The 143,895-nt window shown below is 44.7% G+C and overlaps 1 protein-coding gene across 1 annotated transcript; it reads right to left on the bottom strand.

The window, feature by feature from the left end:
* Nucleotides 1–23,177: 23,177 nt before the first annotated feature.
* Nucleotides 23,178–111,027, bottom strand: SCN10A (sodium voltage-gated channel alpha subunit 10). Its single transcript, XM_043442367.1, has 27 exons — nucleotides 110,758–111,027; nucleotides 108,964–109,082; nucleotides 104,661–104,741; nucleotides 87,735–87,863; nucleotides 85,537–85,628; nucleotides 82,837–83,058; nucleotides 82,370–82,433; nucleotides 78,183–78,324; nucleotides 77,838–78,035; nucleotides 76,945–77,115; nucleotides 72,822–73,115; nucleotides 70,086–70,194; nucleotides 63,532–63,770; nucleotides 60,181–60,354; nucleotides 51,964–52,323; nucleotides 49,469–49,915; nucleotides 48,021–48,158; nucleotides 46,295–46,418; nucleotides 45,163–45,317; nucleotides 41,005–41,178; nucleotides 36,768–36,890; nucleotides 35,278–35,562; nucleotides 34,501–34,554; nucleotides 33,510–33,647; nucleotides 33,152–33,256; nucleotides 27,754–28,024; nucleotides 23,178–24,868 (listed from the first exon to the last, which is right to left on the bottom strand). The coding sequence occupies exons 1-27, from the start codon at nucleotides 111,025–111,027 to the stop codon at nucleotides 23,607–23,609; spliced, it is 5,940 nt and encodes a 1,979-aa protein (XP_043298302.1). The 3' UTR covers nucleotides 23,178–23,606.
* Between the last annotated feature and the right edge of the window lie 32,868 nt (nucleotides 111,028–143,895).

The raw sequence follows: 143,895 nt of genomic DNA, 5'->3' as shown, positions 1-143,895 counted from the left end.
ATCTACCAGAGGTGGGCTTCTCACACTCCTCCTTATGGTGGGCACCTGGATTTTGCTGGCCAGAGAGGTATGCACCCCAGATTTAAACAAGGGCAGAGAAGCTCATTAGAAGGATGGAGGAAAGCTCTGATTTGGTTCAGATTCAGAGATTCAGCTAACACATCTGGTGGTCGGAGAGTGGAGGCAGAGGCCAGGAAAGGTTAATGGATCAGAGACGGGGCACCTCCCTCAAGGAGCCCTTGTCAAGATCTGGGAGACTCCCTTCTCTTTGCCAGACCCCATTTAATGAAAGCAGGAACATGCAGTCGGCAGAGAACAATCCCAGGTTCTAAAAACTGTTGCCTTTATTCTGCTCTTCCCCCTAACTGAGGTTCCCAGTTGGGTTAAGTGCTTTGTCGTTGTGCATCCACAGAGGATTCCTTCCCCTCTTGTATTACCTCCTTTTATTTCTCCCTGCTACCACCATGTTGCTGTCAGCTCCCTCCCCACACAGGAGCCCTTCCTTATAGGTAGGTCTTTAAATATGTACACATCTTTGTAAAATATGCAATATTGTTGCTTGTGCCTATGGATTTTCATATGTGTTTTTACTGCCCCAGCATTTTTTGGTTTTGTTTTACTTCTATTGAAACTACATACGGAAAAGTGCACAAACCCGAAGTGTTCAGTGCAAGAGTTGTTTAACCCTGTTAGCTGAACCCATCCCTATAGCCAGCACACAGGTCAAGAAACGAAACGGCAACCGCACCCCAGACATCCCCTTCCTGCCCTCTTCCTGTCACCAGCACTTCTCCCCTGGGCTTAACTACTATACTCACAGCCAATTCCCTAGGATAGTTTTACCCAGTTCTGATATTTATTTAACTAGCCTCAGATAGTACAAATGCTTGTGTCTGGTTCTTCTGATTAGGTTTGTGAGCTTCATCCCTGTGGCTGCTTGTAGTCATGTATATAGTTCGTTTGTTCTCATTGCATAGAATTCCACTGTGTGAATACCCCACACTTTATTTATCTGCTCTTTGGCTGACAGGCATTTGGTGGTTCTATCTGGGGGTTACTACGACTAGCACTGCTATGAGCGTTCCAGGGTGTGAATTTCAGTGGCCATCTCTGTGCATTTCTGCCAGGGGCATACCTGGGAGTGGCGTTGCTGGGCCATGGGAGGGAGTGTGCTCACTTTTAGGAGACACGGCCAAATAGTTTTCCAAAGTGGTTCTACCAACATACTCCACCAGTGGTGAATGTATAGAGAATTCTGGTTCATCTGCATCCTCTCGCACTTGGTATTTTTGTCATTTTCATTTTAGCCACTTGAGTGGGTGGGAAGAGGTTTCACATTGTGGTTTTAATTGGCATTCCCCTGATGACTAATGAAATGGAGCATTTTTCATGGTTTATTGGCCATTTGTGTGTATGTGCTTTCCATTTATATAAAATGGGCATTGTTCTAACTTTCATTCTTTTTCTAATGTTTCTCCCTTAATGCTGTGCTTTTGAGCTCTATCCATGTTTTGGTGTGGGCAGCTAGTTCTTGGCTTCTGATAGCTGCAGAGTGTTCTGTGTTATGCACCCACCGAGTTTTATTTATCCAGTCCCCTCTAGAGGGATGCTAGGTAGGGTTGAAGATGGAAGAGTAGTAACTGGCTTGTGTTTCTGTTGGCTTCACTCTGCTGATGCCTGAGGCGGGGTGGGGGGAGGTGAAGAAGCAAGCTGATTCAGGGTTCAGAATCCACTGGCACTTAGCACTAGGCATCTTAGAAGGTGGAGGTGCAGGTTGGGGCTAAAACCAGGAGGTGTGGGGGGAAACTGCACACAAAAACCCATAGCCCAGGTAGATGCCTCCTCCATACCTCCCTAAGCTAAAGGCTGGTCCTTCCCCATCCACTCGACTACCTCTGGCTCTGGGAGAGGGCATCTGGCAGGAGTCGGAAGCCTTCCTGTGAGTAAAGGATCTACTGAGATCTCTGGATCCCTCTGCTAGCTGCCGTAAGTCTGACAAAAGACTGAGGAATTCCGCACTGAGAAAATGACCAGCCCAAGAGAAAAGACCTCTGATCCTGGGCACCCACCCAGTCTCGTCCACTGGAAGCCCTGCCGTCTGGGAGCTGTGCTCCCTCCACATTCATTGCCATCTTCCTTCTCCTTTGCCTGTCTCCCCTATGGAGGCTGGACAAGCTGAGTATTTGCCTGTCCGATTTTCCCTATAGCTGGGGCTGGCCACGTGATTCTATAACGGCCTGGAGTCATAAGCAAAGTTTTGTTGGGGAAGGGCGGATCCTGGGAAAGCATTTCCTCTCCTGATAAAAGAGGACAGGAGCAGTGGGGGTGAGCTGTCTTCCTTCTCCCCCTTCCTCCTGCCTTGAATGAGGGCACGATGCTTGGAGCTGATGAAGCCATCATGTGTCCATGCAGGGAAGGCCAGGAGATTTGGAGTGGTTGGCCCCAGTGATCATGATCCCCAGAGCCCACACCTCCATACTTTCTTTCACCCCTTGTGTAGACAGACGAAACCAGATTCTCTCTTATTTGCAACCAGGTTGTGTTGAATGGGGAGGGATCTGGAAACCCAGGTGCTCTTAATACAAACCGTACACCAGCTCTCTTGTTTTTGGCCTCACCTCTCCTCCCTACTTCCAGAGGTACCTAGTGTCTGAGTTCTAGAAATATTCCAGGGTTTTGAGGTGGAGGAGTTCTTTGCACTCCTTGGCACACCTCCTTTGGCAGGCTCTTTGAATTCAACCTTCCCTGCTCTGAAGTCAGTTACCATTCACCCCATTCACGACTTCCAAAAAGTTGTTATCATAGCTGCTGTTGCTTCCTCTTCCAGACATTTTGTCCTTGTAGGGAGGGTTTATGTCTTTTAAAATTGTTTCGGTATAATTTTAGTGAAATTTTAAGAGGTGTCTTCAGTCCACTATATTTTGAAGGAAGTCCTCCATATCAGTTTCTCCTCCAGATAAGTTTAAGTAGCAATCACACGGTACCCTTGTGGGTTGTCAGCATTCTCTTTGGAAGGGGCTTTGCTCATGGTCAAGGGCAAGGACCCGTGTGCTAAGTCGCTCAGCCATGTCTGACACTTTGCAACTCCATGGACTGCAGCCCACCAGGCTCCTCTGTCCATGGGGATTCTCCAGGCAAGAATACTGGAATGGCTTGCTGTTCCCTTCTCCAGAGGGTCTTCCTGACCTAGGGATCGAACCCAGGTCTACTACATTGCAGGCAGATTCTTTACAGTCTTAGCCACTAGGGAAGCCTAAGAATACTGGAGTGGGTAGCCTATCCCTTCTCCAGGAGATCTTCCTGATCCAGAAATTGAACTGGGGTCTCCTGCATTGCAGGCAGATTCTTTACCAGCTGAGCTACCAGGGGATGGTGACCTGAGTCCCCCTTTATACCTAGGTGAAGGACAGGCTAACACTTATTGGGGGACCATTGCCAGCTGGGGACCTGCTGGGTCATACATCTACCTTCAGCCCTAGTCATACCCAACCCCTTACCTCTGCCAGCTCCCAGCCCAAATGATGCCAGTCTTCAAATGAAGAGCTGCCCCTTCCTCCAGACACTCGACTGCCATCTGCTGGAGAATTGAGAGAAAATAGACGTAAATCTCTGATGGCTAAGAATGTTCATTTTGCCCCCAAATTGTGTGAAGCACAACTGTGTGTCCGACTGCTCCTGCCTCCACCTAGACCATCTCTTCCTCATAAACTCTTGTCCCTCACACATCAGCTCTGACCAGTGTAGTGAACTAGAGATCCAGGCTTGGAGGGTGGGAAGCTCAGCTCAGATCAATTACTATTGTCCACCCAAACTCGGATGACACATACCCTTTCCAGACTTTACTCATATACAGAGTGGAATAACTATATACCCACCCGACTGAGTCGTTGAGAGGATCAAATGAAATAACACGTGAGAACTACAATAAATATTTTACAGGCTGAACTTGGCATTCGTACTGACTAAAGCCTGTTCACCCTTTGCCTTCGGTTGGGTTCCCTGGAAACACTCTGAGATGGAGGTTTTCATGTATGAGGTTTCTAGGGAGTGGACTGGGGATCAACATCTGTAAGGATGTGAGGGAGCAGGGTTGGGCAGAGGAGACGTTGATCTCCAATGCAGCTGCAACAGAGGTTTCAACCAAAGGCCACAGGAGACTCTGGAGCTGGGTGATCCCGTGGAGTTGTCCCCAGTTGATACTGAGGAGAGTGAGCAACTTTTTCTACCTGAACTTCAGTCATTGGTGGTACAATGGTGAGGCAGCTCCTGCAAGCCAGGGGCAGTGCTCAGAGTGGGTGCAGCTTTGAGCTGTCAGCAACCATACTCCTGGCAGCTGGAGGGACAACAGCACCTCGATCCTAAGAGGGGCGGGGGGCAGTTTGCCACAGCATCCTCCTACCCTGGGTCGTATATGTGGGGTCGTATATGTGTTGGTCTCAGCAGATGTGATATGGCAGGTGTTGGAAAAGAGCCAAAGATGGATTCTGTGCACAGAAGAACCGTCCTGGGTCTGGGTTTTGTAGAATAAGAAGCACTAGCCTGCTATGGCCAGGGTCAGATCTCCTGGACTTCATTTCTTCCACTCAGCTGCCCTCTCCACCAGCTTCATCTATTTGAATCATATTCCATAGATGCATCCCAGGTCCACATAGGGCGACCTGCTTCCTGTTCTGTCCCAGCCCACAAAGGCCATGTGGTCCCCCTGAGTCCTGCCACCTTCGTAACTGTGACGTGGTTGCCCTGTGTCATAGCTTGTATCGGCACAGTTGTGGATTCGAGGAAGAGGTTCAGTATAAGAGACTCGGAGGCTGTGAACCAGAGTCTGGGCCCCTGAGTGCAGCCCACAGCTGTGTTTGTGGGCGGGGATGTTGAGGGGCAGCTCCAGTGTGTCTGACAGTTGATAGTGCTACAAATGTCTTTAGGGAGGACACACACTGTCCTGTCCTCTTTGGTTCCCACCATTTCTTTCTCTACCATGTTTTACATTGTATTATGTATTATGTGAGTGTTTGGGTTCTCCTCTTCTGGATGAGGGCCCAGCACCACACGAGGACTCTGGACCACCCCGTGTGGTCACATGAACGAGGATCAGAAGTAGGTGGGTGCTGATGGGAGGGATGGAAATTCTGGGCTCTGGGTAGGGAAGCAGTTCGGGGCAGGAATGGAATTGAGGCTGATGGAGGGTGAGGCTGGTTACAGGGGGCTGGGGAGCTATGCTCAGAGCTAGAGACCCCCGCCAGATGGGCACTGTGCTTAGTCACAGAGTTCCTATCACAGTTTGATTTTTCTGCCTTCGTGAAGCATTTTTATTGATACACATAACTTGAGTGACTCTCAAATGTGTCATGCTGGGTGAAGGGAGTCAGCCTCAAGAGGTTACATATACTGGAAGATTCCATCTATAAGGCATTCTGGAGAAGGCAAAACTAAAGGAACAGGAAACAGATCGGCGGTTGCCAGGGGCTGGTGTGGAGGGAGGCGTGGGGTTGGAGGGGGCAGCATGAGGGAGGGAATGTTTTAAGATCTGGGTCGTGACCGTGGTGGTGGTTACACGACTCTGTGCTTGACAAAAACTCACACAACTGTACACGAAAAAGGATGAATTTGCCTGAATGTAAATTAAAATATAAATACACAATTTAAAAAGAAAAAAGAAGGCATCTTTACCTTTTTGAACAGAAGTGGTATTTCCTTCAGGCATGTGTGAGCGTGTGGGTGTGGGTGTGTGTGGAAGACAAAGGAGAGGTGTGTGTGGTTCTTGAAGAGACAATGGTCAAAGCCGCTGTTCCGAGCCCCAGAGAGCTGGAACAGGGTCTGTGGACTGCAGGCATTCAATCTCCACTGCTCTGTACATGAGCTTGAACTGAAGGCTCTGGTTGCCCAGAAACAGGGGTTGTGGACTTTAAAATGAAAGCCTGGATTTTTTTTTTTTTTTGGTTTGTTTGTTAGTTCTGTTCTTTTTTTCTTTTTTCCCCCAGACACGTGCTCCCTAGTGCTGCCCTGGTAGAAAGCAAGGGAGGGAGCCAGTGAGTGGGTCCTGGTTCCACACCTAGAGACCCTCTTAGCCTCTGCCCCTCTCCAGCATCCACAGCGTCCTAAGAGTAAAAGCTTCACAGATACAGAAAGAGGATATGGGGTCAGCAGCCCCAACGACTCAAGCCCTGGTGCGGGGCAGCCCAACTCCCAGGATCCTCCAGGCCTCAGTTTCCCCATCTCTAAGACAAAAGCCTGCGGGGATTATGAAATTCTCTGACATTTCGCGAGTGCTGTAGCAACAAAGGAAGGAAGCCCACAAGCCCACAGGCACCCAAGGAAGGACTCTGTCCACACGCTGACGTGTGTCCTCGGGCGCCATGGCTGGCAGATCACCCAACCCCCTCTCCCCCACCTCCACACTCCTGAGAGAAGAGGGTGAGCCAGGGTGCCCAGGCCTGACAAGAGACTTCAGAAGACTTTGTAGGGAAATTGGTTTTTTCACTGCAAGTCAATGCTTTGGGCCAGGAAATGCTCAGAACTGGCAGCAGCTGACAAAAGCCGCCTCTTGTCTGCGAGTGTATCAGCTTTTGAAGAGATAAGAGGCAGGGGCTGGAGTGCAGGCTTCTCAAGAGAAGGCTGACAGGAGAACAGAGGAGCTGCCTCCCACTCTCACCCGCTCATAGCATCGGGGCTGCCGGGGCGGGGACATCAACCGTGCCAGCTCCTTCACTGCTCTCAGGGGAGGGGATGGTCCCGGGACGAGGAGTGGCCTGCCTCAGGCCTGGAAGTGGCAGTGGCTGTTGTTGCTGGGGCCCCCAGGGGTGAATGTGGGGCCCTGGCATCTTCAGTGTGCACCGTGGGAGTACAGAGCTGCTCTGGACTCCTAATTTGAGAGGTGCAGAGAACAGGATCCCTGAGGCCCCCATACTGGAAAGGAGTGTCGGGCACCAGGTCAGCCTTGCTTCCCATGGAGCCTGGCTTCAGCTTTTAGCTATCTGCATCTCCAAGCTGAAGCTAGAAGTCCTTATCACTTATTTAGATAGAGAGTAATTTAATGTAAAGACTGCTAATGAGGTAGTAAGTTGTCAGTTAGGTAACTGAAAAGGTAGAAAGACAACCCTTTCCAAGGTGGATGGTGTGCCATTCCCTGAGGGTGCAGGCAAGGCTGGTCTCCTGTGCTGAATAGTTCTATAATGGAGGACCAGAACCTGGAAGGGACTGTGTTCTTGTTGGAACTTAGTCATGTGGGGGGGCTGTGAGAAAAGCAATGTGGGCAACTTCCACTCATGCCTTCAGAAGGAAAGAATGTGCCCTCCCTTTCCCACCTCCTACTGGCTGGAATGTGCGGACAGCAGTGCGAGTGAGGGGCGCCCTCTTGAACCATGAGATAGAAGCTTCAAGGTGAAGATGTCGGAGTAGCTCAATGGAAGGATGGTTCTGGAGCTGCTTTTCAGTCCTAGACTTCTCATCTGGACTTCTATGTGGCAGAGTGATGAACCTCTGACTGTCTAAGCCTCTGCTATAGGAGCCAACGCTACATTCAGCCCATATTAATGGATACAGAACAAAGCATTTGGCAAAACCCAACACCTATTCATGATATAACCTCTCACTCAGTTAGGAATAGAGGGGAACTTCCTTAACTTGAGAAAGAGCATCTATAAAAAACCTACAACTGACATCATATTTAATGGTGAAAAACAGGATGCTTTCCCTCTAAGACTGGGAAGCAAGGCAAGGATGACTATTCTCATCAGTCTTATTCACCATAGTACTGGAAGTTCTAGCCAGGCAAGAAAAAAAAGAAGTAAAAGCGTACATATTAAAAAGAAAGAAAGAAAAAAAAAAAAAGAAAGAAAGTTCCCTGTTTGCAGATAACATTATCTATTAGAAAATCCCAAGGAATCTACAAAAGCAAACTCCTATAACTAACCAATGAGTTGAGCAAGATCCCAGGATACAAGATCAACACACAAAATGCAATCATACTTCTGTATACTAATAGTGAGCTGAAATTAAAACACAACTATCATTCTAATTACTCCAAGGAAACTGAAATGCTTTACATGTAAAGCTAGTAAAACATGTATAGGATCTAAATGCTAAAAATTATAAGATGTGGATTTTAAAAATTCAAAAATATCTAAATAAATAGAGATACATACCATGTTAATGAATTTTAAGACTCATTATAGTGACTATGTCAATTCTTCCTAAATTAACCTACAGAGTTATTGCAATTCTTGTCAAAAATCTCAGCAATAGATTTTGTAGACATTGATAAGTTTATTCTAAATTCTATATGGAAAGGCCCAGGATTTGAAATAGCTAAAATAATTTTGAAAATAAAAAGTGGGAGAAATCACTCTCCTCAATGTTCAGGCTTACTACATATCCACAGCAATCAAGACAGTGTAGCACCGGTGAGGGGCTAATCACAAAAATCCTTGGAATGGAAGACAGAACTCAGAAAAAACCCACACAAAATGTCCAACTGATTTTTGACAGAGGTGCAAAAGCAATTCAATGGAGTAAGGATAAAAGTGAAGTGAAAGTTGCTCAGTCGTGTCTGACTCTTTGCGACCCCATGGACTATACAGTCCATGGAATTCTCCAGGCCAGAATACTGGAGTGGGTAGTCTTTCCCTTCTCCAGGGGATCTTCCCAACCCAGGGATCGAACCCAGGTCTCCTGCATTGCAGGCGGATTCTTTACCAGCTGAGCCACCAGGGAAGCCCAAGACTTTTGAATAAATGGTGTAGGAGCAATTGGATATCTCTAGGCAAAAATATGAACTGAAACCCAAACCTCAAAGTTAACTCAAAATAGATCACACACTTAAATGTAAATGTAAAACTAAAAAACTTTTAGAAAAATATGTAGGTGAAAGATTTCAGGACTTAAACTTGACATTAAAAACATGATCCATAAAAGGAAAATTTGGCAAATTGCATCTCGCCAAAATTAAAAAACTTTTGCTCTGCGAAAGATCCTGTTAAGAGGATGAAAAGACAAGATACTTACAGCTCACATACCTGACAGAGGACTCCTATCTAGAATATATACAAAAGTCTCTAATCTCAACAGTAACACTAACCCAGACAATAAAATTGAAAAATGGACCAAAGACATGAACAGATGCTTCACTGAAGAGGATTTACAGATGGCAAATAAGGACATGAAAAGATGTTCAATACCCTTAACCATTAGGTCAATGAGGGTTTGCTTGTGGGATTGTCCTTTTCTACTTTTCTCTTTATTTTAAAGATAGGATAAAAATTAGCAAGAAAAAAATTCTATCCAAACCAAATAAGTCAACAAACAAGAGTTAAGTGAGTGGAGAGAGTCTAGATCACCGTTCAGTCAAGTTTTGCTGTGAAGGAGATCAGGGAGATGGACAGGAGGAAGACATTAGGAGAAGGGGGAAGGAAGTGTGTGTGTTTTAAGGTGGGGGATAAAGAACATATTTGAAGGCTGATGGGAATGAAGATATTGATGATGAAGGAGGGTGGATGAAGATGTATGTGGTCCAGAGCACAGACTGACTTTTGATTTCAGCAGAAACTTTTTTCCATTTTAGGAGGAGGGAATACAGAGAATATGCTCATTGAGGCAGGTGAATTGGTCTATTTGCTGGTGGGAAGTTGTCTGATAACTTTATTCTTTCAATGAAGTGTAAAAGGATGTTAAATTGTTAAGTGTTGATTGAGACACCAAAATATAATACATCTGACATGTTAAAGTAAGGTGCTAGACCAAGATGCAAATTTTTGAAGAAATACTTACATGACTCTTAAAACTCCACCTATACTGAGGGATGAAGGAGTAAGGCTGTCAGGATGATTATGGAAGAATTTTTCGAGGGCCAGGTGAGAAAAGGCCACCTGAGTCCTGGGTGAGAATCTTCCAGGATTCCTTGGGGCTAGAGGAATCCTGAAATCATGGATCACCTATATATACTATGAGACATGCTTTTTTTTTTTTTTCTGGAAGCCCTACAACTACCTTAAAAATTGAATGTGTTGTTGAACAGAGCTATGCCAACACTTCAGAGACAGAGGAGGCAAGATAGCAGAGTAGAAGGATTTGAGCTTACCGTCTCTCTTAAAAATACCAAGATCACAACTAACTGCTGAACAACTATTGACAAAAAAGACTTGAAGATATTATACATCCAAAGACCAAGAAGAAAGCACAACAAGACGGTAGGATGGGAGCTTTGGGTATATAATCAAATTCCATATCCACTGTCTCCCACAAGCTGGTAAATAATTCTGTCACAGAGTTTCTCCCACAGGAGTGAGAGTTCTGAACCCCACGTCAGGCTCCCCAGCCTGGGGGTCTGGCATAGGGAGGAGGAGGCCCCAGAGCGTCTGGCTTTGAAGGCCAGCGGGGCTTGAATGCAGGAGCTGGGGGAAACAGTGACTCCACTGCGGGGGTGGGGGGGCACACATGAGATGTCACAGGTGCTGGGACTCAGGGCAGGGCAGTGACTCTGTAGGAGCCTGGACCAGACCTACCTGCGTGTCTTGGTGGGTCTCCTGGGAAGGTGGGGGGCGGCTATAGCTCTCACTGGGGGCGAGGACACTGATGGTGGAAGCCTCAGTGAATAGTCCACTTCGCAAGCTCTGCCGAAGGCTGCCATTTTGGTGCCAAGACTTGATCCCACCCAATAGCCTGCAGGATCCAGTATTGGGACCTCTCTGGCCAAACAGCCAACAGGGTGGAATGCAGGCCCACCCACCAGCAGACAGTCTGCCCACAGCCACCTCTAAACACATACACCCCTTGAAGGGGCCTTGCCCACCAGAAAGACAAACCCAGCCCTACCCTCCAGTGGACAGGCAACCGGCCCTCCCACCAAGAAGTCTGCACAAGGCCCTGGACCAACCCCACCCACCTGAGGGCTGACACCAGAAGTGAGAGGAGCTATAGTCCTGCAGCCTGCAGAATGGAGACCACAAACACAGAAAGTTAGATACCATAAGATATATTTCAGAGGAAGGAACAACGCAAAACTCCAGAAGAAAACTAAGTGACATAGAGATAGGCAATCTGCCTGAAGGTGGAAGGATTTTTAAGGATGATTCTTTGATGGGAGGGGCAAGAGTGGGCTGAGACAGTGTACAGAGACCCATCCCCATATTCACTGGCGAGGTACTGTGGGTGGGGTGCCTCCCTTTATATCTGAACCCTGTGAGGAGAATTTTAAGAGGCCAACTTTGGGATCCTTGCAAATGGGAGATGCAGTGGTTGGTGTTTGCTCCTACCTGGGACATTAATCAGCTAAAAGTGGGCTGTCCTAGCTGTTGGCAGAGAAGCTGAAGGAGAGGTGGCTTTGTTGTGATGGAGATGCCCTCCCAGAATTTGGCAGAGTATTTGTCAGACCTGTGACTGTCCCCAGGCATCAGATGTGGGGTATGAGAGAGAGAAAAAAAGAGAGTGAGTCTATGAATCTATCAGGGCCCCTCAGCAGACAGCACCCGGAGGTGGACCGCCTCAGGGCTTCTCAGGGCTACAGAAGGAAGTGAGTAGGAGGATGAGGGTATTACTCCAAACAAAGGACCTGCAGGTGAGAGATCTCCAGGAATCAGAGCTTTTAGATGAAGTCACAGAAACTCCCAGAGGGTCATCTTTAAATGTTGGCCTGGCTCAGGAGGCTGGAGAATTTTCCAGTGCCCTTCTCTCTCCAACCCCCAAACCCTGTTGGAATCAGAAACAGCACCTAGGAGAGCAGGAGCAGACAAGTGAGAGAGAAAGCAATCAACACAACCAACACCCCTTCCCAGGAAGCCAGCAGCCTGCTGCAGCCCGCCTTAGCTAAGGAGGAGGAAGAGCCAGAACCTTGAATGAAGTTGGAAACTTTGGCTATTACACAGGACTGACATGCTAAATATCACATCAACTGTGTTTGGGGCTTAAAGTGACCAACAGACTTCTTATTACATAAGAGTAGTTAGAAAAGTTCTGGGATAATCCAAGATTTCATTCAGAAGTGTTACAACTTGTATCCCCAAGAGGAAACGCAGATAGCCAATAGGTGCTTGGAAAGATATTCAACATCGCTAACAGCAAGGAACTGCAAATCAAAACCACAATGAGATACCGTCACACTCCTGTCAGAACGGCTGTCATCAAAAAACACAAATAAAAAATGTTGGTTAGGATGTCAAGAAAACGGGACTCTTGTACACTGTTGCTGGGATTGTAAATTGATGCAGCCACTGTGGAAAACAGTATGGAGGTTTCTCAAAAAACTAAAAGTAGAACTACTGTATGACCCAGCAATGCCACTTCTGGGTATGTATGTGAAAAAGAAAACACACATATTCAAAACCATACATGTACTCAATGTTCATAGCAACATTATTTACAAATGCCAAGATATGGGAACAACCCAAGTCTCTATCAATAGGTGAATAGATAAAGAAGATGTGTGTGTGCACATGTGCATGCACACACACACACACATTGGACTACTACTCAGCCATAAGAAAAGGAATGTAATTTTCTCACTTGGAGCAACATGGAAGGTTATTATGCTATGTGAAAGATGTCAGACAAAGACAAATACTGTGTAATATTACTTATCTATGGAGTCTAAAAATTAAAACAAATTAGTGACTCTAACAAAAAAGAAGCAGACGCACCAGATATAGAGAACAAACTAGTGGTTACCAGTGGAGAGAGGGAAGGAGAGAAGGGAAATATTAGGGAGGGGGATTAAGAGGTACAAACTATATTATGTATAAAATAATGTATAAGGATATATTGCACAACACAGGGGATACAGCCAATATCTTATAGTAAATATAAATGAAGTATAAACCCTTACAATTTTTGAATCACTATATTTTATATCTGTAACATATAATATTAATATTGTGCATCAACGACACTTCAATAAAAAATAAAAATTTAAGAAATGGTGAATGGCAAAAATGAAACTGCGTCACTGAATAGAGAAGTAAGAGTTGGGAGCATAGACTGAGAATGAATGATGGGGAGAAGTCAGGGGTTAGAAGGTTTGGAGGTTTGAGAAGAGACACAAAAGTGTCATTTTGGTGGGTAGGAAAATGAACTTTCTAGGGAAATGCAGGACAGGATCATTGGACAATATTTAGAGTCCATCTAAGGTTTGTGATTATGAAACTGAAATAAGACCAGCAACTGTCTGGAGTAGGAGCAAAGAGGGTAGAGATTTGGGTTTAATTGGAGTAGTTTAAGGTTTTACTGGACATGTAGGATTCAGGTGGAAGGTGGCAAAAGATTTGAAAGTGTTTTGAAGCATGTGATTATCAAGCTAGACCATGACATCAGAGTGGGCAAGAGGAGAATGGGAGTGATGAAAAGGCAAAGGATGGAAGACCTACAGCCTTTGGAGAATTATATTTCAGTGAAGGTAATAAGGTAAGTGTACTGGTGAGGGGATAGTTGGCCAAAGTATAAGATTGGTGTTGTTGATAGTGATGACAAGGTTTAGGACAGACCACTGTCTCAGTAGCGAATGCAGGGTGAGGGATATGATCACTGGATCTGAGAAACCCGTATACTGGACCAATCACTCTGGAACTGAGGACAGGAATAGAGTTGTGGACAGTGAGCCAGAGGCTGTGGCATGGCTGAGTGGCGGAGAATAACCTCCGGCTGATGATATTGCTGATGATACTCCAGAGTTCAGTGGATGAATTAGAAGCAGTAGTCATGGGACAGACCCAGATGAGGCCAAAAAGGTGTCAGGTGCAAAATTTAACTCTTGGCTTTATGCAAGTGCAAGATCAGCACTTGAAAAGGAGTGACTTCCTGAAATTTTCTGCCCAGGACACCTTGCTTTCCTCACTCTAGCCCCTGCCCTGGTAGATGACACTAGAAAAGAAGGGACCATCCCTGCAGGAGGGGAGGAGGTAAGCTTCCTCCTCTGTACTGATCTGGAAAATACAAAAATTATTGTGTGGAGTCTTCTTGAATGGGGCCTCTGCTTCAGAGCAATCCATGATGACCGTGGGGACTCAGGGAGGAGGTGTTGCTAGATCTAACCAGAAAACATCACTTACGGTCCAAGATCGCTCAGGATTCTTAGACAATATATTCGGAACGTGTGCTCTAGTGACCTCCAACTGTAGCACCTTCATGATCTATGGCAATGTTCATGCAGAAGCTATGTTCTTCCTATGCTGCTCCCATCCACGACTAGAGATAGGGAGGTGGTAACAAGAGCTGGGTCATTCTTGCCCAACAGAGTCCTCCACTGGGCAGTCTTTTTCCTGGGAGTCTCCACCCACTTGGCTGTGACTTTCTCAGAGCTGCAGTATGGTCTGAGATTCTTCCTGTCTTATTTTCCTTCCTTCCCTCTCTCCTTTCACAGTAGGAGACCTGCATCACAGCCTAAGGCTCTCTCTGCTGACTCCTGCTCCTTCCCTTTTATTCATCATAATGATTCTCCTGATAAATCCCTTGCACATCTAGTTCTGACTGGACATCAGCTCTTGGGGGACCAGGGTGGGCACAAGAGTCCTCTCCCCACCGTGGCAGGGTGTTGTGGGTAAAGTCTGTCTTAGTCTGTAGGTTCTCTTTGGGAGAGATCCTGGGAGGGATTTTGAGAACTGGTGGCTGCAGGAAGTGTTGTAACTGGCAGGATAACCATATCTAGAAGTGCTCACTATTATCTTTGATGAGATCTCTATCCAGAGAGATTTAGACCAATGTAAAACACAGTGCGGGCTCAGTCCAAAGAAGTCACCCAGTCCACGGGGCACCATGGGTGACTTAGGTGAGCACAGTCCACATACATGATGCCCCTGGGATGGAGCCACCAGTTTGACCCTTTGTTTGCCAGTGTTCTGGAGACAGCTTTGGCTGCTCATTGATTTCTTTCTGGGGCAGACAACAAGGGGGAAGCCAGGAAGTTTCTCCCACAGTCCTCTGCTGCTCTGAGTGGCACCAGCCAAGTTCCTTGTTAACTGACGTCACTTAGTATAATGCTGTGTGTCAGAAAAAGGCACCCCACAGCTTCTGGGTAAAGCCCCAGTTTGGAGAGTCTTACTGCAAATAGTGGAGTGCCAAAGTAGTCCAATACAATAAACTGATGGAAAAGGGGGCCATAAGAGGTTGTGGACTTGTCAAGAATCTTTGTCCGTTTTATAAGATGTGGTGCGAAACTGAAACTCAAGCTTGTAATTAAGCTTTTATTTATCATAGAACAATTTTGAAGCAGAGGCAAGGATCTACTTGGTCTTAGGGCAGTTATCACCAAAATCAAATCTTCAATAGTGCTTGAGAGCACTATTCAGTAGGGGATGGGAGCTTTAACTGTCTCATCAGTCAGAAGCAGCTGGGTGATGGGTAGAGAGCTACGAGAGGAGATGACAATCTCACTTCTGGGTGGGACCCTTTGCACACCTCATATAACCTTGGGGAAGTGATTCCTTTCCTGCAGACCTTATATATTCCAGCAGCAATATATAAAAAGCCTGCAGATGGGATGATGGACATGTGGACAGCATGAGAAAACAGCTTCCTAACTCTGAGCAGGGGGCTATCTGGGAGTTTGTCTTAATTTGTATTCCCCCAAATCAGGAACTGAGACAAGGATTTGGGTGTGTGTGTTAGTCACTCAGTCGTGTCCGACTCTTTGCGACTCTGTGGATTGTAGCCCGCCATGCTCCTCCTTCCATGGGATTCTCTAGGCAAGAATACTGGAGTGCATTGCTTAGGAGGAAGGTTTATTTCCGAGGTAATTCCAGGAGCCAAAAGTAAAGAAGCAGAGAGAGAATTAGCTAAGGAAGGGAGAAACTCCCCTCAAAGCTGGTTAGTGCTGTGGGCAACTGGGCAGGGCAGGGTCAGGGTGAGACCAGAGAGTCACCTAAGTAGAAAGGTGAGGAGGCCCTTACTTTCAGGATTGTGAAAGACTGGCCCTATATGAGGACTCAGACTTTCTATCAATTCTCTGAGAAACCTGATTCAGAATTGTTCCTCCACAGCTTGGGAGGCTAGGATATTAATTTATCGTCCAAATCCTGCATTCCTGCATTGATTGAGGATTGTCCTCGAGGTTGTCAACATCTCCCCTTCCCTCTGCACTTCTGGGCTGCCATGTCTGTGTGGGGAAAAGTGGCTTTGGAGAAGGCCCTGAAGACAAAAAGCCGCACAGTTCTATTCAAAGTCAGATGAGGCAAGGGATGTGGTGTGGGGCACAGATAGGACCTGCTACAGAGGCAACAGTTAGAACCAGACATGGAACAGTGAACTAGGTCCAAATTGGGAAAGGAGTACATCAAGGCTACATATTGTCACCTTGCTTGTTTAACTTATATGCAGAGTACATCATGAGAAATGCTGGACTGGATGAAGCACACGCTGGAATCAAGATTGCTGGGAGAAATATCAATAACCTTAGATATACAGATGACACCACCCTTATGGCAGAAAGCAAAGAAGAACTAAATAGCCTCTTGATGAAGGTGAAAGAGGAGAGTGAAAAAGCTGGCTTAAAACTCAACATTCAAAAAACGAAGACCGGCATCCAGTCCTATCGCTTCCTGGCAAATAGATGGGGACACAATGGAAACAGTGACAGACTTTAATTTCCTGAGCTCCAAAATCATTGCAGATGGTGACTGCTACCACGAAATAAAAGATGCTTGCTCCTTGGAAGAAAAGCTATGACAAACCTAGACAGCGTATTAAAAAGCAGAGATGTTACTTTGCCAACAAAGGTCCATCTAGTCAAAGTTATGGTTTTTCCAGTAGTCATGTATGGATGTGAGAGCTGGACCATAAAGAAGGCTGAGTGACAGAGAATTGATGCTTTTGAACTGTGGTGTTGGAGAAGACTCTTGAGAGTCCCTTGGACTGCAGAGAGATCAAATCAGTCAATCTTAAAGGAAATCAATCCTGAATATTCACTGGAAGGACTGATGTTGAAGCTGAAGCTCCAATACTTTGGCCACCTAATGTGAAGAACTGACCCACTGGAAAAGACCCTGATACTGGGAAAGATCGAGGGCAGGAGGAGAAAAGGATGACAGAGGATGAGATGGTTGGATGGCATCACTGACTCAATGGATATGAGTCTGAGCAAGCTCCAGGAGTTGGTGATGGACAGGGAAGCCTGGCATGCTGCAGTCCATGGAGTTGCAGAATCAGATGCGACTGAGCAACTGAACAACAATCACAGTGGAGTCAAAACAGTAGGATCCAAGTGTGGCCTCCCAGAGTGGACTTTGGAGGAGCTACCTTCTATTCTGACCCTCAAAGTGCTGGTCATGTCCAGAGAGGACCCCACATGTGGTGAGACGTTCCTTTGCACATGAAGCACAGTGTTTCCGACCCAACACATGCTCAATGGGGGTGGGGTACGGCCCTGCACTATGTGAGGAGACCCTGGGATATAGTGTGGCAGAATGCGTTCTCTCATTTTCTCCCCCTTTCTCTTTCTGCTTCTTTCAGTGGGCAGAGAGGGCATTTTTATCTCTGTTAAACTTCCTTGGTGAGGAATCTTTATTCCCGCTGTAGAGACAAAGAAGGTTGTTCAGAGAAGTTATGATATGTGAGCAAGAGAAGGTCTGGAATCAAAGTGGGACCTTCTGGCCTCATCCAGAACTTGGTCTGGAGCACCAAATTACTTAGCTGATGAGTTGAGTATTTCTGTGTGGATCATTTGCAGACATCTTCAGCTTCCAAGTGGTTCTGGGGCTCCCTGTTCTAACTACAAGAAGCATCATTATTCAACAGGCACACACACACATGCCTTTAGGTTACTTTGTAATATGATTAAGTCTGTAAGCAAGAGCAGCTGCATTTCTAATAATCAATTAACTCAGTTCTGCTCAGGGAAAAATAAAGTAATGAGTCCTCTTCATGCATACCCCTTTAGAATTTGTTCTATGCACAATGAATCATATTGGCCAAGCTTTGCTGTGGTTGTTGGTTTTACTGTCAGAACTGCTGTTTTAAAGGGCCAAGAGTAGCCATGAACTTTCCTTGGTATAGATTCAATGCCCACAGGTAAATCCAGCTTTTCTCTGCCTGAACTCACTTGGATGATAAGTCATCTGGGGCTTCTCAGGGGAAGACACTTGAAACATATTTCCACTTCAGGCAATATATGAGTGATCTTCCAGAGACAGAGTAACATTGCTGATATCTGGGTCCTAGGGAGCATTTATCTGGAGGAAAAGGACTGGGAACTGTCACCAGAGATGCAGATAGAAGCTGGCACCCTTGTCTATGGTGTGGAGGGGCACAGGGTGGGGTGGAGGGGGACATTCTTTTTGAGTAGATTTGGTGACCAGTGGTCAATGTACATGAGACACTCAAAAATCCATACTTCAGGTCCCCATTTGACACAACCCCCTCCTTAATCTCTGCCTCCAAATTCAAAATCTCTGTAACCTGTCACTGTTGCCAGAGAGATCTTTAGGAAACATTAATTTAACTCATGGGTTGAATACTCCTCAGGCATTTTTGTCTGCCTAGCCTTCTTCTTCTATGCTGGAGCTATCAATCAAAATGCCCCTCCCTTTTCTTGCTGGAGGTGGGCCAATCAGATGCTCTCTCCTTGAAATCTGAATCCTAACTGGACACTAACCAAAAAAAAGAAAAGGAGATACTGATTGGTCCTGACCCCATGAAGAGATTGTCTATTGGTGCCTAATACCCAGAAACCTGCCCAGCCTTGGCGGCTGTCCTTGCTGTGTTCAGCTTTTTGGTTCCATTCTGAGCTTCCCTGCAGTCATCCAGTACATTTTATGCTGGAATGGGTTTCTGTTGCTTGTAACCAAATAACTCCTACCGACATAGAAATTGATAGATGGAGATGGGTGTTATTATTAATAGACCTTAAAGTGTGGCATTGGCTAAGATGAGCTAGGCTAGCACCGAGAATCTCCCACCCCCCTGGTCTGAATCTAGAAATTTCTGTTATGCTGTAACCTGTTATAACTGGAGACTCAGACCACCTACCTCATGCAGCAGGAGTTGAAGGACTTTGACAGAAACATCTGTAAAATTTGGAAAGGTGTGGGCTACTTCTTGCAGTTTAGTAAAGGTACACACACAAAAAACAAACTGCCTCAACTGGCCAATATGAAAACAGAAAGGGAGGCCTTTTCTAACTATGGCCAGCAGCCCAAGATCTTATAATCAGGCCTTGGAGAGTGAAAAAAATCCAGCTTTCTGTCCCAAGCTAATATTGGTGGAGAAAAGGCAGGGAGAACTGGAAACAGTGGTGTGCTGGAGCCAGCTCATACTGACTCAGGTCGACATCGTTTCCCAATTCTGCCTTCAGGGATGTCACATCGGTAGCTTGACATGGGTCATGGTGGGAGTATTTACATCACATAAAACAGAAAATGCTACAAATAAGGGATTTTTTTTTACTTCTGAAGATCTAACTGTTTAATATTTACCAGCATACTGATGATTGGAAAATTAGAGACAGAGGTAAGAATGGAGCTGGGAGAAGCCTAATACTCTCCCCTCCTCCCACCTCCTTCAAAGGATCCCGTCCCTGTACTCTTACCAGGCGAAGGAGATTATTACTCCAATCTAAAGAGCTGCCCATGGAATACAGACTGGGATAGGGGAAGGTAAGCTTCCTCTGTACCTCTCCACCCAAGCCAATTTTTTTGTTAACAATATCTCTGTATGGTGGCTGCCTGCAGTCAGGATGCATGCAATTCAGCTGAGGAGTGAAGAAGGGCAAATCATCTATTGCTAAAAGGCAGTAATGTCCAGTCCCAATTTTAGATTGAAAGACCATAACCCGACAAGATCTAATGAGTTGGCAAAATGCAAGAGATAGAAATCATACTAGTGCTTTGAGGGAGTTGTATTGCCGCAGAAACTTCAGTCCAGGGAAATAAATAATGGCCCGTGATTGCGCAAACCTTAAGACAGCATGCAGGGCTCACTGATAACCAAGAGAAAGTACAATAAGCTGTCCATTCCTTAGAAGAAATTGCTTCCCAGTGCTCCTGTCTCAAGGGAGTAGGAGAGAGGATGAGGAAGGCTCCCAGAAGCAGGACGAAGAAATCACTCCCTTGTCAAGGCCAGCAGTACCTGCCCCCGGGTATACTGTGGGCTGGCACTTCTGGATCTGGTTTCTCTTTTCTTAATAGAGATTGTTATTGAAGTTAACACATTTATGCTATACTACTGTCTATGTGACAGCTTCCCAAGTGGTGCCAGGTGTAAAGAAGCTGCCCGCCAATGCAGGAGACATAAGAGACACAGGTTTGATCCCTGGGTGGGGAAAATTCCCTGAAGGAGGGCATGGCAACCCACTCCAGTATTCTTGCCTGGAGAATCCATTGGACAGAGGAGCCCGGTGGGCTATGGTCAGTGCTGCTGCTGCTAAGTCACTTCAGTTGTGTCTGACTCTGTGCGACCCCATAGATGGCAGCCACCAGGCTGAGTGCTGGAGTGGGCTGCCAGTGCCTTCTCCGCTATGGTCCATAGGGTGGCAAAAAGTTGGACACGAATGAAACAACTTAGCAAGCACGCCTGGTCTGTGTGATGGCTAGCCTTTGGGGACTGGGCCAAGAGGAGCTAACTTTGGACTGTTTAAGAAGGACAAAGACTAATAGTGTTAATTTACTTTGACATTGTTCTTGGTGCTGGGGATACATCCATGAGCAAGTAGAGTCCATGCCCCCACAGGGCTTACATTCTAGTGGGAAAGACAGGCAATGAGCAAGTACATATATAACATCTCAGAGGGTGGTAAATGCTGGATGGGGCTGATAATTAGATGGGTTGGTAAGGGAAGAACTGAAGAAAGTGTGGGAGTGCGCAATGTGGATATAATGGCTGAAGGAAAAGCAAGTTCCAAGGGTCTTTGTCCTGAGGCAAGACTATGCCCAGTGTATTTAAGGAAAAGTAAAGAAGACAGTGTGGCAGAAGCATAGAGAGTTGGGGTGAAGATGAGGTCAGAGAGGAATAAGGGTCAGATTATGTAAAACATGGTAATAATGTTTACTTGGAGAACATAGAAGCCACAGGTGGATTTTGAGCTCCGGTGGCTGTTTGAGACTAGACTTCTGGGGACAAGAGTAGAAATGGGGGACCAGTTGGAAGGCTATTGAAATAATACTTGTGAGAGATGATGGTTCCTTGAATAAGTTGGTAATTGAAAGTTTCCTTTCTCTAGAATTTCCTTTTCTGTTACCTTAGAACTCCTAATCCTTTAAAAAATCAGCTCAAATAATCCACGTCCAAGATAGAAATGCCACAATTCAAAGCAGCAGATAGTAAATACTTCTGTGAAAAGGGAAGAGAATCCAACCCAAGATATTAAAAAAATTTAACTTGTGAGCTGTATACACACAGAAAAGTGCATTAGATATATATGTTTAACTTGACACATGGTTATAGAAACAATACTTGCAAAGAGACCCAGCTAGGTGGGAAATCAGAACATTGCCAAAGACCTAGTCACAAATGCCTCCTTCCCCCCATCAGTAACCTCTACCCCTACTTTCATGGACTAATTCCTGCTTTTCTTTATGCATCCCCAAACAGTATATTTAATTTTGCCTGATTTGAACCTCATAAAATCATATAGTATACATAGTCTGGTGTCTGTCTGGCTTCTTTCACTAAGTATTATGTCTTTAAGATTCATCTATAGACTTGTACAGGGCTATATCTCATTCATTCTCATTACTGCATAAAATTACATTTAAAGAATACACCAAAATTTATTAATTTATTCTACTGCTGCTGGACATTAGGCTGTGTCTAATTTGGGTCTATTATGAACAATGATAACAAGGAATCTTGTTCATATCTCCTAGAACTTGTGTGCATGGATTTTTCGAGGTTTCATACCTACCTGTGGAAAACCCAAGTGATGAGTATATGTACTTTAGTAAAGTACATAGTAAACTCTCAGTAAAGTTAAACTGTTTTCCAAAATGCTTATGCCAATTCGCATACTCTAGCAGTGCATTAAGCTTCCTGTTGCTCTGTGTCTTTGCTGACACTTGATATTTGTTACAGATTCTAAAAGTTTTACAGATTTGATAGATGCATAGTGATATAGCACTATGGTTTTAATTTGCACTTCTCTGATTACTAATTTGGTTGTGTGCTCTTTTATTAATAAATAATCATCTTACTAATCTGCTTCTGTGGGTGCTTGCAAACCCCAAAAAGCATTTGGAAAGCCTCTTTGGTCTTTGATGGGTCAACTGTGATAGGGAAAGGAGAGTGAGGCCCCAGGAAATCTGTGTCTGTGAAGCACATAAGCTGGACCAGTCTTTAGGTTTTGTAACTGAATACATGGGAAATTTTATGAAATGATCAAGCATATATCAATGAATTGACCTGATCCTTGTCTCATCATGGCAGAGAATGTCCTAAGAGTTAATAGAAGATCACAGCTGTCATTAAGAGCCTTTATGTCCTATGCCGTCACACAAACTTCTTACTCTCTTTCATCTCAAGACCTGCCATGTGCTCTTGACCTGAATATCATCCTCTGACAACCCTTACCCCATCCACTGCATAAGTCCAATGAATCGCTGGGGGATTAATTCCCATTATGCCTTGTGCTTAGAGCAGGGCCTGTCAAATAATAGGTACTTAATGTCATTTGTAGGATGAATTAAACAAAGCATTGGCCTTACCTTTTATCTCCCAGATCATCTTTCTCAAAATGTCTCTTTTCTTTCACTTATACTAATTATGGAGTCCTGGCTGGAGGGGAATGTGAAAACCTTCCTCCTTAAAGTCTATGAGATGTCAAATAGGCTCTGGAATATATTCAAAAACTGCCTTTTGGCTAGACAGTAGAAAGGTCTGGCCATTGTTGCCTCAGAAGAGAGTGTTTTCTTCATCTCAATTGGGACAGGGCATCATTGAGTTCTACAACTTGAAATGCAAGGACTACAGAGACTATCCATTTTGACTCCTGCCACCATGGGGAATGAGGTTCAGAAGTGAAAGAGTTTGGCCCAGGTCAGCCAGGCGAGCAGTGGAAGAATTGGCTAGGATGAGAACAAGCTCCCAGGACAGTGCTCCTTCCTGTCTGCCCAGCTTTAGCTGCAAATTGCAAGATATCGGGAAACTTGAAAGTGAATGAGACATGATTTACGACACATCAGTGTCACATAATTTTTTTAAAATGATGTTTTAAGTTATAACATTGGTTTTGACATATCTTTAAAAATATTAATTTTAATGGATAGCTCAGAGGCCTTTCATGACATAGACCACAGGTATTATCTTAGGCCAGAGTAGTTGTCTGGCAGCTCTCAACATGCAGTCATGCAAAATCCTAAATAACCCTGCCAATCTCTATGTGCTGTTTCACAGAAGACAACCTTGGCCCTTTAGCAACATCCTTGCCATATATCTTTGAAAGTTCTGGTCCTGAGATGTTTGTCTTGGTAAAGATAAGCTCTAGTCACCATCAAAATAAAAGGACCAGGGACATTTTCTGGAAAGTAAGGGAACCCATCATCTGATACTGAAATTGAAAAAGGAAGTCACTGTGGAGAGGCCCTTGGCTTCTGACTCCCGTTGCTGTGTGAGGGTTTCTCCAAAGGTGGGTACCAACTGCATCCCTGCCCAGCTGTGACACTGTGACTAGCGGCATGCTTTAGTGAGTCGGTGTTGGTAAGTTATCACGGAGCAGCGGACACATCCGAACTGGACATGCCCATGCTGGAGGGTCCACATGAGGGCCCAGTGGCTTCTTTACTGACAGCCTCCCCTTCATTTTGCATGGAGCTAGATGTGCTCAAGTTGACTTGATCACTAAGGCCTCTAGTGACACTGTCGTAGGATGGTGGGAAAGATGTGGTGGAAGCAGTTTCAGATTTGTCTGGGAGCACACAGTTTTCATTTGCTATGAGCGCAGCAAAGCGTTCATTGGAGAGTGATGCTGCCTCCTCCTCAGCCCTGGGCACCCCTGCAGGGCTGGCGATCGTCCTGGAGCGGTGCCGCATGTAGCTCCGATAGGCCTTTTGGATGACAGTGGCTGAAATGTCTTCTTGCTTCCATCGGAGGGTGGTTGCTATTGGTTCATAGGATGCTTTTGAAAGATTAGTTGCCATAAATTTCTCCTCCATATTTGCCTTCAGCGAATCCAACTCCCCGGATTCTCCCAGGACATTCTTGGTGAAAGCAAACAGGATGTCCAAACAGTGGATCTTATCTCCAGGGACCAAGGGCAGGTCCATCTGGATTAATACATTCCGATTGGGTTTTGGGATTCTCAGGGGGCCAGACAGGGCATCTGCGAAGTCTGAGAGGGCAGAGAAGGTAATGAACTGAGTGGCCTCTGGGTCAAACTTCTCCCACGTCTCGTAGAACATGTCAAAGTCGTCCTCACTCAGGGGCTCTGTGCTCTCCTCTGTGGCCACATTGAAGTTCTCCAGAATCACTGCAATGTACATGTTGACCACGATAAGGAAGGAGATGATGATATAGGTGGTGAAGAAGATGATGCCCACGATGGGATTCCCACAGTCCCCTCTGGTGCTGTTGTTGATGATCAAGTTGGGGTCGCAGTAGGGGGGTCCCGTGTTGAGGATGGGGCTGAGGAGCCCGTCCCAGCCCGCCGATGTGGTGATCTGGAAGAGGCACAGCATGCTGTTGGCAAAGGTCTGGAAGTTGAACATGTCATCGATGCCGGCCTCCCACTTGACACTAGCAAAGCTGGCCATGCCGAAGATGGAGTAGATGAACATGACGAGGAAGAGCAGCAGCCCGATGTTGAAGAGGGCGGGCAGAGACATCATGAGGGCAAAGAGCAGTGTGCGGATGCCCTTGGCCCCGCGGATCAGCCTGAGGATGCGGCCGATGCGGGCCAGGCGGATGACGCGGAAGAGTGTCGGGGAGAATAAACTTCCAAGTGAGGTAACAATCGCAGAGAACACCAGGCCTTTAAAAGTGAGAGAAGATGGTCTGATTAGTACTTCCAACCATGAGCCCTGACAAAGTTGGCTGTGATCACACCCCCTCATCTCTGCCCTGTGTGGACTTTCATGTGAGCATCTACATTCAAGCACTCTGGGCCCTCTGAGCCTGGCACAGTGGTTGGCCTAAAGTAGGGGTACAGTAAGTGTCCATTGCATAAATCTGTCTCCTTCGAGTCAGCCTCACCCTTCCTACCATGTTCTTATCTTTCCCTACATCCAGATACCTTGCTAGTCAACCTCCATGGTTCTGCTGTCTGTTCAGCTGGAGGTGACTGCATCTGTTCCACACGCTGACAGTCCTTTGTCTGTGACACAGACCTGGCTCTCCCGTGAACATTCAGCCTTCAGGTCATGCCTGTTCTTCCACCCTGGTCCTATGCTCTGTGAGAGCCGGGACCCTCTATGATTCATATCCTTATCTCCTACTGCGAAGATTGACTCAGTTCCTGGCACATGGTCCTATGGATAATTGTACAGAGCCTGGCATAAATTATAAGGGGCCTGAGGAGTTGGGCAACTTGCTGACAGCTAAAGCAGAATGGCTTTGAATGGCCAGCTGTCTGCATAATGGCTTTTATTTGTTTCTTTCATTTCCAGCTGTGTTTGAACTCTGTGTTAGGGCCCAGTGATGAGTTTCTTTAGGGTCAGTTACAGCACCTCAATCCAAATTATGAACTAGAGTTTGCATGTCTCCTTATGTGATATCTAACTCAAAGATTTGTCTTGGGGACCTGAAGAGGCCGGTTAAGACCACCAAAGTTTAGGCAAGGCCTGTAGGTCATACAGGATTCTAAACCTCTCAGGAGAAATGGTGAGGGGGTATGGTAGAAGCTCGCTCTCCTTGCCAGGGTGCCCTTGATCCAATTCTCCTACTTGCCTTTTTGTCATATGAATATGGATAGTCATGTTAGTATGTTGGAAGGAAGAAGGAAATGGGAGGAGAACTGGGAAATAATTATAATTTTGTACTATGACATCTTTATGAAAGCCCCTCTCTCAAAGTCCAGTTTAACTGGGGCATTTTCCCATAGTGTGAGATACATTATGTGCTTTTATAATCTACTAAGATTCTGCCATCCACCTAGTCTACCTCTACAAGGGAGAATGAGTCTTCATACTTGTAACAATTAGATACTCCAAACATGTCTTATCGGTGGGAAGGAAGAAAGGCAGAGAGGACAGAAGCATGGCTGATGGGTTCTTGCACTTGTTTTCGAGCTGTCTTTTCTGCCAGTGATGGGTGTTGCTGTGTAGGTCAAAGGAACTAGTAGTTAAGGTGGCCCCAGGATAGAATGTTGCACTTTGTGTATCTTTTATTGCTATAGAACTGATATGGGAAGTCACATAAGCAAGCTCCCTTCTCTAATATAAAATAAAAAATGGCTTTCACAGTCTCTCACTTTGGAAGGAAAACAAACAAAGCAACCCTCCCAACCCCAGAAAACCCAGCAGTAATAGGAAAAGAAAACAAAACAAAAAATAAAAATAAATTTCAACTCCCCAAACAAACACAACCCAAGGATGTGGTTCAGCACCAGGATAGAGAGACTGATTAAGTGCTGCCAGGTTGTATTTAGAGGCTATTAGCTCTTGATGGTAAATCAATGGAAAATTAAATCTATAGCTATGCTCTGACATGAAAAGTAAGCAGGTCATGATATAACAGGTCAGGATATATTTATAATGCAAAGTAAACCGAAGAGTTGATTCATTGGAAAAGACCCTGATGCTGGGAGGGATTGGGGGCAGGAGGAGAAGGGGACGACAGAGAATGAGATGGCTGGATGGCATCACCAACTCAATGGACATGAGTTTGGGTAAACTCCGGGAGTTGGTGATGGACAGGGAGGACTGGCGTGCTGCGATTCATGGGGTCGCAAAGAGTCGGACACGACTGAGCGACTGAACTGAACTGAACTGAACTGAAAGCTGCTGTGCTGGGGGCCTTTATAGGGCTGAACTTTGGCAAATCACATGAAGGCCAGGGACAGTCTCTTGGTTGTTGGTAGGAGGCTGTTAGTTTGTTAAAAAGAACATTAGCCTAGTCTAAATTCAGCTCCACCTTTCACAAACTATATGACCTTGTATAACTTCCTTAATTCTGAAGCTCCATATTAAATGTATAAAATGACTATAGTAAACTCCTTCCCAGGGCTGCTGTGGAGATCCATGGATCCCAGCCCAGTTCTCAGAACTCAGCAAGCACTCAATTATATGGTGGCTCCATTACCCACTTGAGCCTCTGACTCCATTCATTTTCTCTGAATGCCATTGACCCCCAAATACTGGGCCTGTCATTTAACAACACCCAGACTAGGTCATAACAGCGTTGATCTCTTGGCATTGGTCCCTTGACTTTTCTGTCACTCATATTCCCTAAGTGGACAGTTATACAGAGAGTTAATTCCAGACCCTTGACTTAAGAATCTCCTTTGAACAATCTCCTTTTAGTCTTTCTGCACTCTTCTGGCAACCACCTCCTTTTCCAGAAAGTATTTTATGACTCACCTCACACCACACCACCCACTCTCTGCCTTGAAGGCCATAAAGATAAGACCCACTGGAAACTCCATCATCTTAGATTCCCTACTGCCCCCCGCCCGCCACGTTCTGACAATGGCGGCTGGAATACCCTTCAGGCATCATGGAGAAAGCCAGTGGAACCTCTCACTGGGAGGCCCAGGGGCATTTTAAATCTGCTGCTCTTGCAAAGCAGCAAATACTGGACTCCTCTAACATACAATATAGGTTTTTAGAAGTTTGTTAGTTGTCCCTTTGGTTTTGAAAGACCAGTCAAAATGACCCCAAGCAGAGGCTGGTGACCCAACCACATGCAATGTTCACTTACTCCCAATGGAGAGGACCACGACGACGAAGTCAAACACATTCCAGCCGTTGGTGAAGTAGTAATGCCTCAAGGCAAACATCTTCATGACACACTCTCCCGTGAAGACGGCCACAAAGAACTGGTTGATTTTGTTCAGGACTTTTGTCTTTTCTTCACTCTGCTCATCAGTCTCCACCATCATGGTGATCATGTTGAGGCAGATGAGGACCATGATAACAATGTCAAAAGTCTGCCTGGTCACGATGTCAAAGACAAAACCCTGGTACTTGTTCTGAGAAAACAAGAGATGGGACATCAGGCCTTTGGGCAACATAAACCAGGGATCTGGAGAGGCCATGTTCTTTACAGAAGGGTTTTTTAAAGTCTGTCTCTTTTGTCTCCCTCACACTCCACATCCTGACAGAAGCCAAGTCCTGATCTTCTAAAATCTCACTCGTGGTTGGTTCTAACTCAGTGCCTCAATTCAAGTCCTGGTTGCCACTCCTGGCACCATAAAATCACCAGACACTTTGTCCTTGTCTGTGCTCTTTCCTCCACTTACAGTGCCCTTTCAGTCCCTTCTCTTGGCCATCTAAATCCCCTTGAGTGATCTATCTCCCTTAATCCCCACTTCCCTCAGGGAATCTTCTTGAATCACACCATACTACATCATTTCATCCCTTCTTTGGCCCCCCTACCCCACCCCCAGCCTTTACAAGGAGATCAAACCAGTCAATCCTAAAGGAAATCAGTCCTGAATATTCACTGGAAGGACGGATGCTGAAGCGGAAACTCCAATACTTTGGCCACCTGATCTGAAGAGCTGACTCATTAGAAAAGACCCTGATGTTGGGCAAGATTGAAGGCAGGAGGTGAAGGGGATGACAGAGGATGAGATGTTTGGATGGCATCACCGATTAAATGGACATGAGTTTGAGCAAGCTCCTGGAGTTGGTGATGGACAGTCCATGGGGTCGCAAAGAGTCAGACACAACTGAGCAACTGAACTGAACTGAACTGAACAGCGTTTACAGTCAGTCTAGAGTTCTAGTGTTTCATGTATACTTCAGTTTTCTACTAGAAAATAAGCTCTTTGAGGATGGGGTCATGTCTTATTTAATTTTGTGTTCCTGCAGTGCCCTGCATAGAGCAAGAGTTCAAGAACTTCTTGAAAAATTATTGAGAGTCAAGTCAAGTAGTGCACATGCATACAAAGTCAAGTGCAGTGGTACAACTGATTATTATAAATGCTCTTTTTATTCCTGGGTAGATGTCTAAGCAGGGCACGGAGTCAGGTCTTGGTTATTTGCTTTCTTAGAGGGAGGCAGAGTGGCCTGGATGACCAAGAGATCATTTTGGGTAGAGGCTGTTTTTATGGCATTAAAAAAAAAAATTTCCTGGTGTGGCCCTCTAGTCTTTCCTGCACTGTTAATATCTTACTGCTCTGTGAGTTCTTGATTCCAACTTTACTCTCCTCCCTCACCTTGTCTTGGACACTTCTGAGCTCTCTGGAACTCACCTGCCTTGATCTGCAAACTTCTCCTCTTACTCACTGACTGCTTATTCTCCCCACTCCACAGACCCCAGGGCTGGGGACAGAGCTGAAGTCCCTCTAATTCCTCACTGTCACTCCCAGACCTTTGCTCCTTCTGTGTCTCATAAAACCTCTCCTCCTCTGACACCTGCATCATTAAGTTAGCCCACCTTTGCCCCCTCTTCTTTGCTACCACTTACCTACATCCTGATCCCTCTGCTTCATTACTGATGAGTGAGACTCGGCCACACTTGAGCACTCTTGGCCATTTGCTCTCAGTTCCTTAGCTAAATCTCTAATGATCTAGCTTTTCCTTAGAGAGAAATCTTGAACCTCACGTCTCTCTCCAGCTACCAGACTACTTCTCTCCCCACTTTCACAATTAAATTTCTTGAAAGAGTTATGTGTAGTCACCATTTCTCATGCACTCCTCAGCCTCCTCCAATATAGCTTTTGTCCCCATCCTGTCGCTAAAATGTCTCTTGTTAAGATCTCATAACCTCCATGATGCATAATCCCAAAACACTTGTTTGACATCATTTAGCACATCCTCCACCTTGAAACGCTCCTTACTTGGTTCCTAGCAGGCCTTACTTCCCCAATTTTTTTCTTGCCTCTCTGGCTGCTCTTTTTTTGAGTCTTCTTTACTCAGCCTTGAGATGTTAGAGTTCCTCCAGGCTCAGTCTTAGGTACCCTTTGCTCTTCACCCCATTCTTTCTTCCCTAGCAATTTCTCCAGCCTGTGAATTAACGTGTGTGTGATTTTTGCTAATTGTTTTCCTGCGTCACTGGACTTCCATCTCTGTGAGGGCAGGAACATCTCACTGCTCTATCCCCAGTGTCTGCATAGTACCTAGCATGCAATAATAGATGATTACTAGATAGATAAATGAATGGATAACAGAATGGACAACTGAATTACACTTCAAATAGAATTATAAAGTCACTCCACTAGGTTGATTACACTTAATTCTGTACAAGAAGGACTCCTGACTTCCTGAACACATAGTATGTGCAGGGCTCTGCATGAGTGGCTGTGAAGGAGAAAGAAACCTGTAGTGAGTCTCACAAGGGAGCTCCCAGGAGCTGCGAAGCAGGCAGAGGGGAGAAGGGCTGTGATAGAGGCTGGTTCCTGCTTTCTGCTTCACAGTGGGGATGGAATGCTACCCTGCAGAGTTTGAGCAAAGAATCAGACCCAAGTGGGCCTGGCTCCAGGCATAGCTGCTGGCTCATCTTTTCTGGGATGCTGAGCCACTAGTAGTTTTTATTTCATCACTGAAAATGGTGAAAAAAAAATACAGGCCCATTCATGACTTCTAATGAAACAGAGCAGGCAACATGACTAAGTTCTGGACATCATGTTTGTCTTAGATACTCAGCTGCTGGGGAATGGTGAAGCTTTCTAGCTGCTCTTGGCTTAGCTTGTGGGCAGGGATCACTTCTTTGCAACCCTCGGTGCTCTCAGAGATGATGAAGTGGGTGACTGATGATGTGATATTCTGGAGCCTATTATTTTCTTATAAAGTGGAGTATATGAAACCTACTTTTAGTGATTTCTGTAGTAGGGAATGTTGTAGAATAAAATTCACCAGTCTTGTGGAAGGTTTTGTCTTTGCTATGATGAAGCATAAGATTTAGAACTTGGGCTTCACCTGAGGCAAGGAGTACTATGTACATGCATGTGTTGGAGGTCTGTTTGTCATCCGAGGTTGGCCCTGCTATGAACTGGCACACATGCACCTGTGGAGCAGAGTCCTACACCAATGCGCACCTTACCTGACCAGCTCCACTTGTTGGGACCCCTTAGGGAAGAAGGTGGCCAGTCCCGTGCCAGTAATCTGGGGAGGATGAGGCAGGACCTGGGAAGGTGAGTCTTAGATGGGAGCAGGCATTTCTCTTTGGGCTTGGACTTCTTTCTTGGCTCCAGACATTGTGGAGGGCAGATGATCAGCTTTGTCCCAGTGGGGGGTGGGTGCCAACGTGTCACCTGCCATATGGGTGCCAGCCAGGAGATAGGATGGGCCAAGGCCTGTGGGTCCTGGAGGCCAGCCAGATGCAACTGCTGCTCGGGTCCTGCTCTGCCGGCTTCCCTTTTGGCATCCCTAAGCCTCAAAGTCTTGCTCAAATGTTCCAACCCTGCCTCAGCTATGCTGAACGGAACAAAGGAAAGAATGTTGGCCATGCCTGGACCAGAATATTAAGGAGAGAGTCACGTTCCTCCACTAGAGTTATTAGTGTTGATGGTTAATGATACACCCCTCTCCCATCTAAAGGGATGAGTAATGTCAGGAACTCAGCTGGGCTATGAGGTCTTACTTTTCTCACCCACGTGGAAGGCTTCCTCCAGTGCCCCCCTTGGAGGACCTTGGGGTTGGTGCACACAATTAGGAAACATGATGATTTTGTTGTAGGTCTTCCTGCTCAACCACTAACTTCCACCCCTATTGCACTGTCTGGAATTTCAACACTAGATTACTACCTTTGTATTGAGACCGCACCCTCTCCATGGTCCCTTTTGGAAATGAAACACACTCTGTCCCAAGGAAATTGTCCTCCTTGAGAGGAGGAAGCTGTGATGGCATGTGGGATTGGTTGATGAGAGGGGAGAAGCTGAGATGTTATAGAGAGATGGAGCAAGTGTGTAGGGAGAGGTACCCCAAGCTGTCATGATTTTACCAAGGGTTGCCTCTAGCAGAGAACACCTTGCTGTCTGTTCAAATGTGGATTCAAAACCAGTCTAGCCATCAGTATAGACTAGCAGGGACTCAGCTGCTTGCTTCTCAGTAGGTCTTAGGAGCCTTCTCCTGTAACCCCTACTTGAGTATGATTGCCTGGGCTCAGCCTTTCATCTACATCTTCTAAGTTTGAACTTGTTCATTGGACATTGGAGGGATATTCGCTGAACCTTAGGGACTCACTTCAGGCTAATTCAACCCCAGTTATCTTGATCTTACACTGGATTTGGAAGGAAACCCCTGCCCCTACAGAGATCTGAATGTCCTCTCACTCCCCACTGTAACACATCTTATCAGAATTGAGAGTAGTAATACATTTGTGATCACTGTTTCCAAGCAAAGTGTATGAAAGATCACAGCATTTTTCCCCTCCTGTAAATGTTTTTAAGACTTTGTGCTCATTAAGTTTTTAGTAACTTATGCAAACCCCTGCCTTGATTTAAAAATCCTAATGCCTTGACCAACAGAATGTATATTTCCCTGATTCATTTAGGAAAAGACCTGTACCTTTGCTGAAGTCCTTAGGCTTTGCCCTTGTGTGGGGAAGGGTTAATGGGCTTGAACCATGGATCTTAGTGAACAAAGGAATCAAAGGGGAGTATGGTGCTAAGCTTTGGTCAGTCTTTAAACGCTAAAGTGGGATAATTTTTGGTTCCTATTGTGTCACCTGACCATGACCGTGACTAGGCCCAGGATCCCAGGAGGGCTGGGTTTGGCCATTTCCTCTCTGTCTGCCTGTAAGCATAGGGTGGAATATGATGGTGAGCCTGGAGATACATTGCAACCTACATCATGACTCATAATCACAAACGTTTCATCTCAGGTCTTGAACCATCCTTAATATCATTTAGCCTAATCTGTTTCTGATCTGGTGCTGGAAAACTAAGCCTGTTGGACAAGTCACTGCTTTCATTCACAGGTCTATTTGGAACATCTACAGGAGTATGTTCACTCCAGAAGACCAGAGTTGCTTCTTGCAGACTTTTTTTTTTCTGGGGCCTGGAAACTCTCATTAGCTCATCCCCAAACTCAACTAGATGTCCTCCTCCACAGAGAATTCTGGTCAGACCCCTACCAGCACAGGCATGGGCTGTCCCGTTGCAGTTTTAGACATGCTCTGCTAAAGGAGGGCGGGGGGATTTGGGGCTCACCAGGGGCCGTGGGATGGGCTTCTGGGGCTTCTTGGAGCCCAGCTTCTTCATGGCATTGTAGTACTTCTTCTGCTCCTCTGTCATGAAGATGTCCTGGCCTCCTAAGTGCAAAGAGACAGGGTAATACACACCACTGTTATTGCCCCCAGTGGCAGTCTTCAGCCCTTTCTGGGCTCAGACTCCAGACACGGATGAAGGCTGACATCAGGGGGCCAAGGTCAGTGTTGGTGCTAAAGGCCAAGACTGGGCTCCTGGTCAGGCATGGGGGCTGACTAGTGGTGCCTCAGTCATGAGGCCAGGGGACAGATGGGAAGTCCAAGATTTGCCACTACTACAGAAACACTTGAGCCCCACTTATCTTTTTTTTCTGTTGGTTGAAGTTGTCAATGATGACGCCAACAAATAGATTGAGTGTGAAGAAGCCGCCAAAAATGATGAAGATGACAAAGTAAAAGTACATGTACACGTTGTCCTCCCACTTGGGCTGAAAGTTCACCTGTGAGCAGACAAGGGGTGGCATGGGAACAAGGGGGCATCTTAGTCTGTGGTAACCCCAAAGAACCCTGAGCCCCAAGACAAGGACCTGGGTGCAGGGGGCTTATATAGGAGGTGATCCCAGGAAGCAGAAGTGAGGGAGGGGGAAGGGAAGCAGCAACAGGATGAAGGCAGCACCATCATCAGAGGCAAGTGGCGCTCCATCCTCTAAGGACTGCAGAACACACCTCAAAATTGTACTTCAAAGGGACGAGGAAGCAAGGACATTTGTCCACAGACTCCCACGGCTTACGTGTGAGGGTCACCCCTGTGGACCTGCAGTCCTCTGCCCTTGCAAGAGGAGCTGCCGAGCAAACTCTGGGGCACTGAAGAAAATCAAATCTCAGATAAAATCAGAAACAGGGCCTGAGAGTGAACTCAGAGGTGGGCCGAGGGGGATATGGGACAGGCTGTCCGTAGTGTCTTCTGCCCCAGCAGGAAAGGGTCTTTCCCCAACAGCACCCATCTCCACCCATCGGCTGCCATGATGGTGTCTGAAATTCCATAGTTCTAGCTACACTGCTCTTGGCCCCACCTCTGCCCAGGGAGTACCCTCACACACAGTCTTTTTAGAGGTTCTCTGATAATTTCCTCAGTGGTGAACAGAGGAAGAACTTGAGAAGCCTAGAAGACTAGGTCAGTTTAAATATCCAACAGAGGGCCCGCTGGCCACTGTTCCAGGTTGGGGGATAGTGCCAGACTGCTAGGTGATCGCCTCTTTCAGCACCAAGGCCGATTTCACTCCATTTCAAATAGACTAGTGTGGGTGGGATGCACAGAGGGAGAGGCAGTAGGCACTGCAGGCTGAGACTCACATCCCGGGAATCGACAGCTGCATACATGATGTCCATCCAGCCTTTAAAGGTTGCCTGGAAACAAGAAGCAGAGGCCACTCAGTGTCCGCCCATTCATCTACATTGGCCTCTATTTTGATTCACTTATTTGTCTGTTTTTCTCATAGAGCATTCCTCCCCACTCCCTGGAGCCAGTTCTGACATGTCTCTGATTTCAGAACCTGTCATGCCATAGCTACTTAGGGACTCGTTGTGGAACAAATCTGTGAACAAATGGTTGCGTGCAGGAAGTTTTGGGTAACTGCGTGACAAACATATAAGTAACTGCAGCAACACTGAATGACAAATGGATGAAGGCAAGGGATTAATGAATGGAAGTGTGAATGTCACTGACATTCACAAGCCAGCGTTACTTGTCATTACAACAGACTTGGAACATAGTTTATTACCCTATAGGAGATGATTTGCAGTAGAAGACTGTTTAGTCTATGTGACTATATCAGGTCTATTTTGTAAAAGTAGTGAATTCTAAATTATCACCTGATACAATCCCATGGCAGGCTCATCCCTTTATTCTATTCTGTTAGCCCACATTGGTCTAATTGTACCACTGTGAGGTCACACTCACTGATCAGCTCCTCTAGCCTCACAGTGTCCTCTGTAGGAATAGGGAATAATCTCAGTTCACACTGAGTGCTATCCCTTGCAGAGTCTCCACATAGCATCTTCTGGGAGATCCTAGACTGTCCACTTTATTGAGCAGCCAAAGGAAGGGACAAGGTTGATCTCAGGACTCACCACCTGCAGAAGTGCGAGGTAGCCCATTGCAACGTTATCAAAGTTGACCTTTACATTGACCCAAAATAAGCTTCCAGTGTGGTTTTGACGTTCACAGTCAGACATGTTATTCACAGTAGACCAAGGCACAAGAAGAAAGCCTTCATTGGTCTTGTTGATGCATTTCTGAAACTTCCCCGCGAAGAGGTTCACACCCATGATGCTGAAGATGAGCCAGAAAATAAGGCAGACGAGCAGGACATTCATAATGGATGGGATGGCGCCCACCAGGGCATCTACCACCACCTGGGGAGAAAGGCAAAAAGACCTGGAACCCCACCAATGCTTCACTCTTCTTGCTAAATTGCAATTCTTTCTACATTTATTCAGGTTGTGTCACAAGCCAGTGACCTTTGGAAGGAAGAGAAGTGGGTTAATCACAGCCAAAATTCAGAGTCAGAAGACAGAGGCACTGGGCAGCTGAAGATGGGTTTATACCTTCTCTCTCAAGGTCATTCCGGGCAGGGTTCACTGTCTCTCCTCAAAACTGAGGACACATTTATAAGTACATACATGCTCAGTTAGGGGTGCAAGTGTGTTCTGTACTTGCACACACAGACTTGAGAACTTTGTTTTATTTTATAAAGTATATTTTTTATAAAATATAGTTTATAGTGCACTTTGGTCAATCATCAGTGAGAACCCAAATTCATATTCACAAACTTGCTGATTTGTAAATCAGCAACCTGGAGATAAAATAAATATCAAAATATTTCAATCATAAGTTCCTAGTGTTTGTAAAGATACAAGTTAATTTTAAAAGTCCACACTTGTTTTGAAAGTACTGTGTATTTTTTGAGGCAATGGTAGAGGAAGAAAGCAAACTTTGCTTTCTGTACCAGGGGACTTTCATGATTATGAGGAAGGGGGAGGGGAAAAATGAGCAGTCCCTTGTCCCTCTGTGAGACAAGGGCCAGGCTTGTGAGCATTCCATTCTGAGGAAGACAGGGAGGGCAAGGTGGAGGCTGAAGCCATGGATAAGGAGAGGGATGGATCAAAGGAGAGAATCCATAGGACAAATGATTGGGCTGGGTTGAAGAGAAGATCCCTGCTGGTGGTTGGTGGCTAAGCTGCTGTGTGTCACTGCCTTTAAATGGAGTGTCAGAGACAGGGCTTATTTGTCATGGAAAGATGAAGAGCTTGGGATGTTGTGAAGATTTTTACAATAAGGACAAAAGGCAGAGTGGGAGACTGAGATCAGAGATGCTTGCGAAGCCGTGAAGCAGGGTCACCTCACTGAGCGCAAGAGAGAGTGAGGTCTGGGTCCTGTTGGATGTGAGAAGCAAAGAGCGCTTACAGAGGGACTTGAAGGAGAACCAGGAGAGTGAGGACACTGCAGCAGCACCGGTGTGACGGCAGAAAGTGGGGATCTGTGGGGGTGGGGCGCAGAGCATAAAGGTGGCGTGGACACCGAACGCTGCAGGCCAGAGCCCTTAGGAGATAAGCCTTACCCGCATGCCTTCAAACCGAGACAGAGCCCGCAGTGGCCGCAGGGCGCGGAGGGTCCGAAGGGCTTTGATGGATGCCATGTCAGAGTACTGCAGAATCTTCGCTATGAGGCTTGTCAGTGAGATCTGACAAGAGAGCAGGCAGAGAGCAAAAGCATCACCCTAAGGCTCCTAAACTGGCCCTGGTGGAAAAAGACAGGAAATCCCTCCCGCTCCCTACTCTGTAGGAGCCGTCAACCTGGCTTCCACCTTATTCTGAACTCTAATGAGAGGTATAGCAAGAGTCCAATCTCTTCACTTTCATGAAAGATTTCATTCAACATTAATCTGAACTATTGTTCAAGAAAATCTCAGTCTCTCACATTGCCACACCCTGGTATGTAGGGGGTCAAGCTCCTGGTGTAGTAAATCAGCCTTCCCTTTCCCCTCCAGGGGCATTAGCCAGGTCCCAACAGCCTTTAACATTTGATTGACCTTCAGAGACTTGGAGAGATGCTGGCCCTTCATGGGGGTGATGCTGAAAATCTATCTTGAGGAATATAAAGTGAGTCTCAATTGTATTTGCTCAGAAAAGAGGGAGGGAGAGAGTCCTGGGCTGGGTGAGATCTGTTGTTTTTTAGTCACTCAGTTGCGTCTGACCCCATGGACTGTACCTGATAGGCTCCTCTGTCCATGGAGTTTCCCAGGAAAGAATACTGGAGTGGGTTGTCATTTCCTTCTCCAGGGGATCTTCCTGACCTAGGGAATTTTCCTGTGTCTCCTGCATTGGCAGGCAGATTTTATACCACTTAGCCACTGGAGAAGCTGGGTGGTGTCTACTTCCCTTTCAACGCTAATTTTTTTTGTGCCCTTTGGTCAGTGCCTTGCTAGTCCAGGTTTACAAAAGTTGTTACCCTTTGTAAAGTGAGGAGTCAGACTAAGAGAACTCTGAGGCCCTCACAGCTCTGCAGTTTTTCAGGAAGGATGACTGGCATGGGGTCAGGAGATTCAGCTTTGACAGACCGCTGAGGTATAATGACTTGAGTTGTGAGTCCCTGTTGGTCAGTCAGTTTTGCATTTTTTAAGTGTTGGACCAAGGACTGCAAATGACCCAAATTGACATGGAAAAATGGCCATGCTTCTCAGGAACTTTGACGGTTCCAGAGAGATACCTTATGCATTGACTTGAGCTTGCCAGAGACTGTGACCCAATCCTGGGAGACCCCAAACGCACCATGACTGCTGGGCTGAATTCAGGCTCAGCTTGTCTTGATAGCTGGGTGGGTGTGTCAGAAAAGAAAGGGTTTACACTTGGGTGCTAGAGCCCCAAATAATGCCTGTTCTCTGAATTGTAGCTTGTTCCACTAGGACAAAAAACTGGAATGGGAAGGACCCCCTTCCTTCATCTAGGCAACTCTCCAGACATCAGCAGGTGGCACCCTGCTGCCTGGCTGACTGACAACAGGAGGTTGGGGGCCAGTTCCATCCTGGACCCTGTTCAGTCTTTTGCTCAGTCCCCAGGAGGCCTGCAAAATCAGTAGTTGGGGCAGTCAGGAGCTGGGGCCTCTCCATCAAAGCCCTCCTGCTCAAGTCCAACTCCATTCCTACATCTCAGGCCACAAGCCTCTCAACTGATCTCTAGGCCCTGCTGCTGCATCCATCCCATTCATTCTCCACTGCAAATTTGATTATGATCATGTTTCTCCCTTACTCCCAACCTTCCCTGATGCTTTATCATCTCAGGACAAGCTCCAGACTCCTTAGCCTATATTATATGGCCATAGCCTGCTTTTCCAGTCATATATCATCCATATATCCTACCCAAATCAAATAATTCCCTAAATGTATCTGTGTCTGTGCCTCTGCCCAGGGTCATCTTTTAATTAAATTGGCCACCCCACCCCTTTTTGTACCTTATTGCTCCCACTCATTTTAAGTTCTATATCTAATGCCAACTTCTATATGAAGCCTTCCCAGCTACCCCACCCCCAGAGCAGATGCAGGTTTATGTCTCTATGTCCCTAAGACACTAATTATTTCCAGCAGTGCTCACAGCATCCTCAATCATCATATGTTTATTTCTCTCTGTGTGTCTTATCTGCTGGAGGATTAAAGTATAAACTTCTGGAGACAGGGAATTTTTATTTCTCGGTGTCTATCTCTCCCAGAGCACTTCATAAGACAATCTTATATTCTGTAGTTATAAATAAGCATTTTGACAAATTGAAAGAAAGACAAAAGTATGTTGGGATGGGTAGATGGAAGGAAGGAAAGAAAGAAGGAAGATATATTGAAAGAAAGTTGAAGGATGATTGGATAGAAGAATGGATTAAATGATACAAGGATGGATATGATAGAATTGAAAGAGAGGATAGAAGAAAGAAGGCAAAAAAGAATTGACATAGTGAATAAATGGGGTGGATGGATTGGGGCAGGATGGCTGGCTGGGTAAAATGACTGATGGATGAATGAAAAAGTAGATGGATAGAGGAATGGAAGAGATGAGAGAATGGATGGAAGGTTGACAGGATGGATGAATGGAAGGAAAGAGGCTGAATGGACAGATGGGTGGAAGAAAGGAAGGATAGGTGGATGAGGAAGATTAAAGGAAGAATAGAAAGATAGAAATGAATGTATAGAAGGATACTTGGATGGAAGGTGCTTGAATGAATGAATAGTGAGTTAGACGACTGGACAGTTTGATAGAAAGACAAATCAAAGGATAGAAAGAGAAGGGTTAAGAACCAATTGATGGATGGATAGAAAGTTAGGGTGAACAGAGGGACAGAAGGGAAGAGAGGAAGAAGGAGGATGGATGGATGGACAGAGGGAGAAGACTGACAGAGAATAAATAGGAGAAGTAAACATGAATGGATATTTGGAAGGAAGGAAAAAAGGAAGGGTGAATGGTTGGATAGATGGAAGAAGGGATGGATGTTCAGAAGGAGAATTGGTAGGAGAATGGGTGGATGAATGGGTGACCATTTCAGCTGATTAGGACTGAAACTAGTGAGACCTACTTAGGAGTGACTGCCCCTAACAAGGGTGGGTGGCTGGAATTAAACATTTATCTTTCATCTATGAATAATTATTTGATAACCTACAAAATTATCACCTGTGACTCAGATTTCAGGCCTCACAGCTAATCCCTGTGATACAGTGACCTGATGCTGCTAGTGCATTCATATCAGGAAAGAAGAGAATTGGGTGCCCAGACCTGCTATGGGGGACCTGCCAACACAGGAGGCTGGACAGAATGTTCTGAACTGGACCCCATCCAGCTTCAGGAGGCAAGCACCAAATACAGATACATTTCCTAACACCTCTGATGTGCAGACCTTGGCACCGATGGCTGCGGGAGTGTGGGAAGCAGAGACAAACATAGCACGTGCCTCCCCCTGCCTGCAGGGACCCTCAGACATGCAGCAGTGAACAAATAGCTCAGGCAGCCATCCTGAAAAGCCAAGACTGCAAGAGCCTGGACAGATAAAGGACTGTATGGTTAAGAAGAGGAGGCACTCTCTCGGGGCTTTGGGGGCTAGAAGAACTATAAGGAGACTTTATTGAGTATGGTCTCCCCAGAGCTTTGAGAAATCTCAAGTTTAATGTGTGGGAGGCCCTTGGTAAATCCCCTAATGCAGGGCCAGTGGCCACAAGTTCATCTGAACACACAAGCTCCAGGTCACCACCTCTCCAGTGGGGCCCTCTGTCACTTTTAGTGCCACTGGGGAAATGCCAGGGGTGCAAGCTCAGTGGTTCTCTATCCTGTCTGCACACTGGACATGCCCAGAAACTTTCACAAGACACTGATGCCTGGACTCCATCTAGGGCCAGTAAGACCAGAATCTCTGGGGAGAGGAGTGTTTGTTCACTGTATTCTTACAAGCTCCCCAACTGATTCTAGAGCATAGCAAAGGCTGGAGATCACTGAGTCAGAGGGAGGGCAGGTTCTCTGTGCCAGGCAATCTTTAGCATCCTGAGGTCTGGAAGCCCTGCCAGTGGATTCAAGGTCATGTACTATCTTGCTTTGAATGTAAAAAACAGAGAGTAGAAAGTGGTCCTTCTGGATGGAGACCAAGGACCTAAAGACTCACCTGATGGTCACTGTTGTGTTGGAATCATGTACTGTTTAGATCTTTACCTGGATCACAGGTATGCAGGGCTATTCTCAGATCCCTTGCTAAACTTTCTTTGCACTAGCTGCAGCCATCAGCCAGAGGAAAGGACCCCCAACTCCACAAGTGTCCACTGGGTCACTCACGTTCACGATCAGGAAGTCTAGCCAGCACCAGGCATTGGTGAAGTAATTCTTAAAGCCGTAGGCCACCCATTTGAGCAGCATCTCAAACACAAAGATAAACGTGAACACCCTGTCAGTGTACTCCAGCAAGGCCTTCACCGTGGGCTTCTGGTCAAGGTAAAAATCTTCAAAGGCCTGGAAGGAAGGAAGCAAGTTGATAGGTGGCTTAGACCCACAGCAATGGGGCCCAAGGAGAGGAAAGGATCTAGCCAGCCCTTGCCACAGCTCCTGGGAGAGCTTTGGGAACCAGCTCACCTGCATCATTTTGTTTTCTCTGCTCTGGGGAGGTAGCGTGAGATAGTGGAGGAGGCCCTGCTAGATACAAACCAGGACTTCCTTGGAGCCAGCAGGGACACACAGTCCTGCTTATACTTTGCAGGGAAGCTGAACACAAGTGAGAAAGGAAACCTTCTCGAATTGGATTTTGGAAGTGAACCAAAGGGATTGTTAACAGTGACTTGGTTTAAAAAATAAAAGCAACAAAGGATGTTCATGAAAATGAAAGTAAGATTCACCAATGAACTCTGAAAAAGAATGCTGCATTTCACCAGTAATTAAGGAAATCCAAATGAAAAAAAAAGATGCCATTTCTCTTTTATTAGATTGATGAAGAGGAAGAAGCATGGGGTGGGGATGGATGGGGTGAGGGGAACCCCCAGTCAGTTTGGCTGTGGGGAAGCAGCTCCTTGCACACACAGCTGGGTGGAGTAAAAACTAGTTGAGTTTTTTCGGACCTCCAACTTGGTAATATGCCTCAAATGTTTTAGAAATGCAGCAGCAATTCTGCCTTCAAGAACGCATCCTAAGGACACTACCCATTGTTGGTATCCCACCCAGATCCTGTTTAAGGGACCAGTGTGACCATCTCGGGCTACTGTGAATGTTGGATTTTAACAGCTGGTGATGCCTGTTGCCTGAGAACACGTCCCTGGGCTGAAGGGAAGTGACTCCACCTTAGGAGACTGTATCACCCCTCTGGGGGCAGCTGCAGCCAGTGTCTGACTGTCCCCTTGCTTCAGGGTGGGCCAGTCCTGTGATGGCCTTGATGCTTCAGAGCTCCCATGGGATCAAGGTGAAGCTGGGCTTCATGGGAACCACGACTTTTTCCAGCTCCTTTCCCTGTTCTGTCCTACTTCCTTCACGTGCTCCAGCCCAGAGGAAAGTGAAAGCTGCTCAGTGGTGTCTGACTCTTTGTGACCCCATGGACTATGTAGTAAATGGAATTCTCCAGGCCAGAATACTGGAGTGGGTAGCCTTTCCCTTCTCCAGGGATCTTCCCAACCCAGGAATTGAACTCAGGTCTCCCGCACTGCAGGCAGATTCTTTACCAGCTGAGCCACAAGGGAAGCCCAAGAATAGTGGAGGGGGTAGCCTATCCCTTCTCCAGCGGATCTTCCCAACTCAGGAACCAAACCGGGGTCTCCTGCACTGCAGGTGGATTCTTTACCAACTGAGCTACCAGGGAAGACCCAGAGGGTGCCCTCCACAAACTGCACAAGAATTCCTGCTTCCAGTTCTGCTTCTAAGGCTGGATCTAAGACAGGAAAAAAAGCTGACGCCTCCAAAGGAGTGTACATAAGGATGTGTGTGTGTGTTCTCAGTCGCTCAGTCATGCTTGACTCTTTTGTGACCCCGAGGACTGTAGCCCATTCAGGCTCCTCTGTCTGTGAGATTCTCCAGCAAGAATACTGGAGTGGGTTGCCGTGCCCTCCTTCAGGGCATCTTCCCAACCCAGGGATCAAACCCAGGTCTCCTGCATCTCCAGCATTGCAGGCAGATTCAACGCTATCAGGAGTGAGTGTGGGGGTTAACTACACTGCAGCCAGTCAATAAGACAGGAAGACCAAATTACCATGAAAATTTACTGAGAAATTATGAAATGCACAAGTGTGATTTCCATTTTGTAATACTTATGTATTACATGCATTAAAAAGATGGGAAGGAAGTGCACCAAAATGTTTTCAAAGTGAGATTCTCTCCGAGTGATAGGAAAATGGGTGTTATTTTTTCTTTGCATTTTCCCATAATTTCCAAGTATTTTTTTTTTTTTTTGCACTTTGTCAGATAAAAACTCATGCTATTTAGAAAAAAAATGTACTCAAAGTAAAAGCATAAGGAAGACTAAATTTGGTGCCAGCCAGTTCAGTCCCTTGGGGAAGGAAAGGGGGATGGGAGGGCAAAGCTGGGGCGGGTTCAGCAGCTGGTGTGGGATGTGTGCTCCCCGCCTGGAGGGAGGGCGGGGGGAGCAGCTGGGGTGTGTGGAGAAGGGGAATGGGGAGAGAAGGGAAGGAGATGATGAAGAAAGCACCCAGTCCCTAGCAAATGTGGTTATAGTCACATCAAATGATAGAGGGAAGGGTATGTGTGGCGAATGCACTGCCCAGCCTCCCCGTGCCCTGCAGTGAGGCCTCTGCACTTAGGACTGGGCTGAGACTGCTGCTTGAGAGAGACCTCACCACCCTGTTCCAGGGCAGTGGGCATTGCCAGATGCTGCCAGCCCCTCTCCACTCAGCCAAGATGGCAGGCCAGCCTGCTGCACGAGACGCTCCTCCCTCAGCTCTCCTCCCATCAGACCTTCTCGCCTTCCTTGGCTCCTCCTGAATGCTAAGACAGCACCCTCAGCAGTTTGGCCTCCCTTCCTGGGAAATGTGGCTTTGGAGTGCATGCCCAGATGGTCAGGATATTGCTTTCAGGGAGTAAGTGACACATGGGGAGCAAGACAAGTGGAAACACTGGGGCTATGAGTCAAGAGGCTGGGGTGTGAGTACTCCCTTTAACTAATGAGCTGGGGGCTTTCGGGGCTGTGATGTACTCATCCGTAAATGCGGACCCCTGGGGATGATAAATCCCTTCCTGTGTCCATGTCTACCTTGGTTCATTGGGAAGATGAGTTGAGATTGCGTGGTGAGACTATGCCATGATGCAGAGGGAAACATCCTTCCGTATGCTACAAAGCTGGGCATTCAGCAAGAGGCTTAGGATGAGTGTGCGGAGAAGGCAATGGCACCCCACTCCAGTACTCTTGCCTGGAAAATCCCATGGACGGAGGAGCCTGGTAGGCTGCAGTCCACGGGGTTGAGAAGAGTCGGACATGACTGAGCGACTTCATTTTCACTTTTCACTTTTATGCATTGGAGAAGGAAATGGCAATGCACTCCAGTGTTCTTGCCTGGAGAATCCCAGGGATGGGGTCGAACAGAGTCGGACACGACTGAAGTGACTTAGCAGTAGGATGAGTGTGTGTGTTCAGTTGCATTCAACTCTTCGCACGTCTGTGGACAGTTTGTAGCCTGCCAGGCTCCTCAGTCCATGGAATTCTCCAGGCAAGAATACTGGAGTGCCATTTCCTCCTCCAGGGGATCTTCCTGACCCATGGATTGAACCTGCATCTCCTGCATTGGCAGGCAGATTCTTTACCACTGAGCCGGCTTAGGAAGTGTCTCAACTCAAAATCTCTCGGACAGTAAGGCCCTGTTATTCAAAGTGTGGCCCGTGGACCAGCATCAGCACCATGTGGGAGCTTGTTGCAAATGCAGATTCTCAGGCCTCACCCCAGATCTACTGAATCAGAATCTGCATCTTAAGAAGCTCCCTGGGTGATTAAATTTTGAGAAGTGCTGTTGTGATGATTTTCCATGAGCTTTGAATGAATGACGGCGGTATTTGCAAGTGACTTGATAGAGCAGGGAAGGGTGGTCCTCTTGGTTCTGGGCCCTCAGAAAAGGGCGGTGTGTTTGGGAGGCCAGAAGGTGGAAAATCAGGGACTTTGGGATCAAATGAGGGCAAAGTTAGGTTTTATGACTGACAAGCTGGGTAACCTTGGACAAGTCCCATAAAGCCTTTGAATGTCAGTTTCCCTATAAAGTGGGATCTCCACACTCACTGCTTGAAATCCACACAGTCAGGTGTAGCAGGCCATGACCTGGGCACCTCAAGCACCGATCATGCACTCCGGCTAAGAGGAGCCCTCATGCTGGGCTGCAGATCACCTTTCAGTCACAGGTTGGCGACTTTCAGCCCAGGTGTCAAAGCAGCCCACTGTTGAGGCCCCAGGGCCTCTGGATGGTGGGAGATCACACACCTGGAGGACGCTGTGGCAGGGACCCCATCTCCCCTTACCAGTGCTCCACTGCTGAGCAGGATCATGAAGACAATGAAACTTTCAAACCAGCTGTGCTCCACGATGCGAAAGCAGGCCTTGCGTACCTGCCAGCCTGTGGCCCATGGAAACCTGGAGCTGTTCACTCTGCAACAGGGACAGTGGTGAACACAGCCTGTGGGGAGAAGGGACTGGGGGTGAGTGATGTTCCACTGGTAAAGGAAGCACATTTGGCTCCAGCCCTGGCAGGGAAACCACTCTGCTGGGAAACCCACTTGCTGCTTCTTTGGAAAAGAATTTTTTCCTGTGATAGGAGAGAAGCCCGGTCCCTTTTCAGGCAGCCTTTCCATCCTGCCCTTCCTCCTCTCCACCACTGGTCTTGCTCACTCTCACCTCCTCCCAGGCACTTCCTCCCTGCAGGTGATACCATGGTCCCTCTCCTTATCCCACCCTCTCTGGTGGCTGCACAAGACATGGGGCCTGGGCCTGAGGGTGTCTGAGGGGCCATGCTGAACCTGTGTTGAACTGGGAGGTCCTTACGGCTGGGATGGGACTGGGGGGCAGCCCAGCCGAGGGTCATGTGAAAGTAGAAATTCAATTAAATGGTTCATTTGTTTGTTTAGGCCACAATTACTTTCATCATATGAAATACATGTTTATTCATTGCACAAATATCTACTGAGGACATAGCAGGCCTTGCTGTTCTAAATACTGAGGAAAAGGAAGAATAAAAGATGCAGGTTCTGCTTGTAAGAGTCACACAGGGGATGGAGGGACACAGATGATCCTGCCCTCCTCTGGGTCCTTCACGTCCCCAAGCAAGAGTTTATGGCAGTGGCTTCCTTTCCCTTTCACCCTCAAGAGGGCAGGTTTATAACTCAGTGAGGTGTTTTCCAAGGTGATGAGGAAGGCAGAGCAACTGTTTGCTGTGTCTAATGTGGCGGGAGATACAGATTCCACTGCTCAACTTCTGGGAGTCTGGCATTCATGTTTGACGCTGGGCCCTCGAGCCTGAGAGTAAGGAGAAAAGGATCCTGCCTGTCTGTCTCCCGTGGACCCCAGGCCAGAGCCCTGAACACAGAAGTGTCCACATGAGCTGGATTCTGGCCCTAATGAATGTCAAGGGGAAGAGGCCTGTGGCTGCCACTCTACCTTCCGTGAAGCAGTCGTCTGGCTCATCGAGGTCGTCTGCCAGCTCAGGGATCTTCCTCAGGATCTCCTCGGGGTCCAGGAAGTCCACAGTGCTGCCTTCCGAGGAGCTCGTGTCGTCTGCTCCCTGCAGGGCAGAAACCCCAGCAGTGAACCCAGCTCTCTGCAGGGCCTCGTGAATCTGCACACGGTCACCATCGGCCCAATGGGCCTGGAGTTCCTAGATGCCCCGAGATACAGCGAGAGCCCCTCGGGGCTGGACCCACCACGGCGCCCCTTCTGTTCTGGTGCCTTGCCAGCTGAACCCCAGAACAGCGGTGCTCTCTGTGGAGCCCCAGAGGTTCAGCCGTGCAAGGCTTTAAACCTCCAGGCCCCTGATGGAGGGCTGGCGATGGCCCGAGACACCGTAATTACACCCATCAAGACTCTCAGCGTTCACTGGGCTTGAATATTTAATCACGGAGCAATGCTGCAGGGGCCCTGCTGCCCTCCTGGCAGCTTCAGCCCTGTAATGTCTCCAGATGAATTCAATTAGGAGCTGAAGCTGCTCTCATATTAGTAAACTTGATCGCTCGGCTAATGGACCCAAATGGGGGTGGGTGGGTCCCATCTGTCATTGTCAGGCCCCTCCCTGCCTGGCCGGGGTCACCGACAAAACAAAAACAAAAAACAATCCCCAGCAGGAATGCACTGAAAACATCCAGTTGAGAAGGCTAGCCAGGGGAGTCCTTCCAATGCTCAGCAGAAATATGCCATCCACATGAAGAGAGTACCCCTCACCCATCTGGAACCAAGAGGCCGGTGTTCATCCAGGGCCCTCAAATCCCATCTCAGCCCACCCTCTTCTCTCACCCTTCTGGGTCAGCCTTGCCCTGAGGCACACGGCCAGTGGCCAGCACTCCTGAAGCTGATGGGCTTGATAGCTTCAGGATGAATTATGTCTTCCTTATCTTTGCCTCCCCGGTGCCTGTCATCATTGGAACTCAGTGGTTAGGTGTCAAGTGAAATTCCTGAATGTAATATGGAGCTATTACAGATGCTAAATCTTTAGAGATTCCTCTTTCAATGTAACTTGTTTTCTTTAAAGATTTGTAATGAAACCACTAAGTTTCTTTTTACTGCTTATAAGATCTTCTTCCTGTTTGGTCTATGTGAGACTGTCAGTACACCACTCGGTACAGACAGCCTCTCCCCAGCACCAGTCTGGTTTTGACCAGAGAAGATGGTATGGACAAAAGAAAGCGGGGGTGGTCATGGGGAAGACTTCTTCACCCACAGCAACTCCGACTTTTATCTGCTGGCTCTGAAAGATAACTTAACTTTCTCTGTGCATTGTCTTTTTGTTTCCTTTTTTCTTGGCTGTCATTTTCTGGGCACTTATTCCATTTCTGGCAGGAGCTAAACATTTGACAAGCAGCATCTCATGGAAGCTTCAAAAGAGTCCTACCAAGTAGCCATAACCACTCGGCTTCCAGATGGAGGCACGGGGGCTCAGAGAGGTTGAGGAATGGGTCCTGGCCCCCCCAGTCTATGGAACCTCTTTCCTACCGATAAAATCATACTGATTAGCCCAGAGGTTAGGAAGGAATTTGAAAATTCCCAAGATGAGACACGAGGTTTGGTTGAGTGTAGTCTGGAATACCTCATGCCCAGCCCCATCCCCCGGGCCCCATCCACTGGTCAGTGGCTGGCAGGCTTTTCAACCTCTCCAGGAAGCTCACATACCTACCTTTGCAGGGCTCTGAGCAGGAGGCTCGTCTTTCCACTTCTCACCTAGGTATGGAGTCAGGTCCTCAGAGGATATTCCAGACCCCGGGCTCCTGCGTGGCAGGTGATCCTCATACTTCCCAACTTGCTGCAGCTGCTCCTGATAGTGAGAGAAAGTCCTCTCTTGAGTACCTGGCTCACCCTCAGTTCATCACTTCTAATTCTGAAGAGAGATTGCACAGCATTGTCTGCCAGAGCCAAGGACTTGACATGTGCCATTAATGTATATACATATAGCCAGATGGATCTGTGTGTGACTCCTGGCATCATTACTTACAAGCTATGTGACATTAGGCAAGTTATTTAACCTCTCTTATTTTCATTTTCCCCATCTGCAAACTTGAGAAGGCAAGATCTACTTTATTTGGTTATTTTGATGACTAAATATGTTCATATTTGCAAAGCACTTAGCAAGTAGTTCTTGGCTCCATAGATGTTAGCCATGACCATTATCACTTGTGCTGGGGTCAGAGTGGTCATGAACTTGGCCCTTTGGAGACCCCAAGAACCCCCAAAGTAATTGAAAATGACTCTGAGTGGAGATGGCTGTGACAGAGTTCATGTCCTTTACTCTGGGGATGTTGATGCCCTGCCTTCGGCTGTCACCCAGACAAAGGCATGTAAAATATGGCAGCTGATAACAGCAGCTGCTGGAACACAAGAGCAGTGACAGCTGCAAGGGAAGGAGGCTAGGGAAGAGCTGTAGACTCAAAGCACAGCTGTCTGAGGCCACTTAGTGGCCTGGCCAGCATCACTCTTTGTCCCCAGGTCCCAGAGGCACCCCTGCCTTTCCACATTGTGGAGAGGTGCATGTGCTGAGTTGTTGAGAAGAGGTTAACAAGGGTTGATTTACACCTTAAGGTAGAAAGGAGCTGTGCAAAGCATTTAAAAATATATGTTACCCAAAAATGTGCTTTAAATTCCGTGGTGCCAAAGGAGCAAGTGTCATTTCCCTGTGACATCCCTTGTCGGGAAAAGTTGGATGAATGAGTCACATAGTGATCAGGACTCCTTAGGCTGCTGGTGAAGATGAGAGGAGCCTTGCTTTTGGACAACATCCTGTTCTTAGAGGAATCTTATTAGCATCTCCTGCACAGAGCCCCGGTTGGGTGGAATGAATGGGGCAGCTGTAGGAAAGACATTTTCAAGCATCTCCAGGTGGCCAGGGGATCAGACACTGCCCCTGCTCCCCGAATGCCCTGCTTAAATGCAACCTTCTCCAGAGAGCTTGGCATGGCCTGTGCTTCCTAACATCTAGGGCTCTTATACCTGGCTTGCCTGGGGCTCTTCAAGGCTGCACCAGCCCTGAGGTTGGAAAACCTCTTATTAAAATTTCCCTACTGCCCCTGGTCACTCCAGCCCTGAGGCCCCTCCCTGCTTCCTGTGGTTATCCCATGGGAGAACTCTCACCTGCCTTTGGGGGATCGCTTCCTGCCCAGTGCTCTGAGCATCCTCCTCACCATTCTCCTCCAAGTCATCCAGGTCGGATTCACCCTCAGCAATAGGCACAGAGACCCATATGTTAGGATCAGTGATGAAGTCACTGTGGTCATCCCTGGGGCTTCTGAGAGCTGGGAGCCGTCCGGGGCTCCCCAGGGCTGTGTCAGCAGCAATGTGGTTCTTGGCTATGGAGGTGGAAAGTGGGAGTTTCACCACCAACTGGGGCTCTGCCTTGGGCCAGGGGAGCAAGCAGGGCCGACTGAGGAAACTGCAAAGAGCCCTCTTGGTGTGCTGGCCAAACACTTGGATCCTCGCTAAGGCCACCTGCAGGTTGTTCACCTCACCGTCGTCCTCAGGTGGCGTGAGGTTGTCGGCGCTGAAGGAGTTCAGCAGCAGGGCGATGAACAGGTTAAGCACCTGGAGAGAAGGTACAGAAGGGTGGGTCACTCAGTCGGTGAGCTGAGCCCTTCCATGGCCCCGCCGGGTTGGCAGCTGGATGGCAGGACAGCCACGCCTGGGCCTCTCCTGCCCACCCAAGATGCTTTTCTTCTTGGGGGAGTGGACATTCTGACAGCGACTGAGAGGAGCCTCGGGGATGCCCTTAAGAGACCCGCTTCACGTGGACAGGGCCTAGAAGCATTCTCCGCCATAGTGGAGGGTCACTCCTGCCGAGCAAAGGGACATTAAGGGACAACAAAGGGAGCAGGCCTGGGCATGCCCCAGGGCCACCCTTATCAGCCATACCCTGGTTCAACTGCTCACTCTGGAATCCTGGGTACATCTCCTCTCTGCTTCCAAATTCATGTCCTTCCCCTACCAGCAGGGAGTGGGGATTCCCTACCTTTCAGAGTGGTTGTGAAGAGGAAATGACATGAGGATGTAAAAATGCTCAGAGAGGCAAACTTCCTGCTTCAGGGACAGGGCCCCCTGTGACTCTGCAAGGATGGGGAGCTCAGCTTGGAGGAAAGGTGTTCTGTCCAGCCCCCTATTCAGAGAGTGGGTAGAAGGCTGCCCTGGCTCAGGAACCCTGGTAGGAAAGACTTTGAAGAGCCCAGATTTGTCTTTTCATCCCCTCTTATGGTTTAGTTTTCCTTTATCTGTAAAATTCTTATGGGAAAAGAATTCAGGTTGGTTGACTTCCAGGGCAATAGGAAAGGGGCTCCTCTAAGACATGGAAGTGACCGAAATGTCTATCAGCAGATGATTGACTCAAGATGCAGTGCGTATACACACACACACATATACACAATGGAATATTACTCAGCCATAAAAGAATATATTTTGCCATTTTCAGCAACATGGATGGGCCTAAAGGATATAATACTTAGTGGAATAAGTCAAACAAAAAAACTTACTATATGATATCACTTATATGTGGAATCTAAAAAATAATAAATACGAATATACAAAATAGAAACAGACTCACAGACATAGGAAATAAACTATGGTTACCAAAGGGGAAAGGTGGGAGGAGGAACGATAAATTAGGAATAAGGGATTAACAGATACAAACTACTATACATGAGATAGAAAAGCAGTAAGAATTTACAGTATGGTACAGGGAATCATACTCAATATCCTGTAATCACCCATAATGGGAAAAAAACAAATTGCTAAGCTATACATCTAAAACTAATGCAATGTTGTAAATGAGCTATACTTCAATAAAAAAATAGAGAGAAAAAGGTTCCTAGAAGTCACACCTTCCCCCTACCAGGCCACAGCTAGGAGAGCAAGAGAACCTGGAACTTGAGAGGGTGGACACAAGCTGAGGGGAGGAGCCAGGCTGGGACAGAGAAGGGGTGGTGGGGCCAATTGTGAAAAAGGCCTCCAGAGGGACTTCCCCCAAACCTGGGAGTGGGCTTTGTTATTGTCATCATGATGTTGCATGTTGTTTATAACCTACCTCCTTCCTCTAGTCCCATTGTGCTTGCCCTCCTGCTATTAGCTAGAACCCATGTAGCTCCAAGATATCAGTCAGTTCTTATTCCCTACCCTCCCCCCGCTCTCCAAAAAAATCTCCTGATACCCCCTACAGTGGGGAAGGGAAATATTCCTTCAACAACTAATAGCTAACATTTATTGACTTTCTGCCATAGCTCAGACGCTGCACTAGGCAATTTGCATATATTGTTCCTGTAATTTAATTCTCCCAGTAAGCCCGTGAGTAAGCACTATTTTTTTTTTTTTTATTTTAAGGGAATTAAAACTCAGGAGATTGTCTCTTGCACGGGATCACCCAACTTTATGAGAGGTGGAGCTGGGCTTCCAAACCAGGTCTTTCCTGCTCTGTCACATAAGCTTATTCCTGCTGCCTCCCAATGGACAGTTGTCATGATGTACGCCACACATCTTTGAAAAGTTTGAAGGCCTTTCTGTCAGGGAGGTGCAATGTGGCAGCACATGTGCAATGTCAAAGCTTTCTAGGGTAACCCTGAAGTCTCCTGCATTGCCCATGCACTCACCACCAGGTTGCCCAGCACCATCACTGTCAAGAAAAGGATGAGGCAGATAGACTTCTGGCCAACTTCCATGCAGGCCCACATGTTCTCAATCCACTCTCCACAGAGGATCCGGAAGACAATGAGGAAGGAGTGGAAGAAGTCGTACATGTGCCAGCGTGGCCAATCTTCATTGGGCGCCGAAATTTTTTTCCGCTTTTGGCAGTAGTTTTCCCCCAGGAGCTGCTTGCCAACCAGAGCAAAGACGAAGACAATGATGGCCAGGATGATGGTCAGGTTCCCCAGGGCCCCGACCGAGTTGCCGATGATTTTGATGAGCGTGTTTAAGGTTGGCCAGGACTTGGCCAGCTTGAAGACCCGCAGCTGCAGAGAAACAGAGACTGTGTCAGGTCCTGGAAGCTGACCATCATCACCTTTCATCTCAAGTCTTGGTCAGAAACCAAAGATCTGGGAAAAGCACATGGCAACTCACTTCATTAGCATGGGTTGATCCCAGAAACTGCTTTCAGAGACCTTTCTACCTATGTTACCTGTTACTCAAAGACATGACCAACCCTGTATGTACTAGTGTGCTCCACTGACTGTGGCCAAGTCAGGCATCTCACACTGGGGTCGTGGTCTTGTGACATGTACTCTGCTCTGTAGCCACAAGCCTCCTGAATGTGGATCTACTCTATGGGGTGGGGTGGGGTATGACGGAGCTCATAAATGCATGAGAAGAGCTCACCTTTGACCTGAATAGAGGCTAGCCTCCTGCAGGTAGGGCACAATCCACTGCATTTGATAGGTATTGGCTAATCATTGTCTTAGGGCATTTCTTGTCCTGAGGCTGTGGACAGCACCTTTAATCCCCACCAGCTCTGAAATGGCAAATATCTGTGATTTCAGAGGTTTATTTACTTGACCAACCAATCTACCTACTTTGCTGAACACCAGCCACATGCACACTAGACACTGTACTAGCCTGTGAGGTATATCGAAAGTGGCATGCAGGCTCTTGTCCTCATGGAAACAATGATTTAGTTGTAACGATAAAGGCAAAGACCCAGAAAGTCTTCACTGTAAACCCAAATGTGCTAAGTCCCACAAGAGAGCAAAGCGCCATGCATAAAGATGTTTAAACATTTAAAAAATATATTTGTGTGGTTCTCTAATTTGTTAGAAAGAAATATGTGAGCTCAGCTTTCATGGGGTATTTATGGAGCACTTACTAAGAGCCTAGTAGCTTCCTTAGTAGCTCAGACGGTAAAGCTTCCACCTGCAATGCAGGAGACCCGGGTTCGCTCCCTGAGTCGGGAAGATCCCCTGGAGAAGGAAATGGCAACCCACTCCAGTATTCTTGCCTGGAGAATTCTACCGACAGAGGAGCCTGGCGGGATACAGTCCATGGAGTCGCAAAGAGTCGGACATGACTGAGCAACTAACACACGACACTAAGAGCCAGGTTCTGGTTAAGGTGCTGTGAGGCTGCGCTGGACAGAGTAGCAGCAGTTTTATCACCCAACACCGCAATCAGCCCCGAGGGAGTGGGCTTAATCCTCTCATACAGGGAGCTCTACATTTATTTTTCTGTGTGATGGAGGGCGGGGGGGGGGGGGCAGTCTGTGTTCACCTTAGAGCAGTAGCTCAGCGGGTAAGTGGTTCAGCTGGCAAAGAATCCACCTGCAGTGTGGGAGAGCTGGGTTCGATCCCTGGGTTGGGAAGATCCCCTGGAGAAGGAAAAGGCTGCCCACTCCAGTCCACGGGGTTGCAGAGAGTCGAACACGACTGAGAGACTTTTTCATTTTTACTTTAGATTTAATCGGGAACTTCCATTAATGAGGATGCTTTCCCTTTGGAACAGAATGCAAAGTAAGTCTAATATTTGTCCTCCACTAAAGAAGTCACCATTTGGTGAGGAAATGGCCTTGAACTTGTGAAAAATATCAGAAGATAGAGTAATATGGAAGACTATATTGGGTCCCCCTTGGGTTCCCTTTTCCATCAAAAAGTTACTCAAAATGCTAGATAATAAAATCTTAAATGCATTGATGATCTGTCAATAAAGTAATTCTTTGACCAAAAATTACATAATTATGTGAGTTCAGAGATATAACTAGATTTCTGAAGTCAGGTTTTACCCAAAGGCATTTGTAAAACTGAGTGAATCTGAGCATAAGTTTTAATAGTCTCATGAGGCATAGCAAGCAGGAAACACAAACCAGTGCTGCCTAAGGTAGACAGTATAACAGGAATTCTCCCACCATTAAGGAAAGGTCCCATAATAAATATCTCTCAAGAGAATGGCAAATTGAATGGCAAATTTTAGATAAAACTGAGAGAAGTACTGCCAGAAGGCACTCACTGGAAGAAATTCTAAATGATGTACGTCAGGCAGAAAGAAAGTGATCCCAGAAGGAACGTATTATATGAAAGAATGGAAAAAGAGCAAGGAAGTGCTAAGTATGAGAATGACTCTTAAACAAACGCTGAATGGACACAACGGTAAAGTCTCATGGGGTAGGGGAGAGACTGGCTCTATGGGCACTATTCACTTTTACTCCTCTCAGCCACAAAAGAATACTGTTTTCCAGCTTTACTTGCAAATAGTTGAGATCATATTATCGAGTTACAGCTGATAGAATGGAGATGGAAACAGAAGTAACATGCACCAATTTCAGGCAGAGCCATAAAACACCGTGCACTTTCTCTTCTCCTCCCATGGTCCCCATGGAGGCCACCCACTGAAGATGGGAGACACCACACTGTCCCGGATCCTTGCGTCACTACTTGGAGCAGACACACAAGGAGAGTTTCCCAATCAGTATGGAATATGCTATAAACACAAACCTCTGTTATGCTGACTCACAGATTTAGAGACTGTCACCACAACTAGTTGTACTTCTCTTGATTAATGTAGAAATTTGTATGTTGAAGAGAACCATTTCAACAACATCAGATATGTGGCAGGGGCTTAGTGATCATGTGATGGATAGCAAGGAAACTGACAGAAGGCTTGGAAAGTGCTGATTTGTGTTGCATGGGCAAAATGATTGCCTGTAACAATTCTGGGTGGATCATGAGCTAGCAGCCCTAGGGGATGGGTCTGTAGAACAGAAACTTAGTATCATGTGTCAGTTGTAATTAGTTACGTTTTAACCAACTGTCTTGTAACCAACTGTTAAGACATTGTAAGGCAGACTTCCCTGGTGATCCAGTGGTTAACAATCTGCCTTGCAATGTGGGGGACACAGGTTCGATCCCTGGTTGGGCAGTTAGGATCCCACATGCCAGACATAGAGAAGAGACTTGTGGACATAGCGGGCCAGGGTGGGGGTGGGACACATTGAGACAGTAGCATTGAAACACACACATTACCATATGTAAAATAGATAGCCAGTGGAAATTTGCTGCATGATGCAGGGAGTTCAACCCAGTGCTCTGTGACAATCTAGAAGGTTAGTATGGGGTGGGAGGGGAGGGAGGTTCAAGAGGGAGTGGACATATATGCACCTATGATTGATTCATGTTGTATGTCAGAAATCAACACAACATGGGAAAGCAATTATCTTCCAATTAAAAATAATTTTTTTTAAAGTCTCACCTGCTACGGGGCAGCCAAGCACACACGCCACAACTACTGAAGCCTGTGCACTCTGTGCCATAACTAGAGAGTCTGTGTATAACCCTGTGCGCTACGACAAAAGATTCTACACGACACGAGGAAGATCCCGCATGCCATAACCAAGATGAACACAGCCTAAACTAACTAATTATTTAAACAGACTTTATAAGAAATAAATGTGCTCTGGGGATATTTGGCTCATTGATCATAAACAAAAGGAGACAGAATCCAGAAGTTTAATGTATAACTGAGTCACTTGGCTGTATGGCTTTAGGGAAGTACACTGCTTTAGACCTCAAAGAGTAGGCCATGAGATTAAGTCTTTATGTGTTCAAGACCAGTTAAAGGTTTCAATGAAATGAAGCACATCTTAGCAAAGATCATATTAATGGTATAGCCACCCTTTGAGGGAGAGAGGTGTGGGGACAAGAAAGCAAAGAAACAGAGCAGAACAGAGAACCTGGCCAAAGAAAGCACTCTGAGTGTATGATACACAGAGACGTCTGAATTCATCTAAGTTTTGAAGAAATTGTATTACAAAAGAAATCATGAGCCCTGACTGATAAAGTCTTTGACTGTGTAAGTTGGTCATATTTCCACAAGGAGGAGGCAAGTTTTGAAGGTTGTAGAGGCCTTCTTCATACATGGCACAGTCCCTTCTAAAAGGAGTCCCACCTAGAGCTGACTGACTTGCATAAGACTCCGACTTGAGTGAGGGATATACTTTTATTGGACTAAGCTATTGAATTTTGGGTATTGCTGGCACAAGTCTTGAATAATTTATAATTGATTAAGTCATACAGCTTTTAAAAAGCAAGATAAAATTAAAATACTTAATAAAATAGGAAGCTGGGAAGGGGGAACTAGAATAAAAGTTGACCTGGAAAGTAAAGACTTTAGCTAACTTTTGACTTTGATTAACAATACCTGCTCTCATTTCTAAGGTAACCACTCAAAGAATAGAAACAGAGTATTTCCAAACCAATAAAAGAGAAAAATGGAACAAGGAAAAACAAACAGTTCAAAATAAATCAAGAAGAGGCACAGAACAAAAATGCTAGAACAGAGGAAGCAAATAGAAAACCCAGAATATAATGATAGACACATATCCAAATATATCAGTATTCACCATAAAATAAGTGGGCTAAATGCTTTGGTTAGAAGACAAAAAGTAGATTGTCAGAACTGAATAAGAATCTAAAATCTGTCTACCATTTATAACAGGCATATAAAAACCTTAAAGATACACAAAAGCTGGAAGTAAAAGGATGGATAAAGATATATCAGGAAAATTCTAAACTAAAAGAAAACAGAGTTGCTTAATTAATATCAAACAGAAAGCATTTCTAGGGATAAAGAAGGTCCATTCTCTCGGATAAACATTTTACTCTACTGGGAAGATATAATAACTTAAAATATGTATGCATTTAAGAACATAGCCTTAAGGCAGAACCATAAGGAGAAACATACCATGCTGTAATCAGAGTGGGAGATATTTTTACACACTACCATCTCAGTAATTGCTACAACAAGCAGACAAAAATAAGCAAGGATATAGAATATCTGGACCATATAAAGAACTTTCTCTACCCAGTGGATATATATGCAGAATGTTGCCCCCTACAACTGCAGAAGACACTCTTTTCAAGCACATAAGGAATATTTTCACTGTACTGAGCCAAAAGGAGATTATTAATAAATTTCAAAGCATTGAAATCATACAGTGTATGTTCTCTGAGCACAATACAATCAAGCTGGAACTCCACGGCATAAAGAAATCAAAATTAAGAACCATGCTTCTAATTAACCTTTGAATCACAGAAAAAAATCAAATTTGAAATTAGGCAATATTTAGAACCAAAAATATGGAAAATTCTAAATATTAAAGCAGTTCTTAGAAGGAAATTGAAGTCTTCGATGAATAGATTGGAAAAGAAAAAAGGTTGAAAATTCTGTCTTAAGAAGTTAGAAAAAATAAAATATGTAGAACAGAGGATGCAATTATGCAGGATTAATTGAAATAGAAAACATCAATGAAGTAGAGAGGATCAACAAGATGAAAGTTGGTTCTTTGAAAAGACTAATAAAATTGATGATCTTCGGCAAGACTAATATAAAAAGATAAGAGAAAGCACAAATCACTATTTTTAAAGAAAGACAAAGATAGCAAGTACACATGATATGGAACATTAAAAAATAACAGCATAGCATATACAACTTTATGTCAATAAACTTGAAAATTCAGATAAGAAAGGAAAATTTTTAGAAAAAACGTAACTTACCAAAACCAATTGGAGAAACAGAAAATCTGACTAGTTTCACAGACATTAAGAAAATTAAATCACTAATGGAAAATCTCGACCTCCAGATGGCTTTTTTATTGAATTCTACTATACATATAAGAAACAAATAATTCCAATCTTACCCAAAGATCGGGTATAGAAAGAGAGGAATGTTCCTCACCCCTTTTTAAGGAGATTAGGATAACCTTGATATCCTAATCTTTATTTTTATGGAGATTAGGATAACCTTGAAGCTCCAGTACTTTGGCCATGTGATGTGAAGAGCCAACTCATTAGAAAAGACCCTGATGCTGGGAAAGATTGAAGGTAGGAGAAGGGGATGACAGAGGATGAGATGGTTGGATGGCATCACTGACTCAATGGACAAGAGTTTGAGCAAGCTCCAGGAGATGGTGAAGGACAGAGAAGCCTGGCGTGCTGCAATCCATGGGGTCACAGAGTCAGACACAACTGACTGAACAACAAGGATAACCTTGATACCTAGATACTAAAATCTAGCAAGGACAATGAAAGTAAAGAAAATTACAGGCCAAATATTACTCATCAATATTGATGCAAATTAAAAAAAAATTACTGGTGACCTGAATTTTCCAATGTATATATAAAAAAAAATCAGGATCAAGTTGGGTTTGTCCCAGGAATGCAAGGTTGACTTAACATTAGAAAATCAATTAGTATAATTCACCACTTTAACCGATTAGTGAAAATCATGTGATTATCTTAATCATGCAGAACAACTGTCTAATAAAATTAAACATCCAGTCATGATTAATATTCTTAACAAAAGAGAGCCTCCTAAACTGATAAAAAAAAGAATTCTGCCACAAATATCAGACATGCTGAAATACTGAAAGCATTTTCTTTGAGATCAGGAAAACAGCAAGAATGTCTGCTATTAACACTTCTTTTCAACAGTACTGGATGTCCTGACCAGCACAGTAATGTAATAAAAAGAACCAAATGGCATAAAGATTAGAAAAGAAACAAAGCTCATCATTTGCATATGATATGATTGTGTTAACAAATTTAAAAGACTGCATAGATAAATCATGAGAATTAATAAGAGAGCTATCTGATACAAAAATATAAATAGCAAAATGTTAGCAAAAAAAAACTGGAAAAGAACATTTAAAAAGAGATTTCACTTGAAATAGCATAATGAAGTAGGGAATATCTAGGAATATATCTAACAAAAAATATGCAGGGAGTCCCTCACAGAGAAATTATAAAACTATTGAAAGGCTAAAATAAATGGATTGTGTGCCATTTTCATGGATCAGAAGACTACATAACGTAAAGGTTATATTTTTTTCCCAAACTGATCTAGGTATTATTACAATCCCAATAGAAAAAAACCCCAACAATTTTATGTGTATGTGGGTATGTAACTTGGCAAGTTGATTCCAAAATGATATGAAGTACAGGGGTCAGAGTATCCTTTTTTTGGCACTTAGCGCAGCTTGTGGGACTTCAGTTCCTGGAGCAGGAATTGAACTCTGGCCCCCAACAGTGAAAGGGCAGAATCCTAATCACTGGACCATTAGGGAGTTCCTGGGGCCACAATATTCTTGAAGAAATAAAACGAGGTTGGTGATTTGCCTTACAGACACAGATGACATGGGGACATTGCTTTTGTTAAGAATAGGGGAACCCCTTTGGTAGAGGGCGTCCCAGAACTGAGCTGGGAGAAGAGCCTGGACAAGAGACTAGTAGGAGGTGGTTTCTGAGGTGGGTGAGACGTTGGGGCAGTGATTTGGGGACCCAGGGAAGATGACTTCCTTGAGATGAGGGGAGGGGGGACTCGAGTTGGGGAGGGGGGACTGGAGTTGGGCAGCCGGGCTTCGAAGTGCACATCCGAGGCTCACTCAGCAGCGGGGAGACTGGGTCAGCACTTAACCAGTCTGTCTCAGTTTTCCTCATCTCTCTGTGGGGATAGTAAAAGCAACTCTCTCCCGGTGATGTAAGCCTAAAACGAGGCGGGTTGTGTTGAGGGTTTAGCTTTGTGCTTCATGTATCGCCAGGGATCAGGAAACAGTAGCTGCTGTGATTGTCATCTACTGTATTTGGTAAGAGAACAATGGGGTGATGGGCATTCCCCTCTTGGGGCAGATGAGGGGGCCCTGGAGAGGGAAGGGCCCCACTCTGAATGAGTGGAAAGCACCAAGTCTCCCAGGAGCCGCACCTGCATCCTCCCACAGGGACGGAAGAGGAAGTCAGCAGGTGGAGTCCCCAAAGGACAGAGTCTGTTTCCAGCAGAGAGCCTCCCTGTATGTCACGGCAGGGGTTCCCCAAATCACCAAGAGAGCACATTACCAGGCGGAAGGTCCGCAGCACTGTCAGGCTCCCCTTCCGGGCTGCGCCCAGCTCTATCAGGCTCACGGTGACGATGATGCAGTCAAATATGTTCCACTTCTTCTGGAAGTAATAGTAGGGGTCCAAGGCTATGATTTTGAAGACCATTTCAGCAGTGAAAAACACAGTAAATACCTGCAGACAGAAACAGGGATTCATCTCAGCGGGGTCTGTGAGGTTGTGGGCAATGACAAACGGCAGGGGAGAAATGTCTTGTTTATAGAGTGGCAAACCCCCTTACTTCATTTTTATTCACTTTCTATATCATCTGCAGACTCCTAAAGGACGAGGGACGGGAACACTCAGTGAGGCAGCATAGAGCAATCCATGGACCAGTGTTCAGGTAATATGCATTAGTGTTTCCATGATTCAGTGTTTCCATTTGAATGGTGTTGGACACAGAGTAAGTGGATAATCATTAGGACAATAATTATTATATAATTATGTAAATAAGAGGTCAATCTGGTTCAGTTGTTTAAAGGCAGGGATTGTGGGGCAACACAGGCCCAGGTAAAAATACCAACTCAGCCACTCCTAGCTTGTATGAGCTTGGACAAGGAGTGCATCCTCTATACTTCATTTTCCTCATCTATATGATGGGCTTTGGGCTTTGCTGGTGGCTCACTGGTAAAGGATCCGCCTGTCAATGCAGGAGACCTGGGTTTGATCCCTGGGTTGGGAAGATCCCCTGGAGAAGGGAACAGCAAACCACTCCAGTGTTCTTGCCTGGGAAATCCCATGCACAGAGGAGCCTGTTGGGCTACAGTCCACGGGGTCACAAAGAGTCGGAGACGACTGAGCGATGAAGCAACAACAACGTGATGGGCTTAAGTGAGATAATGCATATGCAGTTCTTAGCAAAGGTCCCAGCAGATAGTTCTTCATTAATCAATAATAGCTATTAGCAGGAACAATAATGATACATTGTCTCTAAGATTCTTTCAGCTCTAAAGTATCTTTAATGGTCTTAGGCAGGACAGAATTATGATGCTGAGAGAGGTTAAGGCCAGGCTCAGGTCACGCAACAACCAGCAGGGAAAGGAGGAGACAGGTAAGGAAGAAACCAAAGACCCGGCCAGGAGTTTTCTTTCATTTGCTCTCATCAGAGCTTCTTGCCAGCCTGGCAAACAGAAGCAGTTACATCCCTTTTACAGAAAAGGAAATGACTGAGAGTTTAAGGGACTTTCCTGATGCCATAAGACTACACCTATGAGACGCAAAGAGCATCTCCTGAGTGTCTTTTGTAGGCAAGTCAGTGTGGTGTGGTGTGGTGTGGTGTGTTGGGGGGTGAGGTCCTGTGCCCTAGAGAGACCTTGGTCTCCTCTGGCTCCTTTCACCATCTGTGTTACCTTGGCAAGATACTTAACCTCTCTGAGTCTTAATGCTCTCTTTTGGGCTGTGAGGTGGTGAGAACCTCGTAGCACTGTTGCAATGCTGAGATGACATTTATAAAGCACCTGACTTAGAATAAGCACCACACAGTGCCTGCCTTTCTTTCTTTTCAAAAAACAACACTGGACTCTGTCACAGCAGTAAAGGCCTTTAGTCTTTCTTGCCTTAACTTCTCCAACTGTAAAATCAGGTGTGGGCTCAGAGATCTCTTCCATAGGACCCTTAGGGTCTATGATGACTCTTGGCAATAAGCTCTCCATTCTCTTTCCCTTTCCCCTTTCCAGATCAACTTTAAATAGAATATGACTTCTTAGCCTGTGTGCTGGGGCTTCCCAGGTAGTTCAGCTGGAAGAATCTGCCTGCAACACAGGAGACCCCAGTCCTGTTGCTGGGTTGGGAACATCCCCTGGGGGAAGGCATGGCAACTCACTCCAGTATTCTGGCCTGGTGGGCTACAGTCCATGGGGCTGCAGAGAGTCAGACGTGATGGAGTGACTAAGTATAGCATAGCACAGCACAGTACAGCAGCCTACTTGCTGCTGAAATGTAAGGCACGCTGGCTCCACAGCGTCCCAGAACCAACTGGCCTCCTTTTCACATCCGTGAATTCTGGGGACAGGAGAGATTTCCAGAGAAGTCACATTTCCTCTGGGACACCTCCATCTACCTGTCTGCAGCCTGCAAGGAGCTAGAAGAGCTGTATGGTCCTGGTGGACCTGGTAAGCCACCCAGTGGAGTGGACACTGTGGGGGGACATGGAGGCAGGACCCCGACCTCTCAGCTTCTGCTTTTCTTGTGTGCATGTGTGTGCCCATACACACATGCACACACTCCCTGTCATTTGCTCTGGTGCAATTCTCATACACTCACATACACACACATACACTCACATGCACAATTGCTCCCTCACACACACACACACACACTAGCAGTCCTGTAAAGGGGATTAGCACTCAAGAGTTGAGAAGTGTGACCTTCAGAGCCAGTTGGCCTGGGTTCAAATCTTGATGCTACCACTTGCTCACCTCTAGGACCTTGGGCAAATTATTTAACCTCCTGCACCTTGGTTTTTCCATCTGTGAAAGGGCATAATAATAGCACCTACTATATTGGGTTTTTGTGAAAATAAAATAAGATAACCGATGAGAAGCATCTGAGGTCATGTGGGGTCTGAAGTAGGTGGTCAAATAAAGTTGGCCATTGTTAGTATGGGGACACAGGCTGAGGATAGTTCTCCTCTGAGTCTGATACTTTACTCAGCATGTAGGGAAATCTGGTAGGATTTTATCTTGCTAAAAGAAAACAATACTAAAAAGTTCTGGAGGAAAAAATTTAAAGGAGAGTCCTGTCTAAACCAGATTAAAAAAAAAGTTGGGACTCCCTGATGCTTACGTGATGACAGCAACCACAGTCCCATGTTCCCTCCTCTTTATCTTTCCCTCCCTCCCGTCCCCTTTCAGCTCTTAAAAGACAGAACTGAAAAACCATAGCCACTGTGTTTTGCAGTCACAAAAGCCATAGAATTGGAAGGAAATGTGCAAGTCCATAGGCTGTCTCTAGATGGGAAAGTGGCATTTATCGTCATTTCAAGGTAGAGGCAGCTACAGTCCTGAGAATTCAGTGGGGGTGGGGGTGGGGTTTCCTAAGTTCTGTAAAGGGGGAAGGGGGACCTGCTGCCCCTAGGTCAGGGCTCTCTCAGTCCACTTCCCTGGGTTTGTTTATCTGAAAGCAATTCCCACCAGCGTAGCCTGGTCCTCCAGACTTGACTTTCTGTGCTTAGTGTCCACGCATCTCCCACACTGTTCCCTTGCTCTCAGCCAGCTACATCAACACTCCAGTGACTGAGGGCATGCCGCCACCCTACCCAGAGCCGCCCCCACCCTGACAGCGTGGGCAGCAGCTGCCAGGGCACTCACTCACAATGTTGCCGATCTGGAGCATGGCTTCGAAGGCGGGGCTCATGCCATAGTGCTCCATGGCCATGAAGACGGTGTTCACCACGATGCACAGGGTGATGGTGAGCTCTGCAAAGGGGTCCATCACAATTGTGAAGAGAAGCGTCTTGAGCTTCACCCATGTGGGGCAGCAATCCCAGATAAGATACTTCTGAGCCAAGCTGGTCAAGCAGGGTGGGCACCTCTGTTTAGACTCCTCAAGTTCTGCATCACAGGTGTGGTCAGTGACAACTATCAGCCAGGCACGGACTCAGAACCCCACCCCATGGCCAGCCCCCAGACCTTGTAATTACTAATAACTACCACCTCCCACTTCCACTTCAGTGCTCACCCTCTCTCGCTCTGATTACCGTTTCCTGTTGTCTAGCAAGTGCACCCCAACCTCTGTCCCCATTCGGTCCTTTAAACCATGGACTGTACACTTTTTAACCATTTTGCTTCATAGGGATCATGTCTTTGCTTCTCAACTTACCCAGATCAGATTTCATGTCTACCCCTCCTTATATGCCCTGGCAACCCTATGTTCCCTTTCCAGCTCCTCCTCCATTGTACTTTCCTGGCAAAACCCCACTCTGAACAAACCCAACATGCAGACAACTCTGTACCTGCACCCAACCTACTGAACTGGGTTGGAAAAAATAACAAAACTATGCTGACTGCTCCCAGCTTGTCACCACCCAGAAATCCTGCCGTGTTTCTCCATTTCAGTCCTCCAGTCTTCCAGACCTGCATTTCTCACTACCTTTCCTCTCCTCCAGCTTCTCCCTCCTCCTCTCTAATTCTCACTCTCTGCTGATGAGTAATTATTAAATAGTTATCCATGAGGAAAAATGAGAGTGCATACACACTGTTGTTACTGGAATAGGTACTCATTTTTCAAAACACAAACACAGGTATGCAAAAAAATGTGACTTAAGGCTTTTTCCTCCTGTAACTGAACTCAATTTATGCATCAAGTCCCCAGCTAGGGGACTTCATTTGGGTTAAATCAAAGTCTGTTACTACTCATTATCTGATGTTGTGTCTGAGTTCTGGGGATCTCAAGGTTGGCGGAGGGTTGAGCTGGTCCTTAGTCATTGCCAAGTGTATTTCACATGAGTCATCAATGTTCCCATCTGGTAGCTGGTGGGAGAGCCATGGAGATGGCTGTTCCCTGTTTAACTCTCACTCATCTCCTTCTGTAGCCTTAAGTGGGAACAAAGGGATCATCCAAACACTCTCCTGTCATGCCAGGGCCACAGGGCAGCCTGTGAGGCTGCCTCGGGCCTCTCTATGTAGATATGTTACTGGCCCATTCTACCCTACAGTTATGCTGTGCCAGGGATGCCAGTCTCTCTCTAAGACTTGCTACCTCTGGCTAGCAAGTAAGGCGCTGATCGGCTCTGTTTTCAAGTCCCTCAGATTTCTTTCTTTCTTTCTTTTTTCGGTGTCTATTGCCCACCGTGCCCTCCCCTGCAGTGAGAATCCAGCCCTGGACTGAGTGGAGAGCCAGAGCCCCTTCTCAGGGACACACCAGCATCCAAGCTCCCTTCTCCCTCCTCCAGCATAGGACATTTAAAAATTGTCCAGAGGGGATAAATAACTGGATATGACTAAGTCCATGCTTTCCACACCCTGAGGCAAAACAAAGGCTGGATAAGGAGACAAGTCTTATACTCAGGGTAAGAAGGGCACAGCCATGCTCTTGGGGAACTCAAGTGTCAGGTGGCCGCTCTCTTCCTCCACCTCTTGGTTTGCTGTCAGTAGTTAGAACTTGGATCCCTCCCTGGGGAGACTGAGTGGATTCCTACCTGACTGATGGAACCTGAATTAATAAGGATTTAGTAAAGTTTAACAATTAATTTACTGAAATTGCCTTCTAACACTCAGCATGAGCCTGAGACAAAATTAAGTTATAAGGTGTAAAAATTACAGCCATGAAGTATACTGGAACAATTTTTCCATGTTTGAAAACTAAAGACTGTTAAATTTCTTGCAAACCTCAGTGGTAGCTTGAAATTCTCCAGGGTGTGCTAGATCACTTTTTTGCCCCATACTGCATGGTATGTGGAAATTCCCCAACGAGGAATTGAACCCGTGCCCCTCCTTCCCATGCAGTGGCAGTGTGGAGTCTCAACCACTGGACCACCAGGGAAGTTCTGGATCACTCCTTTTAAAATCTAAGTTTGTGAATACATATGAAGCAGATAAAGAACAATATTGCATAGGAATCTGGAATGTTAGATCCATAAATCAAGGTTAATTGGACGTGGTCAAATAGGAAATGACAAGATTGAGCATCGTCATCTTAGCAATCAGTGAACTAAAATGGATGGGAATGGGAGAATTTAATTCAAATGACCATTCTATCTACTACTTTGGGCAAGAATCCCTTAGAAGAAATGGAGCAGCCCTCATAGTCAACAAAAGAGTCCAAAACACAGTTCTTGGGTGCCACCCCAAGAAGGACAGAATGATCTTATTCTGTTTCTAAGGCAAACGTTCAACATCACAATAATCCAAGTTGATACCCTAAACACTGATGCCAAAGAAGCTGAAGTTGATCGGTTTTATGAAGACCTATAACACCTTCTAGAACTAACACCAAAAAAAAGATGTCCTTTTCAACATAGGTGATTAAAATGCAAAAACAGGAAGTCAAGAGATGCCCAGAAAAACAGGCAAGTTTGGCCTTGAAGTACAAAATGAAGCAGGGCAAAGGCTAACAGAGTTTTGTCAAGAGAACATGCTAGTCATAGCAAACATCCTTTCCAACAACCCAAGAAATGACTCTACACATGGACATCACCAGATGGTCAATACCAAAATCAGATTGATTGCGTTATTTGCAGCTGAAGATGGAGAAGCTCTATATGAGACCTGGAGCTGACTGTGGCTCAAATCATGAGCTCCTTATTGAAAAATTCAGGCTTAAGTTGAAGAAAGTACAGAAAACCATCAGGCCATTCAGGTATGACCTAAATCCAGTCCCTTATAATTATACAGTGAAGGTGGCAAATAGATTCAAGGGATTAGATCTGGTAGACAGAGTGTCTGAATAACTGTGGGTGGAGGTTCATAATATTGTACAAGAGACAGTGGCCAAAACCATCCCAAAGAAAATGAAAGGCAAAAAGGCAAAGTGGTTGTCTAAAGAGGCTTTACAAATAGCTGAGGGAAGAAGGGAAGTAAAAGGCAAGGAAGAAATGCAGATATACCCAACTGAATGCAGAGTTCCAGAGAATAGCAAGGAGAAATAAGAAGGCCTTCTTAAATGAGCAAAGCAAAGAAATAGAGGAAAACAACAGAATGGGAAAGACTAGAGATCTTGTCAAGAAAACTGGAGCTATCAAGCGAACATTTCATGCAAGAAAGGGCATGATAAAGGACAGAAATGGTAAGGACCTAACAGAAGCAGAAGAGGTTAAGAAGAGGTGGCAAGAATACACAGAAGAACTATACCAAAAAGGTCTTAAGACCTGGATAACCATGATGGTGTGGTCACTCACCTAGAGCTGGACATCCTGCAGTGTGAAGTTAAGTGGGCCTTAGGAAGCATTCCTACAAACAAAGCTAGTGGAGGTGATGGAATTCCAGTTGAGCTATTTAAAATCCTAAAAGATGATGCTGTTAAAGTGTTGCAACATGGCAGCAACTTTGGAGAACTCAACAGTAGCCCCAGGACAGGAAAAGGTCAGTTTTCATTCCAATCCCAAAGAAAGGCAATGCCAAAGAATGTTCCAACTACCATACAATTGCACTCACTTCACATGCTAGCAAGGTTATGCTCAGAATCCTTAAAGTTAGGCTTTAGCAGTACATGAACCAAGAACTTCCAGATGTGCAAGTTGGGTTTAGGAAAGGCAGAGGAACCAGAGATCAAATCGGCAATATTCGCTGGATCATGGAGAAAGCAAGAGAATTCCAGAAAAGCATGTACTTCTGCTTCGTTGACTATGCTAAAGTCTTTGACTGTATGGATAACAACAAACTGTAGAAAATTCTTAAAGAGATGGAATACCAGACCATCTGTCTCCTGGGAAACCTGTATGTGGGTCAAGAAAAGTGACAGCTAGAACTAGGAATGGAACAACTGACTGGTTCCAAATTGGGAAAGGAGTACATCGAGGCTTATTTAACTTACATGTAGAGTACATCATGCAAAATGCTGGGCTGGATGAATCACAAACTGGAATCAAGATTGTTGGGAAAAACATCAACAACCTCAGATATGCGGATACCACTGTAATGGCAGAAAGTTAAGAGGAATCAAAGAGTCTCTTGATGAAAGTGAAAGAGGAGAGTGAAAAACCTGGCTTAAAACTCAACATTGAGAAAACTAAGATCATGGCATCCAGTACCATCACTTCAGGGCAAATAGATGGGGAAAAAATGGAAACAGTGACAGACTTTATTTTCTTGGGTTCCAAAATCATTGCAGATGGTGACTGCAACCATGAAATTAAAAGATGCTTGCTCCTTGGAAGAAAAGCTATGACAAAACTAGACACCAGATTAAAAAGCAGAGACATATATATGTATACATATATATATATATATATATATATATATATATATATATAAGCAAGGTGAAAAGACAGCCCTCAGATTGGGAGAAAATAATAGCAAATGAAGCAACAGACAAAGGATTAATCTCAAAAATATACAAGCAACTCCTGCAGCTCAATTCCAGAAAAATAAATGACCCAATCAAAAAATGGGCCAAAGAACTAAGCAGACATTTCTCCAAAGAAGACATACAGATGGCTAACAAACACATGAAAAGATGCTCAACATCACTCATTATCAAAGAAATGCACATCAAAACCTCAATGAGGTACCATTACGCACCAGTCAGGATGGCTGCTATCCAAAAGTCTACAAGCAATAAATGCTGGAGAGGGTGTGGAGAAAAGGGAACCCTCTTACACTGTTGGTGGGAGTGCAAACTAGTACAGCCGCTATGGAGAACAGTGTGGAGATTTCTTAAAAAACTGGAAATAGAACTGCCATATGACCTAGTAATCCCACTTCTGGGCATACACACTGAGGAAACCAGATCTGAAAGATACATGTGCACCCCAATGTTCATCACAGCATTGTTTATAATAGCCAGGACATGGAAGCAACCTAGATGCCCATCAGCAGACGAATGGATAAGGAAGCTGTGGTACTATACACCATGGAATATTACTCAGCCATTAAAAAGAATTCATTTGAACCAGTTCTAATGAGATGGATGAAACTGGAGCCCGTTATACAGTGTGAAGTAAGCCAGAAAGATAAAGACCAATACAGTATACTAACGCATATATATGGAATTTAGAAAGATGGTAATGATAACCTTATATGCAAAACAGAAAAAGAGACACAGATGTACAGAACAGACTTTTGGACTCTGTGGGAAAAGGCAAGGGTGGGATGTTTTGAGAGAGCAGCATCGAAACGTATATTATCAAGGGTGAAACAGATCACCAGCCCAGGTTAGATGCATGAGACAAGTGCTCAGGGCTGGTGCACTGGGAAGACCCAGAGGGATGGGGTGGGGAGGGAGGTGGGAGTGGGGATCAGGATGGGGAATACATGTAAATCCATGGCTGATTCATGTCAATGTATGGCAAAAACCACTACAATATTGTAAAGTAATTAGCCTCCAACTAATAAAAACAAATTAAAAAAAAAAAAAGCAGAGACATCACTTTGCTGACAAAGGGCCATATAGTAAAAGCTATGGTTTCTCCAGTAATCATGTACAGATGTGAGAGTTGGACTATAAAGAAGACTGAGCACCGAAGAATCGACACTTATGAAGTGTAGTGCTAGAGAAGACTCTTCAGAGTCCCTTGGACAGCAAGATCAAACCAGACAATCCTAAAGGAAACCAACCCTGAATATTCATTGAAAGAATTGATGCTGAAGCTGAAGCTCCAATAATTTGGCCACCTGATGCGAACAGCTGACTCATTGGGAAAGATCAGGTTGCTTGGAAAGATTGAAGGCAGAAGAAGGGGGTGACAGAGGATGAGATGGTTAGATAGCATCATGAACTCAATGGACATGAACTTGAGCAAACTCCAGGGAATAGTGGAGGACAGAGGAACCTGGTGTCTTGCATTCCATGGGGTCGCAAAGAGTCAAACACAACTTAGCAACTGAACAACAACAACAAAATAAAGTAGATGTTAATTTGAACAAGAAAGGAACTAGAGGATTTCATTCACAGGATTCTATTGTTTTTGAAAATTTAGCCACATTTAAAAACCCACATTGATAGGCTGATTCATGTTGTTGTATGGCAGAAACCAACACAACATTGTAAAGCAATTATCCTCCAATTAAAAATAAATTTGAAAAAAAGTTGAAAAAAAAAAAAAACACTGATAAATGGTAACGGAACAAGAGCATAAAAAGAGTAGGTATTTATGATCCCAGGACACAGAGATGAGAGCCCCTCGACACAAGCTTGGGGCATCCCATCTTCTGTATATAATGGGCCTTATCATAGCATACTGAAAAGAAGTTCCAATGAGCAATACTTACCCTCGAGGACAGAGGTCATGATACTGACAACACTCATTGCCCTTTGGACTCGGAAAGGTTCATTCAAGTAGTCTGCTGTTAGGAAAGTCTTCTGACCTGCATCAAACGCCTGCTGGGACAGAAATAGAGTCAGGACACTCTCCAAATCAAACTCTTCAGTGGCAAAGACTGATCACTCAGCCTCTTATTGGCCTATCTTGGGTGGTTGTAAGCTGCCCAGTGAAGCTATGATTCTCTGCAGTCACGCTTGGAGTAAAGCGTGGAGTAAAGGGTCTGCTGCATGAACTTGGGGTAAGAGCTCAGGCATGAAGAACAGGACACAGAGCTGGGGTCCACGGAGCCTGGGTTCATAGTTGACAGATAATCTGGGCTCATCTGAGGCTTTGCTGACTCTTGTTCTAGGATAGGTACCTGAGTACCAGAGAAGAGATAGAGCTGCCTCAAGGGTCTCTAAGGTGTTTACCAAAGGAAGGTGGGAAGTGCAGGGGCATCGGGCCAGGCAGTCATTATTGGACTTCTGCTGGGATGTGCATATGACAGTCACACAGAATGCTTACACCACAATAGGCTTCCTTGACCTCCCTCCTAAGAGGCCCATATGTCTCCCCAATATATGACCTGGTTCCAATTCTACATGGCCTCTTTCTGAGGGAAAGCTTATGTGTCTTGATTGTCCAGTTCTTAGTTTCTAACATGATCCTTTTGATTCTTCTCTCTCTGGGCCTTTATTGGAAATTCTGTCTGGGTTCCGTGCCAGGCCCCTAACTCTAGTCACACACATACCCTGGATGTGGGGAGTCCCAGGTTCATAGATGCTGACTCAGCACTGTGCAAATCATTCAGAAGACAAATTCGACAAGTGTTTACTGAGCACCTGCTGTAGGTGAAGCTCATAGTAAGTACTTCATACGTACAAAGAAAGTTTGGAAAGTTCTCAACCGTGAGGACTCAACAAAAGGTTCTAGCATCTACTGCTATTATTGATCAGACATATATATAAATAAAAGGGCTCTGTGATTCCATTTAACCCTCCAGTCATTTAGAAACCTTTTAATAAGGTCTTTACAAGAGGAAATATGGAGGTTTGAAGAATTTAAGGGACTTGCTAATGGTGACTCAGTTGATAAATGGCACAACTGTGAATGAAGTTCAGGTCCATGTAATGAGTTCATCTTGCACTAGCTGATAATTTCACTAAAATGAATCAAGGCTGGAATATCTAGGAAAGTGGTAATCCACAGAACAACAACAAGGTTTCTTGAATGAGGCATTTTCCAGAGTGTTAAAGTACCTCCTGCAGCCTGGTGTTGACCTAAGGGATCTGGGTTGGCTATTCTCTGTTGATCCTCGGAGGACCTACCCTCCACCATCTCTGCCCTGCTCCATACTTGGGGAGGGTGACCTGGGCAAACTGCATCACCCTCACCCTCTGGTCTGGTCAGGTCTGGCCAGTGGGAGGCACAGATAGGAGATCAGAGGCTGAGAGGAGGGAGGAGTCACTATCTGCCAGCTGGTTACTTCTCTGCTGGGCTGTTGTTGGGCTGCCCTCTGTCAGGCCGCCTCTCACATAAAGTGGCAGCTCTTGCTGGGCTCTGGCTCCTCGCCTCATTCCTGTAGCCTAGGTGGGTTACAGCTTCCCACTGTGGCTAGTCTCACAGTGCTTCACTGCCCCTTCTTTGTTCTTGAGTCCAGAGCACAAATACTTCCATAAACTCCAGTTGCCCACTGCAGCAGCTCATCTGTTTCTTGCTGGGACTCTGAATCCCATACATCCAGTCAGGGATGGAGCTAAGGTAACTCTGGGAGACTTAGCCAAGTCACTAGAGCCATATAATGGTCAGCTCAGAAGTCTGTGTGCAAGCCACTCTGTGTCCTGGACCCGCCAGAGGGCAAAAGAAAATCAGAGAAGTGACAGTATTGAAGCTGGAGGGAGAGTTTAATTAAATCACAGTTCCAATCTGATGAGGAGTCTCTGATTTGCCATTAAACTCTGTGGTTATTCTATTAAGAGTGTTGGCCTTAATCACTAATTAGTTAGTCACTGTTGCCTAATTTGTGCATTTTGGCAAGTTCTTTCTTCTCCAAGTCAAGTTAGGGATACTCTGCTTCTGCTAAGATCTGTCCAGGGCACCTCCCAGGATTTCTCTGAATCTTAATTGTCAAGCCCAAGGTAATTTGCACAGAGTTACAGGCAAGAAGAGAAGAACATTTCATTTTTTTTCATACTCATCCAGGGAGCAAATAGGCCTATCTCTAAAGCAGTGATAGGGAAGAGGGACAGAGAAACTCCAGCGGGGAAAGAAATCAGAGCAGTTGGAAAACAGTCTGTATCACTTGTTGTTGTTGTTTAGTCACTAAGTCATGTCGGACTCTTTTGCGATCCCATGGACTGTAGCCCACCAGGCTCCTCATCCATGGGATTTCCCAGGCAAGAATACTGGAGTAGGTTGCCATTTCCTTCTCCAGGGGAATCTTCCCAACCCAGGGATCAAGCCTGGGTCTCCTGCATTGCAGGCAGATTCTTTACAGAGTAAACCAGAAGACAGGTTTGATTTCAAGTAAATCCAATCACTCCCTCTGGGTCTCACCTGTCTTGCCTGTAGAATGAGGGTAGCTGGGAGGAGTTGGGCAGAGCGATGTCTAAATGATCCTTCCATAGTAACACACAGGGCTCTTTGGCCTGAGGCCTCTAGCTGCAGAGCAGCCCCAGAGAGCCTAGAGCATTCACAAACTCACCGGGACTTCGATGACTCCAGGGGCAAGCTCTCCAGTGGTCATTTTGGGAGCTCCATCTTCTCCACGCCCTGAGCCACGGTTGAGGGTTTGAGGCAGTGGACTCCTAGGGAGGGGGCCTTGCTGGCCTGTACCCCTAAGCATCAGCAGGGAGCCATGATGGCTTTCATGGTCTCCAGGAAAGACTCCATCATCTGTGACCCCATCAGGGAATGAGATGTCTCGGCCAGGGGCCTGGAAATGGAACACACTGCCATGGCTAGCCCGGCGTCTCCCAGCAGTGAGGCCTAGGAAAGACTGGGCATTGCCCCAAAAAAGCAGGAAAGAAGGTAGCCTGGAAGATCATCCTGCAGGCAAATCTGGAACTCAACATTTCCCTCCACCCACTCCCACTTCCCTGCCCTCAGCCTCATGACCCTCCTATGGAAAATTAAAGACACAGATCTATGGGGTGCTCTAGGTGTACACAGAGAGAGAAGACAGGAAAAGAATATTCTTAACTCAGTCTGGGAAAAGGCCAACACTGAAAAGAGACTGCAAGGTGCTCAAGATCAGCAAATAGGTCATCGTGGCCAAGGATATGTCAGAGCACAAACTTGTCAGCCAGGTGGGTCGGTTGTTTGCCAATCTTTGGCCATGGGGCTGGACAAAAGTATCTTAAGTTCCCTGCTTCAGTGCAAAGTTGTGACCTCAGGAGACAGTTATGTACACCAGTACAAACAACCTTGGTAAAGGGTTCTTGAATGAATGAGCGCTCTTTATTTTCTGAAAATTAGGTCTGACAATTCATTAGATCCAGCCTATATGGGTGTTAGAGTTTGTGTTGCAAAGGAGGAGACAAGAGCTTTGTAACATAATGAGCTTCCAGGATCCCTCGAGGCAAGCGTTCAACAGTCAACAATGGGGAGATTGAAGGGAGAGTTGCAGCCTAATTTCCTGGAAGAATAGTGCCATTCCTCCAAATCAATAAAACATTTCCCATCAAAATCTTCCTCCGAGGGAATCGTGTGGTGTAAAGTTTCCAGAGGAAAGGAGCTAATTCATAGGCCTCGAGCCCCTGGAGGCTTAGTATGCTGGGTTGGCTGGTTCCCACAACCATGAACCTGACCAGACAACTTATCAGTTCTGTCCTCAGCTCATAGAAAGTGCTTCTTTCTGTTTTTTTAAATTAATTTTTATTGAAGTATAGTTGCTTTACAATGTTGTGTTCATTTCACCTATACAGCAAAGTGAATCAACTGTGAAAGAAAAAGTGTTAGTCATCAGTTGCAGCCAACTCTTTCCATGGACTGTAGCCTGCCAGACGCCTCTGTCCATGGGATTCTCCAGGCAAGAATACTGGAGTGGGTTGCCATTCCCTTCTCCAGGGGATCTTCCCAACCCAGAGATTGAACCTAGGTCTCTTGCATCACAGGTTGATTCTTTACTGTCTGAGTCACCATGGTTAACTATACTAAACACGTATCTCCTCTTTCTTGGATTTCTGTCCCATTTAGGTCACCACAGAGCCTCGAGGAGAGTTCCCTCTGCTACACAGTAGGTTCTCATTAGTTATGTATTTTATATATAGTAGCGTATACATGTCAATCCCAATCTCCCAGTTCCTCCCACCACCCTTCTGAATTGGTTTGTTCTCTACGTCTGTATCTCTATTTCTGCTTTGCAAATAAGATCACCCATAACATGTTTCTAGATTCCACATATATGCATTAATATACATTGTTTTTCTCTTCATAGAAAGTGTTTCTAAAATCTAAACTTTGACTTCCTGTCAAACTCAGATCATATTGCTGAATTTCCCCTCCCTGACTTAATTTCTTTTACTCACTCAATTATTAAAGTTGGGACACTTTGTCAATTAAAGCCCTCTTGACCTATCCCCATCTCCCTCAGAATTGAAGTTTGCTTTCTTGGTGATTTGGAGCCTAGTCCGGCACAGCAATCTTCATTGTAATTCAGCATTAAAAACACAGCACTCTTTATCTAGAATATATGTCCAAGGACTGTGAACTCATAAAATCCACGAATCCTTCCCACTTTTGAAGCAAAGGCGCAGAACTGGCAAGTCCTCATTAAAGATGGGACAGCTGAGTCACGTGCACTGGGGCACTAAGTAAGCCGAGAAACTAAGGAGAAAATTTTGGTCCTGTATTTGTCAAGCGGTGTCTCCTTGGCCACAACCTGATATTTCAGAATTCACCTATTTGGCAAATGGTGGACAATGGCCTCTGAGTCTAAGTACTGGACTTGTCTTAAAATCATTCAAGCAGATCAACTGGTCTCCTGTGTGTTCCCTGAAAGCCCTGCTGCGTCTCTCTGCTAAGTGCTACCCCCGATCTCCCTCTCATTACTGCTGATCAGAAAATGGCTTTTTATTAAAACTGCCTATGGTCTATTTACTACAATAACACACGTGGGAAAGAAGGAAGGGAATGCCTTAACAAATGGAAACTCCAATCAGTTAGCACTAAGGGAGTACCCAAACAAGGTCTCCCTGTCGTTAGGACAAACATGATCTTCCTGCCTGGAAAACATTCTCTCTCAAACCCTCCCAGTCCTCAGTTACTGGAGGACTTACTCACTATTTACTAAGAACTTCAATTATCCCCTCCTTCATGAAGCCTTTCCTGATACACTCTCACCCTCATAAGAATAGATGTTCCTGCTCCTATTCCCCAAGCAACATCTATCTGTCCCTAAATAGTATCCAACACATAGCTGTTTTTATGTCTGCTTCCTCCACCCAAATGGAAGTTCTTGGAAGATGGGCCATGTTTTAGTCAACTCTTTATACCAAGCACCTAGTGTTGTTGACCTAGAAAGGGATGTTTCCTCCTTTGCCCTTTGAAGGTAGATCTAGCTAGAGAGATAAGCACATACATACACCAGATGATTATTGGACATCCTAGTGCTAATCTCTGTGGAGTTGACTGGATAGGAGAAATTAAAGCCCAATTCAGAGTGTCACTGCCATGTCCACAGAAGCTGTGATTTATCCTGCCCTGAGGTTGTCAGAGCTCCAGTCAAATCCCAGTCTGAAACAGCTTCTGAACTGTGCCCTGTTCATGCCAGGTGCTGCTCAAAAGAGGCAGAGCAGACTCTCATAAATGCTGGTGTGTGGATGTCACCGAGGCCAGAGTGCATGGGAGTGTGTCTGTGTATGGACATGCACACATAAGTCTGGGGGTTGTAGAGATCCTATTCCAAAAAGTGACACATCTTTCAGAGGAGCACAAGGAAAAGAGATCAAGAGGGAAGTGAGATCCAGCAGCTCTGAAAAATAACCCTGTCAAGCCCCTTTCGCATACTGCCAGTGTGGGACCTACTCCATCACAAAGGGGTTATTATCTCTCAGGCTTGTTGAAAGGATACATTTGGGGTACACAAGACTTTCAAGGGAGAGGGAGCTGGTGGGAGGAAACCTGGTGAGTACTGGGAATCTTGGAGTGGGAGGTAGCAGGTTATGACGAGAGGGAAAATTGCTACTGGGTCTGAAATGAGGTCCTGAAGGTATTCCCAGGCTGGATTGTTACCACGAGACAGGTGCCAGGATCTCCTGGGCCAACAGTAGGTGAGAATTTGAGCTGGAGGAGCTGAGGCATGAGGTTAGAAAGAAGCTTTTAAATGATTTCAGCATCATGAACAAGGACCCCTCCCCTGCTCCAGAACTGCAGATTAGAGTGTCAGAAGGAAGCTGACGTCCAACAGGTTCACAGACACGTTATGGTCAGCATTTCAAACCACCTGCCCTATCTGTAATCCAGAGTTCTTCCTCTGGTGTGCCTGTCTTAGAATCACCACCAACTTAAGTGGCCAACCTGGAAACCTGGGAGTCATATTGGACTTCTCCCTTCTTTTGCAACATTCCACAGTCCTAGTCTTGTTGATTCCCTCAAGCTCCCATAAAAGTATTTATAATCCATACTTTTCCCCATCCATAATGTCCCTGACCTAGTTTAGGCCACCATGGCAGTGGTGGGGGGGTAGGGGGTGGGTTATCAAAACATCCTCCTAGGCTCTGTGCCTCCAGTTATCTCTCTGCTACTGACCTCTTTCCACTTCAATGTATTGTCCATGGAAGCTGCAAAAGTGGGTTATCTTTAAGGCTCAAGCCTGAGCCCCTTACCATTCGGTGCTGGTTGTAAGACTCAGACCGGAGTGACTTATTGTCGTCTGTGGAGCCCTCTGACACCCTTGACTTCATTCTGTGTTTTCTTTCACTGGCAGTTTTGGAGGCCAAGGGGGATCCATTGTGAGACTGGAGAGAGGCTGTGTCAACCCCCAGTGCTGCCAGAACCTGAAGGGAGAGAATAGCAGCTATAGCCAACAGTATCTGGATGTGCTCAGCATAAATGCGTGTCCCCCAGACAGTGGGTGAGGGCTTCTCAACCAGAGGAGGTCTGATTCAGGACCTGAGTGGTGGTTGGATTGAGACACAGCAGGAAGAGCCACCGCTAGGTCACCACCCTCATTCATACCTTGTAGTAAACTGTGTTGATGCCCTAGGTTTCTCTTACCAGGTCAGTATGCTCCTCCAGCTGTTTGAATGTTAGTAAACATTACTAATGCTAGTAACCCATTAGTAAATGGGTTACAGCTGCAGGATTCTGCAGAAAATTTCCTTCGTACCTTTGGCTTGAGCAAGCATGGAGGTAGGAAGCACCAGTCCTCTTGCCTCCAGGTAGGGCTACCTCTGTGGAACAAGTCATGCCCTGGAGCTCCCCATGGGATCAGGTCAAAGTAGTCTCTAGCTGAGGCCACTTCCTTATTTAATTCTTTCCTTGTTCCATCCTGCCTTCGATCTCCTCCTAAGAGCACCCCTCAGTGAATCACTTGCACAGGCTCTTCATTTGGGTTCTTTTTTTTTTGAGAAAATCTAACCTAAGATGGTCCCTGAGATAAGATGAATCTTGCTGTGGTTCCCTAAAATGACAGCCTTAATGTAAGAGACTGGTCCAGATATCTGCCCAACTGTGAACGGCCTACAAAAGATTTCACAAAGGTCCAGCCCTCACTGACCTCCTGCTCTGCCCGGAGTATCTCAAGGGTCTCCTGGTACTTCTTCTCCTTGGCTTCAATTTCATCAATGGTTGCCTGGTTCTGCTCCTCATATGCCATGGTGACCACAGCCAAGATCAAATTGACCAGGTAGAAAGACCCCAGGAAGATAACAAGCACGAAAAAAATCATATAGATTTTTCCAGAAGCCCTCAGGGTCTGCAGATTTGAGAGAAAAAAAGAGAAATGTGTACCCAGATAACACGGCCCCCTGACGTGGTCAGAGTCCTCTAGGAATAAAATGTAGCCATGCAACAAATGCTCCAAACTCCAACTGAGCGTGTATGGAGACATGCAGATCAATACCTGCTGGTAGAGGCGTTCCCAGGAATCCTGTGTCATGAGGCGAAACAGTGAGAGAAAAGCCCAAGCGAAGGAATCAAAGCTGGTATAGTTAAAATCTGGGTTGTCAGATGTCTTAAGGCAGAAATAACCTTCAGGGCAGTGGCTGCAGCAAGAACAGATATGGCTGTCAATCACACAGACTTCTGTTTACTGGGGCCAAGACAGTCTAAGGCTGCCAGAGGACCTGAGGGTTTGAAGTCAAAGATTGGAGTTCAAGGCCTAGCCTTATTCTCATTAGCTGAGTGACCTTGGACATTCAGCCTCTTTAGGCCTCAGTTTCTTTTGCCCATTAAGTGGGATAATAATGTTAGGAAACCACTTACCAAAACTGCCCACTGTGGCCAGACACAAAAATAACTTCTTACATGAGTTATAACAAGAGGTCCCAATAAGGAACCTACAAACTGCCGCCAAAACCAACTGGAAGAATTCAGGAGGGACCAAAAGGAGGGAGCAGACACCAGCCCCTAATAATCCTGCAAACCTCCCAGAAACCCTTGCTCTGGAATCCGTCTTGATTGACAGATGTGTGCGCCACCAGGAAGGGCCCTGAGGCAGACCAAATATGGGCATGAGCAAAATGATTGGCCAGAGGCAACCCAGAAAACCAGCACCACCTGCATAAACCCTGAGACTGGGAGCCATAGGGAGAGCACCCATTGACCAAAAACATGCTCTGCTCAAGCACTCGTTTACAAAAATGTCTTTCATTTTGTCAGTATGTGTGTATCTCCTCAGACAATTTATTTCTGAGTGTTAGACAAGAGTCTACTTTTCTGGCCCTAGTAGAGGATTCTGCCCCCATCTCCCCCTGCCCCACTCCCCACCAAACACACAGCCTGGCCTTGCCCCAGTAACATAATACCTTCAGTTCAGAGTTTCATGCAGAGAGAAATGGCCTGGAGAAGACTAGCTGGCTCAGACAAGACCTCATAAGCTTTTTGCAAATTCACACTGCAAGAGGGATAGTCAGTAAAACTTGAGTCAACTGGCATCACCTGCAGAGTTGTCTTTCAAAGGAGGACACACATTAGCCAAGTTCACTGACCAATTAGATGTAACAATAAAGACACCATTTCCCAATAACTGAGCCTCTCCCTCTCCTAAGTGTTTCACAAATGCTATAATTTAATCATCTCAATAATCCTTTAAAAGAAAAAACAGATGCAGAAGCTGGGGTTCAGAGAGAAGAAGTCAGTTGTCTAAAACCACACAGAACTAATAGAAAAAAAAAAAAAAGAAAAAAAAAATAAAACCACACAGATACCAATGGATTTATTTCAAAGGAGAAATAAAATTGTCGCGTAGCTTATGAAGACTGACCTATGAAGAAAGGCCAAACTGAAGACGACTGCCTGGTGAGTCCTGGGGTGGGGAAGGCTCCACGTCCCTCTTCCTCATCATAAGGACCTAAGTTGATGTCAGGAAGCATCTCTAAGCTCAAGGCATGTGAGTGATCCTTTCCACCCATGTGGGATGACCTGGCTGAGGAGACGGTAATGCTTTTTTTCATAGTTACGGATTCTACTTTAGGATTCCTCCACCAACACCAACCTCTGAGGGATCTTCTTATTCCAGACATTCAAGCAGACACACAGGCAGGAACCCATGCAACTGATTAGGGCCTGACAACTTGATTGTAACCCAATCCCAATTCTATCTATCTCCAACTTTGGTTGGAGATTTGCAAGTTTCCAGGCTCTGTAGCCCCACATATAAAGACACTCTCTTGGTTTCACTTTCCCAAGGAGCTAGTTAACCCATTACCTGGAGGTTTGCTACTTAACGCTAAGGGCAGCCTATCTCTGTCTCCTGTAGAACCCCACTATAGCTGCTACGCATCAAAAGCTAACTGCTCAAGAGAATTAAATGAGACCATGGTGCAAAGGCTCTTGCAAGGTGCCTTCAGCATAGTAAATATTATATGTAAAATGCAGAATTAAAATTCTTGCTGTTTTTAACCAGAAGCTACCAAAAACATGGACTAGAATAATGTATGTGAAAGAATGCTGAAAATCATCAGGTATTTCCTGCTACTTGTTCTCCACCTTGAGACCTCAGACTTTCTCCCTGCAGTGCCATTGGTCAGTGTGGGCTTTTGCTCAGGTCTCTGACTTCTCTGTAGCTCAGCACAGAATCCAGGTTTGGTGTTCACAGCATGCCCACCAGGGTTCTCTCTGCCTGTCACCTAAGCTGGCCTCTACTTGACATCCCAGCCCTTTCCACTCCTTCCTGCCTGGCCAGGACCTACCCATCAGGACAGTTGGTCTCTCTTGGAGTCAGAGGGGGGCCCCATGGGTGGACCTCACAGCTTTACCACAGTCAGTGTATGGGTTACTCTGGAACCATCCTTGTAAGAAATGTCATTATCCAGATGGGAAAAGGACATTGACAGATCCTTGGTTTCAATTAAGTCAAAGGCAAACGAAAATTGACATCAGAACAACCCTCTTCCTGAGCTCAAGAACCAAATACCAAGTGCATTTATAAAGAAAGAGGCCACGGGGCCTGTGTTGCGCAAATTCTTCTGTTAGTTCCCCCCTTAGCTCTTGATGAGATTGTTTTCTTAGGGAACTGATGAAGGCTGAACTCCCGCATGCCCCACCCTGTGCTACTTACGCAATATAGGGCTGTTAGCCATTCAGGGAGGGGGTTGTGTGGGCCCGGGCTTCCAGACACCCCTGCCATGGAGGGCAGGGATAAGCCTTTCTCATCTGTTGCCTAATCTCTTTCTACTCATACCTTTGCTCCTGCAAAGCAGCAGGCAGACCTGAGGAGTCCCATGTGCCTTTGCTTTGTCTCACATTCTATTCTGCCACCTGGAATGGTACCATCCAAACCATCTCTTGTTCATCCAGCCTGGATGCCCTTCAACCTCACCACCTCTGGGAAACCTTCCTTGACATCCTCCCTGCCTCACACCATCACCTTGCTATGTTTTCCCAGCCCAGGGAGCCTCTAGGACAGCACGGGTTCTCCACAGCACAGCATCTTTATGTATATGCACCAGAGCTCACAAACTGGCAGATTGCTGGCTGAATTTGCATTGCTAAAATATTGTGTTTGGCCCACAATATGTAGATATCTTCTGGAATTTGTAGTCAATGTTTATAGTTAAGAGAGTTTACATAAAAATCGAAATTTCCTGTCTCTATTTTAAAAACCTGGATCATCTGGAAGCAGTGGACCTATGTTTCCACATGACAACCAAAAGCTGAACTGGGAAGTGGCTACCACTTTGGCTGGTGCATGAACTCTCATGGTCTTGGTACCCACCCAGCCCATTCCTCACATTCCAGACACATGTTGTTATGTGTCTGGCCTCTGTAAGAATTTGAAATTGCAGTCTGAGGCATGTGTCTCTTCCTCCATTATGTGAGGATAATGAAACCCATGTGATGGAGTTGTGACAACGAAATGAAGATCATTTGACACAAAACATATTTAACAAATATTACTTCCTTTCTTGGGCAGATTGTTTGCAAAAATGACCACAGTTATTCCCTTTCCCATCTCCATACCCCTTTCAATATGATGTTGCAAGTTTTCCCATCAAGAGGTGAGTCTGTTCCCCCATTTCTTGGATCTGGACTCACTTGTGCCTTGCAACTTGAGTCAATAGGATGCAGTAGAAGTGACATTATGCCAGTTCTAAGCCTAGGCTTCAAGAGACCTTGCACATTTCCATTCTTTCTCTTGGAATCCTGTCTCCCGTAGGAGAATAAGCCTGGGCTAGTCTGCTGGGGGGTGAGAAACTACGTGGAACAGAGACAAGGCACCCCAGCTGAGGCCATCCTGGATCAGCTGGACCGCTGCTAATCTGTCCACTGTCTGCAGACGCATGAATGAGTCCAGTCAATGTCAGAGGAACAACAGGCTGATCTCAGCCCAAGGTGCAGATGCACAGAATACTGAGTTAAACAAATGGCTGGTGTCTTAAGTCACAAAAATCTTGGGGATGTTTGTTTCATAGCAAGAGCTTACTCATACACTCTCTTCCCATGAGCCTGGGATGGCAGAGGCCATGGCTTATTAATTTCCACATTTTCCTTAGGACTTTCAACCTAGGCTTCACCCAGAAAGAACTGATGACAAAAAGGAGCAAGGGCTACTGGGCACTGGTGTTTTGTTATGGCTTGAACACTCACCCTGCATCAGATCCATTGCCACAGAGTAAGGGGTCAGAAGTGCCTTCTTTGTTGGTATAGTAATCTGCAAAATAAAGCAAGAAGCAGAAGTCTCACATATGGTTCTCAACCCTCAACTCAAGCCTTGAGTGGTGAAAGCAACACCTGCTGAGACTTCTGCCTGAGCAAGGAGAACACAGTTGACTGTGTGTCCTCCATGGGTATGCTGGGAGCTAGGGAGGGGAAATGTCTCATCTGGGGAGAGAGAAGCTGAGCTGTGGCCTCAGCCTTGAGCATCCTCCAGCAGAGGCAGAATGACTTGCCTCTGGACTGATCGCTCATTTCCTTGTAAAAGGGACATTGGACAACCGAGAATGGGGGGCCCCAAAGTAAAACACAACTCATGAGAAGCATTTCAGTGGGAAAGGGGAATCAAAATATACATCTGCACAGGTATGCAGAGGTGTCACACTCCCCACCAACCAGACCTTGGTCCCCATGGCAGTAATTCCACTCCCGTTTTTCGTGAGAGGAGTAATTGGCTGTCTCGTTGACAGCTGTGCAATTCTTGACGCATTTGTTCTTGAGGTTGCCCTTGAAGAGCTGCAGGCCCACCAGGGCAAAGACACTCAGGCAGAAGACAGTGAGAATGGTCACGTCAGCCAGCTTCTTCACCGAGTGGATCAGGGCCCCCACGATGACCTTCAGTCCTGTGGGAAGATGACAGAGATACTCTCACGCGGATGACGTGGCACACACAGAGCACACACATGTGCCTGGCACGCTTGCATCTTAGCCTTCCTAGCCTTTCACTACACACAGGTGTGAGATATTTTACAAACTCTGCTGCTGCTGCTGCTAAGTCACTTCAGTCGTGTCCAACTCTGTGTGACCCCATCCCGGGGATTCTCCAGACAAGAACACTGGAGTGGGTTGCCATTTCCTTCTCCAATGCATAAAAGTAAAAAGTGAAAGGGAAGTTGCTCAGCCATGTCCGACTCTTTGCAACCCCATGGACTGCAGCCTACCAGGCTCCTCCATCCATGGGATTTTCCAGGCAAGAGTACTGGAGTGGGGTGCCATTGCCTTCTCTGTTACAAACTCTAGGACAGTTTCAAGCCCAGTTCCTCATCTGAACCTTGCCATAAACATGAGAGGCAGATAGGAAGAGAATACTGTCCAACTGTAAAGATGAGGCAACTGAGACCCAGACTATGCATTATTAAAATCTTAAAGTGAATAAATTCCTGACAGTAGCGATTTGATGAAAAAATAATTGTTGACTACCTGCTATGCTCCAGGTACTAGGCCTAGCATGAGGCTGCCAATTTCACTCCAGTCATTTGGTATCTATTATTCTGTCCTTATCTCAGTCCTGGGAGGCAGCTTGAGGCTTGGGGACACGTGAACACTGGTGTGTGAGAAAGAAAGAAGGAGAAGAAGAAGAAAAGAAGAAAGAAGGAAGAAGAGGAAGAGGAGGAAAAGGAACGAAAGAGGAGGTGGAAGAAAAGGAAGAAGAGGAAGAAATGGAGGGAGGGAGGGAGAGATGCAAGGGAGACAGAACAAGACAGAGACACAAAGACAGAGGGGTGAACACAGAAATAGAGCGAGGCCATGAGCGACACTGAGAGTCACTGAGGAAGAGACAGACAGAATCTGAGCAATATAGCTGGCAGCAAAGATGGGGCCCCTGCTTGTTTAAGGAAGGATGACTTATTGCTCTGGCAAAGGAAATCACCTTCTTTGGAAAAGCAGATTTTTAAGTAGCAGAAAGAGCTCTAAGCAGAGAAGCAAGCTGCGATCTAGCCTTGCCTTGCCTTTTTGGTCAACAAATAATCCACTGAGCACCCTCTGCCCTGCTTGGTTCCCTCTCAGGAGCCAAGCAGTGGTTAAGGCACTGGCCTGTGTGGGGCTGTCTGACGAGTGAGGGGAAATTCTATAGCATTACTGAGGAGGTGGGCACACGGTGAAATAGTCCATCACAGAAGCCTGGGGGTGGGAGTAGGGCCGGGTGGGGGGTTGAGGAAGATGGGAAGGACCAGGGAGCCTCCTTGAGGAAGTCGGAGCATGGCAGAACCCTGAGGATGCGTATGAGTTGAGTGAGGAAGAGAAGGGACTTTCCCAACAGAGGAGCAGCGTGGCCTGGGGCTGAGTGATGAGCAAAAGCTATGAGTATCTGTGGAACCACAGGAAGATTCTGGAGGTGGGTACAGGAGAGAGATGAGGCAGGAGGGGAGTCTCCATAGGCCAGGTCTTATATACAAAACTCAGGGTCTTCCTGGCTGAGTAGGTGAGAGAGATACTAAGGGGAAGAACTGACTACTTATTGCTGCGATTTTCTTCATGAAGAAAATGATTCTTCATGATTTTCTTCATTTAGTGGAAGTTGGCAAAAACTTTCCAGTCATTTCCTGCAGAGCCAGACGCAGAACTGTGGAAAGGGACTTCTACTCTAGTGTAAGTATTTCTGTTTCCAGGTGAGGGCAAGGGTTTTGGGGTGAGGGAGGGGAGACAACCCATTAGGCCACAAGGGGGAAGCCTTGAGTCCCATCTCAAGGCCATTACCTGGTCTCAGGCCTCACCATCCCCTCCATCAACCCAGAGGGGGCTGAGGAGTATCATGTGGCAACATAGATCTGGGAGGCCCAATAAGATCAGCCCTGGGGGACTATTTCCATTTCTGAATTGTCTGTAATCAAGAACTGTCTAATTATTTTCTCTTCTGTGGATCCAAAGGCAGGGCTGAGGCTCAAATGTTCAGATTCATGAAAATGGGGAAGACAATCACCATAGCCTAGGATTGCCTTTTCCCTTCTTCTCTGTTTCCAGGCTTACATTTCGGTTTAAAGTATAAATGAGAATCTGACTGGAGGCTTGCCTGAATCCTGCAAGGAGAATGTAAAACAAGGACCTGACCTTTTTGTCCTTTATGGATGCCATGAGTTACTCTGGACAGAGCGCTGGCTAAGAATCAGGACATGAGGTTTCCAGGTTACAACTGCCTCTAGTGATGAGGATTCGGGATTGTGTTTTCTACTCTCTGTGCCTCAGTTTCTTTTTCCCTTAAATGAGGACAATAGTCCATGTTCTGGCAATTTATAGGGCTCTCGTGAAAATCAAAGTGGGATGTTAGGCTGTGGAAACCAACATAAACTCTATGAGTAAATGTGCTGGTTAAAGCTACTCACCCGGGATCACAGACACGGTTTTTAAAGCTCTAAGGACTCTGAACGTGCGCAGGCCTGAGATCCCTCGGAGATCTGTCACTTCACCAGCATAGCTGTAGGACCAGAAATCAGTCAGTATCTCTGCATGAAGAGGGTCTTGGGACTTTATGCAGCATAAATAAAGACAATTTTGGGCAACACAAGCCTAGGAAGGACCCAGAACAGACACTGAGAATCTACTGGCACTTGCATCCATAGATTGACATGAACCCTGATTTAATTATGGCAATATTTTTCAGAGTGGCCTCTTTGAGAAGATGCAAAGACTTCCCTGGTGGCTCAGTGGTAAAGAATCCACCTGCAATGCAGGACACCTGGATTCAATCCCTGGGTCAGGAAGATTCCCTGGAGAAGGAAATGGCAACCCACTCCAGTATTCTTATCTGGGAAATCCCATGGACAGAGGAGCCTGGCGGGCTACAGTCCATGGGATAACAAGAGTTGGACATGACTTAGCAACTAAACCACCACCACACCATTGTGATCCAGAAGATTGTCTACTACCCATGCAGATGGTGTGTGGCCAGCTCATCTCCTTGGGCACTGGTTCCTCAGGGAAAGATCTTCATGTTCAGGAGGTACAAAGCTGATCCACTTTGACAGGTCAGTTATAAGCTCAGATGTAAGGTCTCCAATTTCTCCCTGAGGGAATGGGACTAACCCTGGAAAATGACTCCCAAAGCAAGTCTTTGGCAAAGAGACCCTGGGCCACACAGTCCCAAATGAGGAAGCTGGAAAGAGATAAGGATAACACCCCTAGAATGGCACCTGTTTCAGTTCAGTCACTCAGTCATGTACAGGTCTTTGAGACCTCATGGACTGCAGCACGCCAGGCCTCCCTGTCCATCACCAACTCCTGGAGCTTGCTCAAACTCATGTCCATTGAGTTGGTGATGCCATCCAGCCATCTCATCCTCTGTCATCCCCTTCTCCTCCTGCTTTCAATCTTTCCCAGCAAATGAGTCACTTTTCAAATGAGTCACTTCTTCGCATCAGATAGCCAAAGTACTGGAGTTTCAGCTTCAGCATCTGTCCTTCCAATGAATATTCAGGACTGATTTTCTTTAGGATTGACTGGTTGGATCTCCTTGTAGTCCAAGGAACTCTCAAAAGTTTTCTCCAACACCACAATTCAAAAGCATCAATTCTTCATCCCTCAGCTTTCTTCATAGTCCAACTCTCACATCCATACATGACTATTGGAAAAATCACAGCTTTGACTAGACAGACCTTTGTTGGCAGAGTACTGTCTCTGCTTTTTAATATGCTGTCTAGGTTGGTCATAGCTTTTCTTCCAAGGAGCGAAAATTAAAAGCATCTTTTAATTTCATGGCTCCAATCACCACCTGCAGTGATTTTGGAGCCCCCAAAAATCAAGTCTGTCACTGTTTCCATTGTTTCCCCATCTATTTGCCATGAAGTGATGGGACCAGATGCCATGATCTTCAGTTTTTTGAATGTTGCGTTTCAAGCCAGCTTTTTCACTCTCCTCTTTCACTTTCATCAAGAGGTCCTTCAGTTCCTCTTTACTTTCTGCCATAAGGGTGGTGTCATCTGTGTATCTGAGATTATTAATATTTCTCTTGGCAGTCTTGATTCCAGCTTGTGCTTCCTCCAGCCCAGCACTTCTGCAAAAAGTTAAATAAGCAGGATGACAATATACAGCCTTGGAGTACTTCTTTCCCAATTTGGAACCAGTCTGTTGTTCCATATCCAGTTCTAACTGTTGCTTCTTGACCTGCATACAGGTTTCTCAGGAGGCAGGTAAGGTGGTCTGATATTCTCATCTCTTAAAGAATTTTCTGGCACCCCACTCCAATACTCTTGCCTGGAAAATCCCATGGATGGAGGAGCCTGGTAGGCTGTAGTCCATGGGGTCGCTAAGTGTTGGACACGACTGAGTGACTTCCCTTTCACTTTTCACTTTCATGCATTGGAGAAGGAAATGGCAACCCACTCCAGTGTTCTTGTCTGGAGAATCCCAGGGATGGGGGAGCCTGGTGGGCTTCTGTCTATGGGGTTGCACAGAGTCGGACATGACTGAAGCGACTTAGCAGCAACATAATCAAAGGCTTTGGTGTAATCAATAAAGCAGAAGTGGATGTTTTTCTGGACATACCTATAATGTCATATGCAGATAAATGTGGAGAAATACTCACGCCAGAGTGATGACACTAAAATCCAGCCAGTTCCAAGGATCTCTCAGGTAAGCGAACTCATTTAGACAAAATCCTCTTGCCAATATCTTTATCAAGGCTTCAAAGGTATAAATGACAGTGAAGACATATCTGGGAGGGAAGGTGGAAAGGGAGTGTTAGTTACACCTTGGAGAGAGCTGTGCACCAAAGGGAGAGTGGCTGTGATTGTTCCAAAGGAGAACATGCAAAGAGTCACCAAGGTGGGGAAGGAGAAGAGTGGAAGGTAGGGAGATGAGATGCAGATGGAGGAGCTCAGAGCAATCAAAAAGATGGGTGGGGTGGGGAGGGACGTGAGTGGCTGGGATGACTAGCAGCCTCTGCTGCTCTGAAGGTAAGCAGAGGGCTATGGCACGCAACCACCACAGGGTTCCAAAGTTCCTCCTGTTCCAAGAGGTTCCTCGAGGTTCCCTGCCCTGAGGGAAGCTGGCAGTTCCTCCATCAACTTGTTGACTGAAGATACAGAAGAGGAAGGAGATCTGACTACCTCCCCCTTCTCCAGACTTCTCTGCTTCAAACTGTCTTTTCTTCTCATGCCACGCTTGGCCTGCTGGCATTTCTGGCCTCAGGGATCCTGGTCTGTTTACTATCTAAAGCAGTAAATAACTAGGTGTCATGGAAGAGAAAAGCATCTGAATTCATACACATTTTCTCAGGAGAATGGGTCCTGTTAGAGGAAGTCATCTCAAAAGAGCCTTTTTATTCTGTTGGACACATTTTGGGCTTGGATTTGAGGAGAAGGCTCCGAAGCTGAGGTTGGGAGTAGGGGAGTGTTTCTCTAGTGTTCAGAATGCCTCGATCACTGACAGCACTGGTTCTCAGACTCCAGCACAGATCTGACCAACCCCATGGAAAGCTTGTTCAAGCATAGATTTCCGGGCTGTCAGCCCAGAGTTTCTGATTCGGTAAGTCTGGGGTAGAGCCTAAGATTTTGCATTTCTAACAAGTTCCCAGCTGAGCCTAATGCTGCTGGCCTGAGGAACTATCCTTTGAGAACTACTGCCCAAAGGGACATAAATGCATGCATAAATCACACCTAATTTTGGATACGCTACATTTTTTAAAAATTATAAGGTTCTAAATGTAAATACTGGTATGAAAAATGAAAAGACTTTTGATTGAATATGGCAGATTGAACCTGTATTTACCTCCAATCTTTTGGTAATCCTTCTTAAATGATAGTAAAAGGAGCTTTTAAAAAAGCATACATTCATTAGGGCAATGACAATGGAGAACACAACAGTATTTTGGAAATTAGAGTGAAGACGGATGAAAGGTAACTGACAGCAGACCCTAGAAAGCTGGAAGCGGGGAGTTCCCAGAAGCAAGCCAACCCAGATAGCAGAGCTGCTTAGGACTTAGGGATGCTAAATGTCTCTGAAAGTGGAGCCCAGGGAGACAGTGGCAAGTGGGTCTGTAAAGAGAGCTTGAATGTCTTTATTAACAAGAAATTGGGCTTTCTAAATACCACCCCACACCACCCATTCAGAGAGGAACTGCCTCCTCTGATCTGGAAATAGACTGACTGAATACGAGGGAGAAGGCTGCATCCTGAAACAGGGGTATGAAAGGAAAATTTACATATGTACTAAAAGGCAGACAACCCTGCCACCCACCCACTTCTTCCCCTCAGTAAGTTCCTAGAAGCTTGGCAGTCAGGCTAACAGCTCAGGAAGACGCTGCACTTTTCATATATTCAGGCAGCCAGTGAGCATCAGGAATCTGAAGGATACTTCTAACACTAGAGACTAAAGGAACGAACAGGGAAGAAAAAGAAAAAGAGAGAATGCAGATAGAAGGAGATTTAGGAAATATCCTTATCATTAATATTTTTAGAGACTTAGGAGATGAGAAGATAGTGGGTACAAATAGAAGGCTACAAACTAGAACATTCAAAGGACAAAAGTGAACACTTGAAAGCAAAAATATGATAGCAAAATTAAAACATTAATAGAAGGGCTAGAAATAAAGTTGAAATCTCACAGAAAGTGAAACAAAAAGAAATAAATAAGAGGTGATTACAAATATGAAAATTAGAGAATTAGACCAATAGGTATAATGTCTGATTAATGGGAGATCCAAAAAGAAATAGAGAAGGAAATATACAGGAGAAAATTATCAAAGAAATAATATATGAAAATTTCCCTAAACTGAAGGATCTAGTCAGTTAACATATCCATGAGTGTTCAGGAAAATGAATGAAAAATGTTCATATCAAGGCACAGCATCACAAAATTTGAGAATATTTTACACAAACAGAAGAGCCTAACTTTTTCTGAGGGAGTGAAAATCAGAGGTCACATAAAAAGGACTGAGAATCAAAACAGTGCCAGATTTCTTCATAGCAAAAATTGGAGGTTATAAGACAATGGAATAATGCCTTAAATTTTTTGAGGAAAACAATTTCTAATATAGAATTGCTTCTCCAGCTAAACTGTTTAGATGAGGGTAGAATGAAGATATGCCAAGTCTCAGAAAATTTATTTCCCACCAACCCACCTAAAAAAGTTAGCAGATGATGTGTCCCACCAAAACAAGGAAGTAACCAATAAAGAGAAGGATATGGGATGCAGGGAAGTGACAAATGGTATCCAAAAGAGGATGGAGAAAGAAAAATCTCTGGAAAAGATCTGTTCATCACACTGAGGGAACATCTAGATCAAATTGAGGCAGCAGTTGAGGGACTCTAAGAGGGATTTCCCCAAGAAAAATGGAAATTGATGGATAATCTGACACATTCGAGTAAACTTAAGCAAGAATTAAACCTCTGGAGAAGACTTTGGGTACAAATTAGTGATAAATATATAGAAAACTGAGCAAAGGAAGAAATAAAGTCCTTATTAACTCGAGAAAGCAAAAAATATATGTATATACATAACCAAAATATACTGCATGATACAGCTATGATACAGTATTTGCTTAGCAATACTATTCTATAATCATATACATAGTCGGGCAGTGTACATATTGTCTGATTATCTAACCAAAAATTATAGCTATAATGGGAAGAGAAGAGACAGAAAGAGAAAATAAGTGTTTATATGTGGACCTAATCCCTTTCTTTTCTATAACAGAAAGCCAATAGATAATATCTAATGTGGAAAAAAAATTTTTTAAATAGTGGTCTGAGTATATTATTAGAGAATGAGACGTATCAAAGAAAGCAGTAGAGAAAAAAAAAAAAAAACAGAGTGGTTGCCTCTAAAAATACAGATTAGGCATAAGGAGATGAGAAACATGAAATTGCTGTTTTTGTTTGAATCTTTATGGAGCTATGTGACCTTTTAAACCACGTATCTGCGTATCTTAACTAAAAGTAAAAATCAAATTAAAAAGCGAATAGCAGTAATGTTTTTTTCCTATCTGTGAGAGGAGAAATGCTGTTTGAAATCATTCACGAAGAAATCTATATCTGGCTGGGGAGCTGCTTGAGCTGTCAGCTGCCATAGCTTATTGGGTTTCCCCCCGCTCTTTATGTTTTCTAAATTAGAAAATCTTAACTCAGAATTATAGGTTGTTGGGAAGCTTTGACAGATTATTTCTGGCCTTTCAGATCAAATGCAGATCTCGAAATTATGGAGAGAGTTCTCTCTAAAGACTATTTTCAGAGTTTCACCAGAGGACAAGAGCCCCAGCTTGGTGACACTGCAAGCTAGGTAAAAGGTCTCAGCTGGGGGAGACAGCAGCTGATGGAGTCACATCCTCTCTCTGGTGACATTAGCCTCAGGTGCAGCATTTGGATGTGATTTTTAAGATGCAAAGACATACCTTAAGTGTTTTTCCTGATGAGTGAAGAAAATCATTGGTACTGGGAAAATGTCGAACTCTCAGCCACTGAGCTGTTTGCACCACTGTTGAGTTTTAAGAAGTTGTGATATTTAATCATTTAAAAATTCTGGTATTTAGACCCTGAAGTCAAAGATCCAGACTATGCAACATCCTAAATGTATTACTGAGACAGGCCATGCGTAGTCACAGAGATACTCATTTTAAAAGATTTGACTTCTTATTAGAAAACACTGCAAAACCTCTTGTTGTTGTTGTTGTTTGCCAGCCAGAGCAATTGGTGTGCAAACGTGTCCTGTACTCACTTTTTGTTTCCGTCCTATTGGCTGAGGAGACATATGCTAAGAGACCACAGTCAGTTTATAGTCACAACTCCCGTGATGTCCCTCAACAGCGAATCAGGGTCTGGAGGCAGGCTATGGACAGCCCTCCACTATTTTCACCATGAAGTGCCCTACTGCATTTGGAAGCAACATCTCCCGTTGGTACAGTGATGCCTTCCTCGCTGCTCATGTACCTAGAGCTTCTTTAATATCAGTTTAACTATCTTTTCTTTTCACTGTGGTAAAATACATATAATAAAAAATTTACTACTTTAAATAACCATTTTTAAGTATACAATTCAGCAGCATTAAATACTTTCATAAAATTGTGCAAACATCACCAAAGAATATCCATCTCTAAAACTTTTTCATCATCTCAAAGAGAAACTCATTAAGCAACTCCCCATTTCTCCCTCCCCTGTTCCCTGGCAACCACTGTTCTACCTTCTGTCTCCATAAATTTGCCTATTCTAGGTACCTCGAATAAAAGGAATCATATCAATACAATACTGGTCCTTTTTCATATCTGGCAAATTTAACTTAGCATAGTATTTTAAAGCTTCATCCATGTTGTGGCAAATATCAGAATCTCATTCTTTTTTTTTTTTTCTTCCTTTATTTATTTATTTATTTTTCAGTGGGTTTCAGAATCTCATTCATTTTTAAGGCTGAATAATATTATATCATATATGCATACCACATTTTGTTTACCATTTATTTCTTGGACATTTGTCCATTTATCTGTTGATGGGACATTTGGAAACCACCTTTCAAGTATTGTGAATAATGCTGCTATGAACATTGGTGTAGGAGTTAATGTGCTTTTTAAAGTCTATTTCATAATTGACAAACTAAGTTTAATTAAACCAGAAATCTCTTCTTTTAAAATCAGCTTCATGATAAATAGGACTAAAAGTTATTGAATACTTCTCTCTCACATATATGGTGAATCTATACTGACAACTGACTTATTCAATCATTTTACTCAACTATGAAGTACAGTGTCTGCTTGTTTACATACATAACAGTCATCGATTTTTAAATGCCAGTCACATTATAAGAAATCCAATAGCTCTGACAAAGGAATTCTACTGATTATTTCTTGCTTTTTTTCCAACTACAATATTTGTTATTTTTGAAGCTGGTTTTATATCTTACCAGCAAGGGCAAAACTGTGCTTATTTTTGCTATGAGGGCAAATGATGACTCTATAGTTTTTATATCTTTCAACCTTTAACATGGAATTTTGACAATTTTGTACTGGAAATCCTTTTTTTTTTTTTTTTTTTTTTTTTGCGTTTGTACTAGGGACAGTCAGCTGATTTAAAAGTGAGGTTGATAAATTAGAATATAGTAAGGAAGTTTTGGAAGTCTTCTAGTATTCTTTGATAAACTGTTAAGAGATAATAAATCAGGTATTAGAACAAAGGGGCTTCCCTGGTGGCTCAGACAGTAAAGAATCTGCCTGCAATGCAGGAGACCTAGGTTTGATCTCTGGGTTGGGAAGACCCCCTGCAGAAGGAAATGGCAACCCACTCCAGTATTCCTGCCCGGAGAATTCCAGGGACAGAGGAGCCTGGCGGGATACAGTCCATGGGGTCGCAGAGTCGGACACGACTGAGCGACTAATACACACACACTTGACCAAAAGGATCACTGATCCAATAAAGTTTATTTATCATTATTCATTGTCATCTCCCTGTTTTCTTATTTATTTTTATCTGCTTTTGTGAGATTATCCACATCGATTGTCCACTTATGACATACAGATTCAAGCTTTTTGCTTTGACAGAGTCCATTTATTACTTATAGGATTTATTTTTCTATTTCAGTCACTATTATATTTCTGCAAACCACTTTTACAATGATAGTTCGTTCTTTGAATTGTGATACTATGTAATGGTATCAAGTTTAACAAATTCAAGTTTAACAAAAGTAAACAACAAATGTAAATGTAATATCATAGGACAATAAAATACATTAGTTAAGATAGAGGGTTAACTCCATAACTAATTCCATGTTAACCAGTATGAACTAACGTCAGTCCTTGAAGTTCATATACTGCTCTAAAAAACACGAAAAGTCAGAAATTCTATGTAAATGACAATTAATTTTACATTTCAGATTTTTAAATGATCTATGTGTAAAATGATTACGTTGCTTTTTCTTCTGAATCTGTCAAATGTTTTAGAAGCTACTGAGACACTTTTAGTGAAAATTTTTTGATCACTTATTGAGAAATGCCATGGGGGGATGGAGAGCTGAATTGTTCTGCAGAGCAGAGTGAGAATTTGGAGTTCTCAGGGCCAATAGAGAAGGAAGACAGTGAAGCAGAGACGAAAAAGCAACCCAAAGGGTTGGCTCATGAAAGATTATAAGTCAGTCTCATTTACCTAGACAGATCACATGAAATGCTGGCAAACTGAATCCAGCATTGATCAAGCTAGAACCATTAAAGGAGATTAGCAAATTTATTACTGTAACCTACTATATCAATAGATCAAAGACTATATGATAATAAGAATAGAAATACTGATAAAAAAACAATACTCATTCCAAACGAAACTCTTAAACCAGAAGTGAAGAGAAATTTCCATAACTTGATAAGGGAAGTATCATATAAGAATCCTATAGTCATCATGATAATAGTGAAATATTAGGTGCATATTCTTTAGAACCAAGAACAAAAGAAATATGGTCACTATTATAGCATCAGTTCAGCATTGTCCTGAAAGTCCTGGCCAGTTTAATAAGACAGGAAAAATAAACAAGTGGTATAAGAATCATAAAGAAGCAATTTCCTCATTATTTGCAGATAATATAACTGTTTGAATAATAATTGTTAAGGAGTTCTGCAAGGTTGCTGAATGCAAAACCAATATACATAAATTTAATAACATCAATTTATCTTAGCAATAGAAATATTCAAAAGGGCAACAAAATGGTAATGTACCTAGAGACAAGAAACATAAGAACTTTATAGAAGATGCTAACTCTTATGGAAGAATATAAAAGAAAGCTTATATAATTTGGGAGATACAATTATATATGTTATAAACATGGCAATTTTTCCTGTGGTAATAGATAAATTCAATGCATTTACAAACAAAGTTTTAAGAGTTGTAAGAAAAGAGCTTGAAAATCTGACCCTTAAATTGATATGGAAAAGTAAAGAAATGCAAAAAACCAAGATAATTTTTACAAAGACAAGTAAGGAGGGGTCAAATGATCAACCAGATTAAATCCTACTATAAAGCATTTAGATAATGTGGTATTGACTCAAGGAGTGACAAATAGATCAGTAAGAAAGACAGACTTGAGTATGCATGGGAATTAAGTGTGTGACAGAGGTAGTAGAAGGAATCACAAGAGAAATGATAACCTACTAAGAATGGTGTTGGAATAATCTTTATGGGAAAATATTAGAAGCCTATCACATATCTCACACACACACACACACACACACACACACACACACGCACGCACACACACACGCACACACGCACGCGCGTGCCTGAGGGGATGAATTATCTAAATACAGAAAGAAATATGATGACTTTAAGAAGGTGAATATAGTACAGAATATTTTATAGCAGTACAAATTATGATATGGATACATACATACAAAGTGCTATTTAAAAATTTTTTCTTCCCTAGAAATTATATGATTTTCCTTTGTTGCTATTTTTCATCTAAGAGTTCTCCAAGAAAGGTTTTAAAAAGTATCAAATGGAAAAAAAAAAGTATCAAATGGAAGCATCATTTTTTCCCCCTGATTTTGTTATTATTTTCTCATTTTATTGCAATGTGATCAGAGAATATTTTCTTTATTATTTCTACTTTTTGGATCTTGTCTAGGTTTTGTTGTTTAATATTTGGCCAATTTATACAGTTATTTTTCAAGGAATATAGTTTGAAATATGTTAATTAGATCTATCTTATTAATTATGCTACTCTGGTTATCTGTATCCCTACATACTTTTTAATATATTTTATCTGTCATATGGCTGAAAGAAATTAATTACACTTCCCTATCCCCTACAAGTTTGGCCTAACATAAAATTGGATTAAAGATTTACTGAGCATGGCCCTGTCCATCAGAACAAGACCCAGTTTCCCTTCAGTCAGTCTCTTCCATCAGGAAGCTTCCATAAGTCTCTTATCCTTCTCCATCAGAGGGCAGACAGAATGAAAACCACAATCACAGAAAACTAACCAAACTGATCACATGGAGCACAGCCTTGTCTAACTCAATGAAACTATGAGCCATGCTGTGTAGGGCCACCCAAGACAGACGGGTCATGGTGGAGAGTTCTGACAAAACATGGTCCACTGGAGAAGGGAATGGCAAACCACTTCATATTCTTGCCCTGAGAACCCCATGAACAGTATGAAAAGGCAAAAAGATAGGGCACTGAAAGATGAACTCCCCAGGTCGGCAGGTGCCCAATATGCTACTGGAGATCAGTAGAGAAATAACTCCAGAAAGAATGAAGAGACGGAGCCAAAGCAAAAACAATACCCAGTTGTGGATGTGACCGGTGATGGAAGTAAAGTCCGATGCTTTGAAGAGCAATATTGCATAGGAACCTGGAATGCTAGGTCCATGAATCAAGGCAAATTGGAAGTGGTCAGACAGGAGATGGCAAGAGTGAACATAGACATTTTAGGAATCAGTGAACTAAAATGGACTGGAATGGGTGAATTTAACTCAGATGACCATTGTATCTACTACTGTGGGCAAGAATACCTTAGAAGAAATGGAGTAGCCATCATAGTAACAAAGGAATCCGAAATGCAGTATTTGGATGCAATCTCAAAAAGGACAGAATGATCTCTGCTCGTTTCCAAGGCAAACCATTCAATATCACAGTAATCCAAGTCTATTCCCTGACCAGTAATGCTGAAGAAGCTGAAGTTGAACGGTTCTATGAAGACCTACAAGACCTTCTAGAACTAACACCCCAAAAAGATGTCCTTTTCATTATAGGGGACTGGAACGTAAAAGTAGGAAGTCAAAAAATACCTGGAGTAACAGGCAAATTTGGCCTTGGAGTAAAGAATGAATCAGGGCAAAGGCTAATAGAGTTTTGCCAAAAGAATGCACTGGTCATAGCAAACACCCTTTTCTAACAACACAAGAGAAGATTCTACACATGGACATCACCAGGTAGTCAATACTGAAATCAGATTGATTATATTCCTTGCAGCCAAAGATGGAGAAGCTCTCTACATCAGCAAAAACAAGACTGGGAGCTGACTGTGGCTCAGATCGTGAACTCCTTATTGCCAAATTCAGACTTAAGTTGAAGAAAGTAGGGAAAACCACTAGATCATTCAGGTATGACCTTAATCAAATCCCTTATGATTATACAGTAGAAGTGACAAATAGATTCAAGGGATTAGATCTGATAGACAGATTACCTGAAGAACTATGGACAGAGGTTTGTGACATTGAACAGGATGCAGTGATCAAGACCATCCCCAAGAAAAAGAAATGCAAAAAGGCAAAATGGTTGTCTGAGGAGGCCTTATAAATAGCTGTGAAAAGAAGAGAAGAGAAAAGCAAAGGAGAAAAGGAACGATATGCCCATTTGAAAGCAGAGTTCCAAAGAATAGAAAGGAGAGATAAGAAAGCCTTCCTCAGCGATCAATGCAAAGCAATAGAGGAAAACAACAGAATGGGAAAGACTAGAGATCCCTTCAAGAAAATTAGAGATATCAAGGGAACTTTTCATGCAAAGACGAGCACAATAAAGGACAGAAATGGTATGGACCTAACAGAAGCAGAAAATATTAAGAGAAGGTGGCAAGAATACACAGAAGAAGTATATGAAAAAGATCTTCATGATCCAGATAATCACAATGGTGTGATCACTCACCTAGAGCCAGACATCCTGGAATGTGAAGTCAAGTGGGTCTTAGGAAGCACCACTACGAACAAAGCTAGTGGAGGTGATGGAATTCCAGTTGAGCTATTTCAAATCCTAAAGATTGTGCTGTTAAAGTGATGCACTCAATATGCCAGCAAATTTGGAAAACTCAGCAGTGGCCAGAGGACTGGAAAAGGTCAGTTTCCATTCCAATCCCAAAGAAAGGCAATGCCAAAGAATGCTCAAACTACTGCACAATTGCACTCTTCTCACACGCTAGCAAAGTAATGCTCAAAATTCTCCAAGCCCGGCTTCAACAATACGCGAACCATGAACTTCCAGATGTTCAAGCTGGTTTTAGAAAAGGCAGAGGAACCAGAGATCAAATTGCCAACATCCGCTGGATCATCAAAAAAGCAAGAGAGTTCCAGAAAAACATCTACTTCTGCTTTATTGACTATGCCAAAGCCTTTGACTGTGTGGATCACAACAAACTGTGTAAAATACATAAAGAGATGGGAATACCAGACCACCTGACCTGCCTCCTGAGAAATCTGTATGCAGGTCAAGAAGCAACAGTTAGAACTGGATGTGGAACACCAGACTGGTTCCAAATTTGGAAAGGAGTATGTCAAGGCTGCATATTGTCACCCTGCTTATTTAACTTATATGCAGAGTACATCACGAGAAATGCTGGATTGGATGAAGCACAAGCTGGAATCAAGACTGCTGGAAGAAATATCAATAACCTCAGATATGTAGATGACACCATCCTTATGGCAGAAAGTGAAGAAGAAATAAAGTGCCTCTTGATGAAACTGAAACAGGAGAGTGAAAAAATTGGCTTAAAACTCAACATTCAGAAAACTAAGATCATGGCATCTGGTCCCATCACTTCATGGCAAATAGATGGGGAAACAATGGAAACAGTGACAGACTTGATTTTTGGGGGCTCTACACTACAGATGGTGACTGCAGCCAAGCCTATTAAAAGCAGAGACAGTACTTTGTGAACAAAGGTCCATCTAGTCAAAGCTATGGTTTTTCCAGTAGTCATGTATGGATGTGAGAGTTAGACCACAAAGAAAGCTGAGGGATGAAGAATTGATGCTTTTGAACTGTGGTGTTGAGAGGACTCTTGAGAGTCCCTTGAACTGCAAGGAGATCCAACCAGTCAATCCTAAAGGAAATCAGTCCTGAATATTCATTGGAAGGACTGATGCTGAAGCTGAAACTCCAACCCTTTGGCCACCTGATGCGAAGAAGTGACTCATTTGACCCTGATGCTGGGAAAGATTGAAGGCAGGAGAAGGGGATGACAGAGGATGAGATGGTTGGATGGCATCACCGACTCAGTGGACATGAGTTTGAGTAAACTCTGGGAGTTGGTGATGGACAGGGAGGCCTGGCGTGCTGCAGTCCCTGGGGTCGCAAAGAGTCGGACATGGCCAAGTGACTGAACTGGAACTGGAATCCCCTAGAATGTGCACTTTGTGTTTGTTTGGCAGCTCTGCACTGCATGTGTGCTCTTAGTTCCCTGAACAGGGATCAAACCCGTGCCCCCCTGCAGTGGAAGCATGGAATCCTCACCACTGGACCACCAGGGAATGCCCCTTACAATGTTCTTGTCTATTTACCCCAATACTCATAATTTTTGATTTACAAACATTGTTGCCACATTATTTGTTGCAAAAATATACATTATTGTTTATGGATTATTTAGCATTATGTGTGTCATTTTTATCCTGTTTTTTAAGTTTTGGGCTAAATTACACCTTCTCTGATATTAAGATCTTGCTTCCTGTTCTATCTGCCTTCAGTATATCTTTGCCCATCTTTTAATTTTGACCTTTCTGTGTCACTTTGAGTGAGTGGTATATTTTTAGTCAGCATAGAATTCAGTACTGCTTTCTTATATAATATGACTTTTTTTTATAATATGACTTTTTAAAACAGATGAGTCAAATACATTTATATTTCTTGACATGATAGATTTGATCTCAGTTTACTTATATTACTTTGTTATGTTTTTAACAGTTTTTAAAATATTTCATTGTCTGATGTGTTTTATTTGCTTTATTTTTCTTTATGATTCTGAATTTAGAAGAGTTTTTATTTTAGTTCAAGTAGTTGCTTGAAAATATACATTTATAATTATAATAAAGCTATACAATACATTGCGCTTACTATGTCTTCTTATTAACTCTCTTTCCTCTCCATTTTATCCATCGTCTGACTGTATTTAATATTTTCTTCCTGCTTACCTTTGCACTGTTTAATATAATTATTTTTCATTCCTATGTATCAACTTTAAAGAATGCTCTTTAATTTCTTGCTGTTAGAAAAACAACAATAAGTGAAAATCCTCTGCTCCCATGTTCTTCCCTCATTCCAGTTTTAGTTTTTGCCACCTGTACCACATCAACATTTTCAGGGCTCTGGAGTTTTAGGGGGTAAAATGCCTTGGTCTTCATTTTTATCCTTCTCTGCAGGCACTGTCATTTAACAAGCCCTGGTCTGCTGAGTCATTTACCGTCCTCCATCCACTTTTGGTTTCCTGAGAGTGTTTTGACATCTTTTGTCCTCTGAGCTTTCTTTTCTACTTCTTTTTGTTCTTGTAGATTTATACTGTTCCCATGCTGTCATTCCACTGGCACTTTCAGAGGGTTGCGGTAAAACATTCATGCTATTGTCCATATTTAACCAGAATCCCCAAATAACTCTTACTTTTGATAGAAAATGCTTTTGCATTAAAAGTTAAAAAGGATAGAAATTTTACATGCTATAATGCTATGCCATCTCTGTATATATGTATATATACTTTATGTAGAGAGAAAGAATAAACTAAAATTCTAACAGCAGTTTATCTACCAAGCTACTGTCTTCTGACTATTTTTCAGTATTCTGCATTTAATGCAATAGTCATTTATTTTAAATTTATTTTGTTTTAAAGCTTTTCATTAGGATGTGTGTCTGACTCGTTGCGACCCCATGCACTGTAGCCTTCCAGGCTCCTTTGTCCATGGGATTTCCCAGACACCAATACTTGTTGACATTTCCTGCTTCAGGGGATCTTCCTGACCAAGGGATCGAACCCAAGTCTCTTGTGTCTCCAGCACTGGCAGGTGGATTCTTTACCATTATGCCACCTGGGAAGCCCAATATGTAACATGCAGAATGAAAATGCACATGAAGTATAAATCAGCTCTAAAATGAATGCTTGTGTATCGGTCAGCTTAGGCTGCCACAACAAAATACTATAGATTGAACGGTTAAACAACAAATATTTATTTTCTTACAGCTCAAGGGGCTGGTGCCAGTGTGGTCAGGTTCTGGTAAGAGTCCTCTTCCTGACTTGCTAATGGAAATTTCTCACTGTGTCTTCACATGGTAGAGAGCTGTGGCGTCCTCTCCTCTCTTACAAAGGTACCAGGGTCACAGCTCTGCCGTTACAACCGCATTTAACCTTTATCACTTCCTTAAAGGCCCCTTCTCCTTTATAGTCACATGGTGGGGGCAATTAGGGTTTCAATATATGAATGCGGGTGGGGGACACTATTCAGTCCATAGCAGCAATGTGACAACTACTCATGTCACAAAATGGAACATTTTGAACACCCGTAAGATCCTTCCCTCCTCAGCCCTAGAGGTTACTACTATCCTAACTTTTGGTACTTTTTTCTGTGTTTTTATCTCCTGAGTATGCATCCAAAATAGCTAAGTTGTGCTTGTTTTTGAATTTTGTATAAATGGAATCATAGTTTTGAATCTTTTGTGTCTGGCGTTCTTTGTTCAATATTATGTTCTAAAGACCCTGATGTTGGGAAAGATTGAAGAAAGGAGGAGAAGGGGACGACAGAGGATGAGATGGCTGGATGGCATCACTGACTCGATGGTCACGAGTCTGAGCAAGCTCCGGAAGTTGGTGATGGACCGGGAAGCCTGGCGTGCTGTAGTCCATGGGGTTGCAGAGTCGGACAAGACTGAATGACTTAATTGACTGATGTTCTTAAGACTGTTGTATGGAATTATAGTTTATTCATATCCATTGCTATACATTGTCACCTTTTAAGAAAATAACAGAGATAATTAATACATTAAAAAATATATAAGGCAGTTCCCTGACAGTCCAGTGGTTAAGACTTTGCCTTCCAGTGCCAGGGGTGAATGTTCAATCCCTGGTCAGGGAACTAAGATCTCGTGGCCAAAAAATGAAAACATAAAACAGAAGCAATATTGTTACAAATTTAGTAGACTTTAAAAAAATTGTCCACATAAAAAAAATGTATGGACATTTTGGTCATTTCCAATTTTTTATTTTTGTGGGGAATGTTCATGAACGTTCTTGCAGCTGTATCCCGGTGTCCATAAGTACATATTTCTGTTAAGTGTATGTACCTAACTGTATACTTAAAGGGTCACAGTGTTTATGTGTTTTCACCTTTATTTGCTAATATTCACTGCCAGCCAAAGGGGTTGTACAAAGTTACATTCCCATCAGCAAGACAGGAGTTTCTGCTGCTCCATATCTTTCTCAATATTTGGTACAGTCACAGTTCAGAATCTCTCTGTATGATTTTATTTTATTTGCATCTTCTTGATTAAGAAAAAGGTTAAGAATATTTTCATATGCTTGCTGACCATTTTGGATTTCAACTTTCATGAACTATCTACTTTATCTTTTGCTCATTTTTCCAATTGGTTGCTCTGACATGTTTCTAATTGATTTGTAGGGGTGCATTGTTCTGGATATAAACACTTTGGAGGTACATGTGTTGCATCTTCTACTCACTAGGCTTGTTTTTTCACTTTCATAAAGTTGTCTTCTGATGAACAGAAATTCTTTATTTTAACATCCTAAATGTATGTTTTTTTCCTCTGTGGCTAGTGCTCCTTGTATTACATGTAGTAAATCTTTCCCTAACCTGAAGCCATGAGTTCTCTGTGGTTTTGTTTGATTTTGCTTCTTTGGGGGTTTTCTCAACCTTCTAAAAGCTTGATGTCTTTGTCTTTCACAAAGAAATTTAGACCTTAATCCACCTAGAATTGATTCTTGTATTTGGTGTAAAGTTGGATGTTCAGTATAATTATTCTGTTGGGATTCCTAATTCTTCATCATCAGTGACCAGACTGCCCTGTCCCTGCTTTGCAGCGCCATTTTTTTCACCAGTTCAAGGTCTGTATGTGCACTGGTTTGTGTATGGGCCAACTCTCTCTTCCACTGGTCTGACTCATCTTATGCCAATGGCACTCTGCTTCAATTATTAGAGCTTTATAGTAAATCTTGATATCCAGTAGAGCAGGTTATTTTCTCCCACCTCATTTTTCTGTCTCAAAAGTGTCTTGGCTGTAATTTGCTCTTTGTATTTTCATATAAATCTGAGAGTCAGTTTATCAAGTTATATTAAAAAAAACTTGTTGGGTTTTAGATTGGAATCACATTAAATTTAACATTTTGGGGAGTCTTACAATATTGTGACTTTTAATCTAAGATTACAATATATCTCTCCACTTATTGGGTTTTCTGTAATTTTACTTAACATTTTTATAATTTTCTTTGTAGGGATTTTACTCATATGTTGATAATCTTATTTCTTGAAGCTTGTTATTTTTAGCTGCCAGTGTAAATGGTATTTTTAAAAACTATTTTATTCTCTGTTTGCTGCAATATATAGATATACAATTGATTTATGTATGTCAGTTTGTACTTAACTACTTTTCTATATTTCTTATTAATTCTAATAATTTACCTGTAGATTACAATGGATATTTTATGTACATAATTATATTATCTATAAATCATGGCATCGTTGATACTTCTTTTCTTATACTTTTTATTTCTTTTCCTTGCCTTACTACACTAGTTAGGATTTCCTTTACAAAGCTGAGTGAAACTGATGAAAAAGACATCTTTGCTTTTTTCCTTTCTGATCATGAAGAGAAAGCTTGCCATGTTTCACATCAAGTATGATGTTTGCTTCTTTCTTTAAAGTGGTTTCCCTTTATCATAGTATAGCAATTCCCTTATACTTCTACTTTTCTAAGAGTTTTTTAATCATAAAGATGTCAAACTATATATATAAAATTATTTTTAGCATCAATTAAGATGACCACTTGATTTTTCTTCTTTAATTGATAAATAGAATTTATTTCCAACTGTAGCATGATTTAATGTTATAGTCAGCAAAAGGCAAAAATTTAAAAGTTGGAAAAAGAGAACACTCTACAGAGCTCCTGTTATGATACCAAAAATATGTCATGTTTGACCTGGGTGAGGGGCAACTGTCTTAGATGTGTTGGTGCAGGATGTTTTTAGAAAGGCCCCAAAATCTGAAACTACAGATTCCATCATTAACCTAGGGAGACAGAATAATCTCAGGAATATTATCGTCACTTTGAGGTATATGACCCATGATAACTTAAACAGTTTTATTCATGCGTTATTTTTGGAATATGCTGCAGGACCATTTGTTCTTAGCTCTGCCTCATTATGCTCCATCCTCTCTTTCCAAGTAGGACTTCCCTCAGTTTCATTCAGATGTGCACCTGGCAGGAAAGTGTCTGTGTGGTGGTGGCAGGGGGAAGTGGGGGCCTCATATACTCAGGCCACCCCAGACCAGTGAAATCAGACCCTCTGGGGCTTGGACCCAGGTATTAAAATTTTTTAAATCTCCCCAGGGAGAACCACTCATCTATAGCTCTTTATAGCTGAAAATCATAAGTGTGTTTATGAAACAGAGTCCATAGAGAAGATGATATCTATCCATGGCAAAGTCAAATAGGCAATAGGATTCCACATTACCCAAATGGGACCCAGAAGGATGAATAAGAGAAAGAAGCCACCCAGTGAAGGAAGAGAAAGGGAGGACAGAAAGGAAAGGCACAAGAATGACAGCAAATCTACTCACTCCATTCTCTCTGGAAGTTCTGTTTGGGTCATGCCCACACAGTTGACCAAAATAGTGATGGTTATAAATAAACTGAACCACCTGAAAGGGCTGTGTTAAGGAGAAGCTGAAAGTCACCATGTCTTCTTGAGGTCACCGCTGATCACCTTGACACTGAATTGATTAAATTCATAACTCTTTCGCTAAGATCAACTTTATGGTCTTGTCACATAATAACAGCTAACACTGAGTGCCTACTCTCGCTGAATACTTCGTCCACATTATTTCTAATACAACTAACCTACAGGTGGATATTATTATCTACACATTGGAGCCAAGAAAATGGGCTGACAAAGCTTAAATATTTTTCCAAGGTCATACAGCTAGTCAATGATGGTGCTGAGATGTGGGCTCAAATTGTCTGAAAACAGAACTGAGCAAGATGAAAGGAAACAGAATCCCTTTTCCAAAATGTCTTCCCTGACACCTGCATTTAACTACACAGTATGGCCTGAAATTTCATCCTGCAAATGTCTCTTTTTTCCTAAAAGACAAAGAGAATGAAGTAGCCCCCGCCACCCCCCCACCCCGTTAACCATGGTTTCATTTTCTGCAGTTTCAGTTACCCGTGGTCAATGGCAGTCTGAAAATAGGCGTGAAATGACCCACCATTCTCAGTTAGCGTGGTGACATCTCAGCCTTCTAACTCCGTCCTGCCAGGGATCCCCAATCATCAACATTGTCTGCTTCCAACACCCAACCATTGACATCATTATGGCTCCATGATCCATTGTCACCCAAAGCAGACGTGCCTCCCTCTGACTTATCATCAGGAGGTCAATAGTAGACTAATGCTGTGTCCCAATGTCTACATTATTTGCCTCACTTCATGTCATCATTGTAGGTGTTTTATCTCACACCATCACCAGAAGAAGAACGAGTACAGCATAATAAGACGTTTTTAGACAGAGACCACATTCACCTAACTTTTATTACAGTATTTTGTTATAATTGTCCTACGTTATTACTGTCGTTAATTTCTCACTGTGCCTAATTTATAAATCAAACTTTATCATAGGTATGTATAGGAAAAAACACAGAGGGTTCAGTACTGTCTGAGGTTTCAGGCATCCACTGGGGGTCTTGGAACATATATCCTATGGATCAGGGGCAGGGGAGACAACTGTACTCCGAGGAAGTTAGAGATAAGGGGAGGGCCACATGCTTTCATGGGAATTAGGGTAGTCAGATTGTGTTTCTAACTTAGCTGAGGTCAGTCACACTGAGGAAGTGGACGTCTGGTTAGGAATGGTGGGGGCAGGCACAGGTGGGTAAAATGCTTGCTTAAGAAGAAGATTCTAAACAGGATTAGGCTGTCAAGGAGAACTCTGGTGAGCAAGAGGGAAGAATATTAAAGGCAAAGAAAATATCTTTGTCCCTTTAAAGAATATTAAAGGGGCAGATAAATTACAAAAAGGGGACAGAGACACTGAAAAGGAAGGTGAGTGGAAGAGGGTAAATAGATGGGGCAGAAATATTGATGGCAAAGTCCAAAGATAAGTATCTCCCATTGGACGTTTTTCTGGGGACTAGCAGAGTTCCTAACAGTTACTTCCTAAAGACAAACAACCCCTGAAGAGAAGTTTGACCTACAGAGAGAGAGAGAATCACTCTTCTTTCATAATTTCAATTTGAGCAGAAATATCTTTATCTATTTTAGTTTTCTGTAAATGCCTTTGATGTACTCTGTTTTACAGTTACTTAGGAACCCATCTATTTTGAAAAAGGAAATTCTACTAATTAAGCCACATTTTCCTGTTGACTTGCAATTAAATTAAGAAATGTGTTCATATGGGGGGAAAATGTTAACCCAAGGATTAAATTAAAATTATATCTCCAACTCCACAAACCTTTAAAAGAATGATGATATATTCTGATAATATTACTTGTGAAAATGTTCACAGCAAATTTGATTAGAATTATAATTTTGGTGAAATATTAATAATAAGAGATTGAGAATTCCATACCTGGAAGAATATTTTGGGGGCTGGAGCTACTGAGTTCATGAGATTTAAATATATCAACACAGTCTTTAGTGAGAAAGAGACCCTTAACAGCTTTTCTGTTAACAGCTGTGACTCCACCCAGCACTTCATCAAATCTCAAGATAAAAAGAATATTTACTAGTACACTTGGTTCCTTAATGGGATTTTACTTCTAAATAGCTGTTTCTTACTTAGTAAGTAAGTAAGTAAGTAAGTGAATAAGTAAGTAAGTAAAGTCGCTCAGTCGTGTCCGACTCTTTGCGACCCCATGGACTGTAGCCTACCAGGCTCCTCTGTCCATGGATTTTCCAGGCAAGAGTACTGGAGTGGGTTGCCATTTCCTTCTCCAGGGGATCTTCCTGACCCAGGGATCGAACCAGGGTCTCCAGCATTGCAGACGCTTTACTGTCTGAGCCACCACGGAAGCCCTTACTTAACTAGATGTAAATCAACCAGAATGGATGAAAAGGAGTTTGCATATTTGCTGTTTTTCTTTACCTGTAATTTTTATGTAATTGTATGTATATTTTTTAAAACACCTATATAGAGATTAAATACTTAGAGAAAAAATTACCCTAATTCATTTCCATTAACTTCCTACTTCCTTACTGCTGACACCACTCTAAGCAGGATGCAGTCTGGATTTTTTTAACTTGCTATGTGACCTTGCACAATTAATTTAACACCTCAGTATCAGTTTCATCATATAAAGATGGAGATGCTAACCCCTTCTCCAAGGGTTCTTGTACCTATGACAGTGTTCATGCTTAGCAAGTACTTAGCAGTGGGAGGCTGTTACTATCAGTAAATACTCTCTCATAGCATTGTGTGCTGTGCTTGCGAAGTCACTTCAGTCATGTCCAACTCTGCAACCCCATGGACTATAGCCTGCCAGGCTCCTCTATCCATGGGATTCTCCAGGTAAGAACACTGGACGGAGTTGCCATGCCCTCCTCTAGGGGATTTTCCCAACCCAGAGATTGAACCTGCGTCTCTTATGTCTACTGCATTGGCAGGCAGGTTCTTTACCACTAGCACCACCTGGGAAGCCCTTCCATAGTATTAGGAAAGCTAAGAATGAACTGGGCTTCCCTGGTGGCTCAGTAGTAAAGAATCATCTGCCAATGCAGGAGATGCAGGTTCGGTCCTCGGGTAGGGAAGATCCCCTGGAGGAGGGCATGGCAACCCAATACAATATTCTTGCCTGGGAAATCCAAGGAGCCTGGCAGGCTATGGTCCGTGGGGTCACAAACAGTTGGACATGACTTAGCAACTAAACAACAATAAGACCGAATTAAGAAAATGATTCCCTCAGGTTGGCCGTAAAGGCAAAACACATAAGGCTGAATGTAACATAGTGAGCTACCAGCTCACTGAGTGCCACCCAGCAATCCAACAAGCCGCTCCAGAGTATGAGACGAGAGCTCTTTTACTGTCCTCCCCCCACCCAGAGGAGGCTGGCTACCATTTCCTAGGCCAGTCAAGGCAAGGACGTTCTTGCAAATCAACCTCCTAGAAGCCACAGCTGAATTCCTTATTAGGAACTTCCAATTTGGACAGTCACCAGGGAAGATCCTTGGAAATCAAGCCAAAGTCTCTTGTTTGTCCTAGTTTGGCTTGCCTTGAAAAAAAAAGAATAGAAAACAAAAGCTGGAGACAGCTTCTGAAGCTACCTAAAGCAATTAATTTATTACAGACATCTGACCAGTGTTTTTCTAATCACTACTATACTCCCCAATGGCATGAACCTCAGATTATTGACATTTTTAACCTGCTGGTAGTTTGGGGGGTAACTAGTGCTCTAGGCAGTGCCTCATGACCAGTGGGATCCCAGTGAGACAATCTTCGCTCTGCCCATTATAGTTTGTTCTCTTCACCCACTAGGAAGGGCTGCTTTTTTGCCAAATTAGCCCACAGAGAACCAACCTACCCCTATCTCATCTGCCCAAACCATAAAGCCTTCCTGGTCATTATGCTGTGGGAAGAGCAGGCCACATATGGTGAGAATGTGCCTGGGTGCATCAGTAGTCCCCTCTTTACAAGTTGTACATCCACAGGTGGGCCCAGACTGGTCTACGTGAACCCCAACCCACCTGTGGGTTGCCCAAATATCTCTTCTGTCTTAGGACTGCATTCAGGTGTTGAACACATTAAAACCATAAACATTTTTTTCAATTTAATGATCCCAAGGCACCATTGTTAACCCCTGAGGAAGGTACAGGACACAGTTGGCAGCATCTGATTCTAACATGTGGAAGAAGCAACCGTGCAAAGGATATGAGTGGATGGACACTTTGATGGCTGTTCTTCTGATCAGGTTGAAAGGACTGAATAACCACAGGGCCCGAGTGGCACTAAACCGGGAAATGGTCCTCCCTTTGTTCAGCACCATAAATGTCTAAAACAAAACACAACAGAAGGCGGACCTCCAGTGAGAAACACACATCCTCACCCAACCATGGATTTGAACATAAGTGAGATTATCTCAGGCTCATGAGTGAGAAGGGCTCTGAAACCCATGAGTCAATGAGAAGCAAATGGAGGGGCAGACAGTTAGAGACGATCAAGAACTAAAAGCCATATCCTCACTCCCAGAAAGACCCCAGCCCCCGTGGCTGACTGTGAATCAGATGGGCCCCTGAGGCTGCCCAGTGAACAGGAAACTGACCCAGGGATGGTGAGATATATCATACAAGGTGGAGGATTCTGGCAGCAGGGAGGTGGAGTTCTGGTTGCATTTAATTCCTCTTCTGATTAGTGGAACATCCCTGGTTTGTGATTGTCTTTCTGTTCTCTACCTCCTAGGTCTCCCCTTTCAAACCTTCTACTGGTTCACTCCTCTGAACATCTAGGGAGGATGTGGGTTCTCGGCAAGTGAGAGAAGAGAGAAAGGCATTCCAGTGCCTTCTTATTTTTCTCTACAAACCATATTTAAGATGGCTGGTTCCTGCCTTTCCCAACTCCCAAACGCACACCCCTTTTGCAGCTGTGTAGAACGTCCGAGGTAGTTTTAGTTTAAACTGGATGTTCTCAAACTTTAATTTTAGGGCTCTCTTGTACTCTCAAAAATTATTGAGAACCTTAAAAATATTTTGTTAACGTTTATACCTTTTTCTTACACCATGTGTGTGAATGTATATATGTGTGTGTGTGTATGGGTATGGGCTTCCCAGGTGGCGCTAGTGGTAAAGAACCTGCCTGCCAATGCAGGAGACATAAGACACAGGTCCAATCCCTGGGTTGGGAAGATCCCCTGGAGGAGGGCATGGCAATCCACTCCAGTATTCTTGTCTGGAGAATCTCATGGACAGAGGAGACTGGTAGGCTATGGTCCATAGGGTCACAAAGAGTTGGACATGACTGAAGAAACTTAGCAAGCACGCATATGTCTGTATATATGTATATAAATATACATATGTATATAAATATATATTTATATACAGTATCAGAAATAAAAAAGGACCTTTTAAAACACAAGAGTATATAAACATATATTCCTGTGGCTGTTAGACTGATGTGATCCTCTATTAATAGGCTCTACATTCACTATTGTATATTCACAACAGAATGTGAGTGGAAAAGACAAATGACATCTAAGGATCATGAAGACATAGTTTTGAACTCCCGAACCCACTAGAAGGGTTTTGGGAACCCCAGGGGTTTTGAGACCCTACTTTGAGGACCACTGGTTTAAATCATCCTGATTTTGGTTCCCCTTCCCTATTCTATCCACGGACCCACCTCCAGCCTGAAGATCTCTGCTCTCTACTTGCATAGAGAGCCAACACCTCTAGAGATCTGAGGCTAGAACCCAACCAAGGGAACAGCCAACTTTATCTGAAAACTCCACAACAGTTGTCACTGCTTTAGAGGATCTGAATTTAATTAACCTCCACCATGAATACCATAGAGATTCAAAGAGAGCATTGAGGAGGTGAGTTAGAGGTATTTTTCACTCACTGAGTTCAGCTGACAGTCACATCACCCATGGGGCAGGAGCACTCCTGGACTGGGTGGGTCAGAGGCCTCTTATTCCAGAGCTGAGAATGGCCATTCCCACCAGTAGCCCTTACCCGGTGTGTGCTGTAGAAGGGGTCCAGATCCTCCAGCGGCTCCCCAATCAGCTCTGCCGGGAGTGTACCATAGAACTTGGGCAACTGGTTGCAGGCTTTCAAGTCTAGCTGGGGCCGAGGCTTGTCTTTCTGGTCCTTCTGCTTCCTGAACTTCTCTTTGGCTTTCTTTGCCTCTTGCTCAGCAGCAATTCTTTTTTCAATCTCCACCAGGGACTCCGGGGTGAATCGACGGAAGTTGGGAGTTTCCAGGGACCCAAAGGGGAATTCCATCTTCTCATTCTTCTTTAAGGAAGAATGTACTCATGAGAGTGAACACAACCACAGAGAGGTAACAGCCTGCCTACTAGCTCACCCCCTCCAATCCTGCTTGCTAGAACAGCTTCCCCTACCCTCCCCCAACCTCTCTAGTTCTTTCCTTAATTCACACTGAGCTCCCCTAGGACTCCACGGCCCTGCAGTGTTCTTGAGGGAGGCTGTTCAGTCCACTCTAAGCCAATACCTCAGAGTAGTCTCTGTGCTGTCCATGAGCTTCTAGCCATTGTTCATTTATCATTTTTGTATCCCACCACCACCAGATCCAGCCATACGGCCCTCTCTCCCATTTCTATGACCACTGAGTACAGGCACTTTACTGCATTCATCAAAGACTTTGGTCCATGGTCTACTTTATCTGGGGTCTCATCCTACTTCCTGATCACCACCTTTTATCTGCTGACAATTTTGATGCTTCTCCTCTTCTCTGAACTCCATTTGGACCTCCAGACTGCTTTCTCTTTTTGTCCATGACTGAGCAGTTCTCTCCATATCCAGATAAGAATCCCATGAACAACTACTTCCTTGTCCCTATCCTAAATATCCAGCCTAGGTCAACTTAGATGAGTCTAACTCAGGTTTCCATGAATCTGGACTGTTGAGGAGTGATGAGGAACATCAATGCCACTTAGGAATCATATGGTTTCCCTAGGCAACAGTTTCTCCTAGTCTGATATTTCAAATACTCTTTGTCTTCCCTGACTGCTTTCCCCCACTTCCCCTTCCAGTAAGACAATAACCACATTCGCTTCCTCATGAAGAAAACACAACTCCTTCAGCTTCATGCCCTCAAACCTCTGACTTACCTACCATCTGAACCCTTCGATCTTCCCTCCTGTCACAATCAGGAGAACATCACTTCTCATTTTGGCTAAGATCAATCTTCCTTCTACTTTGGACCTTATTCCCTTACTACCTCATTTCTCTCTCCTGACTTGTCTCCTGGTTCCTTCCTATCAGCATTTAGAGATGCTCAAGTCTCCTTCAACTTTAAAATTTTTTACCTGGTACACAGCCCATCCAGTTCTTCCCTCTTCTCTCCTCCCATTCTCTGCTGAGTTCTGCTCACTATCTCCAGTCATTCTTCAGTTTAAGCAGCTTTATGTCCACTACCTCACTAAAATGCCTCCTAGTAAGGACAGCAGAGACCTTCTTATAGCTAAATTCAGGGAGAACTCAGTTCTTATCTTGGTGAGGTTATTGGCTCTTTTGCCTACTTCCTCTTTCTTGAAACACAGTCTCTCCTCAGCTGCTGTGACACACTCAGTCTCCTTTCCCGCACTTTCTCCCATACGTGACTGTGACTCTAGAGGCTCTACATTATGCTTTTAAAATTTTTGCATAGTGATAATAATAATGAGAATAGCATTTACAGAGATTCACTATATTTCAGATTCTGAACTAAGCAATTTGCATGCATTAACATATTAACCATCACTGTACCCTATGAGGTATTATCTCTAATATGTAAATGAGAAACCAGAGTGGCAAAGTCCACTTTCCCAAGACCACGTTGCTAATAAGTGGTAGGACAGGTACTCAGTCCCAGATCTGTTTGACACCACCTCCTGAGAGCATCTCAACCATACTCATGGCTTCAGTTCTCATCTATAGGCAGATGACTCCTGAGTCTTTATCTCTAGTTATTATTACATCTGTAGGGATCAGACTCTAATTTGGTATTTCTACTTGAATGTATGCTGGGCACCTCAAACTCAACATGACCCAAACTGAAATTATCATCTCTTCACCCCTTTCTATTACCTGCCTCTCCTCAAAGCTCTCTCCCTCTGTGAATGGTACCCAATAGCCTATTTCTGCGCCTGTCCACAACCTAGCTATCATCATAATGTCCTTTCTATTTCATTCCCACATCCAATCAGACATCCAGTGCTATAGATTCCATCTGCCTAGTATCTTCTCTCCATTCTCTTTAGCCTCTCCATCATACCTGTGGTTAAATCACTGTCATCTGATTACTGACCTTCTATGTATCCCTTTTTCTTCCTCTTTAGTCCTTTTTCATCTATTTTCCAACTGTATCCAAGTGATCTTTCTAAAATGAGAGTCTGGCTATATTATATTCTTATTTAAAATCCTTCTAAAGCTCCCTACAACACTCAAGGTAACCCTCACTGGGTATTTACCTCTCCATCACTGTGGTTGCCAGGCATACCATTTTTATTATTTTCTCCTTAAATCTAATACATTCTTTTTCACTTTAAGACCTTTCCATGTTCTATTTCTTTTGCCTAAAATTACTCATCCACCTGGATTTGCCTGATTAATCTCCCCTCCTTCTTTAACTATTGGGATAAATCCTCTATTTCTGATCCTATATGAAATCTGTGTTAGTTTTTCCATTTCATGCTGCCTAACTTGCTGCATTTTCTCTATAAACCTCTGATTCATAATTGCTATTTGCTTTTCTATTTCTCTTACTAAATTGTAAGCTCAGTGAGGGAATACATTTATCCTGTTCAGTATTGATTCTCCAGCCTGTAGCATAGTATCTGGCATTTAGCAAACACTCAGTAGATATTTATTAAACTAATAGTGGTTTTGAGTTTCAGGAAAACAGGGAAGAGAAAGCACCAGGACTTGGACAGTAAGATCAGGATGGGTAGACTTTTACCACATCCCATGTTACTGGTGGTGGTGGGGTGGTGGTGGTGTGAGTGTTTTTCTGTTCATTAACAACTTAAGGCAGGCATTCCCAAAGTCCATCCTGATTTGGATTAAATTTGTTCTCCAAGGTGGAAGGAAAACAGAGGACTGAAAACTGGAGGGTTGTGAGGGCAAAGAGCTGTTGAACATTACAGAGATGCTACAGCCAGAAAGGGAGAAGAACAAGGATCTGTCAGTGTCATAGAAAAGCAGGAAGAGAAGTTTTAAGAACTGTTGAACCTGATTTTAGGGATGGGAATGGTTTCAGTCATGGGGATTCAGGGGGAGCATGAGTAAGTACAGTGGAGTAGAAAAGATGTGACTAGATTGCTTGATTTGCTGAGAGTAGTTGGGTATGGGTATAACTACAAGCATGATTAAACTAACTATGAGGTTAGCCAAAGAGTAGGACCATGATAATAAGCTGCTTCAGGTTCTGCTTTCATGACTTGGCTGCTTGGTAGAACAATAAGCATACTATCAGGATGTCACTAGAATAGAAAATATGGTTGGACATTTCATGGATAGATTGTGGATGTGACTAAGCTGGTGCTGAGAAGTAGTAAACAAGCCATTGACACATCTGAGTGAAAATACTGTGCATGGTGCTGAGAGTGTGGTTAGGTTCTTTGTTCATGTCATGAGCAACCTAGCTAACTTTAGCACTGGGGATATTGCTGGGGTCTCCATAATAATGGGAACATGGAGTTAAATGTCTCCTGTTTCAAGGGATGTGGCCAGACTAGTCAAGATTTAGAGTAGTCTCTAAAGTGTCAGCATTTTAGATAGTTGTGATACTGAGAAGTGTCTATCTGAGATGTCCATTGACCTGAAAAATTTAATTGTTAGGCATCTGGTTGGAGCAACAGGGAAACAGGACATGCCAGTAAGCTATCCAGAGAAGAGATAGAATTTGAAGTAGCAATGCCACTGGGAAAGTGCAATAAGCTGTTTGTGGTAATGAAAGTGAGACCACATTATGCATGCTCTTGCTCAATAGTCAGAGACTGAGCCTCAGATATCTGGGACATCAGAAAAATATCAGAATTGTCTTTGAAGTTGAATAGTCCTAAGTTGCCCCTGGTGCTAAAGGAATGGGGCTATTGGAATCCTTGCTGAGTATAATTTACCTCTGAATGATTCAGAGATAACAGTTAGGTAATCTGTTGTCTAGGGTTGGAGAACAACAAAAACTATTTACAGTGTGGAGAAAATGGTGTGTACCATCTTTGGTGCTGAAAGAGCAAGGTGATGCCTAGCATGTCCTTGAGCTGTCCGTGGTTCTGAAAAAGAACTGTGGGGATGGGTGAGAGCTGAGTGAGAATGGTTTTCTATGAGGCTTAGTGAGTAACTGCCCTGTTTGTAGTGCTCAATGAGTGTGTCAGGCTATAGTGCTGAGAATAATCAAATTTCTGTGGGAGATAAAGTGTAAGAAAGGAATAATTCAAGGAAGAAAGAAATCTGAAAGTTTTGGGGAAAGTGCCTAATAAGCATTTAATCATAACATCTCTGCTCACTAGAACAGAGATCCAAATGAAGTCAAAGAGGAGGCAAATATTCTTTCCTTATGAGTCTTCATTTTCCAACACAAACCCACTGAAAAGAAAATAAGGATGGGGGAAATATTTTTGTCAGTAAGGAAGAAATCAAGTTCCTCATCACATAATCTGGAGTATTATGGAACCAGAAACCCAGGGTGGTGGATTTGGTCAGTTCTAGAGATTCCAAGCTGTAATTAATGGGAAAAAAAAGAGAGAGAGAGAGAAGTATTGTGGTTTTGTTAAAACAGCACTGGAACTGGAGAAAGGAAGTTTGAATTCTGACACTAACTAGGTTTTTTTGAACTGTTCTTACCCTCATTTCTATGATTTGTGAACTGGAGATGCTAACATCTGCCCTGTTAATCTGATGCCTTTGTTGGGAGAATCGAATAATATATGTGAAAGCATTTTGTAAGCTAAGTGCTATGCAAATGTACAATGTAATGTTAATATTTCCCATTACACATGTGGTTTAATAGCCAATAGCCACTTAGTCTATTTCAACTCTGTACCACTAGTTCTCTGCATACTATTGAAATAAATATTTGAGATAATTTACAATTAAACACAATATTAAAAACTCACAATGTTTCCACTTTATTTCTTCATCCCCCACGTTTAGTGTATGGATACTTTTGAATATAGTTCAGCTGCCCAAAATAAAAGTGTTTATTTAATGAGATAATACACATTACAATATACTCAAGAATTTGAAGGGAATTTGTGCTGTGAATAAGAGTTTTTATTAAAAACACATAGAGTCTATTTTTCTCAACAGAATTCCTATCTTATTCAACAGGTCCCTATCAGAGTATATCATTAACAGACCTTGAGAATTCTTGGGTGAGGGAGACTGGCAAGCACTGTGAGTTCTTAAAACATGCTCAGGCACATTTAAGTAAGCTAGAGATTTTGTGAGTGCTGGTGTCTTATGAAACTGCAAGTAAAGCTATGGCTTTGACTCATTCTGAGGGTGATCTTCTGAGGAAACTAAGGTTTTGTCTAGTTAAGGACAGGTTAACTTTGCAGCAGAAAACGTCAGGAATTGGTTTGATCAAGCACCTGGAAGAAGTATTTCTCCCTGACATGACTGCTCTGTTCAGTTGCCTTCTGGATGCAACTGTTTGAGGAATAAGATGATGGTCCTTCATATTTATTTTGCTTGTTGACTCTCTAGGGAATGAGAAGCAACACATCTGTGTCCCCTTGGCTATAGTCAAATATGAACATTGCAAAAAAAAAAAAAAAGAACATTGCCTTGTGTTTTTAAGGTTCAAGGGTTCTCTTGAAATTGCCAAAGCCTGGAAGTGCTCAACTGAGCTGCTGAAGGTTTCAGGGTGAGCCTAGAAGATTTTGCTCTTCCTCATTCTGTCAAATACTCAAAAATTCTTCCTTTCCCAGTAACTGCTAAAGGCTTAATGTGTATTTAGCCCTATATAGTGTCGTGGCTGATACAGTGGTACAGAGGAAAGACCACTGGCCAAAAGTTAGAAGACTGGAGCCCCAGTCACAGGTCTATAATAAACCTTGTTCATTCTTGGGGTATTTGCTCTCTCTGGATTTCAGTTTTCTCCTCTGTACAATGAGGTAATTGGTCTAAGTGTACACTCAGACCCTCCCATGTAACAAAAAGTCATGTTTCTTGCTTTGGGTGCCTTTGAGTATTTTCAGGGAAAAAAGAATCCTAACAAATAGGAAATGATTGTTAAAAAAAGGGGGGGGGGGCTGTTAAATTATATGGTTCTGGCCATGGAGTTTTAAATCATAAAGACAAGCGCCTGAAGGTATTGAAGAAGAGCAGGACAAACCTAGATGAGAGAAGTTGGGGAAGGCTTACTGTTTTTAGAGTATTTTATGACTGTATTATAATATGAATGTCACATATTCTAGCTGGGAGAGGTACAAGCACACACCGGGCTAAGGGACCCTAAAGAATATGCAAATTCACACCCAAGCTGACAGCCCCCACCGGAGTATTTTCTCCCTTTGTCTGGCCTTGGTTGAACACCTCCTAAAAACAGTGGCACCTATATGAGGCCCCTTTCCATGAGGCAATTCTGTGGCTGTTAATCTTCTTCTTAAACATTAATTATTTTAGAGTCAAATATGTTTCTCGTGAACAATAATCCCCCTTTTTCTTTGCTGAGTTTCTAAAGAAAATATATGCAAATGCTGACAGGTAGAAATGGATTTTGGACAAGTTTCTAAGGCAAGAGAACTGTGAATATTATGTAAATGCCAACCAATATAATGCAGCCCATTGGCTTATTCCAGGGAAGCAAAAGGTGTTCAGAAAATCCGGTGCTGCTGCATGGCTCTTGACATTGAATGAATCCGTCTTTTGTCCACAAATCACATTCTGATTTGGTCCTCAAATTCTGCTTTCAAAAGGCAAATTCTGACATAAATGGCGTGTCTCCTTTTAGGCCACTGCTTAAATGTCACTTCCTCGGGGAGGCCTTCTGTGATCTTGCCTTTCTAAATTAGATAGCTTCAAGGTGATCTCCCAAAGAGTCTTATTCTTTTCTGACATTTATCATAGCTTATAATTATATTTATTTCTGTGTTTGTTTAATATCTGTCTGCCCTAGTCAACTGTAAGTCCTGTGAGGACAGACACAAATTTATTCCATCCACGGTTCTGTGCCCCCCAGCGCCTGGCACAGTATACAGCATGAAGTATTGTCACTGGATAAAAACGAGATCACAGTGAAATTGTCACTTTTAAAACCTATATCGCACATCTTAGTATTTCAGATATTTCAAAATGGACTATGTGACTTCATCTAATACTTGATTTCTCTAAATTTTTTTAACACATTTTTACCTCTCCTTCAATATAATGAAATATTTTCTATTGGTTAAGAAACCAATAAGTAGAGAGGCAATGTGAAACGATTAAGTTCTTAAATTCTGGAGCCAGACTATCTAGGTTTAAATCCCTACCATACAAATTACTAGCTGTGGGACATTGGAAAAGTTATTTGACTACTCTGTCCTCAGTTTTCTCATCTATAAAGCTAGCTTAATAAAAGCACTATGAGGTTATCATGAGAATTAAATAAGTGCTTAGAACAACACTTATCTACAGTTACTTAGAGCAATGACTAGAACATAGGAAGCATATATTAATTTTGCTGTTAATATCAGCATTCCCCAAGGGAATATAATTATTGAGTAGTTGACCCAGAAGTGCTACACAATCTGTCTGATTTCATATCAAACTGTACAATCTCCCTGAAGGACGACTATCTCTAGTTGACAGGTGAAGACTCTGAGACTCAGGTGGATAACAGATCTTGCCCAAGTCCTCCAGCTAGAAAGAAGCAGTGCTGGGACAACAACCCAGATATCCACCAATCATGCTGTCAGTCTCCCCAAGAGACTCTCTCCTGCCCTCATACTGATGCTCAACAGAGCTAGGATTGGAATAGATGGGAACAGGAGATGCGCAGTGTCTGGACGAGCACTGAGCTAGCAGGCCAACCAGGACATTCCAAGCTGATCCTATTATTAACCCATTTAGATAGATAAGGCACTAAAGCCTTGAGGCTGGCATAGCCAAGATCAGAGCTTATTGGAGACCTAAGTCATTATTCTTATCTGTTCTGTTCAGAAGGTGAAGAATAGAAGTATTAACACTGTTTCTTCCTGTTTTCTTTTTTTGTCCATACTGCATGACATGTGGGATCTTAGTTGCCTGAGTGGAGATCAAACCCATGACCCCTGCATTAGAAGCACGGAGTTTTAACCACTGGGCCGTCAGGGAAGTCCCAACACTGATTTTTTTTTTGGGGGGGAGGGTATTTTTTTTCTTTAAAATAGAGGGATAACTGTATACAATGGAAATAAGAGGCACTAATCTTAACTTTACAGTTTGATTTTTTTTTTTAACGTATGCAAACAACTGTGTAACTAGTACCAAGACCAATATGGATAACATTTCTGGGACCCTAGAAGACTCCCCGTGTAACCACTACTCTGACTTCTGGCACTTTCCAGGTTTCTCTGATTCTTTGCCTGTGTCTTTGCTGCTCCCCCCTTTCCCCCATGCTCAGTAACCGGCCCCTTCTCCATCTATCTAAAGCCCACCCACTATCCAAGGCCTTCCTCTTCATGTAGCATCTGTAATTTGTCCTGCCTGTCAGCTCTGTGAGCCCTTCAAATAATAATAATGCCATGACTCACTCTGCGTCTAATGCAAGGTCAAACTTACACCTGCTGATGCATCCATGCTGGGCTTAGAGCGCCTTGGCCCCTCCCCACAGAACGTGAACAAAGTATCTCTACGAGGGCTCCCCTCTCATCATCTCAAAGCCAATCAGTGCCACACGGCAGGGCGAATGCCTCACATACAGGGAACCTGGGTCCCTGCTCTTCGTGCCAGTAACCAGCTATGCAAGCTTGACTAATGGGTGGGCTTTCAGAAGAAGTCACTAAAACTGAAATTCCGGGTCTCCAGTGAGACCCAGAATTTCATCTATAAAATGAGGGCACTGGACTAGATGATACTAGGAATAGCAGCTAATAGGGTAGGCTAAGTCCTTTATACATTCTGCTGTTTAAACTTCACCATCATCTTGTGAAATAGGTATTATTATGGCCATTTCACAGTTGAGGAAACAAAAGGAGGCGGGGAGAGTTTGCCTAATGTGCTAATAAATAACAAAGCTGGGACACCACGCAAGGTCTGGCTCCATCAGTAGGCCTGTGCTCTTGGCCCCTGTACTCTCTACCCACCTGTGGTCACTGTGACCTCTTCCCACTCTTCTGATACAGTTTGTGAAACAGGACTCTTGTCCTCTCTGGAGCCCCAGGGGAAAGCATAGCAAGGAGTAGCAAGGAAAGAGGAGTGGCCATGGGAGTCTAATGAGCAAGATGGACCACAGTGACACCTTCCCCAAGGACAAACAGTTCTAAGCTCCCAGGATTGAAGCCAGCAGGCAAGGGAGACAACACATTTGCTTGAAGTGGGAGTGTGAGAGAGGATGCTTTTGTGTTTGAGTCGTTTTCCCAATATGATCCAGAACCCCAAGCCATGATTTTTAACTCAGGAAGCACTTGCTGAGCTGCCAGTATATACGAAGTTGTGACGGGGGGTATACAAATCAAGGATGCTGAGATCCTGCCACTCAGAAACTGACACTCTGGTGGGATCTGTAGTAAGGACATGTATTATACAAAGAAACATGAAGTGAAGTGGTGAGGCAGAAGCAGAGAAGGGAAGAGAGGGCATTGTGCCTTGTGGGAGAATGAGGTCCATCCAGGACTTGGAAGGGCAGGTAAGATCTGGGCAAGAAGTGATTAGGCAGAAAGGGCGAGCCCAGTAATGAGGAATGTATCAGAAATGGCACAGAAATTGCAGAGGGGGAAGGGATAGCATTTCTTTCATGGGCTCAGAAGGCATGGACTCGGAGCTCATGATATTAGTTTGTATGTGGGACCCAGGACGGGTTTGTTCTGAGACAGAGGGGACTAATGGAATCTGTGGACTGATGCTCATAAAAAAGCTGAGGTCTCAGGAATCTTTGTGATGTGATTGGGTTCTGACACAAAGGAATGCACACCCAGAGTCAATGATCACTGTTTTTTACTCCTCCCAGAAAAGCATTTCCTTGGCAATATTTATTTGTGAAAGACTCTTTATCCACCATGTATCATTACAGGCCGTTCTCTTTTTCCATTTCCTTTTGATGACGATTTTCTTAAAACCATCCTTGCAAATAAAAAAAAAAATGCTGATGTTTCACATTAAATGCTTATTTATTATTATTTTTATCACCATGATTTGATTGCTAAGTGAGTGGCTAGGGAACCCGTAAATTATTTCTTAAGACCACTCTAAAATCCTCCTAACATTTGAAACCAACTTTCTGCCATTTCAAAACAAATTCTTCCATCAGACTAAAAGCAGTTCATTTCACGCTGTTATTTTCTCTGTCCTCCCACGCCGTGTGGCTGGAAAGCTCAACCTTTAGGCTGCTGTTACTCAAAATACATATGTGGGGTTGCTTCTACCTGCTTCATTTTGCAAGGCCAGGAAAGCCAACTCAAACTGCATTTTAAAATCACAGAAGAGTTTTCTTTTTCTGGCAGTGACCCGACAGGTACTCTCAAAGAGCAAATCATGATCAAGAATCAAATGTACACAAAGTGCCCTTGAACTAAGAGTGGGGAAAAAAAGACAAACAGAGCCAGAACCATAGAAACTTCCGAATGAGTCATTCTTCTGGATTGCAGATTTGGGACTAAAAACAAAGCAGAGGCAACTTTGGTTCGACCTGTTGTCAGCTTTCTGAGCATGTATAAATGCTCCCCAGAAGCTTGCACAACACCCTTGATCACCTGTGCTGGTCTTTTTTCACCTCCATTCTAAAATAAGAATTTCTCAACCATGTTGCCCATCACAGTGTTCTCGAGAGCACTGAAAAAAAAAAATATAGATTCTTAGCAGTCACTCCTACACCAGGTTAACTAGGCCTCGAGAAGGGCCCAGGAGTCTGCTTCTAAAAAGCTCTCCAGATAATTCTAATTTGTGACCAAGAGAGGAACCCACTGCTTTTCACCTTACTTGTGCTTCTCTAACAAGAGTACTTGTTGCTTAAGTTTGAGGCAAAACTTATCTCTGAAGGAGTGTATCACCTCCTACCCACAGACCATGCACTCTCTGCTTTCTATGTCCATTCTTATTTAAATTTTCATCAACACTGCTAGGACATTTGGCCTCTGTTATCACAGCTTTGGTAAAATTTCTGAAATTACACTTGCTAATAAAACATCTTTATATCAATGTGACTCTTTGAAGAGTGTAAACTCAACATTAATGTGGCATATAGAATTGATAGCTTGGGATTTGGCTATATTTTTCCCCTGATCCTTCAGAGGAAGGGAAGCAGGGGAGTCTTCTATACAAACAGATCAATTGTAGAACTATTTTCTAAGAACTATGGGTGTTTGGGGACAGTCATGTATTCAACAGCCCATAAAACATGTTTCATTTTGGGATCATGGACAAAACCTGTAATTCTTCCCAGTCACCCCAAACCTAAATCTTTACACCATTAGCCACAGACAGGCCCCCGAGTCCCACAGCCAAACCTTTGCTGCTCAATCTTGTTTGTCTTCTAGCTGGAGAGGTCACCTCTTCTATCCCAGATCACCTCCACTGGAAACCATGAGTTCCTGAAACATACGCTCAGCTTAACATCAAGCATGGCCAGAAGACACTCGGACTGATGTCTGTTCTGCCGGGAGGCTACAAGCAACTCTGGGAAAGGAGGCAAGTCCAGGACCCCCAGTTTTGCAAAGACTTACACTTGTATGTCCTCAGGGAGGTGGTTCAGTCCGTCTGCTAGGAATCTCACTGTCCTTCACCAGGAACTGCAAGGAATCCTCCTTTCTTGGGTGGCATTCCCATTTCCCATCACGAGATCCACCCTGGCTGCCTGTGCTCCAGAAAGTGCTCTCCTTGGATGGAAGCAGGGCGTGGGGAGGGGGCGGGGAAGCTTATGTGTGATTAGATGGTAAAGTAACAAATGTGATTTTAAATGATCTCATGGGAAATGCTGAAACCTGAGGAAGCCAAGAAGCTGCACTTTAGATCGCAGTGCCTCCGGCATCCACGATAGACGCGCAGTCTGGAGCAAGGCTGCCTTGAAGAGTCAGACAGGCAACACCCCACCATTGACCACAAAGAGCAGGGCTGCTCCCATTCACAGGGGTCTCTACCTTCTGCTTCCAGAACAACAGTCACGTTTATTTCAATGTTTTTGTTCCCCTCCCCCACTAAAACTTTAACATCTTATTTTTCGTACTTTGAAAACATTGACTTGAAAAGCGTATTGAAGTAGTTTTCTTATTCTTCAAGTATATTCAGTAATAGGCCAGATCTTGTGAAAGAACAGTTTGAAATGAAATTGCCAAAAAGGTCTGAGACCTCAGATTTTGTAAAAGAGCAGGAGAAAATAACCTGTCCACGTGTCTGTGGGACCAAGAGTGAAGCTGAGGGGGTCCCAGCCCCTCCCGACTGCTCTGAGGCTGCCTGGTTCACCCTGGGCTGCTGGGGTGGGAGTCACCCCTCAGGGCTAGTTTATATTGCAGGAAACTGGCTGGATGTTGTATTGCATTATAACTTCATTTATGCAAAATTTTCCCAATCAAACAAAAAGTGGCCTTTTCAGGTCAGGATCCAGTTCTGATGAAGTGTTGGTCTCTCCATGCAGGAAGCAAAACTTTCAGTGGAACAGGCCAAGAAGGCCAACATCTTGGCTCTAAGGCATACATCAGAGAAAGATTGGAGGCTGGTGGGTTTGGGCACTACAACAGCTCTGTGGGTGTAGGGAGGGAGGGTGGTGCTTCTTTGCCCTTGGCAACCTCTTCTGGATGCTTCTCCTGTGGTCTATCAGATGAAGCTTCTAAAGTATTTATGGATGGAATGACATGAGGTTTGGGATTTGCTGCAAAATAACCTAAGAGGAGGAGGGTGAAGATGAAACAAGATGGACCATGAGTAGATAACGGTGGAATTGAGGTAAGTATTCTCTCCAGTTTGGTATATGCTTGAATCTCTATGACAAAATGTTTTAAAGAAGAAGATTCAGAGATATAGGATAGGGAATTACCAAATAAATAAATAATTTTTTAAAAAATATATAGGGTACCTACCAGTAGGAAGAGGGAAGGAGAGAGGGGCAATGTAGAGGTAAGGGGTTAAAAGGTACAAACTATTTATAGAAAATAAGTTACATTGTGCATTATATGATATATTGTACAATAGAGGGAACATAGCCAAACATGTTATGATAACTATAAATGGAGTATAACCTTTGAAAATTGTGAATCACTATATTATACACCTGTAATACATAATATTGTAATCATCTATACTTCAATAAAAAAGTTAAGTGAAAGTTGCTCAGTTGTGTCCAACTCTGCGGCCCCATGGAATTTTCCAGTCCAGCATAATGGATAGTAGCTGTTTCTTTCCCCAGAGGATCTTCCCAACCCAGGGGCTGAAGCCAGGTCTCCCACATTGCAAGCAGTTTCTTTACGAGCTGAACCACCAGGGAAGCCCAAGAATACTGGAGTGGGTAGCCTATCCCTTCTCCGGCAGATCTTCCCGACCCAGGAATTGAACTAGATCTTCTTATTGCAAGCGGATTCTTTACCAGCTGAGCTACCAGGGACGGAGTTTTTAAAATATATTCATACAAAGGTATTAACAATAGTTATATTTTGTGGATTATGACACTATACTGATCTAGTTTTAGGAAAAACTATTCTAGCTAACTACAGAGAATACTGTCCGGGAGATAAGACACCAAAAGTTTATGTGTTTGTATGTATATTGTAGAACTATGAGTAATTTTCCTCCCCTTTTTTAACCTCTCTTCATATTAATTTTTTTATAGGACAAACATAGTACTTTAAAACAATATTTGAGGATCATGGCTAGGGCTCCATCTCCCAGGATCCTTATTCTGCACGTCCTGGTCTGGTGAGTAAGAGGGTGAGTAAGAGTTCTGATAGGAGAAAGGAGTTCATTCATTCAGGTGGTGTTCCCTGAGTGCCTCTCAGGCATATGTTAAGACCATCACTACTATGTGACAGAATCTGCACAGTGAGAAAAGGGCTGCTCTCTGCTTTTAGAAATCACCCTTTCCCCTGCTTTCTCTCCTCCTCCGAGCAGAGAGCCCAGGCTTCAGAGTTCTCAAAAGTGGCACCATCTGAGGAAACAGCTCTGGGCTGATATCAGGGAAGGCGGGCTCTGCTGCTGCTATGTTTGTGTCCTTGGACCAGCCACCTAATTTCTCTGTACCTCTTTTTCCCCACTGCCACCCCACCACTCTCCAACATACTCTCCACACAGCACCTGGGATGTTCATTATAACAGAATCTGATCAGAAGACACCTCTGCTGAAAACCCCTTAATGTCTGCCCATCACTGATACCAGGAAGTCCCAGATCCTAGAAGCCGCTCATGAGCTCTCATGATCTCTTAGCCTCAGGTTGACAATTCCCTACCTTACCCCCATGCCCAAGCCCCTGTGATACTGGACCACTTACAAATGCTTCAACTCACCACACTCTTTTCAACTTGGAGACTCTGAAGATGTTGTTCTTCCTTGTTTTCTTATATATTTCCTCCTCTTCCCTTCACTTACTCATTACTAGTGATCCTTCTTCCTCAGACAGAATATTACTTCCTTGAGAAAATACACTCCTTGATTCTCCAAACCAAACTCATGTTATACCCTGATACAAATTTTTTCATTTACTCAACACATATTTATTGAGTACCACCTAGGTGCCAAGAACCTACAGTCTAATCAGGAGACAGACACTGAATAAACAATTCTGAAAATGGCTATGATAAAATGCCTTGTGGGGACATAGCCTGCTGTAACACAAATTCAGACAGACAGCAATCAGCTATTGGCTCTCCTCCTTGGCAGCGGCTGGCTCGCCCTGCTCACTTGGTGAGACATGATAATGCAACACATGGTCTACATGACTGAACTTTTGGAGCCTCACTCATGATGACAAGATATCAACTGAGAACATAAAACATTTCAAGTCATTTGTTCAATATCTGTCTGTTCTCCTTGTGTATTTACTTAACTAGTGCTTCAAAGGAACCTACGATGCATCTTCGCTGAGTGCTGAGTAGAAACAAAAGTGTAGAAGCAAAAAGTGTAGAAACAAAAAGAAGAATTTCTGCTCTCATGGAGCTTATATTCTAAAAGGGGGGAGCACAGAAAGTAAGAAACTAAGAAATTAATGAATGCATTATGTGATGTGATTTTTTAAATTTTTTAAAATTGAAGTATAGCTAATTTGGGCTTCCCTGGTTGCTCAGCAGAAAAGAATCCACCTGCAAGGCAGGAGATGCAGGTTTGAACCCTGGGTCAAGAAGATCCCCTGGAGAAGGAAATGGCAACCCACTCCAGTATTCTTGTATGGAAAATCCCATGGATGGAGGAGCCTGATGGGCTACAGTCCATGGAGTCGCAGAGAGTCGGGCATAATTTAGTGACTAAATAGCAATAGCTAATTTACAATGTTGTGTGAGTTTCAAGTGTCCAGCAAAGTGATTCAGTTATAAATATATATTCTTTTTCAGATTCTTTTCCATTTTAGGTTATTACAAGTTACTGAGGATAGTTCCCTGTGATGATCAGTAGGTCCTTGTTGTTTACCTACTGTATATGTAATAGTGTATATATGTTAATCCCAAATTCCCAGTTTATCCCCTCCTCCCACCTTTCCTCTTTGGTAACCATTAGTTTGTTTTCTCTGTCTGTGAATCTGTTTCTGTTTTGTAAACAAGTGATTTATAACAAAAATAAATATTTTATTTTCATCCCCCTGTTTCTGGTACAGAGCTCCTAAAATCCTTGACATTTCCTAAGTGATGAGAGCCATAAAGGAGTCTTCTGACTCCTTAATGAGGTGACTGTTGGGATGGGGCTGGTTGCAGGGAGAACCATCTATGGATTAGAGGATTGAACCTTTTGGTCTCAGTCCTAACCTCTAGGGAGGAAAGAGGACTAAAGATTGAGTCAGTCCCCAGTGGCCAGCAATTTAATCAGTCATGCCTCTGTAATGAAGCCTCGATAAAAATAAAAATAAACCCACAAGGATGGGAACTAGGGAAGTTCTTTACTGTTGAACACATGGAGATTCAACAGAGTGGGACTGGGGGAGGGCATGGAATCTCTGTGCCCCTTCCTCATATCCTGCCCTGGGTATCTCTTCCATTTGGCTGTTCTGAGTTATATCCTTTCATAATAACTGGCAATCTGGTGAGCAAATGGGATAAGTTACGGATAAGTTCTGTGAGTCATTCTAGAAAATTGAACCCAAGGATGAGGGTGGTAGGAACCTTTGCTCTACAGCCAGTTGGTCAGAAGAGCAAGTGACAACCTGGGCTTGCAATTGGCCTCTGAAGGAGAGGGCACTCTTGCAGTTCTGAGCCCTTAGCTTGCAGAATCTGATGCTATCTCTGAGTAAATGGTGTCAGAATTGAGTTGAATTGTGAGACACCCAGTTTATTGGGTGTCAAACACAGACTTGCTTGTTGAATGTGAGGGAAAATTTCTGCCCCCCACACACATTGGACCGGGGTGCTCACTTTTAGCATATTAAAGGAGAAGAATTATTTTCCAAAAGGTAACACACTTTGCAAAGATTTCTTTTGCTCTAGACAAACACAGAATTTTCACCCCCTCTAACGCAATTTCCTCTTCATCTCAGGAAACTTTCTGTACTGAGTAGACACCTACAAAGGTCTTCTTCCCAAATACATTACTACCTTCCTTCTGTGTTTCATATATCTTGTGCTCATCTCCCTAAGAAGTTTTACTTGTGCTCCTTGAGAAAAGTGGGACCATCTCTTCTGGCATGCTTCACAGCACTGACTGCACAAGTAGGTCAACAAAGACCCTTTTTGTGAGGCTGGGAATCCCTCCGGGGCAAAGTCCAAGCACTTATCCTGGGTCTCCAGCTTCCAGCACTATGCCAGTGGATGGAGAAGTACTAAGCTCAGACTAATTGAAGGAATAAAGGAATTGCTTCTTTTAATCCATCAGTGAGTTGTCATGCTTTCATTTATCTAATTGTTTTGAATACAGATGATGTTTTTAGCCCACTATTGCACCAATTCCTTATGTGTACAAGGGCTTTGTAGCTCCCCTTTACTTTGAATAATGATACCTGATAGATCACTGGTGGATCAAATGGTCCTTGTTTTGTATGTGGGGAGACTGGGTGTGGCGAGGTTGACTCCCAGCTCTGCAGTATGAGGACAAGGTTGGGAACACAAGATCTCCGACTCCAAGGCTCTCGACACCACAGGTTCTCCAGACGTGACTCTTGCTTCCTTCCATTACTGCTGCGTAGACAAACCAGCTCCTTTCAGGCAGTAACCATCCCTGGGAATCATGGCAGCAGTGAGACACAGTGGAAGAATCACTGCTAGTTTCTTGGTTCATCTGCTCTCCCTTCTCCTCCAAGTCCCCAGCATCCATCTCTGTGCCCGTGAAGTGCCCTGGACACAGGCTGAGAGGGCGAGGAGGAGCCCAGGGGCGAGGGCGCTCTGTGGAGTCTGGCCTCCCTGTCAGAACTCCAAGCACCAGGGAAAGGAGAACAGCTTGGTTTCCATGGCGACCTGCCCACCCGGTCCCTGCAGCTGCAGCCCCTCTCCGGCCCCCTGAGGTGGGGCTGCGGGTGACCTGAGCCAGTCCTGTGCCCACGTCGGCCCCCGCCGGGTTCAGGCCCAAGGCAGGCTGTTCATTCTGAACTGGAGTTTTGCCTGACATGGTTCCCATGGGGACGGCTGTGGGCACACGCTGCCTGCGGTCAGATCATCGGGTCAGAACTGCCTTGCAATTCAGGCAGCTCCTCTTGGGCTCAGAGACTTTGAAAGAAAGAGTGAGTTTCAGATGCCTTGGCCCTTTCACCCACCCCTCATCCAAAGATAGATTTAAGAACTTGGCACTGTGGGGCCGTGTCAGGTACAGGGCACTCCCTCGGGGCCAGGGCCTGGGGACACCAAGATGACTGAGGCACTGCCCCCACCCTCAAGACGAACAAGGAAGACAGTCCATCAAGCTAGTAATCACAGTGCAGTGGGGCCCAGCAAAGTGGGACTAAAACAAGAAACCGGAAGGATTGCTCAACTCTGGGGAAAATTTAAGAAGGGGAGGGGGAGGTATTCCAAACAGAGGCAGGAGCTCTTGCAAAAATGTAAGAGGAAAGAATATGCTGTGTGAAATACCAAAGCTCCAAGTGCTGGGAAAAGAGGGACTTGACTTTGTCCTACAGGGACGGTGTGTGTGTGCTCTGTTGTGTCTGACTCTTTGCAACCCCATGGACGGTACCTGCCAGGCTCCTCTGTCCATGGGATTTTCCAGGCAAGAATACTAGAGTGAATTGCCGTTTCCTCCTCCAGGGAATCTTCCTGACTCGGGTCTCTTGTGTCTCCTGCAGTAGCAGGCAGATTCTTTACTACTGTGCCACCTGGGAAACCCTGTCCAACAGAGAAAGAGGAGTTATTTTACACAGGAAAGCAGGGTGGCTGGATTTAGGATGGTCACCAAGGATGCCATGAAAGGACAGATTTAGGGAGGAGGAGATGAGCAGTGGGGAAGACAACGAGGTGGCTGCAGAAATCCTGGTGAGATCGCAGAGGCTGGCGACTAATCTCTCAGTGTCAGGGACCTCCTGCCCCACTGGGGTGGCCATGGGCATCAATTCTATACCTTCATGTGGAGGTGGCAGGAACCCAAAGCCTGTAGATCTGGCTGTCAGCTGACAGATGCCTTGCCCACATCCTGCCACAGGTCAGGAAGACTCTCGGGGAGGGAGGTCAGCCTGGAGAGGAGAGCGCCTGGGTCAGCACCTGTGAGGGAACGGGCGGTGGCAGGAGTGGGGCAGAAGCAGAGGTCAGCTGTGACTGACCCATGGGCAGCTCAGGAGTTCAGATGCTCATTGGAGTCATCCTGCGTGGGGCACATGGCTGGGCCTTTATACCCCCGCCTCAGTGGGTCGCTGGAGGTGGGTCATCCTCAGAACGCAGGACCTGGAAGTAGCTGCCTGCTGCTAAGACTGTCCCGAGAGTTGGCAGCTGCATCCGCCTCCAGGGCTGCTGGAGCTGGGCAGTGGGTTCTCACTGAACGGGATTTGTGCCCACTTCAGACTTCATCCACATTCATGGCTTCTCCCTGGGTAGCTCTCCCAGCTGGAAAATGGATAGGCCTGGACTAGGAGGTCTAGAAAGTCCTCTCATTCTTGGTACCTCCCAAGTCAGGGAGCTGTTAATAACAGCAAAAAAAAACCCATCATTATTGAGTGCCGATAGCACTAGTGCAGACCCCAGGCCTTCACACTCTACTTACATCATCTCATTTCATCCTGTGAGACAGGCAAACCTATTGTCCCCCTCTGAAGAGGAAGTTACAGCGGTCAGAGAAGTAACTGACCAGGTCTCCAGCCCCTAAGTGGCAGAGTCTGGCCCTTGTGCAGTGTCTGACCTCCAGGAGGAATGCCCTCCTTCCTCACAGCAGCTCCCACAGCTGCATGCGAAGATTAGAGGAGGATGATGTGACCATCATACAAGTGCATGCCAGTCTGCAAGTTGCTACCCGCCAGGAGCTCCAGGTGGCAGGGTGAGGCTTAAAGCACCGCTTCCTCACCCACCTACTGCCAACTCAAGCATTCACAGCAAGGGCCTGGGACAGTGACATATAAAAGAAAGGATACCTCCCTTGTTGAGAAATGCACTCATTGGGTGTATAAGCAGAGATCTATTCAGTCAGAGTTGGGGAGGAGTCGGGAGCCAAGTACGAAGAACCTGAGATGTAATTCACTTGGTAATCTTCCTCCAGTGCCTGCATTCCCTTTCTCTTCCCTTGTAAGCACCGTCCATGAGGTGAACTCTGTTCCTCCCTCTCCACCTCCTGACAACTGATTCCTTAGCAAGATGGCCCCATTTACTGAGCAGCCAAGACAGGCCAGGCTTATGCCCCAACATCATCTCACTTTCACAACAGCCTTGGGAGATGGAGGCTGTCTTCCCCACTTCACAGAGGGGTAAATCGAGCCCCACATGCATTTAGTCACTCGCCTGAGTCACACAGCCATGGTGAGACAGGACTTGAATCTAACCAATCTGTCCACTCACTTATGGTATTGAGGGGATTGAGAGTGGGTTCAGGTAAAGGGGCCTTCTCTAATGAGAAGGTTATAGTCTTGTGGGCCACAGTAGGAAGGAGAGGAAAGTCACGCAGAGCCACTGGGATGTCGGAACTGGTTGTTTCAGAAACCACAGCAAGGGGAGCTTCAGAAGCAGGATCTTGAGAGGGGGATTTGGAGGAGTGGGCAAAGGGCCATCTAGACGAGCTGGCCTGTGACCCATACAGGGGGTCTTAGAGCGAATTTAGAAGGCAGTGCTGAATGACACCCCACTGAGGACTCAGGGAACCTGGCCTCCTGTGGCTGAGTCTCATTTGGTATAAAATGGCTAAGGAGGTGGTTGTAGGGGAAAGATGAGATGAGATGGTCTAGAACATGGTTCTCAAACTTCAGTGTGCATTAGAATCACCTGGAGAGCATGTTCCACTCGATTCGTGGGCTCCACCCGAGAGGTTCTGACTCTGGAGGTGAGATCGGGGGTGGGTCATAATCTCCATTTCTAATAATCACAGGAGATGCTGATGCTGCAGATCCCAATCCTACCGTGAGGAGCACTGGCTTGCCTTTCTGAGACTCTGAGATCCTTTTCCCCAGCAGGGCCCCCTCCCTGGGGCTGGCCTCTGCTGACTCAGGCAGGGGAGAAATGACCCCCTTGCTCCAGGAGCCATGACTGGGAGTGGCTGCCATTTTCAACATGCTTTTTGCACCAACTTTAATATAGAGAATAAGCTTGGATATCAGAGACATGGTCCTAGAGTTTACACAGCTAATAAGGGTCAGAGCTCAGATGAAATCCTGGAGCTTAACTGAGATCCAAGAGGAGAAGGCACAGGCACTAAGGAGGCCCTTCAGGACCTGGAATGCCCACTGCTCTGTGGGAAGGTATAACAGGATATTTGTTTGGGAGGTCTGGAGCTCTGCAGTCCTGAGATTCATTCAATCACTTCCCAATCAAACTCCTGAGACAGGAAGGTCAATGGGATGAAAGAAGGACACTTTGCCTAGGGTCTAGGAGTTGTCTGGGGAGAAATGGATTGATACCAAGACTTTCCCCCTGGGGTTCCAAGGTGATTGGATGGACTAGGTACAGTGAACCCACCATTGAGATTCTTGAACTCTGCATGAGCCAGTGGCACTAGAGAAGAAAGACACTCTTCCGGGGAACAGAACGGAGCTTGGAGTTATATGAATTTGAATACTAAAGGAGGTGTGATTTTATTTTGTACCCAAGTTCCTCGCTACAATAGGATTGGATGGGGGCGGTGCTGGCAGGAGAGGTATGCTCTTGCTCACATTATCTCTGAAATAGAGGCACATTCATTAAAATGACAATTGTCTTAGAGTCATAATTGATACCTGCTTTCATAATTTCAAAGTAAGAGAAAAAAAAAATAGGTAGAAGAAAAGATGCCTAGAACAGCGAGGGCAGTGAAATCAGAAGGTACCAGCCTGAGACAATAGCATTTCACTTCATGAAACACTGTTCAGAGGAAAATGCATCACCTGATGTGGATTCAGTAGAGGTTGGCCAGAGAAATTCGTGTAAGAAGAGAAAACATTTCGGATCTCGAACCTCTTAGCCCTGGGCTGGAGGGAAGACTGAGAGCTGGGCTGGAAGAAGCAGGGTGTGCTCTAAGAGCTTTCCATGCCCTGGAGAATTGGGAGCTCGGAACACGACTTAATCTAAATGGACAAAGGAAATACAGAATGGATGTTAATGGATATTTCAATCCAAGATGAAATATGACTCCAAGGAGCATTTCAATATAATATATATTTAATTGAAATGAACTACAAATCTTAAATCAAAAATGATGTTAGTGATTCCATGCAGAATGAGAATTGCTCTGTGACCTTCGTTTTCTCCCTCTTCAATGCTTATTTGGGGAGAGAACTGCTGGCTCAAGTATTTGCTGAATGAATGAGTGAATGAATGAAGTTGCATTGGCAGAAGTGTGAGTCACTCAGTCGTGTCTGACTCTTTGTGACCCCATGGACTGTAGCTCACCGGGCTCATCTGTCCATGGCATTCTCCAGGCAAGAATACTGGAGTGGGTTGCCATTTCCTTCTCCAGGGGATCTTCCCGACCCAGGGATTGAACCTAGCTCTCTGGCACTGCAGGCAACTCTTTACCGACTGAGCCAGGGAAGAATTGGCAGAGGAGGTTTCTGAAACTATACTTTTAATAATGCAATTAATTTCCTGTGCTTTCCAGGTTTTCTACAGTGAAAAGAAATCACTTCGATAGAATAAGATTGGAATTGACTTGGGGACTGGTTAGGAATCCGTCCTCTTGGGGGAAACTTCCTGAGGGGCCAGTGAGATACTCACTCTCCCAGGTCAGAGATGGTGCCCTTCTGACCTTTGACCCAACCACGGGGAAAAGATGAAGACAGATGCTGGTCAGCAAGGCTGGAGTGGTGAACCATCTGGGACTGAGTTTCTCTGTGTCAGGGGTTGTATGTGGAGCTGGTGTTCCAGGGGAGGCACTCAGATGGCCTCTCCCTGAACACACTCACAGTTTTGACTGTGAAGGTTCATGCACTTGTCACATGTAATTCTAGAACAATCTGTCTGGATCTGTGGCCAATATAACAGCAGAGCTGCAGCTAAGCTGAAGAAGAATAGCTGGCAGATGGGTGGGAACTATGTTGAGAAACAGCTGTTAGTGCAAAGGAGAAGGGTGCGTCCTGGCCCACAACCACTCTCACTGGTTAGAAATGACTGGAACGTGACAAACCAACTCAAATCTCCCTAGGGTAAGTCCCTCAGATCTTCCTGGAACTCATAGCAGAAAATTCATTGAAGGACTTCACTGGAGTGGAGGTCACAGCAGGCTGGAGCTTTCCTGGAAGGGGCAGGGCTGTATCTGAGGGTCCTCTGGATGGGGAGGGTGGAGAGCAGGGATGGATGGAGACCCAGCAATGGACCACCGGAGTGGCCGCCAAATGTCATTGGCAGGAGTATCCTGTCCCGCAGCCTAGGAGTGATCCTAAAATGCATAGCCCAGAGCCCTATTCCTAGAGATTTCTTCTTCTCCTTTTGTAGATTTGGAGTTGATTCCAAGAATCTGCATTTTTCACAAGTACTCTGGATGATTCCGGTGCAGCATGTCAAACATTAGACTTTGGCTACTATATTAGTGTGGGCTGTCATGACAACATACCACAAGCTGGGTGGCTTAAACAACAGCAGTTTACTTTCTCACAGTTCTGAAGGCTGGGACGTTTCAGACAGAACCTGGCAGCACTGAGTGTCTGGTGAGAGCTCTCCTCCCGGCTGTCGACGGCCACCTTCCTGCAGTCTTCTCACCCGGCCTTTCTTCTGTGCACTTGTGATCTCTGGTGTCTCTTCTTCTAAGAAGCCCAGTCCTATCAGGTTAGGGCCTCATCCTCTGGCCTCATGTAACTTTGGTCATCTTCTTAATTATCTTCCATCTCCAAATTTAGTCACATTGAGAGTTTCAAACTATGAATTTGCATGGGTGCATGCTCAGTAGCCGTCATGTCTGGCTCTTTGCAGTCCCTGCCAGCCTACCAGATTCCTCTGTCCATGGGATTTTCCAGGCAAAAATACTGAAGTAGGTTAGCCATTTCTTCCTCCGAGGGATCTTCCCAACCCAGGGATTGAACCTGCATCTCCTACATTGGCAGGCAGATTCTTTGCCACTGAGCCACCTGGAAAGCCCTAATTATGAATTTCAGGGGACACAAACCAGTCCATAGAGGGTACCTACTCCTATGGAAGAAGAGTGGGGCCTGGTTACCCGGTTGAGGATGGTGGAGGATGTTCAGTGAGATGGGCCAAGATTCTGGCAAAGGATCCTTTGCAGGGAGGTGACTGATATCAGATCTATCTCCTCTTTCAGGCCATTTCACGATCAGCACGTAGCAAGCGGGGGTTTTACTACACTATGACACAAGTGATGTTATATGACTTTATTTTTCTAATATTAAATGACATACGTCTGTGAGACTCCAGCCCTGCAGGAATAAGAACTTTCAGTCATCCCTGGGGTGAGTAATCTCTCTAGGCTTCCTTATAAGGTCTGGAGCACCTGGAGAAGGTGCCCTGGCCTCGCACCATACCAGTCACCATGGCTGTGCTCACTGTTTAAACCTGTATGATCTCTTGAAGGTAGCAAGTGACTCCTTGGTGTCTTGCTTCGTAAGACATCTTTTGCCAGGGCTGGGACACCCAGGACCTGGAATGCAACTTCCCTTTAACATGACAAGGTGATTTTCCTCTGATTCCGCCCTGACCCCTGAACAGCCTCATTACTCCTCTAGCTCAAAATTTCTCCCCAGCCAAACTGAAGAGCGTGCACAAAGCACTGAGGTCTCTAGCGCTCAAAATCCCCTTCCTGGTTCCAGGGAACGTCCACTGCATCCTTAGACCTAGGTCATTGATCCTACACCACTCCATGCCTTCTGCTCTGGGAGACAAGAACTTCCATGATCTGTGCCCAGTAGGTCTGTGATGGAACAATGCTGTCCCTCATTCTTGGTTGGGGCTTGGGAGGAACAGGTGAAAGCTGGTGATCTGGTGGAAGCTGAGAGCTTGCCTTGCAGGGTTTAATGGCCTATCCCTATCAGCTCCCTTGGAGTATTCAGGTCTCCGGAACATGATGCATAATATGTAGGCTCACCCAACCTTGGAAAGCAGGAAAGGGCCAGAGGGTGTATTTCCTGTCTGAAAAGTAATGGGGTCAAAAGATATGGACAGCATGTCCATCAGAATGAGAGGATTCTAGAATGTCAATGCCAAAGAGAACTGAGAGCTCATCGAATCAGTTTCCTTCTTCTACAGATGAGGAAACAGAGTCCAGAGAGAGGAAGGAACTTGCCCAAGGTCTCACAGCAGGCTGGTTCCAGGACAGGAACAAGATCCCCCAGATCCATGAGTCCCACATTGGCTCTGCTCTTCTCATTCTCAATGGATGTAGGCCTGGTTCCTCTGCTCCACCCATATCTTATTATTTACCTGGTTCTACTAACCATATAATTACTACGTACTTCATCAGAAAATATGCAATAGATTCTAAAGCCCTAGGGAAACTACATACATACATATACACACACATATGTGCACACACTTCCAAACTCTAAGGTAACCCCTGTTAGCACTGGGAAACCTATTCTCCCAGGACAGGGGAGAGAATTCCCAGTTCAGGGGCCTGGTGCCCAGCTGGTGGAAGCAGCTTCACACTTCATCTCCCCTAATGACAAGTATGAACCACAGTAGCCAGTCCTCACCATCAAGCTCAGAATAGGAATGGGTGGCCACCAGAACACAGTGGAGACGATCCATAGATCCCTCCCTTAGCAGTGTTAAACCCACAGGGCTTAGCTGAGACCTCATCTGTGAGCCATTAGGAAAGTGGGGAGCATATTTGTGCATTTCTTTGAGACCCAGAAGCCATGTGTCCTGCCCTTGGCATGAACACAGTCAGCACTGACCTCTGCAGTGAGCTGTTCAGACCCAGCGAGGAAGGCTGAGGCCACGACGGTCAGTGAGAGCAGAGAGAACAGCACCAGCATTAATAGTGGTACCAGCCAACACTGCTTATTATGTGCCAAGAGCCCTACATGGTTATCTCACTTAATTCCCAGAATGAAGTGAGGACAAAGGTGGTGGAGCTGCAGGTAAGAAGGGGGCTGCGAGAGACATAGCTGATGGGAGTGGGGCTGTGAGGGCCAGCCAGGAGGAGCATGAGTGGCCCCCGCGTTCCTCTGATGAAATGTTCTAAGCAAGTTTTGGGTCTTCCCCTGAACTCACCCCCGAAACCCTTCAGCCATCAGCTGTGAGCCTCTGCTGGTTGGGAAAGCAAGTGTGTGTATGTGTCCTTCTGGCCACAGCTTATAACCAGGGTGGAGACAGAGCAAGGGAAGGAGGCTGATTCTGGCCCCCAAATCATGCTCTCCTCTCCTTCCCATACCTGGGGGCTCTTCCTGGCCTGGCTGGTGCCAGGTCACAACAAGGCCTCCCTTACATGCCTTTCCAGGTGGCACAGTGCTGACTCTGCCTGCTAATGCATGAGGCGGGAGACCCAGGTTTGATCCCTGGGTTGGGAAGATGCCTTGGAGAAGGAAACGGCAACCCACTCCAGTGTTCTTGTTTGGAAAACCCCATGGACACAGGAGACTGGCGGGATACAGTTCCCGGGGTTGCAAAGAAGGGGACATGACCTAGGGACTGAACAGCAACAACAAAGCTTCCCTTGTGCAGGTGTCTCTGTGGGAAGAAGTGCTGAGGCGCTGCCTTCACTGCCTTGTCGGGGAGTGACTCATTTACTTGGGTATCAGTTTGCCATAATTATTCATGTGACCCTCCTTCTTCCTGTTCCTCTAGGCCCGGCACCGGGGGGTACTGAATTTCTCCATGACCAACCTTCTGAGCAGCAGCAGGGGGCCAGGTAGGTGGACTCCCAGCCAGAGAAGAGGGGCCATGTGGCAGTGGGACCCACAAGCAGACTCACCGAAAGTAGGGCGGACACTGGCTGTCCCCGAATGATGGGCAGCACGCTCAACCTCTCACCTACAGAGCTCCGGAAGCTGTTGCAGCAGGCCTGAGACACTAGTGGTTTTATCTTTCTCATTCGAACACCAAGCAAACTGACTTAGGGACAAAATTTTCTAAGTCAAAATGGAAAGACCAGGTGAAACACTGAGGTGACCAGTTCCTTAAAGACCTCTGCATCGTTCAGGACACTAGAGATACCCATTCAGAACTCACCTTGGAGAGTCCCCAGGGACCCTGGGAAATGGACTCCCAGGAGAATGTCCATCCAGAGGCTTGGGGGACTGAGTCCCAGGATATAGGCCCGCACATAGAGTTGTTTCTTTGGCAGCATCCAAATGATTTCCTAATAATGAAAGGCAAGCAACAAGAGTCAAAGAATGAAGAGTAAAGGAATAAGATTGGGGTTCCTTGAGGGAATAGGACTACTCTTTTGTCATCTTTGTACCCCTATTCTGACCCTTCAAAATCTAATAATACACATTCAATAAATACTTAATACATAGTAATGTCAATACTATTTGAACTGTATCTCACTTAAGTTTCCTAATTGCCACATGAAATAGGCATGGTCATTACTGTCCTCATTTTCAAAATGATTAAAGCTCAGAGAGACTGAGGGCTGGATCCAAGGTCACCCCACTGCTATTGGGTAACATGGATGTGAGATCCACGCAGCTGCCGTTGTGTGACATGTTTTTGGCCCAGAGAGAGCAATAGCCGGAGAAGGCAATGGCAACCCACTCAAGTAATCTTGTCTGGAAAATCCCATGGATGGAGGAGCCTGGTAGGCTGCAGTCCATGGGGTTGCCAAGAGTCAGACACGACTGAGCGACTTCACTTTCACTTTTCACTTTCATGCACTGGAGAAGGAAATGGCAACGCACTCGAGTGTTCTTGCCTGGAGAATCCCAGGGACGGGGGAGCCTGGTGGGTTGCCGTCTATGGGGTCGCACAGAGTCAGGCACGACTGAAGAGACTTAGCAGCAGCAGCAACAGCGAACAACAGAGTCCTTGAATGAGGATGTACAGAGTTGGGAGCAGATTGTAATCACAGAACCAGTGGCACCCTCTCTGGCTCACCCTGCTCAAATTTATCTATTTCTGGTCACTTTAAATCCAATTTGAATTCCATTATTTCATTCTGGGAATGGAATACATAGGAAGTGTTGTGTCACCCTTCAAGGTTGTTGACAGAACCATTGCATCAGTTAGAAATTCCCCACAATTGCTTGAAACAGAGGCTTAAAGATTGGCTTAAAGAATCTGCATCTCTCTTTCTCTAATGTAATTCGAAATGTAGCAGTGGGTGGTTCAGAGCTAGTGCAGCACAGCCATGATCCTGTCAGGTCTCACACTCTTATCTTTCTCCTCTGCCATCCTGAGAATGTAGCTTCTATTCTTTAGTGTGCCTCGTGGTCACAATGTGGCTATTAAAGCCCCACCATCACATCTGTATTCCAGGCAGGAAGGAAGAGGAGGTGGTAAAGGAAAAAAAGGGCATATATCAACTGATTTAGCCCCCTCTTTTAAGGAGTTTGCCTAGAAGCCTCTTTCAGCATATGTCCACCATAACTTATTGGCCAGAACTTACAGCAAGTCTATTCCTAGCTTCAAGGGAGAATTAAAACTGTATATTTTTTAAGGTGAGCACTTTGACATTTCCAATATAATCAGATTTCTTTTACTAACAAAAGAGGAGAGTGGATTTTGGGTGAGCCCCTCACCAACTCTGCTACAACTTTGCCTTAATTACTTTGGTCTCAGTAGTTAAGGACAGCCTCAGGGCTGTAGTTAAGGACACACCTTCATAGCGACTAAGCTGTGACTTGACCATGAGAAACCTGAGGTGCGCCTGGCCCTGCTCTAAACTCTTCCCAGCAGCAGCCTCAGTAGCGCAGGCTGTCTCTGGACTGGCCTCAGGTAGGAAAGCACCTGTGTTGGGGGGAGAATAAATACCTTTGGCTTGACTATGTCCTGTGGCTGCTGTGAGCTCAGGGGAGCCGATAAATGTAATAGTACCTCAGAGACTATGATGGCCAAGATCTCACCACTAAGAACCAGCAGCACTGACATCACCTGAGAGCTTGCTAGAAATGAAAATTCCCAGTCCCCCCCACAGCCCTACTGCATCTGTATTTTCATCAGGCTGCAGGTGATTCAGGTACATTAAAGTTTCAGAAGCATTTCCTTCTAGCAGCTGTCCCCAACCTTTTGGGCACCACAGACGGGTTTCGTGGAAGACAATTTTACCTTGGTTTCAGGATGATTCAAGCACATTATATTTATTGTGCATTTTATTTCTATTTTTATTACATCAGCTCCACCTCAGATCATCAGGCAATAGATCCTGGAGGTTGAGGACCCCTGCTCTAAAGCAGTAGACCTGAATCATAAGGGAGTCCAGGAGACAGGTGAGCTCACCTAAGACACTTCCTCCAGCATGATGAAGTATCTTGGGAAAGTCACTCTCCCTCTCTGAGCTCAGTATTCCCACCTGTTAGAGAAGGGGTTTGCACCACACCCTTGCTCCACAAAGTGTAGTCTTGGATCAACTGCATCAGCATCGCCCTGGTAGACATGCAGAAATTCAGCCGAAGCCAGAGTGACGGCAGAAGAGTCTGCATTTTGACAGCCTCCCCAGCTGAGGCATCTGTACATTACAGTTGGAGAAACCCTGCCCTAGATGCCCTCTGTGCTCTAACATGAGAATTCAAAGTCATTTTAGGCAACTGGTCCCAGGGTCCCAGCCTATAATGTGAATGATGGAGACCACTGATTCCTGGAGCTTCTTGGGTTGGGCTAAGTGGAGACAAACTCCCTTTGAAAGTGCAGTGGCTGGCAGAGAACAGGGTGGCAAGCCATGCAGCTGGTACTGAGGGTGCCTGGGCTAGGTCTAGAGCTGGGATCAGGCTGGGGCTTCCTCATCAGGGATTTCTCCTCTGGAGATGGATGGGTACCTGGATCCAGAGATGCAGCTGCAGGGAGTGCTCTGGGGATGGCTCTGGATCACACATCCTCCCTATCCTTCTCCCTCTCCCGGGCAGAGGTGGGCACACCTGAGGTACACAGGTGAGCAGAGAATGTACTGTGAGTCTGCTGCCAGCTTTCAGCAAGAGGAGGAGGCGGGGCCTGCCTCACCAGTCTTCTTGCCCCTGGGCGCTGCGTTTTTAAAAAGAATCCTTTAAAACTGCTTGATGTTTTGGACTAAATAAAGCTGTGCTCCCACTCGGATTGAGCTTATAATGGAGTCTAATTTTATAAAGAAACCAATTAATGGTTCTGTAAATACAAAAGAAAGGATCCCTGCTTTTTTTCTTGACCAAAGGCCCCAGAAGTTAGTCCTGTAAAAATGTCACATCTTGCTTTAAAGAATGGCAGGACTTCTCCGAGGAGAATAACAGGAAATGACTCACAGAGGGCGCCCCGAGGCCACTCGGCTGTACAAAGGGGCCCCCTGCGCAGTAATGCGAGGCTGCTGACCAACCGACTGCCGGGAGGAGAGTGCCCCGCCCACGGAAGAGGTGGGGGGTTGCTGTCTTCTTTAGGCTGGGGCTCTCTGAAGGGCCCAGGGATGCTGGAGTGCTGGAGGTGAGGCTGAGAGTCTTCTATAAGATTTGGCACCTTGAGGAAAACTCACCGAGAAATAATGCTAAATTAACCACACAAAACTGCCAGTCTAGGGGCTCTTACCTTTGCTGGACTCACTCTGGCTCTCATCTTGATCTCATTTGATGAGCTGGTGGAAACCCAAGAGACGTCTTCCTGGTTTCTTGTGGATTGACTCAGGCCTTAATCTTCCGTTCTGTCATCTAACTCCCTATCTTGTCTCTTTTTCACTTCCTTTCTCCTCCTTCCCCTTCTCCCCTGTTCCCTGGGCCCTATTCCCTTCTCAATCCAGAGGCTTGCCTGGTCCAAGGCCCTTACTAAGGACAGCTGCTCTGCTCCAGAGGCCCAGCTCTTCCAGTGATGTACGAATCAGAAGATATTCAGATGGAACACATCAGTACAGCCACAGCAACCGGGGCCTGGAGCAAATAGAAGGCCTGTGTTATTTTTTTTTTTGTTCTTGAAAAAAAGAAGCCATCAGTTTTGAATATTTTCTATGCCAGTTGTTGACTGGCTGCTGCTTTGAGCCCCTGTACCAGTCAGAAAGCAGAATCTACCTCAGATGGTTCAGGAAACATGAATGAAGGACTGTCTATAGAGGTGTGGATGCAATTGCTTTACTTACCCATTGCTGTGTCACAAATTGTTGTTGTTGTTTTGAATAAGGAATTCATAGGGCCTGGACTCCATCTCAGGCCTGTCTGTGCTGATCGTGCGCGGCCACCTCTCCAGTGGACTCTGAACTCTGTGCTTAGCGCCTGTGGGAATGACAATGGAAGGATAAGACCCCCCCTCTGGGCAGGGGAATCTTGAAGAAGAGAAAACAGACACTAATCACCCCTGCCTCCGGACACTATCTATCAGAATGTAAGCACAGGCTTATCAGTTATTAACTATTTGGAATGTAACTGCGGGCTTATTGATTATTGACTGTTTGAACACATAACACGTGAATGATGGGGTTATTGTAGTTGTATTTACCCTTCCTTTGTTTATGTAAGTCTCAAGGGAATTGGGGTAGTGGGTTTGGACACATGGGGTATAAAAGATTTTCACAAATGCTGGTCGGGGTCCTTGGCTAAGAGGAGACTCTGCCTTGGGCCCGCCGGTGTAATAAACTGCACTCCACTATCTGCATTGTCCTTCTGAGTGAGTTTGTTTCCCGGAAAGCGTGGCTATAACAGTTTAGTCGCTGAACCATACCTGGCTCTTTGCAACCCCCATGGACTGTAACTGCCAGGCTCCTCGTCCATGGGATTTCCCAGGCAAGACTACTGGAGTGGATTGCCATTTCCTTCTCCAGGGGATCTTCCTGACCCAGGGACTGAACCCACAACTCCTGCATTGGCAGGCAGATTCTTTACCACTAAAATTACCCTAACGTTTTACATAAACCAATGTACATTTGTGTTTTCATGTAGTTTTTCAGGGATGAAAATCTGCGAGCTCCTTATCTGGGTGCTTCTCACTAATTCTGACTCTGATGAGGTTGCCACCCAGCTGTTCATAGGGGCCACAGTCATCTCAAGACTTGGCTAGGGCTGCACGGCCCATTTCAGAGCCCATTCAGGGGATTTGGGGCATTTTGCAGACCTCCTGCAGACCATCTATAGACCTCCAATCTTGAATGTGTCTCCCTATTCTTTCTCTGCTCACCCAGAGATGAGGGGCTGCGAGGCTAAACACAATGAACATACATCTCAGAGCATCCAAGACAGCGCTTCCTTTCTGTTAGTGTCAAAGTTAGGCTCATAGAGGGCATGGGTGTTGCTCAAGGTCACAGCAATTCGGTGGCAAAGCAGAGCTCAGACACCGGCTGCACTGTGAGGAAGGGCAGTGAAGTTTTCTCAGCATCTCGTCAAGGGAGCGGGAAGGCAGCTGCAGGCCCCAAAGGCTCTGAGCAAAGGCTGTTGTGGGGCTCCATAGAGCATTCTTAAGTGTAATTGACTTTTAGGCATTAAACTTTTACCAGGATGAGCTCACAAGGTCTGTAGGGAGAAGGAGAGTGCCTGGCATTTCCTGCCTCCTGGGGCAGCGTCTGGGGTGCAGAAAAGTCCATCCTCCAGGCTGCAGGATGGAGCCCTCCCCTGGGAGACAGAAGAAGGTTGAAGCCCCTGAAGAGACCGCAGGCCAGGATACTGAGTGTTCAGTGGCCAGCAGGTTCTAACTAAATCTGGGGGATAGGGGGCTGAGGATAAGATCACCCACTCAGTAGCCTTCCTTTGCAATGTGTCTACTGTAGGGGTGGGGAGAAGGGACAGAAGACTCAGTCCCTTTTCATAGGGAATGCCCCCAACCCCTGACCATGTCCACTCACATTTTTGTCCCTAAATCTGCCCCATGATGGACCTGGTTTAAATTACGACCAATCTCTGGGCATCACTTTTCTCATCTGTATAATGAGGAGTTAGAAAGCATGATGTCTTGAAATGTTTTTCCCTAATGAAGGAGTTGTTGTTTAGTCACTAAGTCATGCCCAATTCGTTTGCAACCCCATGGACATGGCCCTCCAGGCTCCTCTGTCCATGGGATTTCCCAGTCAAGAATACTGGAGTGGGTGGCATTTCCTTCTCCAGGGGATCTTCCCTACCCAGGGATCAAACCTGCCTCTCCTGGATTGCAGGTGGATTCTTTACCCTGAGCCACCAGGGAAGCCCCAGTGGTGACGCTAGTGGTAAAGAACCCACCTACCAATGCAGGAGATAAGAGATGTAGATTCAGTCCCTGGGTTGGGAAAATCCCCTAGAGAAGGGAAGGGCTACCCACTCCAGTATTCTTGCCTGGAGAATCCCAGGG

Source organism: Cervus canadensis, chromosome 22 (assembly GCF_019320065.1).
Source record: "Cervus canadensis isolate Bull #8, Minnesota chromosome 22, ASM1932006v1, whole genome shotgun sequence".
Classification (NCBI taxonomy): Eukaryota; Metazoa; Chordata; class Mammalia; order Artiodactyla; family Cervidae; genus Cervus; species Cervus canadensis.
Note: the sequence above shows the minus strand (reverse complement) of the source record. Positions and strands in the feature narration are given on the sequence as shown.

Coding starts and splice junctions, on each gene's coding strand:
- SCN10A (XM_043442367.1), bottom strand. CDS start 111,027: ATGGAATTCCCCTTTGGGTCCCTGGAAACTCCCAACTTCCGTCGATTC. Junction 109,083..110,757: donor CCTTCTACAGCACACACCGG/GTAAGGGCTACT, acceptor GTTTTGTTTTAG/ACATTTATGGTGCTGAACAA. Junction 83,059..85,536: donor AACCGTGTCTGTGATCCCGG/GTGAGTAGCTTT, acceptor ATCTTCCCACAG/GACTGAAGGTCATCGTGGGG.